Source organism: Paramormyrops kingsleyae, chromosome 5 (assembly GCF_048594095.1).
Source record: "Paramormyrops kingsleyae isolate MSU_618 chromosome 5, PKINGS_0.4, whole genome shotgun sequence".
Lineage (NCBI taxonomy): Eukaryota > Metazoa > Chordata > Actinopteri > Osteoglossiformes > Mormyridae > Paramormyrops > Paramormyrops kingsleyae.
This window is the reverse complement of record NC_132801.1, coordinates 31,702,066-31,846,244: the sequence shown is the minus strand read 5'-3', so window position 1 is coordinate 31,846,244 and position 144,179 is coordinate 31,702,066. Positions and strand designations below refer to the sequence as shown.

The 144,179-nt window shown below is 38.1% G+C and overlaps 1 protein-coding gene across 2 annotated transcripts; it reads left to right on the top strand.

The window, feature by feature from the left end:
• The first annotated feature begins 24,862 nt into the window (after positions 1-24,862).
• Positions 24,863-107,082, top strand: LOC111839157 (heparan sulfate glucosamine 3-O-sulfotransferase 4-like). Of its 2 annotated transcripts, XR_002837039.2 has the most exons (3): positions 24,863-26,178; positions 103,847-104,576; positions 105,132-107,082. XR_002837039.2 is itself a non-coding variant. In XM_023802811.2 (2 exons), the coding sequence occupies exons 1-2, from the start codon at positions 25,544-25,546 to the stop codon at positions 104,478-104,480; spliced, it is 1,269 nt and encodes a 422-aa protein (XP_023658579.1). In that variant the 5' UTR covers positions 24,863-25,543; the 3' UTR covers positions 104,481-107,082. The 2 variants fall into 2 exon arrangements, 1 of the variants encoding a protein (XP_023658579.1); XM_023802811.2 differs by having other exon boundaries at positions 103,847-107,082.
• The last annotated feature ends 37,097 nt before the right edge of the window (positions 107,083-144,179 follow it).

Sequence of the window (144,179 nt, the reverse complement as noted above, 5' to 3'; positions counted from 1 at the left end):
AAGTTACGTGTCTTTTAAAGCTAACTTTTGCATTTCAGGAGCTGACAGGCAATGCAAGCATAATGCACTTTAAACTCATTAAAGAGACTGGATTCAACATACAGTATATTAATAAAGGTTTTGTAAAAGGCTGATATGGCAGCAGGCAGATGCTCCACTTGCCACGTGTGCAATTTCTGCTTCCATTGCTTGTCAGTCCCTGTGTCAGTTACTCTTCAGAAGCGTGACGTACTGTACATAACCCTAACACCCCACAATGGTTGACGCAAAGGACTTAACTTTTGGCAAGAACATGCAAGAAGTTAACAGTGACAAGCTGTGGGGCATTGTGCCCTGCCTCTGTACGTGTCTTCACCTTACTAAGAGACAACAAAGAATCTCTGCGGATGTCAGCAAACCCAGGATGGACCCAAAAATGATGAACTGTGCTTGAAAGAAAATATGGTAACTCTTTACTTGAGGGGGCACAAATAACTTTGTTGCTCAGTTACTACTGAAGAACAACTCATGAATTAATATAGATATATATCATGCATGAATAAACTCATGATTGATTAATGATGATTGAACATGGGATCAGTATGTAACTAAGACAGTAGTTACTGGTTAATTAATGCATTAAGTTACAATTAAGTATTAAGTTAACTACACTGTGCCCCCTCAAGTAAAGTGTTGCCGAAAATACTTAACCTGAACAATAGCCAATATTTTTAAAATAATGTTTAAACTTGTCAAAATGATAAGTAGTCATATTCATCTATTACTTTACAGGTTTCCTGAGATTTTCAGCTTAATTTTCAATGCTTCCAAGCTGTTAGCTAAATATATGGTAAGTGTCTGATCTATCATTGCATTATTTGGGAACTCAAAGAAGTAAAAATGAAAGGTCTGACACCTTTTTACCTTTGTGTGCCTGTATGCTTCTTTCCTTCCCTTTCACATTTTACATTTACTTTTATTTATTCAGAAGATGCTTTTGCCCAAAGTGACATACAAGTGAGTCAGAGAGTGCATTACAAACCTAAGCTCTCAAGCAATCAGCTAGACATACTGTACAAGTGTAGCTGAGGAAGTGCAAGTTAGCACTGTAGCAGGAACTGCTAAAAAAGTATTACAAGAAATTTTAAAAACAGAAGAGCTGTTTAAAACAAAACCTGTCGTCAACCGACACTAAAGACCATAATAAAAGGATGTTGTTATATGTGTGTGTGTGTGTGTATATATATATATATAACATCCTTTTATAATCCTTTTATTATACAGTATACACTGTATATATATGTGTATGTGTGTGTGTGTGTGTGTGTGTGTAACAACACAGTACAGTTAACACTGTACTTCAATTAATAACTGACAGTCCATAATCCTCAGGTTTCAAGTTATATATCCATTTCCCATAATGATTGTTACATATTGTGAATGACATATACAGAGAGCTTCACCAGTATATTATTGCCAATATTCTGTAATTGGATACAGCCTCTGCTGTCCTCCATCTTCTTTTGCACAAATCAGAACAAACAATCTAACAAAGAAAGATACAAACAAATCTTCAGCACTATGGTGGTTAACTTTTGATGAATATAACTTTTGCAACTTTTTACTTTACATATAAATGTGTCCTAAGTTATAGACACTAAAATGGCTGATCACATAACTGGAGTGAAAATTACTCTGTAAAGGTGGTTGCCCCCCCCCCCCCCCATATGCATTCAAGCTGTATGGATGTCCACTTATCTTACAATGCAATAAAAGATTATTAGGAGGCAAATTATCACTTAGGCTTTTACCACATCAAATCTGTGCTCAGGGCCCACTACATGCAATGAACAAATGTCTAGGACCATTTTTGAATTTTAAATCTCACTGCTCAAAAATGTATTTATTAAATGGGAGAAAAACAAAGACAGAGCCTCCATCCACCTAGCCAGTCAATTCCCGTAACTGTTTATGTAATACATGGCTACACTGAGCCTGGGGCCTATTCTGGAGGCACAGGCCACAAGGTGGGGGACATCGGGGACATGATGTCACTATCACGCATCTTGGTGCAAGAATATAAATACCGTATCACAAGAATCATACAGTGCAATATTTACACTTGTTAAAACCCTGACCAGGATTTGTGGATCCTGCTGTCTGTATCTGAATGGTGTCATTAAGAGGTGGTTATTCTTGGTCATTAATATGTTTGTTAATAAAAAAAAAGAGTATGTAAAAGGCAGGCTTTTACGAAATATAAAGAAAACATTGTCAGGTACAAGGATAGTGTGTAATAGGCCATTGAATCTTGTGTGGCCATCAAAACAAGTTAACAACCAAATAAAAAATATAGGTTTTCTTCAACAACTATGCTTGTAAAATGAAAAACAATAAAAATGTATGACATCAAGAATGCAAAAGACCTCACTTTTTAAGACCAAAGCAGTTTTTTGGTAACAATTTCTATGAATGCCATGTCTATAAGAATCTATGAACACATTCATAACACGTTATAATGCATTCATAAGACATTATAAACATGGTTATAAATATTTATAATAAGGCATTACCCATTATAGCCATCTTTATTATGTATTATGAATGCTTTATGAAGTTCTCATCTATAATACACTGTAGCTACCTTCATAATGCTGTACAAAGCATCCGTAATTATTATACCGACCATAGTAATGTATTTTGAAGGTATCTGTAGTTCTTTATAGATGAGAGTTTCATTGGTGCTGAAATGCTTTACAAATTCTTATACCAACCATTATAATGCATTATTAAGGTATCTACTGTATAATGTATTATAGATGACAGTGTCAAGTAAAGTTCAATTGTATATTTTTGCCAAACTAACTATTATGCTACAGAATGAGATTTTTTAAGCAATATTAACTAAACCAATTTTCAAACAATACCACCTCAAATCACACCCATATTCACTGGGTGTTTTGTTATCCTGCTACTCACATAAACACAGCCAGTATAGGACAGATGGGACAGAATCATGGGGGAAAGGTAGTAGTGTTATTTATGTATATGAATTTGAGGGGGATTTTAAAATCTGACATTTCAATTTTCTGCTATAAATGTCATTTCGATACTTTTTTTGATGTTACTGTACTGTTTGAATGCTTTTCTTGTCAGGTGTTAATGGACTGATTATGATCCCTTCAAAGTTTTACACCCACAAAAAACATCTGTGGATCGACTGAAATAGAAATATGTATGCGAAAAACTAGATTTATTGCTGCCTCAACCTTAGATTATGGTGGAAATAGCACAGTGCAACAAAATCAATAGGCACTGGCTCACCTTATGAAAGGATGAATCCTAAAAAGACAGCCAAAGCCACGTCATACAACAAAAACACATCATTGTAAATAACATAATTTTACTACAACATAATACAAAGGCGTCAGTTAGATCCAGACAGGTCCTGTTAAAGCATAAATCTATAGGCACATACCGGTAAGAACAGGGAACAGGATTACATCAGCTGAACAGCTCAAGGACTAGATCAGCAGAAGCTTCCAAAGTCCTGTCTGCAGTACAGTACTTACTTCGATCTGTTATCAGTAAGGTGGTACAACAGTTGTGTTTCAGTTTGTACGCATAATTAAGGGGCTGTCTTATGAACACTTATGCACTTGTGTCATGACACCAGCGGTCATGTGACCTGAAATGACAGTCATTGGAGGACATTTTATATGGGATTGAAACAAAAAGCAATTGAATGAAAGGAAAGTGAAGAGTTAAGTGTAGGTTTGGAATGAGGCGGATGCACTGGAGATGTGGGAGGAGGAGATGATAGCTGATTGCCACTGCTGTCAGGAGTATGCTGGAGATGTGCGACACAAAAAATGACACCCCCTCAATATGTACACCGGGGGGTTGGAGGGGGGCAAGAAATAGCTAAAAAATCTGAAAAGTGTATAGGGAGGCAGCAAAGGGCTTGGAGAACATTCAATGTGCCACAGACAAGACTTCAGAAGAGGTGGAAAGTAGGGCAAGAACATTGGGTAGATTGTGCTAAGGCCCCAGTAGGGGGGAGCAGGTGTGTCAGCAGCTGTGTCAGACCAGTAACTGGACAAAAAGGAAGATGATGGGACCAGAGTGGAAGCCTCTTGGACCCTGGGGCTTGAAGTGCACCTGGCAGGATTTCAGGGAAAAGGCCAGGACCAGGAAAGGAGCTGCTTATTCAGGATGGGGGAGGGCATGGGAATAGAGTAGGAGCAGAAGCCTCTACCAGAGAGAACCTGCAGTGGAATACTCTGCTTGGTTATGCCTGGGATTAGTGTGGGACTCCGGGACTCAACATTTATTTATTGACATTGTTTAGCTTTTAGATCCGGACTTAGGTCAAGACTGCTTGAAGAAACCGACTTTTTACCTGCTTTTTTTTGCATAACAAAGTGAAACAGGCATTCTGAAAAGTAATTAGTGTATAGCATGTAAGGATGAGCCATTAGGGTCTGCAGTTTTTTGCTGTGAACAATCATTCACCTAAATTGTGCTTTTCGCTTATGTAATGGAATTTGAATTTTCAGTTCAATACATCAAATTCCAATTCTAGTGATTTCATGTTGCTGGCATAGCCCACTGCACTGAAAATAAAAATCTCAGTAAAAATGCTTTGAATAGTCATTGTTTTTGTTACAGTGTACATCGCTGTATATATTCCATTTATCTGTAAGTGCTTATCTAAAACACAGCTGCGTTGAGCTTGGAGGATATCCCAGAAAGCACAGGGCATGAGGCAGGGGACGCCCTGGATGGGATGGCAGTGCATAACAGGACAATTACACTGCATAAATTCAACTGTAAATTTATCCTTACAACTGTGCAAACTTACAGTTCTGTTTGTAACTACATATTTTCTGAATTACATTTTGTCGTAATGTACTCTAAGCTTTTCATGAATAGCTAATACAATCAATATGAAAAGTCAAATGCACAAAAGAACGAAGAAGAAAAATAGATTTAACGTTATACAGTTTTGGGTTACAAACGATACTTATGCCGACTCACACTCATAAACAAACAAATAAATGTGAAAATAAATTTTGGGTGGCTGCATGCCTGGCAGCGCTACACTATCTAGTGCGAGCTGTGCACGGTATGGTAGGTGCTGCTTGAAAGTACTTTACTGAAATAGCAGAGACCACCTCAGCCTCACACACATCTCCCAGTCTCATTCTCACACCTAAAAGTCAGTGTGATTATCCTATTCCGACATGCGTCCACTTTGACATACGACCAGTCATAAGATTGGGACGATCTGTGCATTTCTTGGTCTGTCAATGTCGTTTATGAATCACGTGTACTCTAATGCTCCTTACACGATGTCAACCTATTCATACCAATATTAAGATGCTCGAACATTTGTGACGATATTTAATTTAACAGTGTTATTTTGCTTCATTCATAAAGACCAAGGATGAGTCAGACTACTAATCAGACCATTATTTATACACTTGTACAGTAACCCTTCTTCAGAAGCATTGCATTGTGTCAATTAAATCTATTCTACAAAAAACGTCTTGCCAATACAATCCTGGGTCATTAAGTTCCTCAAAAAATCTATTCATTGTGGATGAACATCACTGCTGGTGCTCTGGGGTATATGTGCAGGAGCCTTACAGGGGTCTGAGGACTGCTGTCCAAAAATTGCTGGTAAAGAGCCAACATTGTGGAAAGTTTCCTTTATAGAATATTTGTCTGCCTACATTGTGCAGTATTGGCAAATCCTGTCGCTGGTAAACAAATCACATTGCAGCACTGTAGCACTTAAGTGTTTTGTAAATGCAGCGACACATTCCTCGGCATAGGCAACGGTGGTGTCACACGCCCCGATGGTCGCAATTTCATTTGTCTGCAGGTGTGGACGCAGTTGTTTAGGCTGCCGAAATGTAATATTTCAAGTGCTGACAGTAGCCACTGAGTTTTGCACCTTCCACACAATTTCTACTCACCTTAAATGACGTTATACCTGCTTATTTCATCACATATAAAGTTGAGGAAAAAAGTCAGATTTCCATTACATTGTAGGCTAATGGCTTACAGACAAAAATATAAAACTATAAAACTAAGTACAAAAAGCTAACATATACAAGATAAAATGGCAATATTTTACTTAAAGGTGTCATCCATAATGAACTATAGATGCCTTCATGATGCATTATAATGGTCAGGATAAGAATTAAGGATGGCTTACTGTATACTGCATTATGAAGGTATCTATAGTGCATTATAGATAAGAGCTTCATAAGGCATTTACAAAGCATAATGACTATAATGTGTTACTGCTCTTTCTAAACAATTCTAGCCACATTTTTAATGCTTTATAATGTGTTCATAGATTTTTATAGATCAAACATCTAGATTAAGACATGGGGGTAACATAACAGCACAGTTGTTTTACAGCAATAGCGGACTGGTGGGTAGAACAGCTGGGGTTGGTCAACGCTCCCATTGCAGATCTCACATGTATTAACAAGGACTATAACACTAATGTTATTTAAGTTGTAAATATTTGTGACATGCCTCTTTTATATCTCTCATTTTTATATATACAATCTCATTATTACGGAAGAGGATTAGGGCCACCATGAAAATATTATTTGAATTCTGACTTTAATCTCAGAATTCTGACTTTAATCTCAGAATTCTGACTTTTTTCTCAGAATTCTGACTTTAATCTCAGAATTCTGACTTTAATCTCAGAATTCTGACTTTTTTCTCAGAATTCTGAGAAAAAAGTCAGAATTCTGAGATTAAAGTCAGAATTCAAATAATATTTTCATGGTGGCCCTAATCCTCTTCCGTACATTATGGTAGGAGTCACAACACAAAAAAAAATTGGTATAATACTTAAAACAATTTTGAAATGTAATAGTTTGTAATGTTTTGTAGGAAAACTATATTGTTAAGCTGTGTATTTAACGAAAAAAGTTTTTGGTATTTGCAAACTACTACAGTGCATGATGGGTACAATATTTGGAGGCTACTTAAATTTCATCATCCGCAACTGCTGCAACTGGCATAGGCAGGGTATAGGTGTGAATTTCTAAGGGGGGGGGGGGCATAGTCCATTTTTGCCCCAGGACCTAGTGGATAGTTGCTCCACCACTGCTTCACACCTCTGGTTTCGAGTTTCCACCCTGGCTCCATGTGCATGGAGTTTGCATGTTCTTTCCATGTCACCGTGGGTTTTTTTTCTCCAGGTACTCCTATCCCCCCCCCCCTCCACAGTCCAAAAACATGATAAGAAGAATTGGAGATGCTAAATTGCCCATACGTATGAGTGGTGTGTGTGCCTTGCATAGGGTTGGTGCCCCATCCTAGGTTGTTCCCTGCCTTGCGCCCATAGCCTGTAGGATAGGCTCCAGACCCCCCACCCCTCCAACCCTGAATAAGACAAGCTATTACAGAAAAGGGATAAAAAATGCCAAAATTTCAAAATGTAGTCATCTTGCTTTACAATAATATCATCCTACCCATGTGGATTTAAGTGCTTATTCTGTATAAAATGGTTATTGAAGAGTGCACGCCTTCCTATACCAGACATTTGGAAACACTGGCCTCATCGTTGGAGTTGACAGGGCTTGTGAATGGGGATGTACGGGATCCTTTTTAATTTGTATCTCTTTCATTCTATTCTAGTGGATTTCACTGTTGCTTCTTTGGTTTGCAGCCTTTTTTTTAACAGATTGTTATTAAAGAAAAAAAAAAGCTACGCTACCCTATGTCCTAATTGTTAAATATGCCCTTCCTCACATTAAAACGTGTGAGTTCAATTAAAATGTGTTAGCTTGATTAAACATAAATGCTTTGCTTAGCTTGTTCTGCACCCAGTGACCACAATCATGCACCATTCAGAACTGTGATTAAAGTAAAACAAATTCCCATCAATGGAAACTGATACAATGAAAATCCAACGTCAGTCACTGGAACTCTTCAAATGCATAGACATTTGTTTTGTTTTGACCCTATCAATTGTTCTATTTAACAGCATCACTATACTTTTTCATTGCAGTTTTATTTCTGGGAAAATTCTAAAACTAGGTGTCAGTGAGACAATCACATTCCACAAATATACTGCTCATTCAGTGCTGCATGCTTACATAGATTTTTCTTGATTGTTTTTGTTTTTGAAAACAGTCATGTCAAACAGTCAAAGATATCGAATGGTATTCTGAGCTCCATGCTGAGACTTGTCTCACAGAGTCTTTCTTTTAGCTATATCACCACAGGGTCACCAGTCAATTTCAGCTGTGCCTCAGAAGTTGTGGTCTACAACTTTGTCCGGCATGCTGGTCTCCTGGGCGATCAGGAGAACAAAGCATCCTTACAGAACCAAGCTATCAATGCAACTTTGCATTTCAGACAAGCTTTTGAGGTGCCCTTGCTGAAGAAGCTTGTTCAAGGCTTTTAACTTTCATCATAGCCATGCTCTGCAACCTCTGAAATTCCACAGTTGACAGTTTTCACATTACATGCCTATATTATATACCTATATGTCAGTCACTCATGTGTCTGTCCACCCAATGACCAAGTCAGTTTGATTATCAAAGATTGTATATTGCAAAGTCCATTCTTTAAATGGATTTTGTTGTGAAATTGGATAACCTTTGCTGATGTGGGTTTGTCTGAGGCTGCCACCAACGACATTTAGAATATTAAAATCAAATTCCAAACTTAAAAATGTATATTAAGTCTTAGACATCCCATTTCTATGGCACTATGGTATATTGAAAAGGCATATGTGAGAATGCAGTCCTGTTCATGTTGATTCGTTCCATGTGTCCCTTTTTCTCTGTGACTTTTATAAATGTGTGCTCTGTTTTGCTCTGCCTCTGGTGACATGCACCTGGGTCTTGCTCCCACAGTGGGTCTCAGCCCCGATTCCAGGCCTTTGTGTTTCTATTCTCCTTTATTCTGCCTTCCCAGGTGCACATGTACATTGTTTATGTCTCATGAGTCATCCAGAGATACATTAAGGGGCAGCTTAGGGTTTGTAAAATAAAAAGTGACTGGTGTTTCAGTTCTAAGATACTGCTTTTACACAGAAATATCTGTAGTTTCCCTGTTTCTTCATATTTCTGTTTTTATAACAGTTTCTTTTTCCAGTTACATCTACAAGAACTGGAAAATGGCTTGTCTGTTACTGAATCACCCCGCTGAATACAAAAAAAAAGTCTCAACTAAAAAGGAATTTAAAAAATCTTTCATAGTGGTGGCCATTTGCTAATCAAAGTGAAAGGCAACCTCTGTGGTTGATTTCTTGTAAAGCATATGATGCATGTATTTATTCATATTTTCACAATATCATATATAAACATTTTTAGATATTGCTCATTAAAACCTTTCATTCTGTATAACATAGGGTGTGTGTCTTCCATGGAAACGAATGAGATCTGAAACTCTATGGACCTCTCTGTGCTCATCAGTGTGATGGATGGATAGAGAGCTGTCTCAGATTCCACGGCAATCTTCCCAGAGATAGGAACTAAAAAGTATTTTCGAAATTCATTTCTGCAAAGATCAGTTCTGACAATCCATACCAACAGAGAGCTGGCTGCCTACATCAGATTCAATGCTTATTAAAATTTATATAATCACACATATAAGTGTTGTCAGCCTGATATATGAAATGTATTTAGTAATTATTTCAATTACCTCAAACCACATTCAATATCCTTGACAACAATAATTTCATAGTTCTGTTTGAAGTTTTTTTTTTTTTTTGCTGTGGGACTCATGCTACCTGACTAATCAAGAAGTATTATGGAACAAGGCAATTATACATTTTTACATCACTGAAATTACTTTCACTAGAAACAAATCAAAGGGAAAATTAAGTGCATTGTCTGCATGTGGCTTTCAGCAATCCAATTGAGGACTTTAGAAATGCATAATTGCTGTTGCAATCAGAAACAAGGGGGTTGGGGTTTACTTGAAAGTTCAAGCAGAGCTTGTTTTGTGCATGTTAAATGTTGTTCTAAACGTTTTTTTTCACCAACAGCAAAATCAGTACAAGCTAATTTCAACTTTGGCTTCTGGAATGTCTTTGAAAGCAAGATTTGCTTTTTTCATTAATTTATTTAGCTACTTTGTCCATTTATAAGATATGCCTTTAATTATGTCTGAAAATTTCATTATTATTTGTATCACCACTCTACACTTTCATTGATGTTCATTACAGGACCTTGGCAAGGCAAGAATGTCTACATTTTGCTTTGTGAATCCAGAGAGGTATATAAAGTGGAAATAGTGCGGATGTGGGTTATCTGAGCTCTGCCTTCTATTTTATTTTTTGACATAGGAAGAACTATATCCCAATACCCAGCAGTACCTCAAAATCTTTTAAATCTAGCTTTGTTCTGAGCAACTTTCCTAAGTTTCAGCAGCATGGTCAATGTCATTTTAGGTTTCTCTATAACATGAAAAGTACCACATCTAAGGCATTTCATCATTAAGGAACCTAAAAGGCTTAATAGCCTTTTTTTAGTTAGTTTAGTTTTTTAGTTTTTAGTAAGTTAGTTAAGCAATAAAACAATACACATTCAAGCATGTTCAATATTACTCTGCATACACTATCAACTACAAATAAACAACAGGGAAGCCATGGTGAAGAAATAGCAAAAGTAAAGTCTGTATCTAAATGAAACTGAAATGGAAGTAAAATAACTGGAAAATATAAAAAGATGGAAACAGCACAAAAGGAAATATAGATGAAAAACCAATACAAAGGTGGTAAAGAAACTGATCATTTAATCAAAAAGATTGGGTGGTGGGAGGGTAGTTAATGGAATATATACAAAAGACTAAATAGAAAGTTTTCTCATCCCCAAATATAAAGGGGACATTGTGACAGGTCTTTCAGCAAACTAGCTATCATTGGCATCACATAAATAAATTAGGAACACACAAAAATTCTTGTGACACAATTGCAGGAGGGGGAACAGGTGCTTAGTGGGACAACAGGACAAATAAAACTGCAATAAAGGACAAAAACAACAGTACAGTAAAAGACAAGAGAGTGCAAGACAAAAGACAATAATAAATATGCAATGGATAGTTAGTGCAACAGGAAAGGATGTGCAGAAAGCTACTGAGGTATACAGTGCTATAAAAAGTGTAGAAGTGGAATTGACAATAATGTGCAATTCAACACAGCAGGGACAGATGCATGTAAGTGGTCATTTAGCAACTTGACGGCTTGCAAAATGAAGCTGTCCTTGAAATGGGTGGTGCAGGTAGTAATGCATTTTTACCGAGGTCAGAAGTGTGAAGAGGGTGTGAGCTGGGTGACTGCTGTCCCTGATGATGGGCTCAGTTCTCTTCTGGCAGAGGAAGAGGTACATGGATTACCGGTGGGGAAGATCTGTGTGCTGAAGATCTTCAAGGCTGTTCAGACAGTCCTTTGCAGCAGGGTGAGTCTCCCATCCACACTGTGATGTATCCAGTCAAGATGCTCTCAATGGTGGAGCGGTAGAAGTTCACCAGGATCTCGGTTCCCAATTCAAACCTCTTTATCATCCTCAGGATGAACAGCCTCTGCTGAGTCTTCTTGAGGATGCAACTGATGCTAAGACAACAAGGAAGGGAATCGGAGATCTGTAAGCCCCAGGAACCTAAAGCTGCTGACTGTGTCAATGGAGATCCATCGATGTATAGTAGGAAGATGAGGAGTCTGGCCTTTCTGAAGTCTGATGTTCAGGGAGAGGGTGTTGTCATGGCATCATTCAGTCAGCTCTTTTACTTCCTTCCTGTAGGCAGCCTGATCACCATCACTGACAAGGCCAGTCACAGCAGTTCTGTCCGCAAACGTGATAATGCTGTTCCCCCTCGTTCTTAGCCAAATAGTTGTAAGTGACTAAACAGCAGTGTCTTGTGGAATGCCAGTGCTGATGATCAGTGTGGAAATCTTCCTGTCCCAAATTCTCACTGTCTGGGGTCAGTTAGCTAAGAAATCAAAAACCGTTACAAATGGAGCTGCTTAGACTGAGGTCCCTCAACTTCAACACTAGTTTGGATGGTTCAGTGGTGCTAAAAGACCGTAAATGAATAGCATCCTGATGTTGGTATTCTTTTCGAAATGTTCCAAAGCGGTGTGCAGGATGGGGGAGATGGCATCATCCAGAGAGGGGATATTGAGGATGATGTTTGACAGTCAGTTTTTCCAGGCATTTCATAACGATGGAGGATAAACCAACAGGGCGGTAGTCATTTAAAATGGACACAGTAGCTTTCATCGGCACAGGCATGATTGTGGTCTACTTAAAGCACACCGGCACCGTGAACAAAGACAGGAAGACAGCTGAAGATGTCGGCATACATTAGAGAGAGCTGGCACATGCCTTCAGGACATGTGTTGAGATGCCGTCAGGGCTGATGACTTGCCAAGATTTTATCTCGTATAGCAGCTCTATGGGCTGGAAATCCATCACGCCCCCTGTGTCTGAACCATGGCACTCAAACCAGGCATAAAAGCTTTTCAGCTGGGTTAGGGTGCAGATCATAGTCGTTTCCCAACATCTGTCCATACCGGTTCTTTTTTTCCTGCCTTAGTAGTCCTGAATATCTTGTATGTGGCATTTTTGTCCTGGTCCATGCCGGGTAAAGTAAAAGCCATGGTCTTCTCCCACAGTGCCAGGTGAACAGTCCTATGGCTTCTGGTTGGGGTAAGAGCAGGCAGTCCAGGAGGGTACAGAAGTCCTTCTGGAACCTGACATAGTCCATCACTGAATTGCCATACTCATTCAAGCTCACAGAGGAAACCTTGAAGATGGACCAGTAAGTCGAACCAAAGGAGCCTTGAAGTCTTTGGGTGTCCAGCACTGTACTTTCCTCGTCGCCAGGGGGCAGGCTTCAGTTCCTGCTTGTAGGCTGGAGCAGACCCACTGACAAGTGCTCAGACTTGCCCAAGTGTGGATATGCAAAAGATGTATAGGGACCCTTGAATGTTATGTAGGAGAGTTTGAGGGTCTGGTTACCCCTGGTGAGGCAGGCAATGTACTAGTGGTATATTGGGAGTATTTTTATGCTACAGTGGTTAAAGTGATAATAGTGATCGCTTCCAGGTGCTGGCTCTCTTATTTACATATATCAGCGTAAAGCTTCTCTAGCACAGCAGGATGTACTGTAAACAGCAGTGAGCAGCACTCAGGAAGATTCCCTCAGCTGATATAATGACCAGCACATGATCATTAGGAACTCCAACACTGGCAAGCAGGACTTGAAAACTATTTCTGCATCGGTGAACACACTGCCACGCTTTGTCTTGTCGGTGCTTTCTGTGGTGAAGCCCTGGGGTGGAACAACACTGTCTGGAGCGTTTGTTCCCAGCCAGGTCTGAGTAAAGCAGAACACACTGCACTTTCGAAGGTCCCTCTGAGAGCCGATGCAGTAGTGTAGTTCATCCAGCTTGTTATCCCGAGACTGCAGGTTTTGCCAGCAGGATAGTGGGGATTGAAGGCTAGGGTGAATGCTGGCTTACCCTGGTTAACACGCCATTTCTCTGCCTCCTCCTCTGTTCAGCAGAGGGAGGCAGCTGTAGTCACACAAGTAAAAATGATAAAGCACAATAAAAACATACAAAGTCGGGAATGAGCAACTTATAGCATGTTGCATGGCAAAGTGCCATCTTATAATTAGATTATAATAAGGAACATGAGCTATTAGTTAGCCTGAATGACGTGGCAATAAAATAATCTGAGAATTACATTCATACATATTCATAATATTTTGAGATGTGAAATAAACATCTATGTGTCAGAACTTTATTTAGTGGAAACTTGTTCTTATTGGCTACCCTCTTGGTTGGGGAGGTAGAAAGATCATATGGGACAGTCTAAGGAACAAACATAAAGTTCTGAGATTTTGTCTTCCAAAACTTTTCCAGGATGTGCTCTGGGATCAGAAAGGGGTTTTCAACTCATTTTTGTGCAAAGTTAATATCTAAACACAGCACTGCTAATTGCCAAGGGACACATAAACCACATGGCGTTGCAGTTTGGATAAAGAATGGAAAACAAGCACACGTATAACTCAAATATCACTCAGCACATTGTGATGACCAACCCAGCAGCCGTATGAAACTCAGGAGTGCTGTGAGGAACATATTTTAGGTTCCATTCAGCAGAATTCTCATCTACTACAAGTATGTAGCTGCCTTCATATATATGCTTGTGTGTTTTGCTGGTCTCTGATTTACCCGCCATAGCTAGTGTGTGACCCCTGCCACTGCAGAGCATTTCTTTAGAACACCAATACCTGTGAGAAATGAACTTCACTGATGTCGTACTAAAGTGTCGACTACTTTTATTATGGGTAGTGAGCTATCATTCTGCCCTAGTTCATTGAATATGGGTTTGTTGAGCCTGGCGGTGTGTGGAAAGTGATTCACAGCCTCTTCAAAAGTGTAAGGTCCCAGCAACACTGTTGTTAGCATAAGGCTCCAATTCATGTTGTGATGGCTGGTGAGGGGGGGCACATTCCAAGCAGTTGAGATGAAATAACATTATAAAATTATTTTGAATGTCTGCTCTGGGTCAAGACAGCTACCTTCCATTATCCTCTCCTGCTTTCATGAGTTCCACTGCAAATGCAACTCAAATTGCTTGACGGTATCGGCATTCAAAGTTCAGTCTCAAGATAACACCATGAAGGATGACTCATATAAAACTTATGCAATTTCAGCTTACATATCCCTACATATCCCTACTCAGATTCAAGTAGGATTTCCCTCTATATGCATTTTAGCCAGATCTGATTTTCAGACTCTGTTCAAGACAGACAGATTGCAAATTTAGAACACGTATACCCTTGGTCATTTATTGTGATAGAATGCCCCCTTGTAGCCTCAACAAGTATGAGATTGCTCTGCATTTTTTATTGTATACACAAGCCACTGATAATAGAAACTAATGAAAATGCCTTTTTACATGAGATTTTATTTTTTCATTTTGCCAGAATGGTTCCATATCTTGTATTTAGTATTAGATTAGCTTTTACTTGTGAAGTATGGTGGATAAATTTTCCTAGATTGAAGTAGAGAATAAACATTAAAATCAGCACTTAATGTTTAATCTGTCAGTGTACTATACTGTAAAGTTTTCTGTTTTAAATTGGTTATTATCATTGTTCTTGTTCAGGGAAGTGATCAAGTTGTACCTGAAGAATAATTTGACTAATTAGTTTGTAAAATTCATTACATGCTTTGCCCTTATATTTCGATTAATGTGTATATAATACTAAATTTTACCTGTATATTTCACCATGTCATTTCAATTTCTTCTGCATAATTTTTTCATACCGTACATGATCTGGCTTGCTATTGTAGATTAATTAATTTAATACTGTGTCTTATCCAACTTGGATGTTAATAAAGAACTTGCCATATTAATCTCCGTCTTCTGGCTATATTTTAGTTCTTCTGAGAGTAATGGCTATTTTAATGGTGCCTCTTTGCTGATTGCTGCAATTCTGTTGGTGATGTAGTTCTAACCCAGTAGGGCATTAAATAATTGTAATGCAACTGGAACAATATTGGCTTTTTTCAATGACGAAAAGTGGCTCCTGATGCCACAAAAATAATAAAATAAAGTAAAAAATGAGATGGTATGTAGGTCTCGATGAAAAAAAAAAACACACACAGCTTAACAGGTCACACAACAATGGAACCTCTGTGTTATATGTTGCTGCAACTTTACAAATTAATGTTGACTCAGGTCAGACACTGTAATGTTACAGAATCCAAACCTAGAACAAAGGTAGTTACCCAATAATATACCAAAGTGTACAAATAAGTATAAACATACTTTTCTGAGTTAAAGTGTCATGTTAGCAGATACATGTTATTAATAATTCAAGTCAATAAATTAAGCTTCAGAAAGTATGGTGTTGCAAACAGTGAACAAACGTTGAGATACCTACAGCGTTTTAGACAAGTGCCCAGAGGAATAAAACAATATGGAATAAAATAAAAATAAGTAAACATTTGAAACATGTCTGTGTTGTTGGATTGTGTGAGCAATCTGGAGAATGGGAAGAATACTTGAAAATTCTACACGCATTGCTCTGAGGCTGGAATCTAACATGCAGTTCTGTAGGCAACCATGATACAACCTGCCCTATTCAATTCCTGCTATGTGAGTCAAAAAGCTATAAAAGTGTGCAGCTTATGCATAAATACAGAACAGGAAGGAACCTTGAGTTCTAGGAGGGGCACTGCTACATAAAAAGTCAAGAGATTCATTTTAGCAGTAGTCAATTCCATTCATCTGGCTTTGTATTTTGTGCTTTGAAAACTGCATTCGCCACATACAAGCCATTTAATTGTGAAACACAAGAACACTTTAAACAGAACAAGCAGCCATATTATGTCCCATGAACAGCAAGCATGGCTTAAGAACGTGCTTAAAATATTGGGCACAATTCCAAGAGTCAGCATGCACATTCACACAGCTGATGTATGATTAGACATTTCCGTCATCAATTTTTTTCATTTTTCAATTTCTGTCTTGTTTCAAAGTTGCTCTACAGCCATGAAATAGCTCGTCACACAACCCAATATCAACATTTGACAAGCCATTTGTCATGTAAAACAATATTTTTAAAATGTGTAACCTATGAAATCATATATAAGAGTCCCATTTGTACTGTATATATCATTAACATTGCATTATATTCAGAAGTATATTTATTTAAAGAAATACATTTGTCGTAGAGATTTCAGTTACTGGTGTTTTTGGGACACCCATATTTTGTACAATAAAATTACATTGTTAGTTCCGTCACTGGTGTCACCCTGGTATCACTACTGTTATAGTTCACTTATGACAAGGTCTTTATTTTGTCTTACTAAGAGCATCTTACTTGAGCTGTCATTAAGCACAGACACATTGAAATATAAACTGAAAATAAATTTATGACAAAATGAATGCCTCATGATATGATAACAATGTAACATGCTACATTTTTGCATCAAAGCACATTTGGAATTAAACTCTTATATTGTATGATAATAGCTAACAGTTAATAGTATTAACAGCTAACATTAAAACTAACGGTAAACACAACGGCGAGTATATGGATCATTCTCATTAAGTGAGTATGCAACATATCAATTTTCTCAAATTTTTACAATGAAGACAGACTCAAATTATACAATTTTTTTAAACTGTAATTTTTTCCTCTGGGGTAGTTAATCAATTTTGTTGTATTACCATTTATTTCTGTAGTAAACAAAAGTATTTAATCAAATCCAGGGCAAGAGTTACCATAAACTAACCATAAACTGAAAAGAAATACATCTTATCATACAGAGTGATTGTTTATAGTGGATTAAATGCAATAAAGTTGAACGATTTAAAAACATTTTATCTAGTTTTGTGTGCTTTGATTTTTGGCTACATATTTGGAGAAATTGCCATTTTTAAAAAGGCATCACATCAGAGCAATAAATGACATACCTGTGAGCCCTTAAGCAAGGCCTTTAACCCCCACTTCTGGGGGTGCTGCATCTTGTCTAACTTCTAAGCTGTGGGGAAGGTGTAAGAGAAACATTGTAGCTGTGTTTACAGCTTTGAGGTCACAGTGCAATAAACATAAAACTTAAGGTAATATTTATTGCTCTGTACAAGGAAGAAATATTATAAGCCTCTATGAAGAATCTTTGCTCATACTATTGTCCTATTTGGGTGACAAAATGCCCTATGCATTAACATGATTAAGAATATAATAACACATTATAATAAAATTCATCCCTTTGAAGCTTTATCCTAATTTGCATTCAATATTAAGAAATGAATCTGGCACTTGCCCAAAGTATTAAGAACACGTGTTTAAAAGTTAAATACTTCACAGAAGCATCTGTTTTCAGTGTTTTGTCTTCACTGATCATCAGACTTTTAATTGTAGCAAGAATTAGAACTCATAAAATTAAGAATGACATGGAATTAAAAATGACAACAGCAGCTCATTGGCCACAGATATGGACCTTCTTGTATTATTAATAAAAATCACACACACACACACACACACAAACTCACAGCTCTGGAAAAAATTAAAAGATCACTCTATATATATTTTTTCAATCTGCATTTTTAGATCTTGGTTTAATTCTGGTTCTGCACAGCAGGCTGCTCCCAGGCTCAGAGTTTCTCAAACAGCAGTATACAAGAAAAAGGTGAAGCAGGAGACACTGGCAATAACAAAATACAGCCAAATAGAAGGCAGAAGCAGCAACTTTCTAATGCCAGAGATGACAGTCAACATATCCGGTAGTGGCTCATAATTCGTAGGATGACCTCAAGTGACCTTCAAAAAGTGAAGTGGACTAACAGGCTCCTAGAAGCAGGACTGAAGGCCCATAAAGTAAGGAAGAAGCACTTCGTCAATGAGAAGCACACACACATACACACACACACAGAGTTTGTTATTATATCTCCATTAATTTATATGGGGAAAGCATGGGTAAAACATGAGACCCTTAACCCCTACCCAGCCATATATATATACATTCACCTAAAGGATTATTAGGAACACCTGTTCAATTTCTCATTAATGCAATTATCTAATCCACCAATCACATGGCAGTTGCTTCAATGCATTTAGGGGTGTGGAACTCCAAACTGAATGTCAGAATGGGAAAGAAAGGTGATTTAAGCAATTTTGAGCGTGGCATGGTTGTTGGTGCCAGACGGGCCGGTCTGAATATTTCACAATCTGCTCAGTTACTGGGATTTTCACGCACAACCATTTCTAGGGTTTACAAAGAATGGTGTGCAAAGGGAAAAACATTCAGTATGCGGCAGTCCTGTGGGCGAAAATGCCCTGTTGATGCTAGAGGTCAGAGGAGAATGGGCCGACTGATTCAAGCTGATAGAAGAGCAACTTTGACTGAAATAACCACTCGTTACAACCGAGGTATGCAGCAAAGCATTTGTGAAGCCACAACACGCACAAACTTGAGGCGGATGGGCTACAACAGCAGAAGACCCCACCGGGTACCACTCATCTCCACTACAAATAGGAAAAAGAGGCTACAATTTGCACGAGCTCACCAAAATTGGACAGTTGAAGACTGGAAAAATGTTGCCTGGTCTGATGAGTCTCGATTTCTGTTGAGACATTCAAATGGTAGTCAGAATTTGGCGTAAACAGAATGAGAACATGGATCCATCATGCCTTGTTACCACTGTGCAGGCTGGTGGTGGTGGTGTAATGGTGTGGGGGATGTTTTCTTGGCACACTTTAGGCCCCTTAGTGCCAATTGGGCATCGTTTAAATGCCACGGCCTACCTGAGCATTGTTTCTGACCATGTCCATCCCTTTATGACCACCATGTACCCATCCTCTGATGGCTACTTCCAGCAGGATAATGCACCATGTCACAAAGCTGGAATCATTTCAAATTGGTTTCTTGAACATGACAATGAGTTCACTGTACTAAAATGGCCCCCACAGTCACCAGATCTCAACCCAATAGAGCATCTTTGGGATGTGGTGGAACGGGAGCTTCGTGCCCTGGATGTGCATCCCACAAATCTCCATCAACTGCAAGATGCTATCCTATCAATATGGGCCAACATTTCTAAAGAATGCTTTCAGCACCTTGTTGAATCAATGCCACGTAGAATTAAGGCAGTTCTGAAGGCGAAAGGGGGTCAAACACCGTATTAGTATGGTGTTCCTAATAATCCTTTAGGTGAGTGTATATATAGAGAGAGACCAGGTTTGGTTGTAGCACTATTTGCTTCAGCCCCTGTACCCCTGTAGCTAGAGTTCTCAAACTTTCATGCCTAGTACCCACACTTGTTTACTACAAATGGCACCATTTCAAATTTTTGCAACAATATCACAGACATCGTGAGTTCATGTTAAATACATGGTGTTCCTTTGTTACAACCTACCCCACTACCAGGGGGAGTAAATTGTAACAATTACAGTACATAAAAGAAACAAAACCAGAGGCCACACCATGTGTTATGCTTCAAAAAGAGGTTTACTGAAATGAAAGAACAATCCAGAACAATGTCTCTATCTCTGTGACAAGCCATTACTCAAATCCACATTCTGTTTGACTAAGGAGTGTGTATGTGAGTGTATATTCCTAATTAGAGTCACAATGGTGAGAAATAAACATGGTAACCCTGGCGTGCCGGCTTGGTGGACCCAGACCCTGCATAGGGCACATTTTAGCCACACGTCCTTTGGCTTCCAGGTGTCCAACGGCTCCATGCACACAATACACAAGTTTTCTTCATCTGAGATCTCAGAAACCTCAGCGTTGGCTGTGAATGTTCTCTTTGTGGGTTTTCTCCCTTTTATCTGTTGCTTGTCTTCATTCTTTCATACAGTACTTTTGCATGCTCTTCTCTGTTCTTCTTCCATCAATGCTTGCTTCACTGGTGCATCAGTGAGGATTTCAGACTCTTCTTCCTCTTTAGCTGTATTATGATAGTGGTTTGATATTGCCTAAGAACAACGATTTAATGTAATATGTCATATGATTATATGCAATAGAATAAGCTCTAAACAAAATTTGGTCTTGATCAAAATATGTACTTTCTTACAGTATCTCAAAATCAGTTTTTTCTCTATAGACTCTGTATGTGCTTCTTTCCTGCCTTGAAAACCACCTTGTGGGATCGGGGATCAAGCGGGTAAACACTGAAATGATCATATGACTCCTATCTTATCCCTGGTTGGTGAAATTGGTGGAGTTACAACTCTCCCCATGTTACAACCATACCCAGTGTCCCCTACATATAAAGTAGGTACAGGTATAGTATTTTGTGTCATGGTGTTGCTCACTTAATAGTATTCAAAGAATGGTTTTTGATCTATTTTTGCAGACAAACTAGGAGTCGTTTAAGTCATAGAAAACAACCAGCATGTGGCAAAAATCTATAGCTTAACTGTATTATTTAATATTCACAACATATGATGCTTCAATCCTGTTGGCTATACCCCAGGAGGTCCTTCTATATCTGCATAACAATGGGATATACTGTAGGGACAATGTTCTACCTTAGAAAATACAACAACTAAACAATTGTTATGAGGTAATACTACTACTACTACCACTAATAATAATAATAATAATAGTAGTAACAATAATACTAATACTACTACTAATAATTATTATTATAATGAAAAACATTCATCTATCTTCCAACTGCTTGTCCAGTATGAGTCATGGGGGGAGAGGGAAGGCTAAGGTCTGTCCCAGGATAGACTCAACTGCCTGTCATTGGACTGCAGAAGGAAGCCTGAATGAAAACAAGGGAGCACATCATGGAAACCCTACACAGAGAGCGCAGAGGAGGGATCTGTGTGCTGGAGAAATCGGATCTCAACAGGTTAACAATGAAGAAATATCAAAAAACAGGAGGGTGGTTTCTTTGATTGCGAGACACATTTCAGTTTGATTGGTCAAAAATGATTTCACCTTCATGTCATGGCTTTGTTCCCCTTAGCAACTAAATTGCTTACTTCAGTTAATATGATATTGACTCCCCAATTATTTGGTACTTCCAAGGTCAACATACACTCTGGATCACCTCTTGACTTTTTAACTTTTCTAAGCATATTTTGAAATGTTTCCCAATTTCTCCAAAGAACCGGACTTTTGCATAACTTCTGTCTCTGGACCCAGAATGTTATCTAAAGATCGATCTTGTCCTTCTGTTGACCTTTCTTCTGTTTTCCACACTCTGTTTCACAGACTTGTACAGACTATTTAGTAATCTCAGCCGCTTTTATCATTCTTGCCGAAGCACTCCTATGTGTTTTATCATCTTAGTCTAGTAACATTTAGTAAATCAATCAACTCTACGATATATTTCAAATCAATAAACTTCACGACATGTATATACAAAGCTGATTCGTTTGCTCATCAGTACCATTGTTATATTATTCTCCTGCCTTCTTTCAAATTGTTCTTCCACATTTTACCCCCTAATCCCAGAGGTATGAGGTAACAGTGCTACCTGCTGAGAAACCTCAAAATGAAACTGCACTTAAATTAAATCAGCTCTCTTTAACAAAAGCAGTGAAATACCTCCTTTTTCATGAGTTTGCATATCATTTACCCCAATCAACCAGATGAATCTGACTTCACAGACATTAACCATAATGAAACTGAAGATGATCTAATGTTAACCAATAATCTACTACCATGTTGCAAAGTGCCCATGCCTTTATATAAGGATGCGGTGTATGGATGAATATATTGTAAATAATTATACTGTACATAAAACTTGGTTACAGAAATTAATTCTTTCTCAGCTGAATGTTTGCTAGTTCATGTTCATTACTTTCAATGCAGTATATAAAGATATATGAGCTTAATTATTCTGTGATATCTGCTTCATTGTTTTCTCTTGGGATTTTTTGTTTGTTTGTTTTTTCCAGAGAGAATGCTGTTTGACGCTGATCACTCAACACTTTGCAACTGACACAGGGGAGTTAAAAGTTAAGGTACAGGATTTGTGGCTGATTTATTAAACAGTATTAAATTTCTTTATTCTAACTTTTATTTTAATTATATTTTACTTCTGGTAATTTAATTGATTTATGGCAGCTAGCGGTTCTGTTTCCATCCCTCCATCTTCCAGAACAGCTAATCGAGTAATGCTTGGACCCTTTCCCAGAAAAATAAATAAATAAATAAAATTGGCCACTCGGCAGGGGACACACACACTTGCATACTAAAGACAACTTAGAGTCACCTACTCGGCTAACCACATGTCCGTGTGACAGAAAACTGACGTTACCCTGAGGAAACCCACATAAACACAGGGAGATCATGCAAACTCCCCAAACACACAGAAAGCACTGCCTGGGCATCAACAAGCACTGGCTTTCAGCTCACTTCATTTTGTGATACTGCCTCACTGTTAGCCACTGACTATTACTGATGGCATGGCAAGTAGTATCAAGTCAAAGTACCAGCTATGTAAGTAATATAACCAATAAAGTCCACGAGTCAGGAAGTACATTGATGAGCATTGTATATATTTAACCCAATAATACAACCTGTAATATCTATGTTCATATTGAGTCTGTAAGGAAGAAATCAGGCATTTAACATACATAAACATGAACAAACCACATGTGTCATTACTAAGTGAAGGCAGAACAATCCTATAGATTACACAGGCGCCTGCCAAGGGTGCTAACTTCTGAGTGTGGGCGCCGGTGGTGATGCCCACCACATCAGCTATAGGACTGGTACTGAGCCAAGCGCTTTTATCTGAAGGTATTTACATCGTACATATCTGTTTATTTATCAACCAGTAAGTATCTTGCTTAAGAATAAAGGCTCCTTATAACACCTTAAACCAGTTTCATGATTATAAAAATGTTGCCCACTGTAGACTTTCATTGTTTTGACTTATTTAAGAAAAAAGAAATAATCCACAATGGAATAGACAAATCCAGTATTACATTACCACTGCGGGGCTATACATTTTAAAGAAATCATACATAGGTAACAAATATTTGATTTAAAAAAGAATAGAAAATAAAACATTTTGTCTTAAACACTTAACGTGGTTACATAATTCCCTGGATTGGTTCTGGCCAACCTATTCTTTGTTGCTGCATAAACAAATTGCTTATAATTACAACTCCAGACTTTGGGATGAATCATGAATATTGCTGCAAAACAGTGGGTGAAAATGAGCTCTTAAGCATTCCTGAATAGCTTTCATTTGCTGTTGTTGCACGTAATGCAGGAGGAAAAAAGTGATTAGAGAAAGAAAAAAACTGAAGTGAATACATTTAAAAAGACGAGTCTGTGTTAAGTGCTTTTAAAATGACATTCCATATAATAATTTATCCAAGTGCAATTATCATTTAATGGCTGGGAAATTATGTGGGTGGATTAAAAAAATGTAACGAGCTACTGTCTGAACGAACATATATGTGGAAGTGAATTTCACCTTAATACTTAAGGTAATTTAATATAGAATAATAGTTTTTATCCATAGGTTATGTATTAAGTATATTTAACGTTATACGGAACATAACTTTATATACTATACCTTCGTTTGTGTATTCAAAATAGAAATTCTACTTCCACAGGCAATTTCATCATTTCACTTTGACCTCAGTCACTGATACAACCCATTCCATAATTACTTTATCGTTGTACAAAATATAAAAATACGAAATTGCTTTTGGTTCACGGGCTGCATATTATAATCGTGAGAAAAAAACAATTAACCGATACAATCACATAAACAACCAAATCGTTGGGAGATGACACATTATTCATTTAAAATGTATTTGTCACCAGCAGAGTGCAGAAGTGAGCTTCAGGTTACTCTGCTTGGTATTAAAGGCATTTGGTGTCCCGTTTCAGCCGAGTAACAATTACACTTCGAAGGAGATGGGTAATAATAATAATAATAATAGTAATAATAATAATAATAATAATAATAATAATAATAATAATAATATGAAATTTTCTATTCAAGTAAGCGAACATTAAAAATCATTTCACGTGAATTTATTTTCTAAGTACAACATTATTAATTGTTCGTAACATATAGCTTTATGAAAATATATATCATTTACAGTATATATTGACCTATAACTTGAGTTATCCTAAGTGTCTAGACCTATATTTGTATACATTCATGGCACTCAAACGTTTATTGTAGGCAAGATGCGTTCCCAGCTTTCTCAGTTTGATTTTCATGTACTGCAACTGTCTAAAAGCGTGATATAGCAGAAGGCGTGAGAGTGTGAGCTGCTTCTTTCTGATGTAGCGCCGCTGCTCTAATGAGCTCACATAGCTGATGCGCATATCTTGTCTACCAATCAACAAAAAGCGTCAGTCCCGCAGGCAACCCTCCAACTAGTGGAGAGACTGAATGAATATTAATACGCAAGCCGCTCACTTTTATACTCATAAAGTTAGGGGATTATCAAAGGAAGGACGCCTGTCAGCGACTCTGGACCACGAGATTTCCAGCACCGTATTTGGGATTCGGGCTCCGGTGGGCAGGGATTGGTCACGTTGAAGCCAAAGCATCATTCCGTGCTGTAGTAAGAAAGAGACGAGGGGGCTGCGTGGGACGTGCGGAAAATGAAGACGTGCCTTGGCCAGTACTTCTACGACTTATTTTTTTCCTTTTAAAATGTCAAGGCTTCCTTCAGCACGGTGTGTCCGATACCGGTCAAGCTGCTCATTTGGAGGGATGAAAAATCCCAGCCTTTGCAGTCTAAAGGTCCGGTTGTATAAATTGTGACAACGGCTGTCAACACTGAAATCAAAAATCGATATTCAAGAATGCGAGGGAATATTCTTATAAAATCTTAACGACCCCCCACCCATCCTTTTCTAATTGGGATTCTAGTTGTTCTTTTTTTTTTTTTTTTTCTTTCTTATTTTAAGGTGAGTGGTTTAGTTACTTGCAGATTCAGCCGGAGCAGTGCTGATAGTGACAGATTATTATTGTTGAGGGTTCATGCGAGACTTTAGGTGAAAACATGTCTAGCCACTTCTCTGTGAGGATCACTGCTATCAGAGATGGCATTTTGGTCCAGCACTTCAGCTTTTACCTCTAAAGTGCCTCGGAAGATCCTGTTCATGTTTACTCTCTCCCTCTCTGTTACTTACTTGTTTTATAGCTTGATGAGCTGTTACAACTCGTTGCAGTTCCCCTTGCAGGAAAACCATGTGTACCAAGCAAGGGTGGTGACTGAAGAGACAACTTCCGTCGCGTTTAGAGAGAAACTTTATTCCACCACAACCCATGCTTATATCGACGAAGATCTAATATATAAGACCTCCACTGTGCAGACGGTTACCGGGTATGTGGTGTCCACTGTTGACCATTCAGAAGATGCCGAAAGCAAGCGCAGAGAAACGGAGTGGGTCGGGACTCCGCTTGCTCATACCGAAATGATCGCGGGGGGTCTGAACGCAGTTTCAGGAAGAGAGCACCAGGAGTCCAGCACCATAGACGACGATCTCAGCAGAAGGGTGAACTGCACCCCGGATTACGGAGTGAAAAAATTGCCCCAAGCCATCATAATAGGGGTGAAGAAAGGAGGCACGAGAGCTCTGCTGGAAGCCTTGAGGGTGCATCCCGACGTCAGGGCGGTTGGTGTTGAGCCCCATTTCTTTGATAGGAACTACGAAAAAGGACTCGATTGGTACAGGTGCGCGCTTTCCTCTTACTCTCTTTTCATTATACTTGTAGGGCGTTGTGCAAACTTCTCGATTCCAGTGCAGCGATTCATTTAGATAAAAGCTGATGTGGCTCGCAAGGAAAGTTACTGCAAAGTTACTGTTCTGCTTACTCATGTGTGTTTTGACCAAAAGTCAGTTGGGAAGCAAGCATGTAATTGTAAATAATTCTTAGTGATTTCACGCCAAGGTGGGCAACCGTGCATGAAGATTTGCGACTTGAATTTTACGCGCAGATCCATGTAATTTAATAGACTTATTCACAGAGCCCACGTTATTTAAAACGCTGACCCAAAATATGACACATTAAGGTTTTATCTAGGACAATTTCCCAATGCAGTAGAGGCACTAAATGCACCTACACTAGTCTTACTCACGACTCAGGACTATATAATTTCAACATTATTACCAGTTTAACTGAGTTAAAGTATGTTAGGTATATCAAGCATGTTTATTAAAATGAATAATAGGCCTATGTGTCCTAATGTCGGTATGTTATATGTGTGGAGGCACAGTGAATGACATTTACAGAAATGGAGAATATAATTGCTTCCTGGGAGGCACCTGTGGAAGGGTTAGATGGATTTCGCCGTCTCTTTTTCACAACGCCGAGACTGAGGCAGCTTATTACAATAAAACGTTTGTGAAATTCAGGTCTGATAATGTAAATTGTCAGTCTTTCTAGTTACAGCGGTGTATTATCATTATTATTATTTTAAAAAACACGTAGGCCTACTGCTGTTATGGACGGTGCTGAAAATACAAGCCGACTACAAATAACCCTGTAAGAGGATGGATTCGTTTGAGGCCTCAGAAAATGAAACATATTCCACCAATTTAGAAGGAACCATGAAAAAATATTGAATGACTGGGTTATATTAGAATACCAGCATATATATTTTTGGACTCCCAATTTGTTTTCTGTACTTTTGAGTTCAGTAAAATGATTTATTTAATTTGACTTGCTGCATGAAATTATTTGTATTATGGATAAGCACGTCTTTGTCTCTGAACTAAATGCGTCCGTCCAGCTACATCTCACAAAAAATAAATATGTAATATGAGTACTGGCATTACTACGTATTCAATCACATTCCTCAGAGGCGAGACTGAGCCACAGATGGAAATCGATGAGTTTCATTGTAGTAATAAAGGATAACGTACAGGCGTATATATTAACTATGATTTCAAACATTTAGCGAACTTGATGCACGTACCTTGTGACGTAAAATTGAAAGAAGAAAAAAAACATTTAAAATGTTAAATGCAAATGCATACGTAGTCCCTGCTGTTTACACAGTAGAATTGCTTTTTAGAAGAAAATGAATTATTGGCACACACACATATGTATATATAGCAATATACTACCTAAATTACATTATATCACCACTGAAATGACATATCAATTATATATTTCTAGCCATGACTTGTCTGCTAACAGGCATCTGTTCAATTTCTTTGATCCTTACAAATATATAAGATACACGTGGCACACTGCTGCCACCTAATGATTAAGTATGAAAACTCGAATGTTTATTTCACTGGCAAAAAATCATTCTGGGCGATACTTCGACCAACAGGAAAGAGTTATTGATGTTATTAACTTAAAATTAACGGGTTTGTTTGTGATAAATGTGGCTGAAAATTCTTTTCCTTTTCAAATGTTCTGCATTTACATACTCAGGAAGGGGTTTCTGAGCTTAACATGTCCATAGAAGGGGAAGAAGTGTATTTATAACTATGATTATATGCAGGTTTGTTGTTTATGCAACATCTGCAGGGATGGTCCATGTAAAATGTACTTTTATGGATATAATGGACTTGTAGCTCTCACATCAGCAGAAGTTTGATAGCAAAGCTGACTATAAACAGAAATATACAGCACTGGGTTGGGGCCTATCTTCCAGGCCTATGTCTAGTACCTCAGTTTAACACATCCATTGATTTGGGAAGATTTTAATACGCTGTCACAGATTTGATGAAGAGCCACTTTAATTGGCTGTCATCATGTAAGTCTAATAAATATTAATATTGCATAAATGTGGCATGCTGTCCTTTTCACATATCTGTAAAATAAAAATGTACCTATAATTATTCAATCACAAATTTCTATATTGCTATGAATCAAGCTGCTTTTGTGACAGATGTCAGTGACACTGCTTTCAGTGTAGAAAGTGCATTCTTTTATCTTTGTGGGTTTTTGGTGGTATATAGTGAATAATATTTATGAATTGATTTGTTTATTCATTTAATATTTGTATATTAATTTGTTTAGTAGAAATATAATATGCTATCTTATTTGGCTATTTGAAATCACATCACATGGAAAGAGTGTTTCCAATGATGGATGATGTATTAATTATAGCTATCATGTATTTCTGAGGCCTTTTACGTCTCTGTATGTGTGTGTGATCTGTTTGTGAGCTGTCATAAGCTCATCAGTGATGCTGCATTTTGAAATTTGGTCTTAGACTTTTAATGCTAGAATTTAGTTGATGTTCCGTTCTTGACACAATCCAGCAATGCACACTACTAATGCTACTAAGATTAGCTAAGGAGAACTTGTTTTCTGTGTTGAGTAACAAAAAAAGAGTGTAACGGAACCATTAGCACAGATTCAAATTTGATATTAGTGCCTTCTGAGCGGAGTCTTCTTGTTTGTGTGAAGGAACCTTGCATGCCTGTAGTCATAGCATTTTATGTGCAAAAAAGTCACAGCAGCTGAAATTGCTGGCTTCTTCTTCTTCTGTAGATGCATAGATGCTTGAAGAAGGTACTAAGATTGGCTTTTTGGTGTTCAAGTGCTTATGGCTCCCCCAGAGGCTGTAGCTGAACAACTTATGTAATCTTAGAAAGACATCCTACTGCAATTTCTCAATATTGCGAAAACCCCCAATATCCATATTCCTGCCGCTTTATTTAGTCTAGGTTTCAATTTAATATATATTAGAAATCCCTTTTAAAGATCCTTCCTAAATCTAAGTTCCGAATATTGAAGATGAAGAAGAAGAAGAACAAACAACGCAATTCAAGAACTGAATTATGTAATATTGGGATAAGTGAAATTGTGTGTTTTAAACACTTTAATATAGATACCTGTTTTCTTTGTCAGCTCTGTTATACGAGACTTTAACGAATAAGTGTTTAGTGGAATCGAAAGCTGCAGCCTTACTGATCAATGATTAGGACTAGTCGAAAAAATAAACTATGCAAAATAGAATAAGATTACATAGGAAACCATACAGCATCTGTCAAGAGCTTGATTTGCCTTAATTATAAATGAATCCTTGCCATTGAAGAACTCAGTATGGATAGCAGTTTTAAAACAGGAATTCTTTTCAATGGAGCACTGCCAGTAGACCGGTAGTGAAGGACCATTTGTAATTTAGCCGAAAGATTCTTTATACATATTTAAAGCAGAGATTTTCCTATACTGGCACATGATATGTGCAGCATGACAGGTAAGTGTGTAGCACCGCAGCCTTGTACTTCCAGCGTTGTGGTTTGACTCCTGCCCTTGGCTCTGTATGTGTGGAGTTTGCTTGTTCTCCTCCTCTGCCTGGGTTTTCCCTGGGTGCTCCATTTCCTCCCGCAGGCCAAAAACATGTGGTTTGGTGAATTGGGGTCTGTGAATTGCCCATAGCAAGCGACTGTATAATTATGTGTGCTGCAGTCGGCTGGCAGCCTGTCTAGGGTGTCCCCAGCCCTCCCCATTATTCGGCCTTGGAAAGGCTCCAAGCTCACCATGATCCCGTGCTAGATATGCAGTATGCATAATGGATGGATGGTACAAGATAAAATCAGTAATACCTTATTATTATGGAATCAATTCTTCTGGATAATGATAACCTTTGCACCAAAGACACAACCTTTACAACAAAGATATCAGTCAAATTAAATTACTTAAATAACACAATTAGTACATGAACCTTGCTTATAAGTATTCAGCTAGCTTTTTCACTTGTGGTGTACAGTATGCTTGTTTTATTATTATTATTATTATTATTATTATTAATTGGCCCTTTGGACAATTAAAAGTATTCAGGACTCCAGCTCTTTCTACGGAAGAGTAATCCTTGGCAGGAAATTAAAAACCACGCATGCTGTGTGTCTGTGACTGAGGCCTGCTTTAAATGAAAATGAAGGATCAGCCGATACAGGCTTGACCCTGGCCGTGTTCCGTTCTGAGATTCTTATATGCTTTTGATAGTAGGATAAGAAAGTACTTTCCATACCCCACCTGACAATTTTTTTTTTTTACTGTGCAGCAATAAAATGCGCAGCCGTGATTTGTAGAAGTACAAACTTTTATTTTATTGCCGTCATAAATCTATGTACATATCTTTATTTTTAACCCCATATATTTTGTCTTATAACTCTTGCAGGCAGAAACATAAGACTGTAAAATTTAATTTGCACAGGAAAATATATAGTTGTATAGGTATTAATTCATTACAACATTATATATGATTGTAATACTCTGTATTTTCTACTGTTGTTCAATAATTCTTGTTTTTCTTATTTCATTACGCTCTGAATTTTTAGGTAATTTGAGCCTTAATATTAGATGCATCCGGCTCTTACAGAAAATTAGTAAGACACATGACCTCTTCTTCCGCAAGTACACCTAGGTTTCATTTTAAGTTACCATGCATCATTCCCTCCGCAGTGGCAGGTTCCTTCTTACAGTATGTGGTTTTGTTTTCTCTTTGTATTAGATCAAGCTGCAATGGTTAGGGAATTTAGAGCACAATACAAACATTGTTACATACCTGTTAATTTTGTCAATGATGCCTTTATCTCTGGAAATAAATAGGTTATTTAGAGTAATTACATTCTGTATTTATTTTTGATGTCAAATTGTTGTTTGCCGTACTTATTATATGTGATAAACAATAATAGTATAAAAACTGAGAGCTTTTTCTCTCAACATACTCCAGCAATTTGATTGTTGTACAGTACCTATATCCTTAAAGGCTATACCTATAAGTAGAAGCAATACAATTAGCTACCAAGCACTAACAAACAGAAATAAAATAAAATGCAAGTGATTAAACATTGTTTGCAAACACATACATTTACAATCATAAAGTTTGAGATGCAGTTTTGTAATAATAATTAAAAAAACGCTGCACATAGTATCTTAAATGTCTTATTCAAAAGTAATCTATTATGTTTATTTCCAAAATGCATATGGCATTTCCACATATACTGTACAATGTTTTCCAAAATGTAATACTGTGTCAGTATAGATTGGTGTCATCAGTATCACAAGTCAGATTCAAACCAATGCTTAATGAACGTGCGAATGATCTGGTTTTGCTGGACGCTCTAATTACTTTTCCTGCTAATTTTTTTGTAACCCTGAGAACCTCTTTCCACCCTGTTGCATCATGTGCTTCAGGAGCAAGAAAGTGGATAAAACTTCTGAAAGGCACCTTGGGTCCATCTGTAAAACACTGGAAGAAACCCACACCATGGTATGGGCAATATGCATATCATCCATCATGCAAAGTACTTTGCATTTTATTAAAATACAGCAGAAATTACAGGGCAGTGCCAGGCATTTCTCCCCTAATGTATTCTGAACAATGGAATGTGGACATTTACCATGCATGTTGTCTTTAACATTGTCAGCTGCATGCAGAAGTGATTGACATAAAAATATTGGCAAACTTTTTAACACATGTGGAATTACAGAACTATCTCATGAGGATAACATTTTTAAATTTTGGAAAATGATTGATTCAGCATTCTACAGAATTATGGGCTGACCTCGTCTATCCCTTGATTCCATACCCTAATCTTAAAACTAAAGGGATTAAGGGCATCCTTCTATGGCAATTAGAAACCACTTTGTGCCTTTTGCTGAACTTTAAAACAGCAGTCGTTATCTGTATGTGAGTTTACTAATGCTTTACTCCATAGTCTAGGCGAGGCCTACAGCATTGCATAGCCTCAACATAACTCCCTTGGCTCTGAGCAACCAAGGCTAACACACAAATTACAGAAAATCCAACACAGTAAAGCCCCAATGCTGAACTATGTACTATTTCACAATGTACACTGACCCAACTCCAAGTCTCACATTGCATCGCTGTTGTGTACCATTGCCAGTACATTTTGTTTTTATTTGGCACGTTATCGAGTATGTTCTGGAAGCCTAAAAAATCGCAAGCTTTCATCATGCTGGCTACCACAGAATCAACCTGGTTCGGAACCAACACTGCCTGCTACACACTTTGAGAGTTAACTTTCATGAACTATGCCAACATATGGAGTATTTGTGAGTGCAGTAAGTAATCTGACAAACGATGAATACGTATACAATCTATCTTCCAACTGCTGATCCTTGACAGGGTCATGGATGGCCTGGAACCTATCCCAGAAGTAAAGCGTAAAAGATGGGGCACATTGTATACAGGCTGCCCGTCGATCACATGGAGAATAATTATATAGTAACACTATTCAGAGATACCTGTCCACATATATTTGGAAAATGTAAGGAGTTTTTCCCCAGCAGGATATGCTGAAGGTCGGGGAGAGCCCTGGATGGAATGCATAGGACATATATATTCACAAACCCAGATGCATTATGGGGTGGAACCCAAACTCCCACCCGTAGAAGCAACAATTCTGTCCACTGAGGTACTCGGGGATGCACAGAGCTTTATTTAACCTACTGTAAACATGGATACACGGCCGAGTGCAAGTTCACTTATCACTCATACAGGGTTCATCCACACAGGTGTGAGGATGACCACTGAACTGAAGGCCCCAGCAACTCTCTGGCAGAAGGACAGGAGACAAACAGATCACACCGGTGCGGGCAGAGGTCCTGGAGCACTCTGCTGCCAGGTCACGCGTTCACCTCTCCCCACTGCGGTGAAATCTGCATGCGCGAGATAAGACCGCAGCACAGCAGGCAAGCCAGATCCTGGGGCACCCCGGTGCCAGTGTGGGAAGTTATGGAATTTAGTTTTTAATTAGTGCTGAGCCTGTTACTCGGAGCACCGAGGCACCGCTCTCCTGATACCCGTCTAAAGGGTTGCTGACTATAGTTAGTTCAGTTCCACAATGTATTTTTCATCACAAACATCAAAGAGCTATGAAAATGTCTGCACTACCTAAAGTGTGTAAGCTGCAGTTGAACATGCAATTTTGCTGTGCTTATTTTGTGCAGCACTTATGGTACTGCTTCACTGGCTGTATAAATCATTGTCTTAGCTTTGGTTCAATACTGTTTAGAAGAACATAACCATTTTCCTGCATAAGTTGTAAATATTTAAATAAGTCTGCACGTTATGCTGGTATTATCCACGAAATGTTGACAATCAGTCACTCTTTGGCAGAAGGACTGGAATTTTTTTTGACAATGTTGTGTATTCTACTCCTGTTTGAAAGTCAGTATTTGAGATTTCTGCAGAGTATGACACTAAGAATTAAATTACAATTGCTAGCTGCTAGGAAGAAAAATATATTGAAATATACATTTAAATATTCAAATGTATTGCAGGGCAAGCATGTAATACTAGAGATTTATTGTAAATTCTAGAAAAATACTAGAAAAGTCAAATTGCGAAAATCTGACATTTATGCTACTGGTATTACTGTGATTTTCTTTTGATTGTTAATATTAACATCTAGCTCGTTTGCTGCTCTAATGAACACTATAATTCAGATTAATGTCGATTAAGTCCGGTTATTATAGCACTACACTTGACACAGTCCCAGGTGGTGTACGACTGTGTTTGAACTATGTTATCTGCAAGTGAAGGGGTGGCAGAGGGGCAAGGTGGGCAGCACTCTTTACTTTCACCTCCTGGATCGGCGGTTTGAAGTGCCTCATGCCGTTTGTCTTCTTGGAGTTTGCATGCTTCCCCCGTGTCATTTTGGGTTGTCTGACGTAGTCCTGACACATGCAGATAAGTTGATTAGTGACTCTGCCCATCAAGTATGATTGCGAGGGTCCTGTGATGGACTGGCATCACATTCTGGATGCACCCCAGCCTTATGACCCGTGAATCCAGGGATTGGCTTCAAGCCCGACTGTGACCCCGACCAGGATGATTAGTTAGAAAACTGATGCTTTCAAGTGGGAGCTGCGAAGCTCTTGAATTTAAATGTGTCTAAATATATATCAGATGTTAGAGAAGAATACCAAAATGTCAGTATTACAAGAATGAAAAATAACATTCATTAAGTAGTCCTTTAAAACTGCTTCCATTTTACGGACTGGTAAGATACTCTCTGTTACACAGTAAAACGAGAACATGTTTATGTTGAATAATTCAAATATTTGGCTTTGGTCATTTTTATTCATTTTGCTCAATTTATTCCCAGCTGTTCCCAGGTATGATCAGTTTTTAAACTGGTCAGTTCAGTTTTTGAAATATTCTGCGCTTTATCTAACTGCATTTCTCTGAAATATGGGTCCATATAGATTTGCAAACACGGCATCAGATTCCCTGTAATTGGACCCAAATTTGTATTGGCAGCCATCTAATCACAGTAATAGCTGCTGTCTGTTTCACTGCAGCCTCAGAATATTTCCTGAATTAAATACAAGCACATCATAATATAAAGTATGAACAATTAACTAGTAATGTTTTATTTACAGTACTGTGTGCAAGGCTTAGATTGCCAAGGAAAATGATGCTGAAATGATCTTCATGTTGATGTAATATCTTGTTTATTATGTCTGTCAAAGAGTGTTAGCTTAGCCGTTTCAAAACCTCTCCCAAAGTGAGCCCAGTATTTTCAATATCCATACCCATGTATTTGTTGACTTAACCACTGGAATACCCTTTTTTCATTTCACTGATTAATTTAATTAATTAGGCGAGCTGGTTGTGAAATTTATTGAATACATGCAATGGCTGAGGTGCCCCTGAGGAGAGGATTGGTAACTGAAGCGGTGTTCATCTAGCCATCCAACAAGATATCAGTAACTTTTTAGAGGATAGAAGGAACTCTGGTGATGTTTCTTTTTCATGTTCCATATTTCATTTTCATATATGCTGATGGTGAATTGTGTTTTTTTTGGGTGGGGGTAAATATATACTCACTACCCAGATAAATAACTATACATTTTCTCTGCCTGCCTAAGACTTTTGCACAGTACAGTGTATAGCACTTTTCTGAAACAAATAGATGTCTAAGTCTGTATGTATGTTCCATCATAACAAGCTCTGAAAGCAAACTGGCCGAGTTCATACTTCACTCACACTGACAGCCTCAGACGGCAGAGATATAATAGCAGCAAAGTGGATAAAACCAAAATGCTGTCCGCACCCTGCCGGTTCCCAAACCGTCGACGACTGGCAGAAGACGTGCCCTTTTCATTACCATCAAAGAAGACGGCTCTTTCTTCCAAAGCTGGCATTAATACAGTATACTGTAAAGTGGTTAGTCATGATAGAGGCTTAATGCGGAGCGCTGATTCTTGGCACTGCCAGGTTTGTGGAATTTGCCTTGCAGCCTGGCTCTGTGTGTATGTGGAGTTTGCATGTTTTCCCCATGTGGCGATTTTATATATTGTTTGTATGAAGCTTGTGATGAAGTGCCAGCAGACCACAGTATGTCCTGCTCTGGGTTCTTGGGGGAGGGTTCAATGCAACCCTGTATTAGTTATGTCTTTATGCAGAACAAATGGATAGTTATGACTGCTTTCACTGCTACTTTTGAAAAACCATGGGACAATTACATCTTAAATTTTACTCTGAATTATATTGTGAGTATAGTGGTTTGTGTATTCATTTAACAATGCACATTATCCGAAGACATACTAAAGCACATAACTGGTGATTAACACATGTAATGAAAAGGAGTAACACTTCAAAAAAATAATCAGTTGATAAGAATATTATCCTTTGACATTCATTTGATGATTTGCTATCTTGGTAGCTAGCTTTGATGGCTGAAACATCTGTTTACTGTGCTGTTACAATTGAAAAAAGGGTTTGCCTTCTCTGATTCATTTTAGAAAGATCTAGCTAAAACACACACATTTATTATGCAATTCATACATACACCCACTTGGATGACTTTAGAGATTCAATTCAACAAAGGTGCAAAAAGCATGAAAGCTTAGAGCATACCGTGACGTAAAGTTACTGCATGTGACATAAACTGGAATAAACCAGCCCATATTTTGTCTTGCTTTTTAAAAAGAAAAGAATCTGTGTGATTGGTCAAGTTAAAATATCAGCTATCAGAACTGCAGATATGTATGTAGCTGTGGGAATCGTCTCGGGGAAAACATTCAGCACCTGGAAAGGGTGTGACAAGGCAAAAATACCATGCAGGAGCCCAGAATTTATTATAGAGAGATTCAAAGTTATTGACTTTGCTTATATGACTTTATTGCTTGGTAAGCTCACTTTAATTCATCATGCTTCTTCTTCCCTTTTATGGTCGCTCCTCTGTCTCCAAAGACTAGAGGCAGCATTATTATTTTTATCCCAAGAGAAACAAAACAGTTGTCAGAGATAGGTAATGAAGAACTTCCATGCTTGTCCTGCACCCTTGGCAATTTACACACAGTATGCAACAGTTTTTGTGTGTGAAATCTATTGGTGGATTTATGACAAGATGGCGCTTGTACCCACCGAGAGGTGAAAGTCAAAATGAAGTAGTTCGCATTGGTAAAGTTGCAGATGCACTTAACTAATTGAACACATTGATGGAGGGCGAGTGAAGTGTGACTCTCCCGCTGACGAAATCAGTCTGGTGAGTCGACTTCTTGTTTACCCCTCACCATTTGTGTGACACGCAGCTCACCGCAAGCTGATAGGCTTAATTCAATTACGGCTGTGCACTGTGGTGTGCCTCCATAGGTGTGTACTAACACTCTGGCTTTCACAACCGACTCACTCCGTTAAACAAACACAAATGCATTAGTTCACCTCCGGGAGCTTGTTTGCAGTGATTATCCAATTGTTTGTGCTGTTGTTTCTTGCTTAATGCTGTTGCTTTTTGCCCTTCGAAAATCACCACAGGATCTTCCACCTGAAGTCCATTTTATATGTAGTGCTGCATTCTACTGATTTTTGAGCTGCGTGACGCAATATAGTAGCCAAGAAACTGATATTTAAGCTGCAGTGGATATTCTTCTTTCACAAAGATCAACCGTTGGAATTTAGTGATGGCCTTGCTTGAGACAGTCAGTTAATACTTTTGATGAATAAAGCTAGGGACACCTAATTTATTTTCTTTTGCTTGCTGGCTGCTCTCATATAGATGTCAGTAAATTGATTCATACATAGATTTATCAGTATATATACCATACTTTCACCTGATGCCCTTATCTAAAGTGTCTTACAATAGACGGAAGGGTTACAAATTATATGTGCACCATATAATTTGAACCCACAATCTTTGTAATGTGCTACTGTGTTGAGCTACAGGAGCATAGTCTTCTACTTTATTGAACTTTATTTTATAAAAAAATATTAAAGCTATGCTACAGTCTTACAGATATACAAATCAATAACGCAAAGAAATGACAGGAATTATGGTCATTGGTGGAATGGGACTTGATCCCTTTGGTAGTATAACTTGGACTGTTGCTTTTAATAAATAATACCCAGTGTTGATTTTATGTGCATATATACATACCTATATGCATATCTGTGAGAAGGAAACATTTGGTCAGTATGTTGTCAATCAGTTCCTTTTATAATCACTCAGAAATGTCACATTTGCAAGTCAAATACAAGTTTAAGGGTTCAAAATTCAAGATGTTTCATTGGCTACACACAATAAGTACACTGGAATACGTGCATGTTCAACTACACCCAGTACAAAGAACAGTAAACAGTAAACAGATAGATAGATAGATAGATAGATAGATAGATAGATAGATAGATAGATAGATAGATAGATAGATAGATAGATAGATAATAGATAGATTACTGCAGGTGCAGTAATATAGCACTTGTGGAACTTAGCTATTCATGATGCACATGGCTTGGGGGAAGAAACTGTTCTTGAATTTAGCAGTCAGTTTTGTTGTGGCTGCAATGGTAATATTCTATAACAAACTGAAATATCTCTACTGAATGGTCCAAGATGCTTTTAGTTACATATACTGTTATACTGGGTCATGATGAAAACACTACTATAGGACTAGGTCATCACAAAATGGCACTGTAGGTATATATGCATCTTTTTAATGCACTTAAAATTCAGATACTGCTGTCACAAAAGAGTACATGGACTTAAAGCCTTATCAATATTCAGTTCATCTTCAAAGCAGTTATGCTTCTTAGGGTGGCCTACAGCCTATTCCAGGTAGCATACTGCACAAGGGTAGGGTACATCCTGGACAGGAAGCCAGTGTGTACACTTGCGCACTGTGGGGAATTTATAGATGCCAATTATCATGTCTGAAGATGCAAGCTCCACACATACAGATTGCAGGTGGGATTTGGACCCCCCACCTTCGAGGTGTGAGGCACCAGTACCTCACTGTGTCACCCCAATATTTGGTGCAAGCCAATTATTTGCCAAATGCTCACAGTAACTGAAGATTTCCAGAATCATAGCTAGTGTTACTTAAAAAGGCACGGCTGGATTTTTTTTTTTTTTGGAATTTAGTGCGGGTAATTTGCTATGGAAATGTAATCAGTCATGCAATTGTGCTAAACTTTTATTTTTTCCCCCAAATTAAAACCTACACAGCTGTGTGAAATTACAGATAGGATTGAAAGTATTGTTGTATAGGAGATTGTTCTATCTTTGTGTGTGTGTGTGTGTGTGTGTAATATGAATTTGAATTGCACTGAAAAGGGATGTTAGGTTTATTTTTTTCATCATAAAACTATATGTGGGAAGGAAATGGAAAGGAAATTGATTTACATTATACTACCGTCTATGTGCCTGCGCAATAAAATAATGTGTAGAAAGCTTTCATTTGATTTTATTATGCATTAAGGTATAAATTTCATCCATCCATCCATCCCATCACCATTTAACTGCTTATCCAGTCCAGGGTTATGTGGGGGAGGGTATAACTTCCTCCCACAATAAATGCAGCATACAAAAGTACTAAATCATAATGGATTTGCATGCACAGATACACAGTATAAAGATGTTAAATGGGTATAAGCGCAGGCATGTAATTAAGCAAATAACATTTATATTACATACTTGCAGGTTTCCCGCATGTAAATACAATGGATCGTAAGTGAAGTACACTTTCTGATAGGCCGAGGTAGTTATGTTGTGATTTGTGAAATGAGGGTGAATCACATGCTAACACCTTTTACTGAAAAAAAAGTTTTAATTAGAAATGTTGATCATTGTTTATGGTAGTGGTTCTCAACCTTTTTTTATCCAAAGACCCCCTGTGTCCAGGAAAACACGTTTGGGCCCCCTGCACAGGTTATGATATTATTTCGCTTTTATGCGTTCTGCAGTGATAACAAAAGAAATGCCAGTGTTTATTAATACTGAATTAATTATGAATTAATTTAGTTACAATGGCAAAGTAATTTCTTTTGAACACTATTCAAACAAGTTTGGCTCCACTATGTCCACCAACACTCCTTTTTTTCTCAGTTTATGATATTTCTCTCAAAACAGTAGGTGGATGTTTATGAACAAAATTCTAATTCTAAAACCTATTTGGCAAATGGCTCAAAAATGATAAGCCTGACAACCATTAAATGTATACTTAATAACTAAACAGATCCGCATTTTAAGGTTTTAGCCTTCGACAAAATAATGCAAATATTGCAAATGACAATATTTTTAACAATGTTTTGAAATGAAATTAAACCAAATATCAATGACTATTCTCCTTTCTCCTAAATTTAATGCATGATTAAAGTATACCAGTATGAATGGTATTGTCACCCTATATGTCATTTTGAAAAAATATTGATAGACCGTAAAAATTCTATTATCTGTTGTCCTAGCTTTATCAATGTTGTTCAAAAGAAATAGCGCACCCCCCAAAAAAAAAAAAAAAAAATACCCTGGTCCTCACTGAGACCCCTTAGTGGACCATGCCCCCCCTGGTTGAGAACCACTGGTTTATGACTTCTCTGTATTATTAGATAGATACATGTAAGTATGCTAATGATTAAAGATATTTTTTTTTCCAAATCATTTTTATCTTTGTCATTATATTAAGCACTACTGTTAGATTTAAGTAAAATATGTGCAGTCTGTCACGGTTGCCGGCGGGCGAGCGGTGAAGCAGGAGAGTCCAGCCGGTGAGACGGGCAAACGAGTTTTATTGAGCACACAGGACTGAAGCCGACTAAACATAGCAACACTACACTGACAATACAATGACGGATCTGGGTAGACAGACTGAGACAAGGACTAAATACAAAAGACAAGCTACTGGTAACGAGCCACAGGTGAGAACAATCATGGAATCACACGAGGTAACGAGGTGGGCATGGCACACATCGGGATCGAATGGAACGGATCGTGACACAGTCAGATTAAAAATTTGCTCTAGCTAGCATATGTGCATTTTAAAAGGTTGTTGACTATCACAAAGGAAATTTATCATGGAATTTCGCTTTGATATCGTCTTGTAGTATGGCACACGGAGCGCAGACAAAAGAGCAGGACACCAGAAGTCGGGAAAATACGGGGTTTTAATAAAATGGAAGGCAAGCGATTGCAGACTGACAATACAATGACTGGACTGGGGAAACAAACGTAAACGCAGACTTAAATACATTGAACTAATGACAGCAACAGGAAACAGCTGGTAAACAGCTGGTAAATCCACATGAGGTTAACAAGGGGGTGTGGCACACGGAAGGAGTGGACGATTGGGGCAGGACAGATATCACCTCACAAATTGATATCAAACCTTTTGCTATGTCAATGCTGGTGTAAAATTATTCAGGGTTGTATTTCCAAACATTTTCTGAAACCACTTGTCCTATTCAGGGTTGCAGGGGGTCTGGAGCCTATTGGCACAAGGCAGGGAACAACCCAGGATGGGGTACCAACCCATCACAGGGCACATTCACACAGCATTCACTCACACACCATTCATTCATAGCTATGGGCAACTCAGTAACTCTAATTAGCCTCAGCATTTGTTTGGACTGTGGGGGGAAACCATAGTACCCCATGGAAACCTCACGACAACACAGGGAGAACATGCAAAATCCACGCATGGAGCCATGGCAGAGACTCAAACCCGGGTCCCAGAGGTGTGAGGTGACACTACTAACCAGCGCACCACTGTGCTGCCCCTGGATCATATTTCAAAAGCGCTTAAATAAAATTTCTAAATATGCATAGTAGATTTTTTTTGTACTTTTTAGATTTTAAGGGGCATACATCAAATTGAATGCTCTATTTTGTAATTTTATTTTATTTTATGACCTCTGTAATGTTCTTTGATTAGTGCTACTTTGTAATATCACTTTATGTCTTGGTTGCATCCCTGTGATTCCCAGGATCTGCTTGGGATCACTGCAATGCTGCTAGAATGCACAGGCATTGGAAAAGGCTGCAATGGGTTTAACAGTTTATGTTAGCTGAAAGCAATGTCCCTTGAGCTGACAAAATTCGGTCAAATTAGCCAGAAGCTAATGGAGCAGAAAATAATTTTAAAATATAATTTTAAGACCTATAATGATCATAATCCACTTAATTTTTGTCCTGCTTTTTACTAAATAACACTAATTACACTAATCCCCAAGTTACATGGTTTCCGCTTCGACCAAAGGGATTATCATGTAATCAAATGAAAAACCAGCAGTTATGGCATTTATTTCAACATATAGATGAACATTCTTTTTAGTGACATTTCTGTCTAGCTATTGTTACTCCTACAATTCTACTGCACAGATCTCTTTATAGTCAACAACATTAACTAGAATAAAGACAGTACTAGATAGTAGCTAGTTAGACAGACAGTGACTGAGTGTGCTGTCTGTTAACAGGAAAATGACATGTACAGCATATTAAATTCTTACATAGATGTTACAATAGGAACATGAGAAACAGCCAGGTTATGGATGAAAGCAGAGATATGTTTGAAATTAATATGGATGAAGTGTCATTTTCCCTTTAATAAGGAGCATTATTCACTGACAGGGAGACAGACGAGAACTGTTGGAAAATATAAAATGAAGTGAAATAAATAGTAGCATAGCAGGAAAACTGACCTGCGCCTTCCCTGATGTAAAGCTGAGTGCCCTTGAGTGTTTACATTCTTTGCCTTGGAGTGTGTGATGTTTTTCCTGTGTCACAACTGTATCATTATTCTGATGTGATTCAAGGAAAGTTAACTAATATGTAATTCTGTTGTCTCGGTGCTGTTTTTTATTGTCTTTGTCTTGCATCCACATATTTGTCCCATTAGATAGTTTGGTTCTGAAGCCTGAAATGCAACTTAAAGCTTTGATCAAAAGCCAGCTCAATGTAGAGTATGAATTATTGGTTGATGCTTAGTAGCACAGGAAAGAGCAGGGTGAAAAGGTGCGAGTAATTATTATTATTATTATTATTATTATTATTATTATTATTATTATTATTATTAGACAGAAGCCCTGCGATGACCTGGCATCCCATTCCTGTGATACCCCCCACCCCATACCTCTCTAGGATAATCAGCTGGAAAAGGGAGAAATGAATGGAAATTACATACAAGAAGAAGTCATGGATCATATTAACAAGTCATGTTGAAACTGCAAAGAGGAACTTTAGAAAAGGTCTGTAAAAAGTCATATGAAAGATCAGCAATAGTCACAAGAAAAAAAAAACATTAACTTGCAATTTCCTAATACAATCTTATTCATCTGTGGAAAAAACACCCCAAGTAGTACTTATCCATGCATTAATGGACAGAGTGTGGGTGTTTAAATAGCCTTACTTCACAACCTTCAGTTATAACCTCAAGGTTGCCACAATATAAGAAATCTCACAATTTATGAGTCAAAAAACAGCTATGAATAGGTATATTTAAATGGACCACGATCATCTGGAGCAAGAGGCATGGGGAATATGACTGAAGATGTTTTAACATGGATTATGATTACCATAACTGTACCTGTGCTCTACATTTAAGTTAAACTAAATATTTTAGTAACAATGCATTGTGAATTTTCTGCTAATATCACACAATATAAATAATTTTCTTTGATGCTTTCATCAAGCATGTATAATGAGTAACTTACATAAAGGCCACCTTTCTTGTTATGCTTCAGAGATATTCATACAGGGCTAAGATGTGCTACACCATAAATATTAGATACTGCTGGCATCTGCATAATTCACAGTACTTACATCTGAAAGAATGCCCCAGCCAAACGGATCATTTCATTGGCTGCCTCAAATAAAGTCATATCAGCTCTGTTCTGCTTGGTTGTGTAGAGCTGGGAAGAAAGTAAATTTTTAATAGCAAGGGGAAATAAACAGAATGTATAATGATACTGAACCGTCACTGGGCAGGCTGACGCGATGCCGTCTGCCCACGGGGGGGTACAGGCTCACCCTTTTCCAATTGGTGATGCTGCTTTCTGTCTCCCACGCAAAACTACACACTCTCCAAGGGTACTGCTTAAGTCTTCACCTCGCTTTGATGTCGATCGTGATCCGAAATCATTACTGCGTCCATATGATTAATTCACTCTCGGATTCTTTTTCATCTTTGATTGCAGGAGAAAGCGGTATCTATTTCCACTCGAGGGTACTCTGCCTTTGCATACAGAGTTGTCTTAAATTAAATGATGTATGAAATGGTATACTGGCTTATTGTGTTTCTCTTTGTTTATTGCTTTTCTTTCGACACTTGCAGTGAAATATTTGGTAAACCCTGTGAGTCTGTGCTTAAAAAGTACTTTGGTGCTTGCATACAACAGTTTCACGAGTCCTGATGGTGATTCAGATTTATGATTTTATGAATGAACAAATAAATAAATATATGCTGTACTAAAAACCAAATTGCATGCCAGTGTATGAGAAAAAATATATTTTTGATAAGTGTAGGATGCGCTTCAAGAAAAAAATCAATACAGATGAAGTAATGTTATTGAGAACTGAGATATTTTAGTTTTCTGCTGTTACCAGAAATGAACTCATCTACACAGCTGAATCGAGGAACTGAGTACATATAAACCCAAGACCTATTAACAATTTATAATTATACATTTATGCTGAACCATTGAGAAAAAAAACACATTAGCAAAGATGTAGATTTTGATATGGATGGTAATACCAATATTATGGGAGTACCATATGCATTTTGAGGGACGGGGGGTTTGGGGCTGATTTGATCCCAACCAATGTTAAACCCAGACCTATGCTCTTGTGTTATTATGTAACATTTATGTAATTGTTAAGATGTCAGATTATATATATAAGAAAAACAACATAGATGTAAAGCTATAATTACTCTAAAACTGTAAGTATAATCTTTATGCCGCCAATCTGCTTAAGTCATGATGTTTTAGTCACATGACAATTTCGGGGGCCAAGCCCGGTATAAGCCAATATGCTCCAGTATTATGTGCCTCAGTGTTTTCATAGATCTGAAACAAACAAAAAAAAATTCAACCTCTTTCCATGATGACAAAGAGAAGAGGAAGTGCCTGTGTAAGCTACATAACCATTTTCTGCAGTTTTTTCATGTTTAGTGTTAGGGGTGTAACGGTACATATTCATGGTTCGATGCAATTTCGGTATAGCAGTGAAAAATGAATTTGTTCTGAGATTATTTATTGTTAAAAGTGCAAACACTATTAGGAAAAAGTGTAAACCAAAGGCAACATGTCCATTGATGTGTCTGAATAACAAGGCATGCTTATTGGCATATTATAAAAAATGTATAAAATAAAAAAATAAAAAACACAAAATCATAATGAACTAAATCTCATGTTCTCTGTAGCTGAATCTTCTTAGATGCCACAGAAAGAGTATCTGTCTTGTTACAAACATTCACTTACGCAGATCTTGTCTCAAATTGGCTAGCATGTTGGATTGGTTTTCAGCAACATATTCAAATTTTGTATAGCAGAGCCGATGGGCAGTCTTGGTTTTTTTGGCTACTCTCTCTCCAGTGTTGGTGTAATTTATTGGGAAACCAAAATGTTCCCACACTGCCGATTATGACTGACCGTAACCAGGATTAGCTGTAACAAACTCATAGCCACAATTAGCATAATTTTTTTCTGTGTAGAACATCTACTTGGGAATTAGGTTCCACCTGTTTCAAGAAATCTGTTCATTCGTTTCATTGTGTGTACTGAAGCGAATATGATGTACCGATCATACACCGAAGTACTGATAATTCATCCTTGGAGAGCAGCTACACTCATCACTTTGTTTGAATTAAAGGAATTTAGCCATTTTTTCATCCATTTATTTTCCCACTTTTTAAAAAACTTGAATGAAAGTAATTTACCCTCCTTTCCCCCTTAATGATACCTTGCTGGAGTAAGAACTTACGGTTAATAATGTTACCAGTTCCATCATTACGGTTTGTCTGGCCCCGTCATGAGTTACGTCAGACTTAAAAAGCGGATATCTTCTGTAGTATATAACTAGTGCCATAGCACACAGAATACATTTTATATTTGCATTTCCGTTTAACTATTTTTGTCAACATATTGAGATTAATTTATAAGGAGTTCTTTATTAATAAAGTGGTGACTGGAGAGTTTATGCTAATGATTGCATTATTTAAGGGCTCACTGTGTCATCATCTTCTGGGAGCAGATGGCACAATCTGGGATAAATCTGTAACTGATAAATAAACTGATGAATCAAATGGCATTTAAAAAGTTCCTGAATGTTACCATATGAAGCCCTGGCACTCTAGCCACTGCTCAGACTTTACAAGTCATGGAGCAAGCGCTTAAAGAGGTCATGGCAATTTCTCCACTGTAATGTTCTGGTGTACTGCCTATAGTAATCATCCTTCACAGTCATTTCTGCCTCTGGGTAAGGGCTATGCTGAAAAGGCTAGCATAAAGTGGAATGAGCCTTGTAATCACAATGCTAGGTTCCATTCTGATGTTTCATGTGCATTTTAGAAATACAGTACAGTGGTATCTTGGAACACAAACTTAATTTGTTCCAGAAAGCTGGTCAAGTTGCAGTTTGGTCAAGGTCCAAGTCAAATTTCCTCTTAAGAAATAATGCAAATGAATGTAATCCGTTCCAGACCCCAAAATGATCAGCTATTTAAACTTATCTACCTATCTGACTAATGATAAGCACTGGCAGTCAATATAAAAGTATTACACACATGAAAAAGCACACATACAATCAACATGAAATAAATTACCCCCATACTCCGAAGTGAGAGCAGACACATGTGCACCACCTTGAAGTCTCACTATAATTTTGTTTTTAAGTTCTACAGTTACTCTCACTACTTTACTGTTGGTTTGCTGCTATCACTGCAAATTTTCTTAGGAGCCATGATTACTGTATCACTAAATGTTCTTTAGATAAAGCAGAAAAAAATCACACCTAACATAGGAACACGGCTTTCGCATGTCGAACTTGGTCGAGAGGCACCGCGAGACTGAGAGCGATTCATAGGCATCAGCATCCCAGTAGGTCCGTTTGCCTTTGTTTTAGCCCATCAGAGACGCGTCTCCATCAGTACAAGTTTTTAGCAGGTCTGTTTTGTTTTGTTCTGCTCCGAGTTTTCTGGTGAGTTACGCTTAGATTTTTCTCATATTCCCCATGCCTCTTGCTAAGCTAATCCTGGTACATTTAAGTATACTGTACCTAATCAAAGCTGTTTTTTGAATTCCATAGATTGTGAGATTTCTTATATTGTGGCAACCTTGAGGTTATAACTGAAGGCAAAGACAAGACAATTGTATTGTTTTTACCAATACCAGTGCTACTTGTCTCAAAGAATTTACAAATGTATACACAAAACTTAAGTATATATTTATATTTATAATTTCATTTTGTTATTGAGATAATTGAATTATTGAACATTTGTTCAGTTTATTTAGTGCTTGAGTACCTGTTTATGTATGAATGTCAAATCTATATGAGACTCTCTTGAAAGGTAGTTGTAGATACCACATAATCCATCTTCTAAATGCTTATCTTGATCAGGGTGACGGGGAGACCTGGAGCCCATCCCAGAAAACAACACAAAAGGGATGTCAGTCCATCACAGAGCACATACACAAACAGTCATATGTTTAGTGACACCAGATAGCCTAAGTGATTGTCACTGGACTGTGGGAGGAAGCCAGAGTATCTGAAGGAAACCTGCATGACAGTGAGAACATGCAAACTCCACACACACACATACACGCAGGCCTGTAATCATATCTTTGTGGGGACTGCTTATTAATTTCTATGGCAAAAATGCTAATGCTAACAATGACACCCTTAACCCCTACCCAGCCCTAACCTTAAGCATAAATACCCAAAGGAAATACAAGAATTTTTTCATTTTTAGTTTTTGATTGCATTGACGGATCTTTAGAAAATTGAGTTTTCCCTTATGGGGACCAGGAAACTGGCAGTCCATTTATTTTGTTGCCTTTTTCGTGTTCTGAATCTGTTTAAGGGTAGTTCTATGGGAATTTTAAGCAAAAATTGAGCATTGAAGTAAAGAATTAATGACTTCAATTATATTGTGATAACAAACAATATCGTTTGATACCAAAAAATTATCATGATTACATATTTTGCCAAATTGCCCAGATCTAAAATTCAAAGCACACCATCAATGTCAGAGCTCTGTTTTTTTCCTCAGTTGTCCTCTTGTCATGATTGGGATTTCTGGAATACTCTACTGCAGGGTTATAAAACTCAGTCACTGAAAGGGTGATATTAGAACCACCAATGAATCTGTGGGCAAAGCAAGGCTTATTTATTTAGTAATTAAGCATATGTATGGTGGCCAATTAGTATCAACATCCTACAGTTTCTTAAAACACTATAATCGAATGACAAAACATGATCAACATTTACAAACATTTGGGCACATTAATAGACATGTTGCAAACTCAGAAAACACTTCAGTCAAAATGACAATACACACACTACATGTTTCAAATACAGTAAATTGATAGACACAGTGGAAATCCTGAAAATTAAAAAAAAAGACATATAAAAGACAAAAAAAGTTTGCCCCCAGCACAATGTAAAGGAGCCACAATACTACAGAAGTTCCCTAGTACAATGAAACAGGAAAGACCATTAGCGCTGGCTAGTAAATCGATTTTTTTATATCAGTATATTTTTCGATAAGATATACAATGATTACCATTTATATTGATACCATTTATATCAATTTACTTTTAACGTGTTAAAATTATGGCTTTTAAAGATTTTGAAGTGATCAATATTCCTTCCTGGTTGTAAGCAAAATCAAAACTCAGTGTTGCCAATTTAGTGACTTTGTCGCTAGATTTAGTGACTTTGTCGCTAGATTTAGTGACTTTTACCCTTCCCTAGTGATTAAAAGTCTTATCTAATGACTAGCGACAAATTTGGCAACCGCTTTTCTCAGTGTAGAACAACACCAAAAATCACTTTTTACTAATTTGTGGATGACATCAGACCTGGCTTTCTTAGCAGTCTAGTGTTGCTCACATTTATAAAAGTAACACAATATGGACAAAAGTATTAGGACACACCTCTTAATTATTTAATTCCGGTGTTTCATTCAGACCCATTGCCACAGGTGTATAAAATACCTAGTCCTGCAGTCAGGTGTACAAACATTTGTAACAGAATAGGACATTCTGAAGAGCTCAGAAGGTGGTCCCAGGCCAGTCAAGAGACTTAATCTGTCTAGGGTATCCTGGGTCTTTCCAGGGGTCTCCTTCCCATTTGGCAACATCTCGCTAGGGAAGTGTCCACAGGGGTGGACAATTCGGTCTCCCGCGCACCCGAGACGACCGGTTTTCAACTGTGGGCGACTGCTCATGGTTACGTAGAGTAACCGGCGGATGACCCAAAAATATCGATGTGCGGGTGAACAAATTCATTTTCTTCAAAGATTTTCGTCACCCAGTGTGTACTGAATAAATCTACGGAAAATAATTTCAAACAATTTCAGCAGATTATGTACGATGATGGCCGATTGTGATTGATGATTTGAAAAAAGTATTATCGTTAGTCTACATGATGCCCGCCAAAGATGAACGGAGATTCCCGAGCAATGCCGATCGGACTGGTGAGTCTCGCGCTACACAAGGATTACAGTGTAGTGATAGTATTGTGCAAAGTCATGTACTAGTATAACGGTGTCTGAGTCATGTACCTGGGCAAGACTTCGTCCGATTTCCCAAGCCCCTATGCCGTGAGTACAGACGTTTTCGCTATGTTTTTTAACAAAGTACATGCTAGACTTGGAACGGTCTTTCATTCACGTGTCATCAGCGGATTGTAGACTATTCGCGTGTTGTCAGTGGATTGTAGATTATTCGCGAGAACCGATCGAGGTGACAATCATGACAGTTGATATGTCGTGTGTGGACTGTGTACATTTCGTGTACATGTATATTCAACATTTTGTGGATTGCCGTGATTCACGTGGTGTTTTCTCTTGGTTGTCAGAAGAAATAATGTGTATCGTCTGTCTGCCACTCAAATATCCATGATGAATCTAGTCCCCAGGTGTCACAAGGGGAAGGTTTTCTTTCTATAGTGCATTATAGATGACAGCTCCATAAAACATTCCTAATGCAAAATACACATGACTATAACATCTTATGCCTTTTGATAAAGTTACTGTATAGCCATGTTTACAATGCTATATGAATGCATTATTATTTGTTATGAATGTGTTTATAACTTACTAAAAACATGGCCTCAAGTAAAATGGTACCGAGGATCTTAGCATACTCTCAAGTTACAAGCTTCTGTATTTCGAAGATGTACAGTGGCGACCAAAATAAGAGAATAATTGACAATCGCTGCTTATCTGAAATCTAAGTTATTCTAACATGAATAAATGAGGTATATTTTAATCATATTTCATCAGTGAAAAGTATCACACATCATAAAAAACGGGGTCAAACAAGAAATTCAGAGAAGGTCTTCGATCAATATTACAGAACAATTTGTTATTGTTGACAGTTTTTGGTTCTAATCTGAAATATCTTGAAATATCTGGCAACCCCAATCTATTTGGCAACATTGGCAGGCATTTCACAAGATGGTGGACCTCTACAAGATGCCTGAAGCCCTGTGACATCAGGTTGTTCAGATGAAGGCTAATGGGATGACTAAGGCTAATCTTTCCAATAGCTTCATTTCGCAAATATTTAAGCTGTACAAGGAAACAAAATAATTCAAATCCAAAAAGGCTAGTTTCCCACATAGGATGAGCATGCGAGTGAACAGGATGATTGGGAGACTCTTGGCGGGAAATCTGTTCAACACTGCAGCTGGAATTGTCCACCAATTTAGTGCTGGGCAGGGCAAGAACTTGTCTTTACAGGGTCTTGTTGCCTGGGACAAGATAGACTGAAAGCCCACTTCTCATTGTCTAAGCCACTCATCAGCAAGAAGAATGAAAAAGCTAGATCAGCCCTTTGATGAAGAGCATGTTGTATGGATAGAAAAGAACTGGCCCAAATGTAGTTTTAGTGATGAAAGTAAGTTCGGTTTAGGTGGATCAGATGGGAAACATTATTTAGGGAATCAAATTGTCTCCACCAAAATTGTTTGAAGAAGTCAGTAAACTTCAGAGCGGTAAGTGTCATTGTGGGGCATGTTCCTTGCTGTAGGAGTGGGGCCTCTTGTATGGCTACATGGTAAAGTGAATGCTAAAGGGTATCAGAACCTTTCACCTACATGAGGTTCTTTCCCTGTGAGCATCACTCAATCAGCCAGCCATTTTTATACAAGACAATGCCCCCTACCACACTGCAAAAAGGGTGAAGCAATTCCTCAAAGCTGACAACATCGAGGTGGTGAAATGACCAACCCAGAGTCTGGATTTGAACCCTATTAAGAATCTCTGGTGAAGGTGATGGAATTGGTGACAAAATTATGGCGAACAAGCCCACTACTGTTACCGAATTGTGTCAGTAGTGCAGTAGTGCGTGTGAGTAGTGCAAAAAATTGTTTATGCCCTGTGGACATTGATGTGTCAGTCATTCAAAGGAGGAGCATGTATTTCCTATTCATTTCTGAACGTTGTACCCATCAAAAGAATTGGCAGGATTCATTTGTAGGCTTCTTCTACAAAAAATTGCAACTCGTCTAATTTTGATTGCAGACCTTCTTCAAATTTGTTGTTTAAACAATATTTTTTGACATGGCATAGCTTTCTCTGATGGAATATGATTAAAATACATCTTCTCTATTCATGTTAATTTGGAGAAGCTGCAACTTTGTAAATTACAAAAATGTCTTTTGTTCTCTAATTTTGATCACCACTCGTAATGAAGTAAAAATTTGTTGTTAATGTACTTAAGTAGGTTTTTTTCTGGATTTGTACAGCTGTGGCCAAAAGTTTTGAGAATGACACAAATTTTAATTTTCACAAAGTCTGCTGCCTCAGTTTTTATGATGGTGATTTACAAGTACTCTACATGTAGAATGTTATGGAGTAATCAGATGAATTGCAATAAATTGTAAAGTCCTTCTTTGCTATGAAAAAGAACTTTATCCCAAAAAACCTACTTCCACTGCATTTCAGCCCTGCCACAAAATATATTTTCAGTAATTTTATTGTTAACACAGGTGAGAGAGGACAAGGCTGGAGATCACATTAGAATAGCAGACTGGGTGCTTTAAAAGGAGGATGGTGCTTGAAATCAATGTTCTTCCTCTGTTGACCATGGTTACCTGCAAGGAAACTTGTGCAGTCATCATTGCTTTGCACAAAACGGACTTCACAGGCAAGGATATTGCTGCTAGTAAGATTGCACCTAATTCAACCATCTTTTGGATAATCGAGAACTTCAACGAGAGAGGTTCAAATGTTGTGAAGAAGGCTTCACAGCATCCAAAAAAATCCAGCAAGCACCAGGACCGTCTCCTAAAGTTGATTCAGATGTGGGATCGGGGCACCACCAATGCAGAGCTTGCTCAGGAATGGCAGCAGGCAGGTGTGAGTGCATCTGCATGCACAGTGAGGTGAAGACTTTTGGAGAATGGCTTGGTGTCAATAAGGCCAGAAAAGAAGCCACCTCTGTCCAAGAGAAACATCAGGGACAGACTGATATTCTGCAAAAGGTACAGGGATTGGACTCCTGACAACTGGGGTAAAGTCGTTTTCTCTGATGACTCCCCTTTCCAATTGTTTGGGGCATCCGATGAAAAAATTGTCCGGAGAAGAAAAGGTGAGCACTACTGTCAGTCCTGTGTCAGTCCAACAGTAAAGCACCCTGAGACCATTCATGTGTGGGGTTGCTTTTCAGCTAAGGGAGTGGGCTCACTCACAATTTTGCCTAAGAACACCATGAATAAAGAATGGTACCAAAACATCCTCCGTGAGCATCTTTTCCCAACCATTCTAGAACAGTCTGGTGAAGAGCAATGCTTTTTCCAGCATGATGGAGCACCATGCCATAAGGTAAAAGTGATAACTAAGTGGCTCGGGGAAGAAAACCTTGACATATTGTGTCCATGGCCAGGAAACTCCCCAGACCTTAATCCCATTGAAAACTGGTTGTCAATCCTCAAGAGGCGGGTGGACAAACAAAAACCCACAAATTCTGACAAACTCCAAGCATTGATTGTGCAAGAATGGGCTGCCATCAGTCAGGATTTGGCTCAGAAGTTGATTGACAGCACGCCAGGGTGAATTGCAGAGGTCTTGTAAAAGAAGGGCCAACACTACAAATACTGACTCTTTGCATAAACTTAATGTAATTGTCAATAAATACCTTTGACACTTATGAAATGCTTGTACTGTAATTATACCTCAGTATACCATAGACACATCTGACAAAAAGATCTACAAACACCGAAGCACCAATCTTTGTGAAAAACAATACTTATGTCATTTTCAAAACTTTTGGCCACAACTGTTCTTTACTTGAGTTTCTAAGTTGTTGCAAATATTACCTTCACTTAGTCCCAGAGTTGGTGCCATCCAACCCCACCCTTCCCTGTATGGCCTGCAGGCATCACTGACCATTTTGTTTTTCCCCTCCTTGTCTTTTAGCCCTAGTATGTTTTCCCTGTTCCCTGGACTGTTGCATAACTCCATAGGTTGAATGTATGGCTCTGAGATTGTTAATTCTCCAGTCATGGGTTTGAGGCTGGCTAGAGGCCAGCCTTATCTGTTTATCTGTATGTATTGATTTTCCGTTTCACCAGTGTCTGTTATTTTTTGTTTAATGGTTATAGGTTTGCTCTGCTTGTGTCCAGGGGGGTATTCCAGAAAGCTTGGTTAACTTACCATTTGGTAAATCTTAACCTCTGGGTTGATATACCCCAAACCCGCATACCATGAGTATGTCGGTTCCAAAACACCTGAGAAGAGTAAGTTCAATCAACCTCCTATCGGTTACCCAGAGTTAATGCGCGTGCACCGTGCATACATAAAGACGTTTTCAATTGATCGCCGATTTCACGAGTCAGAATGGAAAATCAAAGTGAAAAAAAGAGAGCGGCATACTTCACAGAGGCGGAGTTGGAAGTTTTAATGCACGCATATGAGGAATTCAAGCCAATAATAATGAAAAAAAGCAAAACGGCTGCATCGGCTAAAGAAAGAGTTGGCTTGGCAAAAAATAACGGACAGAGTAAATGCGTGTGTATTAAATTGCAAATTTGACATCGCCTCCCCTTTTATTATAATGCAAAATAATTAAACACTTAACAAGGCAAAAAATTAAGGATACAAAATCAAGTTACCTGCACATTGATACTATGAATAGATTTCCTCCGCTATCTCGCTGTACTTGTATAGTGACAATAAAGACATCTATCTATCTATCTATCTATCTATCTATCAACATAGTCTCCCTCATTTATTGAAGGAGCTTTAATAGGAATGTAGGTGCCATCAATGCACCCAATTATGAATGAATGAATGCCTTTTATTGTCACTATACATGTATTACATGTATTCCAAATTACATTTGGAAACCCTGAAATAGAAAGTCATATATGGAAGTATCAAGTGTGTGTGTGTGCAGGATGAATACATGTAGGCTATAGATATAAATAGTATGACTATATATTAAATATGCATCATAGATTTTACTACAAAGGACAAACCTACCACTCTGTGGAATTCCTCTTTAATAACACGCAGAGCTCTATGGACAGGGAACTGTACAAACGTATGTAAGAAGCGTTAAGTACCAGACATACTGTGCGAACGGCTCTACGCACAGTTGCCTTTCCTATATGCTCTGCGTCGCCCATATTGTACAAAAAATGCCCTGACGCCAAAAACCGAAGTGCTATGCACAGGATGTTTTCTGTGCTAAGCACAGACCCGCGGTTTGGGTTTGTGACATTTGCAATATGCGGTTTCAAGAGATGTTAAGTAAATGAACGATTCTTTTGAAAACTGATAACGCTTTTTCAAATAATCATTAGGAAATGACAAGACATCAATACGCGGTCTTATAACTGTCTCCCGGCGAAAAAAACCTTGTATAATTTATGCCTCCACGTTCACAGGATCGTCATCAAAAGGGCACGCCATGCTCAGTAACCTTCTGCAACAAACTTACCCTGGAACATAACCTGCTCAGTAGCAGGTTATCTTCAGAGAGTAAGCTGCTATGGTTACGTACATACCCAGAAAGTTAACCTCCGTTTTTGGAACCGAAAGTTGAGGTTATCCACTAACTTACCCTTAAACTTACCCGGGTATGTCACATAACCTGCTTTCTGGAATACCCCCCTGTTCCCTTCTGGTCCTGTTTGTATTTTGGTTCCATGTTAATTATCCTAGTGTGGTAATTCCCAGTGTGTGGTTAGCGTTTCCTTAGTTTCAGTGCTTGTTAATTCTTCCACCTGTTACTTGTTATCCTCCTCCTTTAGTGATTGGTTAATTTGATTATGATTTACACCTGTCCTTTGTCCTGATTCCCTGTGTGTATTTAAGTGCCTGCCCTCAGACTTTTTATAGTCAGTCATTGAGTTATGTTATTGTGTGGTTGTTGCTCTATCACCTTGCCCAGTTTTGTTCCCTATGTTGCTCTGTTCCCCATTTGTGTTATCCTATGGTTTCTTGTAGTTAGTTCTTGTTTTTCCAGTTTTGCATTTTTGACCCCTCATGGTCCTTTTATTTTGTGCCTTCACTGTTTTGTTCAATTTCCTTAATAAACCCCCGTGGATCGTCATCTTTTCCCCACTTGCGCCATGCCGTGCTATAACACATAGCTACATTTCTGAGCTAAATAATGACTTTTTACTCAGATACATTCTGCGCAAGACCATTGTTACTCAGGCAATCAAAAAATGACTATTACAAGCAGTGCACCTGACTAGGGTTGCACAATTTTGGGTATAATATGAATCACACTTTTTTTCACTCAGAATCAAGATTGTGATTTTCTCTCACAGTTGTTAAGCAATATTTTTTTCTCTTCATTATTATTACTTTGCATCACATATTGTATTTATGAAGTCAGAACAAACAATATGTAGAGATGCATGATATATCAGTTACCATACCAAAATTTCTGTCTGGTTGAATTTGCCAATATTCAAAGTTAGCAGTATTTGATCTACTAGTGAAATGATGGTACAGTAATAGTTCCACTGGACATTCAGGCATTTTCCATAGTGGAGGACGAGGGCTTTTGTCAGTTCATTCACCACTTGTAAGACGTGAATGTGCCAGCCTGCAAAATGTTCATAATTAATTAACAGATCTGTGTATCCCATATATCGATCATTCATTTTCCACAGGATACAAATGTCATTCCTCTTCTCTGTGAAGCATGATTGGCAGGATTTGCTGCTTTTTCTGAATAAAAAGAAAACATTCAATTGACCTCTTGCAAATCAGTTTTCATTATTATGATGCACTGTAATTTACAATACTATATTCAAACCTAACTTGAGTGAATTTAAAAAGATAGATTGCTTTTTGTAAGATAAAAAGATTTGAACATATAGTACGTATTACTTTTATAGACTAGGTATTTTTTACTTTAGTAGTATTTCACTGGATGACTTACTTCAGCAGTGTTTTGGTGTTGTACTGTATCTGTACTTTTACTTAAGCAGGAAAATTGAGTAATTTTCTTCTACTGGATGGTGCCTACTTTGATTTTTTCAGTACACACACCTGTAACATGGATTATACGCAATAATTGTCTTGGTCTGTACAGTATAATGTCATTCATGTACAACAATTAATATGTTGATTCGCTCAATACAAATGCTGACTGCTGGTTGTTTATCAGATATAGTTCAAATGTTTCTGAATCTATCGACACATAAAATTGTGTGTATCCTAAAAGCAGGAACCAATAATGGTGTTAGTGATACTTTCCTGTTGTATTTAGGCCTATACAAGAACTCTAGTTGTTGCTTATTTTAATTTTCTCCAAAAGGCTTGTATAAGTGCTCTGGACCATTCATACTTTTTCAGGGTAAGTTTTTCTTTATAAATCCCAAAGTCTTCATTAAATGTGAGCAGAAATGTTTCCATCGTTTTGTTTGTACAAAGCCTTTGTGAATGAGCTCCCTGGTTCAGAAAACCATCATGCAGAATTACATCAATGAGAAAAACTCAGCTTTATTGTGGAATGTTATTTGAATTATTTAAGTAATCACATTTGCATTCTGTAAAAATAATTTATAATAATGATTGTCTAGTGAAAATCATAAAATTATTACAAAATGCAATTTAAAGAACTTACGTGGATTATTAAGAAATAGTTTAATTAATTGAACATTTTAATTAATTTATTTAACTGATTATTGAAATATTTTTTTTTTTTACTGTCTTATATTTATTATTATTAGAGATGCGCCGATCCGGCGCCGATCCAAACCGATTTGACGGATCGGGTATCAGCCATGCGTGACCGATCCACGTCCTATACCTACTTATTTAGTTTTTCACGATCTCTAAAAAGATTTTGTGTTAAATCTCTTTGTACTATCAATCACACGACAGCTCTTTCTCATTTTACATGTGTTTTTTTTTTGCGGCACTCAAATCGAACGCTAACGCTGCCCCTCTGTCTTTTTTGCTACTCAGTGGGTGTGAGTACAGTGACTTCCGCCTGTTGTGACGTCATGCGCATACCCTTCGTACGAGGAGCGTAAGATAAGACGCGACGATCTGGGAGTATTTTACGCTTTTAACAGAAACCAGTAGTACAGTGATTTGCAATCTTTGTAAAATAAAGTTTTGAGATAGCGTTTAATGGACAATCCAATTAACAAAGCGCATGCAACTGTGCGAGACAAAAAAAAGCAACTTAAAAAAGTAACTTGGACTGCAGCTTGTGATACAAGAGGGGCTGCCATCGCAACAAAGTGTAACTGAGCTAACGCCAATGGGAGAAAAAATGTGTTAAAATTTTGACTATTCGTCCCCTTGTGTATACTTGCTTTGAAGATATATTGAACTGCAAATGCCTCAAAAACGTTTAAAACAAGACGTACAAACGAGATGGAATAGTAGGCCTACGTTATGTATGTTTGTAGTAGCCTAATTAAAAAAAAAATTGTCATACATTTTTTCCAGCTGTATTTACTAGCTTAAAATATATATATATATACAGTCGAACCTCAGTACAACGTACCCCGTTTATAATGTTTACACCAATACAATGTTCAAATTTCAATGTCCCGAATTCCCGTAATGCATTATTCCATTTGCCGGTATCGCTTAGAACGTACACCTTTACAACATAAACTTCGATATAACGTATGATTTTCAGAGGAAAATAGGCAAACTGACCTTCGTTACAACGTACAGCCTCATCTTCCGAGTGCGCGCACAATTCAGAATCAGCTGTTGCCGGCCATCTACATCGCTTAGCAACGCCTAACTGTATGAACCTATCCTCACGAAGCATTGCATGCCGGCCGGACTCCTTGCATGCAGCCCCCGTTTTTTCATGGTTTTGCATGGTGTCATGGTATCGAAATTTATTTCAGCCAATTGAATCATACAGGTGCATAATTTCGGTTTGATATTAGGTTCCAGTAAGGCGATTTGAACGATAAGCCGGCAGTGGATTTTGCGTTATGTCGGCTGTCTATGAGTAACTGATATTAACCTAGTTTGAAGAATATAGTTCCTATTCAGAATAGGAACTATATTCTTCAAACTACACAAGCTGTATGTCATAGTGTCAACTTGAGGGGTGTTTTATAAAAGTTTTTTTATATACATTTTGTGTTCTATCATTCATTTTGAGGGACTTGGTTACAACGTACTATGGTTATAATGTACAAATTCTTAATGTCCCCCGAGGTACGTTGTAACGAAGTTCGACTGTATATATATATAAAGTATAACAAAGTAAAAAGTGCTGTTGTATCGGAATCTGTATCGATACCGGCAATTGTGTGTCGGAATCGGATCGGACCTGAAAAAATGTGGATCGGCCCATCCCTATTATATATGAACCAATGGAAATAAAGCACAACTTTATGTTGAGTTAGTTTACTTGATAAAATGTGTTTGTCAAAGCACTGTCAGAAAGTACAGCACTTTGTACAATACTATTCCAGTATTCTGAAATATATTTTGAGTGTACCATATTTTGACATTTTCGCGATAAAATTCTCCAAGTGGCAGAGTGGTAGCATTGTACTAGAAAACCCAAAATACCACATTTTACCTTATTACCTTAATACCATCCAAGCCTATCAAAATGCATTTGAAATATACAATATGTATTGAGTTCTGATTAGATAAAGGATGTTTTATTGTCATTCCAAAACATCTTGTCCATGAAGGGAATGAGGTACTCAGCTCTGTTATAGGTAGCAATGATAAAACAGAAATCAAATAATAATAATAATCATGACTAGCTAATAAAGTTAAAGGTAAAGTGATGTTAAATTGCTGTATCAGATGATATGATTCATAGTTCTTGTAGCTTATTTTTTTCCTCAAAAAATATTTTCTACTTCTGCCTAAACTACCGACCTTAGTACAATAACCTGCAGTGATTACTTTACCATCTATTAGTGCGTGTGTCACGTCACGGCAAGAAGGCGAGCAGGGAAACGGGGAAAAGGAGCCAGGAAGTCAAATAAACGGGGTTTTAATCGGATGACAGGACCGGTGGAAGCACATGGACGAACATCAATGACAAATCTGGGGAATACTGACTCAGACGAGGACTAAATACAAAAGATGAGCTAAGGGTAACGAGCAACAGGTGAGAACAATCAGGCAGAAACAGGAGGTAACGAGGTGGGCGTGGCCACATTAGGATCGGACGGAGCTGGGCGTGACAGCGTGAACTTGCATGATTTTTTTTTTGGCTGTCTGCCTAATAATGCATGTAAGCCTGTATATGTGCTGTACGCTTTGGTGTTGGACTACAAGCTACTGTGTAAAATACACTGATGTACTGTACCAATTTACGTGTTCTATATCACATTGAATTGGACAGCCAGTTGGGTTGAGACCGGTCCGTGTACGTGACTATAATTTGTTTTATGTACACGGACCAAGACCATCAATAAGTTATGCTAAAACATTTCTTACTCTGTTTTTCGTTTTCCATAAAGACTATTGCAAAAGTAAGTGCATCTGCTTTGTGTGATGTGGCCACACCAACATCTTATTTTATAGACTTTCCAATATTGTAGATAAGTTCTGTTTAGCACAATGTCTAATTTCTTGGTGACAGTTTCCAGATAGAGAAAGTTGCCCCCCGTCGCAGTTATGAACGATTCCTACTTTGAGACTTAATGTTACCTAACATTCTCGAGTCTAGTGGTTGTTGAGTGTTGTTGTTGTTTAGTCTAGTATTGTTGCTACAGGTTGTTTCATTAGCAAGTGAACGGGCACAAAATAAGAAGAAAATAGTGCAAAAATACAAGAATAATATTATATCTCCCCTGTCTATGATATTATCGCACTGGAGTGGTAGATAAATCAGACATGGAGAGAACACAATTAAATGAACATATTAAAAAACTGAAGACTAACCTTAGCCTCATGGGTGGAATAAAGTATGGGTTATAGCCTAGGGCCACTGCAAAACAGAAATGGTTAAAGTCCTTAAATTTGACTGATCAATTTGCCAGGCTAATACCCCCCTCCCCCAAATCGGAAAACTTTATCAACAGCACTCCCACCCCCATCTCTCATTTCTCTGTTGGCTCCAAAAATAGCTCAAACGGCTGCCTTAGGGGCCCCTTAACCATGTCAGCCTAGGGCCCCAGAAAAGTTAGTACTCGCCTGCAGATATGCATCATACCCATGGAATACAGTACTTAGTTCTTTGTGATTGTTATTATTCAGTTTGAATTTTTAATTATTGTACATATTTATTTTTAAAATATGCAAATAAGAGCTCCTTTAGTTATCTAATTCAGAAACGTCTATGTCAGGCACATTGCCTTTGGTTTATAGTTGTTCTTAATTGTGTTTGTATTTGCAGTTTTAGTTACAAGAAATTTCAAAATGAATTCACTTTTCCCTGCAGTGCCGAAATGGTACAGAACCATGTACCCTAACTGAGGTTTGTACCAATCCATGAATGGTGTGTACCGTTACACCACTATTCCCAGATCATTTTTAACATTTTTTCAGCCTGTAAAGAATTGTGCTGCGGGCCAGATATGGCCCGTGGGCTTTGAGTTTGACATACAGTATGTGCTCTATCGTTCTGCGATAAGTCCGGAATCTGGCCAGCCCTGTATCTGACTACATCGATTTTGTTTAAGTTTTGCTTAAGGTCCAATCTCTTACAGACTTGGAAGTACCTTGAATACATCTGCAGGTGCATTCTTAGAAAGCAGGAGACAATAATGGTGTTAGCGATACTTTCCTGTCAGTATATGGCAAATATTTCATGCGTGCAACTAAGGATTGGCCCCCTTCTGCTGCTATTGAGCACAATAAGGAAAATATCAAATTTAAAATTCTGAAATGTGGAATCAGATTAAAACGAGCATGAATATCTCTGCCTGCATTTATCCTGCTTTTTAAATACTATTAGGTGTAAATACCTATACCATACACAATATCATAAACAGTAGTGGTACAACATAACTACCTAATAATAAGATATAATTTTACGTGTTTTTAGACAGGATTTCTTCGATTTTTGTTCATAGCAAAGATGGAGGTTTTAGCAAACTATATATATTTTCACAATAGAAATACAGAGATTTATGGTAGAGCTGTCTGATTCTCTTGGCAATCAGACTTGGCATGTGAATACACAAGGGTGTCCAATCCTCTCTTTGAGACCACTGACCTACATTTTGCTTCATTCACAAGATCCTCTTGTATTTCTTTTCTGTGTTAGCCATACATCAATATAGAGAAAAAAAAGTACCCTACAAAAAATCGTCTTCACATACCATACATTTTCACACATTCTGTTGCATAAAAATAATTTTTGAAATCCTAATTAAATCCTTAAAAACCATTCCCCTAGTTTTTGTTTTTAGTACTGGAACATGTTTACATAAATTTAAATGATCAATATAACAAAGTTGAGTGGTGATTTTAAATTTTATGGGGAAACATCCTTTCATTTTTCCAGAACTGTTTATCCAGTACCAGAAAACCAAGAATTGCCCATATTTAACAGCTTAAATGAGGCTTCAGTAAGTGCTATATTGGTCTGCATGTGAGTATATTTTGTCCTTGATAATGTATATTAATGACATACCATAGTTGAGGGAAAGAGGAGTCTGCTATATGCTGGCAGTCTTGACATGTTCTAAAGGTCTGCTCTGAATCTTGAGTCATAGAATTACACCTTAAGCATAATTACAACTTGTTTGACCCAAGTAACCTGTAAAGTGACTCTGACTAATTGCGTGTCAGAATCATACTCATTGACAGTGGCCCGTGGTCCTAGAATACCAAGTCTGTACATTATCATTCCGGGCAGTTGTACTGCAACTGCGAGGTGAAAGATAAAAGTAGAATGGTAGAAAGGTCACTTTGGAGAAGGACTGCTGTGTGTAGATTGAGTCTGAACGCTACCTTGTCTTGTTATTATGTGTGATGTTGCAATACACAATAGCAGTGTAGGAGGCATGGTCATTAATTATGAAATTAATTAGATTGAAACTTAGACCATAATTTTATTGCAGAAAACTAAATGTTACAAAATTTTTGATGTTTCAGATTATGCTCATTAAAAGACACTTGTTCTTCCTGTTCTTCGTTTTCCTGTTTTTATACAAAAAAATATTGGTGAAAGAATTGATTCTCTTAAGGCCTTACGGGATATTGTCAATTCATCGTGATTAACATTTTTAATGCCAGTCAAAGGAAGGGTGACGAAGACACTTGACCATGTGAACAGGATAACTGTAGTCAATCTTATTATTTTATAACTTCGATCTTTATTTACTTTATTTGATCTTTAATAGATCCTATTACCTGCGATGGGCTGGCCCCCCGTCCAGGGTTGTTCCCTGCCTCGTGCCCATTGCTTCCGGGATAGGCTCCGGACCCCCCGTGACCCAGTAGGATAAGCGGGTTGGACAATGGATGGATGGATAGATCCTATTACAACTTCACAAAAACTGTATATTGATGAAAATCTACCCCTTATACACCTGAGACAAATAACCCCGAAAATAAAAATTTCGAACCCCCATATAAAATTTTAACAAACACTTACACTTACTAATAACAGTTAGTAATATGTAAGAATTAAGTAAGAAAAAAAGTAAGAAAAAAAATGCTGTCCACTGCAAAGTATTTGCTTAATACCAAATAGCAACTGCTGTATGTGGTTCCAAAAAGAAAAAAATAAATCTCATTTATTCAGCTCATAATAAGCCTTTCCTCCCAGAGCTGCGAATGAAAGACATGGTTTTATGACTGTCATGTGCAGTTTAAAGGAAGAGTGTATGAAATTAACAGGATGACAAAACATAGTGTTTGCACCCTCTCCTGCGGTACGGTGCATCCCTCGGAGATAATAGCTTGAAGATGTTGATTAAAGTCAAGTGATGCTTGCTTTGTCAAAGGCTATTGCTCCCTCCATTGTGTCTGCAAAACAGTCCTTTCCTTTTGATATTCAAAGGTTTACCACATAGGAGTCGATTAGTCATATTAATCAGGCTTTTTATAAAAATAACAAGCTGACGTCAAAGATGTTTTCTTGTCAGCCCTGTGCTGAAATTCCTTTCGCACATTTGTCATCTTTTTTTCCTTAAAATATATAAAATATATCAGTGATAGTTGAATTTGGTAAGGGGATCTGTAGTTGTGTATTTTAAATTCTAGGGAAATTTAACTGCCTTTGTGTGTGAAAGAATGCAGTCATGGCTGTAATGTGCCATTTAATCCAGTGCATGTTTTCAGAATGCTGAATCGTTTCAAGAGCCAGAGAAAAATGCCAACAAAAAAACCATGCATGAAGAACTACATCCTAGCATCAAAAAAATCCTTATTCACAGATCACAGACTGGTGCCAGGGTGCTTTGTAAGCCTGACCACCAGAGGTTAATTTAAACTCAAACACTCTAGTTTATGGCTCTGACTAGGGACACATCTTTATAAGCTTGTTCTGTTTAATTTAAAGGATTAACTTTGAATTTATCTCTATGGGTATGTAGACTTCCTGGCGCAGTGATACATGAGAGCGCTGATGTGCAGCTGCACCGTATCAGCTGCCGGCACTGACCTTGACGATCCCATTGCCAACATTCAGTATTTACTGTAAACCTACTCCTTCATCATTGTCAGATGCAGCCCTAAAAGCCAAGAAAGATAGGTCAAAGACTAGAATTGATTTCCCTAATGAGAACTGCATATTGTTGCATGGAATAGTAAATCAGGCTACTTAGACACAGACATTCTTGGATGTTTCAGGAGATGTAACAGTAGCTACAATCAAAGCTGATGGTCTGGGGTCTGGGGGGAAAATGTATTTATCGTTATCATTAACGATGAGGAAATTTCCCCTCTTTATAATGTTTTGACTGCCCATTTTATGAAGGGCCAATTTATATAAATATATATATATACACACACACACACACACACACACACACACTGACAGTTCTTTCACTAAGAAATGTGCTATATTCTGAGTCCTTTTTCTGTATTCCAGAAAGACAAAAGCAATATAAGGCAGAAAGGATTCCAGCATGATTGCAAAATGCCACTCATATAAGTACCAGATTACTGCTTTCTGGCGCATTTGCATATGATTATGCAGTCTTCTCTCTGAAAAGAGAGAGTATCGCTGTAATCGTCTGACTTTTAGTATGCAATTATATGGCAATTTCCTCACTGAAACTTATCCAAATATGCTTGAGAAAATACTGTATTTGGTGTCAGTTTGTTTCCAGTTTTGGGTTTCACGTTCCAAACTTGTGGCGTGTTCTTTAATGGAACTAATTTTCTTTTGGTAATTCTCACTCATCACATGTAAATACAACATAACACAATACAGTCTCATTAGCAGCCATAAAACAGCTTTACTGATCTTTGTAACACTTTGTAACACTGCATTTTACAAAGGCTGGGCATGACTAAATTACTGACAATGTTTGTCTTCATGAATTATAGTTTATATCACATGTCACTGGATGATGCATCCAAATTTAAGGGAAATGCATCTTATCTTTCTGCCATTGCTTAAGCTGTGCTACTGATATACCGAAGCAGACCAGCTCTGCTTGTGCATTCTTGACATAGAACTGCTGCTTTTTTCTTGGCTGTCCTGTCCTTGTCTTTCTCCTAATAGTGTTATTGGCAGTTTTCAAGAAAGGCACTCAATCCAACCTCCCTGTCACGCACCCAGCCTCCTCCCGCTCCTGCACCGAAACGACATGTAGAACTCAGCTTGTTGTCCTTTGAAGAAACATTTTCTTTCATATAAGCAGCATCCAAAACACTAGATCCATCACCGATTTCAACATTCACTCAGTAATTCTCCCCAAAAACAAAATTAATAATTGAATATCGGCACAGCCTCCATAAATGATTTATACTTCAATCAAAACATCAAGTACCTTTCCATCCATTTTTATGACTGCTTATCCATTACCGAATCACAGTGGGTTTGGAGCCTATCCTGGAAGCATAGGCTGGGCTACACCTTGGATGGGATCTCAGGTCACACATTCACACACTGAAGAAAAATTCTGAGACACCTGTTCACTGAACCACATGTTTTTGGACTGTGGGAGGGAACCGGTGCCCCATGGGAGAGCGTGCATCGAGCTGAGCCTGGGAGTTGGACCCACTGTGCAGTAACAGTGCTACCCACTGTGTCAGTGTGCCAGAAATATGTTGGATAAAAATATATTGTAGCACACAAACATCATAACCTATCCCTTTTATAAAACAAGATACAGTGCAGAGTCTCTGTGAACCTGGCCTGGAACCTGTCCCAATATAGAGTGTAAGGCAGCATATCAGGGGACACCTTGCCAACCAATCAAAATCCTTATCTTAAAATAAATAAAGAACCATACAAACAGGCAAACAATCAAATAAAAGACTTACTGGAACACAAAATATAGATTTTTTTTATTTAATAGATATCTGACCAAAGTATAGATATTTTAATGGATGTTTTAATATTACTCTCCCCTACAAATTTGCATAAAAACTACTAGCACCCAAAAGAATGTTGTTCTGATATTTCTTTATTTGTTTAAAACCAGTTATAGTCTACAAGACATTGGCCTGGAATCTACACTTTTAGCTGTATGATAATGTGGAACGATAATGTGGAAAGATCAGTAATTTATATAAGGTTATTTTCTTTTTATGGAAAAAATTGCAAATTGTATCTCAGTCAATATTAGTATACCAACATATGAGTTATTTTATTTTATTTTATTTTTTATGTTATATGAGTTATATATTACTTTATCAGGCATATATAGAGGGCAATACACTATGCTTCTGAAATCAGACTTACCTAAGTTCACAGGTGAAGCAGTTTTTGGAGCTGTACCTTTGTTTAACGGCAATGTGACCTGAATCGTGCTCCTCACATAGAGATGCTCCCGGCACTGGGCCAGAAGGTGTAGGCTGGGTCCAATGGCAGGGGGCTTCCCACCAAGGGGGCAGGTGCAAGCAGAGTGTCAGGCAGCTGGTGGAGATGACAATTTCAATACGTGGATCAGAGCCTTTAGCAACAGGGCCTCTCAGCGGTGAGTCAGCTGTAACTATTTCCATCCATTTCCCTCCGTGTGAGATGAGTGAACTCAAGGACCAAGAGTTGCCTAGCCATGAGGTCCTGTGTGTTATTACCAAGCATGGTGATCTGGAGATTTCCTCCAACCACAGTCATGAGCTGGGGTAAGGACTTACCCTTTAATGAGGTCATACTGTTAGAACAGCATAATGGCGAAATAATGAGAAGATTACTTAGAGTTTTCCTACTGTGGTAAGTACTTATCTGTAGGTGTAGCAATCAGTGCTTACGAATACTGAGAAGGCAATTATTAGTGTTTGCAAATAGTGGCAGTGTCCCACAATGCTCATCACACTGTCACATTGACAGGATGGATGAAGGAAGAGCTTAAGCAAAATGACTCCCTGTACCCCCGCACTTCTCATAGCCTCTGTACTGCCAGTTTAGCGCATCAACAGCATTCCAAGGGGTTAATAGTTATGAGCCCATATGCGTCTTTCCCTCCTTCAAAATCCACCCTGCTGGAGTGCTTTGTGCTGACCCACAGAACTGTGTGTGTTCCTCACGATGCTCCGGAGGTTCAGATGTCAAAATCAGAGGGTCGGACACCATATTCTTGTCCAAAAAAACGTATATTAAATTATGACAGTATGGAAACGTTTTTCTTTATGGATTTTATTGTATTTAAACACGCTGTCTAATCCATCTGTGTCCTTCCTGCTTCTTGCTTCCCACCCAAATAGTACTGCACCCCCCCTCTCGTCTTGTGGGTGGTGAGCCCACAACGCGGCCCACCGCATTGCCGTTTCAGAAGGAGCTCCGCCAGAGGCTCACCAGCAAACCCCCAGATCCGGCTCGAGGGGATGGTCCTGGTAGCCCTATCTTGGACTGGGAACACTGGTTCTTCATGGCACAATTCATTGGAGGTCTTTGTTAGATTGGAGTTTGTCTGGCATCTCCCCGCAGACCCATCTGCCAGATAAGGCCCCACTATAAGCTGAAACTCCCGACTCCATAGGGAGCACATGTGAGCTGAGGTAGCGACTGAACCGCTAACTTTGCTGTCAGCTTAGCCACAGTGCCACCTATGTCATTTTCTCTTATAAAATTAAAAATAAAATTATAATTTTGATATATAACATCATTAAGACCTGAGTCATCCTCGTCCATGTACATTAGCTGTCTGTATGACATGCATGCAAATTCAAACCATCTAATGAAAAGCAGAGCTAGCAGTACTTGTTGCAGAATACTAATTACAGGCTCATTACTTTTCTTAGAACAATCAATGATTACACACAATGAAAGTGAAATCCAAATCCCCCAATAGCTATTAAAATGGAACCTGATCCAGTTAATTGAAAAGTCTATCTTGAAAAATGCTGTCTATTATTGGATATTAGATAAAGCCTCTTGTCCTTCTGCCTTTTGTTCTGAGACAGTGCTGAATATAGATAAGACTGAGGTTAAAACCACATGTTTCAGATTAAAGTTATTTTACACAAACTAATCTGTCAGGCTTAGCTGAAGAGCATCAATTTCAAAGTCAAAATCATAACTGGTGATAAGCTTTTTAAACAGTTAGCTAAAAAAATTATCCAACCTTTAGTGCTATCGTTTGTAGCTATTTGACTGGAACGTGTATTTATGTATTATTATTATTATAAGCCTTGGTTATTTATTGTGGGCTGTCGAATTTATCTGATTGTTACGTAGCTACAAGTTAATCAAAGTTAAATTTGCTTCATTTCTCAGATGCAGTGTATATTTTGACATGTTTTCCTTGTATTTGTTGTGTGATGTATGTTTAAATTGAAATAACATGATATTCCAAGGCCCTTTAAAGGGCACCACGAACCACTCCGTGTACAGAATACACAGTACCCACTTTGGGTAAAGATGACATGATGTACAGCACAGACACAGGCAGCCCAGCACTGAAGAGGTACATCGGCACACATAGACTGCGCCTTCATCCATCTTATCCTACAGTTCAGGCTTAAAGGCTTGTGTGGATGACCTAAGTTATGGAAAAGCATTGCTTACAGCTTAAGCTGCCAGTTCATTATGGGATGTCAGTGAAGTCTCAAGAATGGCCAATAAAATAAGTACCTTTTAATTTCACAGGGAATAGGGAACTAAAATGGAGGACAATACAGTTTCTTGAGGGAATCAAATATATAAAAGAAGAGGCTAGCATATGTAATCATTTTCTATATATGCAGATTACATAAAGGCCAGACTAGTCCGAATTCAACTTCTAGTAATTACATGGAATAAAAATACAATGTAATGTGCATTGTGCATCTATACTACTAGAAGGAAAAATAAAAGGAAAAAAATCAGGAAAATAAAATAATGTATAAAGAAATCTCGAATACACAAATTACCAAAGCGGTATCAGCAGCCACCTTTAGTGAGCAGGAGACTGAGCCAGAGTTCTTAAGCAGGCTGGATTAGGGTCTGTCTTCAATAAAAAAGGGATTTTCTTAAGTAAATTGTGTACAAATTGTGCATGAAATCGCTAAACCGCCACCTCCGGAACTGCAGCTTATTACAGCCACACCAACACTGAAATTATTAACACCGAGTACTTAACGCTTTATGTTTTTATCACGAAATATATATAAACATAATACCTGGCTGCCACACTGTAGACATATTCAGAGAGAAGAATCAGACCTGCAGTATTCCATGGCTTAATAACATTAAAATAGACAAAAGGTTAATGTAAATTATAGTTTTTCCATGCTGTGTAAAAACAGAAAGGATACACTGAAGCATGCAATAAAGATGTTTGCTTAAAGTAGACTTTCTTACTTTAATGAAATACAGTTTATAAAGTTATAACCGAGGTACATGATCCCAAAAGAAGAGTAATGCACCTAGCGGCATGCAAAGGTGTAATTAACACGAAGCTTTATAGTTTATATATTTCATAGCTTTATAGTTCGATATATAATTAAATTCATTTCAATGAAAATGGCACTAAACAAAACTCATAATAAGTGGCGTGTGCAAGTGCAGTTCGTACGCTAGAAGGCATCCCATTTGAAAATATATTTGATTACCATTAAGGCTGTGCAGTGAGTTTTGTATGCATTGATGTGCCCATGTTTTTTGTGACTTTTAAATGGTAAAATGTCATTCCATAGATGACTTCTGTTATCTGACCCATTTTCTGTTTTTAATAATTTAAATGGCTCTAATATGTAAACGGATTTAATTTCTGCTTTTCATTTAAATTACCCCCAAAGACATTATAGTAGATCAACTGGCAGTTTTCTTTGACAGGTAATTATGTTAATACCTTGTAATTATATTTGATGTTATTAATATTTTTGGCCATTTTTAACAATCGCTTTACACTAATTATCTGACGGGACATTGCTCTCCTTAGGAAACATATTTGACTACATTCTCTTTGAACCACATTTGTTATGAAAAATGTGAGCACAGGGATCAGAACGGAGCCTAAAGTTTTATTTATTCATTTTTTTAATAAGTGTCGCTTTTAGCTGTGGTAAAACCAATGTGTGTGATAATTGCAGGAAGAATTTAGCTGTACTGTTTTAAAGCTGCTATGTTTTTTATAGCTGCCCAGTAAGGTGTTAAATACCGTGCTTAACAACTGGGTGCAAATACATCCATTAGATTCTCCACATGTTACTGAAATCCACCCTATGTCTCCTTTTTTGAGGCGGTAGGGTGGCTCACACCTCCAGGGTTGTGAGTTCAAATCCCACCTGTGTGTGAGTGTGTGGGGTTTGCATGTTCTCCATCTGTGTGTGGGGGGGTTTCCTCCTTCAGTCCAAGACCTGCAGGTTTGTTGTATTAAAATGAGTAACAGAAACTTATATAATTTTACGTTGAAAGAAATGTATTATCAAATGGTCTAACTTTACATTCAATTCAGTTATTTCAATTAGAAATTTCAAAAGATTTCAGTTAGTCCTTTGGATACAGTTCTTGCAGCCACCCATATCCACTGCTGAAGGGTCTGAGAACGCAGGCTATTGATGTAGCCAGTCTCATCTCCTGATCTTGTCATTGACAAGAGCCTAGCCAAGTTCCTAATGGAATGCCCAGCACTGATGTTATTTTCCACCCTTCCACAGTTGGTTTGTTTCAGTCAGGGGAATGTAACTATTATACACTTCAAAAGTTTTGTGGAAAATCACTAGAGGCCAACAAGCAGTTATGCACTAGAGGCTGTATTTTGCTGTCACCTTATCAGAGATGCTGGCCTTTGCTTTGGTGGAATTGTAGGCCAGAATGATTTGTGGCCTATCTGGTGCTGTGGCCGCTGATGTGTCGTTGTGCGTCGCGTTCATAACAAGGACGTTCTTGTTCCTTTTGGGCTAGTGCGGTGTGACAATATTGCTCTCAGAGAAAGGAGACATTGAGTGATTCACAAAGCTCATCTGCCTCTTTAGATGCTCATTGTACAGGTTCAGCTTATTTCTCTTCACTCTTTCCAGCGCAGCGCCTCTTTCGTTGCTCCGTTTCAGAGTGGTAGCGCGTGCAGACATTTCATGTTATGCTATGTTACCTTACACTGTGTTATGTTATGACCTTGTGCATCGTACGTCTCTTAATTGCACTCAGATGCTTGCCCAGATGGTCTTTCAGTAAAGACCTGCATATTCCGCAGATAGTTACATTTTTCATGACATGCTACACAAATTTTTATGGCATATTTTGTGGGCTTATATGTTCATTGCTGCCTGAAGAGACAGCATCTTCTGAACGTACATTTGCCAGACGTAACGTGAGTACTACGATTGTACTTCAGAGGCAATATCTCTACCCATTTATGGCATGCATCTCTAACGGTCGCAATCTTTGTCTTTTTTCACATCAAACAGATTGTATATCACAAAAACTCTTTTAAAAATTATGTGGCATGATTCCTGGGGCATGGTGATGGGTACAATTTGCCATTCACTCTCTGTTCTCCACAAAGTATCAGCATATTTCTCCTTTATTTATAAATCCTGCTTGATGTCCACAAACCTATGCATGTATGTATGTAATTTCATCTAATTAGAGAGACTTACATACACCTCTGCATCAAGTTGGTCATGTTCATGATAATCTGCAGAATTAAAATACTGAATGTCTGTAATGAATTTAAGTGGCCGCAGATCTTCCAGGCCTAGAGCCATTTTGATTATTCCGGCAATTGACAGCCTGCCATCTCTTTGCTTTGTTGATGCAGACGGTTCTGTATTTCCATCTTTAGATTTCCATATCCCTTCATATGAAGATGGTTCTGTTATTCTGTTCTGTTGGTTTGACGAAGACACAAGCATAGCAGATTGCCCAATCGAATCACCAGAAGGAAAAAAACAACCGGGGAAGATGATCAGAATCTTCCACCAATCAGAACCTGCAATGTCACTCATTTCATTGCCCTTTCAGATCTTCAAGGGTGGAGTATTAGCAGTTTCTGATGAAAGTCAAACACAGGATATCCGCACATTGCTTTTATAAAAGTATGCAATTTAATTTCAGTCTTTTATTTATTCTTTTCCTTAACGAATCTTTTGAGGTGCCAATGTTTTATTTTTCAAATTAGTTTTAGTGTGCTTTTGATATTAATAAAGAAGCACTGTTACAAATGCTCCTTCTACTGCACTTGTATTTTGCAAAATAATAAAAAAAATACTGAACATTAATAAACACATGTAAACTGATGAATGCAGAACATTTCATGAAAGACACTTGACATAATGACATAATTCATTTCAATGCATTTAGTCAGGGACAATGGATCACTGTAGAAACAAATCTTGAAGAAAATTCTCGATCGTGGAAATATATTATATATGTCCATGTTTAAATTGGTAAAAGTATATTTTAAATTTCTAAATATGAACGTGCCCCTCCCCCATCATTTTTCTTATGCTTGTCAATTTCTATTTTTGAACTTAATTATTGTCAAGATTAAAAGTGGAGCTGTGTCCCATGTCAATATTTGGACAGAACTGCAATGTATTTTATACGCAATTAAGTCCAAATGAAGTGCATATTTGGTATATTTAGTAACTTGCATTTTCAATCATTTAAATTGATATCAGATTATCCTTGTTGCCTATTTGTTCCAGCACAATACAAAGAAACCCTTTGATCTTCCAAAAGAAATGCAAATAGAGAAGGTGCTTCAGACTTGGTGCTCCTTTATTCTGTGAAATGTTGGAATTAACAAGAGGACAGCTGTGGACTTTCTTTCTAGTACATCAACTGTCTGTCTATTGCGATTAATAGTGGTTTTCAAAAAACGAAGAGAATACATTTTAATCATCCCACATAAACTGAGGCTGTTTAACACATGCAAAGTACAGCTTATATTTTTACAATGAAATTGTCAGAGGTCGGCCAACAGCCTTACTATACAGTTCCAGAATGTTGTTTTATCCATGTTGGCTTTCAAAGTGAACATAATGAAGAATATCTATGGTATGGAATATATTTCTGTGAAGTTGATTTCATCGCACTGCACTTTGCTGTACTTGCATAAGGATGCATACTGGAAAAAATATCTTACCTTTTGAAAAGATGAAAACAGAATCTTTTACATTAGACACACAACACTCATTTAACATCCCCCAGCACCGCACAGAGTGTCCTTATAAATGCATTACTGCCATATATTTTAACAAGCAATTTTCAATATTCTACTGCATACTTACTTGAGACTATACTTGTTTAGCCTTTAGCACCCCTTCACCTGAGGCCCTTCGCTCGTATCGTGGAAGAGAGAATACCTGTATAAAAAGAAACGCCCAAAGAGTTCCGTGAGTTTCAGCTTTTACTTAAAGCCCCTGCTGTGAAGAAGATTCATGTTTCTTAACAGCCGAAACACCAGCATGAATAAGTGAAGCTTTGTCCCCTGGCTCAAATGCAATAAAGCAATGGAACCTTAAGAAGGACAGTGTCGTGCGAGGGGGCAACTCACGGCTGAACGAGTGCATTGGCAGAGAGCAAAGTGGCTGTCTCTAATGCCTGAAAGGGAAGAACTGGCTTGCGACTCAGTGTTGGGCCAACCATTAGGTGACATGGGGCACCATCATCTGAGGCGACATCATCTGACTTGGCAATTACCGCCAACACCCCACCCCCGACAAACCTCGAGGAGCGGGGTGGGGAGGTGGGGTGCGTCAGCAGTGAAGCCTGCCTAAGGCTTCACATGGGCTCCAACTGGCAATGGTAGGACTTGACTCAGGGAGATAGGGATAGTGTCAGGGAAACTTGGAACCCTATCCATGGAGAGGATTAATCTCCAGACTCATGTTTGGAGTGATGGTTATAGGGTCTTATCAATAACCAGAAGAGTAAAAATAGAACGTCACACTATCATGCCCTTAGGGAACATTGTGAAAGTCAAATATAATTGTTTTCAGATCAAACAAGCTGCAGAAGACCTGCCTTTTAAAACATTAATTTTAAACTACCTAATATATATGCATTGCGATTTTTAAAATGTAATCCGGGCTTGGAAGAATCAAAGCCCCATTAAAGAATAAATTACCACCCAAAAAAATTATTTTGGCTCAAACTTTATACACAATTAAAGAAGGAAGCCAGCTACTGGTCCTTTGGGATTTCAGGAACAGCTGTGCTCAGATATTTCGGAATTGAGTTTCAGTATTAACATACTTACAGGTCAGCCTCTGTTGCATTTGTGTGCTTTGTCCTTTGGTGGAGATCAGCCTGTTCCATGCAGGCTCATTCTTTCGATAGGAGAGCTTCCACAGAGCCAAATCAGCAGTTTAAAGAAATGGTTTCCAACTTGGCTTTTCAAAATGACTTGCTTAATTTGCAGAAATAGCTCACTTGAGGCAGCTTGAAAAGTACCTTCTGCTGAACACTTCAACATATTAGAAAATCTGAAGTGTAACCTAAATACACTGTTTTATTTTTCAGATACCAAACTTTAACGATTTTGTGATACTGTATTTGTTGTGATTCACCACAGTGGTTTTAATGAGTTTACTTATATTGAGGCAAGTTTTGATTGGCACTTTGGTTTGAAACCTCAAATGCACACTGTGGCTCTCTTAAATCTTCCTCACTCCCCTGCATATATTTGTTTCAGGAAAAAATATTTTAAAGACAAAAGTATTTAACCAACCTGACTGCACATCCACATATAGCGCTACTTATTAATAATGGTGTAAAGGTTGCTATTTGTAAATATTGATCCCAGAGGTAGAGTTCCAGAGAGTACAAATCCAGACTAAGATTTTGTTTCAATCAACCAACTGAGTATAAAGAGTCACAGTCACAGAGTACTCAACTGATTGGTTGAAACTAAATCTTGGATTTTGTACTCTATGGACCTGAAATCTCCACCTCTGATTGATATATTGTGATGAATCAGATCAATTATTAAGGTGGCTACTGAACTGCATTGATGTAGATGCAGAAAATAGCGGCGCGGGCACGCAAATTTCCAACACTTCAAGTGGCAGGCGAAAGGTCATTAATAATGATGGGCCACCACCACAAACACTTTCTCATTAAGATGATAACTCAAAAAGTATTTGACGCATCTTTTTCAAACTTTGTGAAGGCATTGTATGGGTGGTAAACTGCAACTGGTTACATTCTGAGACAGATTGCCCCGACATTGAAGCAGAGCTGCATAGTAATAGCAAAGAAATGGACATTTTTGACACTTGATCCTGTTAAAATGATAGCTGAAAAATTGTTTGAAGGACCGTTTTCAAACTTTGTACATACATTGTGTGGCTGAGAAACTGGAACTGATAAAATTTTGAGACAACTTACCCCATAGTTGAATTTATGCCACTTAGGGGCAGCAAAGGGAAGGGTAAAAGTAGATGACATTTGACCTTCTGAATGTGACAAGTCAAAAAGTATGTGATGGATCTTATTAATTTGTTATTTGGTCTTTTTCAAACTTTGCCAACACATTATATGGGAGAATATCTAGACCTACAGTATACAGATTCTGAGGTAAATCGCATGAAATTGAAGAAAGGGTGCTTAGTGACAGCAAAGGGAAGGGTGACTTAAGATAAAATGCTTGACTGTGTGAACAGGATAACTCTATTTGATCCTTTATGGTTATTCATACCACTTCACAAAAACATAATGTGGATGAAAAACTACATCTGAAAATGTAAACCTGATACACCTAAGACAAATCTCCGCAAAATTGAAACAGCAGCAATAGGTGGCAGTAAAGGGCATAAATGGAGCCTTTCACTGTTATTTTGTGATCAGAGTGATTTGAAATGAACTTTTCCAAACACTGCAGGAACATTGTACTGGTCAGTGATTCTCAAACTGCACAAAATTTTCTGAAGAGTGTAAATTTTTTTTCCCCCTCTTTGTCGCCTCCCCCCACTCAGCAGATTTTATCGCCAAGAATCCAGTGGCCTGCACAATGTATTGTGAGGAACTTGTCATAATTAATTGTGGGGGGAATTAATTAAATATAGTTTAAATAAGGATTCTTGGGAGAGGTGGTTTGGGCGGCACTACAGCAATATTTTCATTATACTGCGGTATACAACAAATCATTTCATTTTCATTTCATTGCAGTTGGGCTTCTAATAAAGATTTTTGGAGTGGTGGTGAGAGTGAGTAGGGTAGTCTTGGGTGGTAATAGAGTAATATTTTTGCTTTATGGTTTGCCCCCACCCCCGTGTATGAAAGGAGTGATGACATGAAAAATTAGACACTGCCCGAGCCTACTGTGGAGGTGGAGGGGGGGCGAAGAGTGACAGGGCCGTCTAAGGAATGCATCATTGGCATTTTTTGGTTCCATTTGCATGCATGCTCATCGTAAGTAGTCTACAGTTACTGTTATGTTCCATAAATGAAATGAAAAAATGAGAAATGTACAATATTTAAACATATAAATAATATAAATGACATTTTATGAGATGGACATTAAGACATTCTACTTTCTTTGTATTCCATGAATAGTGTGTGATTAAGTTCCTGTGGTCACATTTGTGATTTTTTTGATCGAAGTTAAAAAAGGTCTAAATTTAGGTAATCGACATTATTGAATAATCGATTAATCAAATCAAATCATAGTATAAATTGAACATTTCTGATGTATCGAATCATTTCCTAAATAATCATAATCAAATTGAATCTCCTTAGGAGCAACAATTTACAGCTCTTATTAATAGCAATCCAGAACTCATACTGCACAAAATGCTTTTCTGTGTGTAGAAGCACTGACCAGACTGTAATAATAAAATTAGTAGCTTCCTTCTCTGAAGTCGTTATATATAAGCTATAGAAATAAGTTATAACTGAGCATTTTCAAGCTCCTTAGTAAAAAATGTTTAAAAATTAAAAAGAAAAAAACCCTTTGTGAAATAGGAGTGCGATATCTTTATAACATTTCTAAGCTTGATTGTAAGTGATTCTTTTTATTTACTAATATATTATCAAATGACTTGTCACCATTTACCTGATCAGCACACACATTTTAAAATAGTGGATTGATGGATGATAAATTAATTCATAACAGCAAATATTAGTGTTTATTTCTAGCAGTTTATTTCCTTAGCATATAATATTTTATGAGTACAGAATTTTCTTTTAAGTTAACACCTCCGCAAAAAGCTATTTAATGTATTTTGTGGGCATTTAATTTGTTCCTGCACTGATTAAAGTGGTAGGTTTCAAGGGATATAAATATCACTGTCAATTTTTGCCTGCACCTAATTGATTAATTGGGTTTTAGTGGTATGATTAACTGGAATGACAGCTGCAACAGAAAGATTGTAAATGTTACGGTATAAATCGAAACTTGCATGTCGGAGGAGGATCAAAAGGCATGTGAGAAACAGGAAAAGGTAAATCCAGCTGGAAAATTGAGTGAAAAAATGGAAGTGCGCTTTATGCTCACCTTCAGTGAAGCAATGGGTGACTGCTTCTTCACCAGAGTCACGGCTTGGATGTGATCTTCGTTCATGCAGATTTCTCACAGCTGGTGAAAATTCATATCACCATTTGTTCAAACTGTTGCCACCCAGTAGTAGGTGCAGTCTACAGTACCAGACTTAAGAAGATTTTTCACACCAACATGGTATCCAGGCTGAACCAGGCACTAAAGGACTCACACTGGGGACTCTCAGCCCCCTGCACGTGCCACACCACCACATACCATCCATAGCCATTGTACTTTGCATGTATTTTTTGAGTATTCCATGCATTTTATATATTGTTACATGTGACATTACCTGTCCTGTGTTTTATCTGTACCACTCAGAGAGCTGCTATCCCAATTTCACTGTACCGTCATGTACAATGGCAATAGAGAATTGAATCTGAATCGCCTCACTGACAACAGTAATATGGCCTTCTGTATACAGTTCTAGTCAAACGTTTGGACACACCTACCCACAAAAAGGTTTATTTGTACTATTCTGTACATTTTACAATAATTATAGACATCAAATCTATAAAAGAACATGCATGGAATTATGCACTAACCAAAGAAGCATTAAAAAAATAACCTTTAGAACCATCACACCCAACATTCTCCTCTACGCCAGTTTCATGAGGTGGCCTCCTTGGATGCTTTTCAGCTGTCATGAAGGAGGTCCCACATACCTTGTACAGTATATGCTGAGCAATCATTGGCCACTTTCCCTTCGCTCCCTGGTCCTCTGAAACCATTCATCCTGTGTTTAGGTCAGGTGACCAGTCTCACCTTTGTAGGAGGCTTGGTGTGTCCCAACTTTGACTGGTACTGTATTTATACGGAGAGAGAAGGAAAGAACCCCTTTGGGCGAGTGGGCCTTGTTTTTATAATTAAACTGGACATGGGTTCTGAGGGGACTTAGGGTCCATCGCCTGGGCTCACAGTGCAGCTGCACTTGGCAGCTATTTATCTCCACTGTTTAATCCCGACAGGTGTCACCAGCAAGTCTGTGGCCACCCTCCACATTAACATCTACACCAGTGCCCGAGAAGGGAAAGGCAGTAACGGCTGATGTTTCGTAACGTGAGCGGTCGGTCTCTCTGTTCCTACCAAAGTTGCTTTTCAAGAGCACAATTGAGTATGATGTAGAGGAAGAGAAGGTCTGAGGAGCTGCTTATAAAAGCATAATAAATGTAAAGCATTTCAACCCTGACTGGCCCTGGATATTTACTTACTCTTTTCCTTAATGTCACACTGCTAGGCTAGAAAAATGCCTTTCTGCCTAGGGAAAGTGGATTATTTAATAAACCAATAATGTTATTAAAGTGGCTATTTAAAATGTAGAAGAAGATGGGAGGGAGGGGGGAATTAAATGAATATTTTAAATGGTTAATTTCTGTTGCTTTAAATAACATATAATTTACTTATTATTATTGTTGTTGTTGTTTGTTGATTTTGTTGTTATTCTTGCTGTAACAATTCTGTTGTTCCTATCAATTAAAAAAAAAAGTGCATAATTCTGAAGTACCTATACAAAAATCTCTGCATTGCAAAGCTTTAATGTTTTCTACTGAGAGCTGAGGCTGTTTATGAGGCGTGTGTTCCACAAAGTGCTGCTGCCACTGCCAAATATCATTTGGCATCTCACCACATGGATCCATTTCAGATTAAAGTCATGCTGATGCAGATGCACAGTAGTACAGTCACCCAAGACCATGCTGCTCACATTAGTAGATGTGCTTTGTATCAATCCCACAATTGATCATCAGCAGTTAACGAACCAAGGGCTCTCAAGGCAGACTCTGAGGGGCTCAGAAATGATGACACTATAATGATCTATAATGAATCTTTTTCTTCCCAGCAATATGCAGAATGGGAATCTCCCCAGTTTTACAAGTATTCTATATTTTACATTTAAAAATACCCAAACTGTTTACTTGGTCAGAAAGCAAAGAAAATCAAAAATCAGCAAAAATATTTCTCTGGTAATATACTGTAAATGGATTCCATAGCTTTCTTAAATGTTTAAACATATTTGGCTGTTGAACATTAAATTGAAATACTGTAGGACTGTTATAGCTACAAAACATAGTGCATGAGAGTGCTTGTCTTTGGTTATTTATGTAAATAAATAGAACGGATCAGATTCCAAGTATAAGCCAAGTGGTTTGGCTTTTAATGCATGACATGCATCATTCTAAATGGATGTGTGTACTGCTTTTCAGATTAAATTTGCACTCAAGGAACGAATAGCTACCATCCATTTTGAATTCACTAATTAGATCCTGCTTTTCACTGGAAACTGGATTCTGAATGTGAATTTTAAGCAGAGTTTTAGGGAGTGAAAAAGACAGTATATCTGATATGTATCTTCATCTGTAATTTAATTCTGCTTAAATACGCGGTGCAAAGTAAAGTATTTTTTCCTCATAGACTCTGGTCAGATAATTCCTAATTATCAGTTTTTATGCAATTAGTCCAGTCTCTGAACTAGAACTGGATTGTACTCTCATGACACTAGTGTGGACAATTAAAATATTTAGATTGTTTAATATTGCACATACTGTATTTACAGTTTTACAATGGTTAGACTAAGGAAAACAATAATTTTATTAATTTGACCCATGAACCAGGTGCAAAAGAAATATGGCAGAATAATGCATAATTTGTATAACATATTGTTTCACATGGTTTATATTAGTTTGTGCATCATGTACAATTAATTATAAATGTCATTGTAAAAATGATCAAAAATAGCTTTTAGCTGTAAAATGTGTGAATGAATGAAAATAGCCTCCCACTTTCTTGTATTAGTAATTTGTTATTATTTGACAAATTATGTCTTTTGATGGTTTCTGGTTAGTGAAATGAAAAAAAGAGTATGACCACTTCCAGATAATAGCTGAAGATGCTTCAGTTATTATTGAAGATCAATAAGTATTGAGACTGGGTGGGTTATTTATAAATTTTAATGTAAAAAAAAAAAATCTTGTTTTATAGACTTACTGTTGTATAATTAAAATGATACATTTATTTCATAACATTTCTATGTATTACGCCTGCCTGGTATTTATTGCCGTTAAATTGAATCCATGTATCAAGAATGAAAAACATCTTGTGCCACTTGAGGCATCCATTATCCATCTATATTTGCATCACTTCTCTCGGTGGTTTCATCTCATCTCATCTTTGCACCTCTTGTCCTGGTGAGGGTCACATTGGTATCATGCTGAGCAGGTTACACCAGACCTCTCTGTCCTGAGACTTCAGCTCGTTTTAACTTGATCCATAAAGCTCTGTTGTTATCAGGCTGAGGTTCTGCTAGGGCCTCCCTGAACAGGTCTGTGAGCAGAAACCAGACAAACTATGAAACAAAGACCCCCAATGAAACATACCAAGAGGAACCAGAGTTCCCAAACCCAGGATAGGGTCACCAGGGCCAGAGGGTTTGCTGGTGAGCCTCTGGCAGCCAACTCACCCACGTAACCTGGCGGAGGGGGCTGTGCTGTGCAGGGGGCTGTGCTGTGGGTTCACCACCCACAAGGGGAGAGGGGGGTGCAGTAGTATTTGGGTTGTAAGCACGAAGCAAGGAAGGACCCAGATGGATTAGACGGCATGTTTAAATGCAAAAAAAATCCATAACGAAAAAAGTTTCCATGCTGTCATAAGTTTTTGGTAAAGAATATAGTGTTTGGTCATCAGATTGTGACATCTAACCACACAAAGTGGTTTATCTCATTTGTCTTGCAAATAGTACTTGTTAGCCAGGTGGAAGTAAAAAAATATTGACTTTTATGAATAGATATTGGGTAAAGCTTTACAGTAAATGCACCTTCATAATGCATTCATTATGCATTCATAGAACATTCAGTGCACCTTCATAATGCATTCATAGAACATTCATAAGCTGCATGCAAGTACACCTTAACACCACTTAACAGCTTTAATATATATTAATAACAAACATTACATAATTATACAATTATAATGTTTGTTATTATTATATAATGTTTGTTATTAACGTATATTACAGCTGTTAAGGGATGTTAGGATGTTAAGGCATACAAACATGATTTTTATGAATGTTTTATGAATACTTCATTTTATGATGCAATATAAAAGCATTATGAAGGTCCACTTAATGTAAAGCATTACCAGATATTGTTCATAAACAGGGTGTTTTGTTGTTTGTAGCCCACAAAATGTTGTAGCTCTTTCAGGGGAGTCTGAATAAGCCGTGGAGTGACACACAGTGCCCTCACACCTCCAGCGTTTGTGGGCTCCATTCCCACCCACCGCTCTGTATGTGTGGAGCTTGCGTGTCCAATCCAAAGGCACGTAGTTAGGTGAGCCAGTGCCTGATCTGTTCACAGTGTGTGGTTCTGTGTCAGTACCTGCTGTTATGTACCAGATGACCCCAGTCCTGTTGCCTCTCCATCCTGGGATAGGCTCCAGCCTGGATGTATCAAATGCTGGTCAAATAAACGTTTAATGGATACTAGTAAATTGCAGTATAGTATATTAAATGGATAAAAGTATATTAGAGATAACAAAATATAACAGATGAGTGATACATGCCAGACATTTCTTCAAAGGTAAATTTATATGATTTTATGTTATGGTTTATAGCAAGATAAAGATCAACAAACAAAAAATAAAACAAAATTAAAAGCCATATAAAGGATAAGGGGAAAAATATGGAAAAACCGAGAATGATATCATGTAACCAAGATATCAGATTTACACCTTAGTGTATGTAAACCAGGCATCAGCCGATGCATTTTCTGTGTTAAACAAATAAAGGAAAGCAGACATATATAACCTTTACCAAACACAGGCCATGTCTGATTTAATAGCTGAATTTAATGGGTGTTCAAGAAAACAGATTGAATTTCATTTAAAAGTGCAGCAACATTAATCATTTTTTACATAAAATTTAATGCCACACCCCAGTGTCATCCTGCAGGAAATTGTTTTCATTCAAATTTCACAAGGAGATCAGAACAGCTGTCTACACAAATGTTATGACGTGATCATTATAAACCATCAACAATCTCTAATATGATACAATTCTTTATGCACAAAGCAATACTGCAGATTTTTTACTATACTTAAAAGACACCCACCCACATATATAGTATATTTGTGTGTGTGTGTGTGTGTGTGTGTATCTGTGTATGTGTGTGGGTTTGCATAGATCACATTTGAGGACCAAATTGTCCCCAAAGTGTAGTAAAACCTGAAATTTCCCTACTTTTGGAGACATCTTTTGAGGTCCTCATTTTGATAACTTCAGTTTTATAAAAATTTGTGAATGCAATCAAAAAAGTCTTGTATTTGGGTTGGTTACTTTTGGTTACAGTTACGGATGGGTAGGGGTTAAAGGTGTCGTGATTGGGATTAGGGTTTTTCCCATAGAAATTAATTAACACCAACGTGTGTGTGTGTGTGTGTAGACTTTGAGCACCCACAGAAAGAGCATTATATTAATAGATAAATTAACAGTTCAACATAATCAAGTGAATACATACCTTAATTGGGTATGTGAACTGTAAAATACATTAATAGATTAAATACATTAACTGTGAAATAAATATAGCAGTAACATTGCAATATAGAGCATTCCCTGACACTGTGTAACTGCTATGTATGAAAAAATAAATAAGCAAAAAAACTTGCAGAAATGTGTATGTTCGAGAGTTAAGTTTAATAATTAGCCTAACAAAATCTGTGTATCTGTTTATACAAGCATTGGAAAGACCTTTGTTTGTTTACCTAATTAAAGGATAGCTACTGAGAAAACTTGGTATTATAAAGCACCCTGTATTTGCTGCTTTCTGTTTACAGTGGAAAAATCAATGTGTATTTAATGCCAAGCAAAAACTCAGCACAGAGTGACAGCAGATAAGTAGACATACAGGGCTTTAATTGGCACTAATAAGATAACAACATCTGAAGAGTTCAGGCAACTCTGCTTTCAAAATATAATGGCTGCAGGCAAACTAAGAAATGTGTGCTTCCCACGATGACACAAATGGATTTAGACTTTAACTTAAAAAATACACAACTTTTAGAATTTGATAAGTAACGGCATTGATTCTTGAAGTGGTATTATCTGTGTTTTTGAATGGCAACAACAGTTATCAGGCATGATATGTCAAGGCATGTATGTATGAAGTGGGATATCACTGGGTGGCACAAAGCCCAGTGGACAAGCATGCCCAGTGGGCATTTACGATGTCTGAATAGTACAAAACCCCGATGTCCCTGACTTGGATAATTGGTTGAAATTGGTTGAAAGATATATATGATTCTTAGAGAGAGAAGGTTTTGTGGTGAGGTGAAGTATTAAACTACGGATAAAAATGTTCAATTACATCCTTCTAGCCCCTGTGTCAGGTGGATTTGTTTCTGTCCATTTGGAAATGTTTTTTTAGGTCACCTGGCTTGTCGTTAAGGTGGATTTCTGGATCAAGGTATGTAGCTGAACACCATGTCAGTGAGGTGACACAGCCAGCTCCAGTGAAAAATCTCATACGGGTGGGATGGAGATTGGAGCCAAATGGAAACAGGGGTCGGGGGAAAGGATAAGAGATTAATTTGGGAATGGGAGTGGGGAGGGAAGGCAGATATACCAAAGCTGCTTGGTGGGGCTGAGGACTGGCAGGCTTGTCACTCGCCCACTCCCCACCGTTTTATGCCTCATTTGTGTATTTGTGTTTATTGCACTGCCGACCTCTCAATTTGCTTTTTGTTGTTGTTGTTAAATGATCTACTTCCGGCTTAAGCGGGGCCAGACACTGTGAGCTCCTGAACAGACCTGTTTATCTAACACTCTGGGCAAGTGTATGTACTGAGAAGCTCTGCTGTGGAACATTTTATCTCATGTTACTGTCTGTCAATTAAAATATGTGCAAATCATTATGTACATCAGCATACATCAGCATATACACCTCTTAGAGATACAGAAATGTGCAGACAGCTTTAATGGCAAATAATGGGAATCTGATAATTCATCCATCTATTTTCTGTAACCGCTCTTGGGGGTCCAGAGCCGATCCCAGAGACTAAGGGCGCAAGGCAGGGAACAACCCAGGATGGGGCGCCAACCCATCACCGGGCACAGTCACACACCGTTCACTCACACATGCATAGCTAGAGTATAATAATGGCACAATTCATAGAAAAATATTGATCAAGAACCCTGATTAAGAACTTGTTTGGCTTGACGTTTAAATGAACATATCAGGTTAATGTTTTGCTTCTTTCTGCGTTCTGAGTTTGCTTCACTTTATTAAGTTATGTCAATTTCCTGGCTACATCAATCAGATTTTTGTCCTCATGCCAAGGATACTCTGATATCAGTCTCCTTCATAGTTACCTTGGTTACCATGACGAGTGGATGAAGGTTTTCAGCAGAAGCCTTCCCCACAAGACTGTCTTGTTTGGCAACTGTGAGGCTTATTTTTCAAACAGCCGCTGATTCCAAGGCCACTGCTGTACTCTTCTTTGGCTTTCACTCTTCTCTGGTATCATTTATAGGAAATATTACAGAAATCATATGCATTTATAGAACTTTCTAAATTCGTATTTCTATTTTAGTTGTGAAAACATTAATGAAGGACTAATGAAATTTGTGCACCTGTGCAGGAGTACAGGGCCTAAAAAGGGCTTCGGGAATGTTTATTATGCAATTTAATGTCAGGGAGATCACAATGTTAATAGAAATATAAATAATAAATTATTGCTAATTAATCATTTTGAACGTGCTGGAAAGCAAAACTAAAAAAAGTGTATGCCTTGCTCATCGAACCATGTCGACGTAAATGTTCTGACAAAAAACGTGCATTTTTTAGCCTTTCAACCATTGGTTAATTTATAAACTTATTGTTATGCTTCTGTGGGAAAAAGTGCATAGTTCCCTATTAAAATTACCCTCCACTTCATGTATTTTTATGTCTTAGTTAAATATTATAACTGGGAATTGTATTTGCGTGGATATACATTTTAAATGGTCATGAAAATCACAATAAAAAAAGGTTAATAAAAAATCATCTTCACCATACTCATCCCTGGTTAATTTGCAGATATAACAGAGCTAAGGAAATAATTCAGGAACAGTGGAGCTTGTTAAGCAGATAGCTACCACCCGATCAACCTCTGGTGTGACGCACCTTTCATAATTTATTTGGTTGAGAAAATTAAATTAAGCCTTGTACATTTCTCCTCTCCACAGTCCACATCCTCTGAGAACAGTGGGCTATGAATAAATTAAATCCCAAGGTGTCTTTTCTTTGTCCTTTAATAGAACTAATTCATTTTCAGAATTTTCCCAGTTGTTCTTTGATTTTACAATGTAACTCATTGAAATTAAAAATCGTTCACATTGTTGAAATTTTTATTTAAAAGGAACGGCTAATGAGCTCACTAGAAAGCTGCTGTTTATTTAAGCTTATGCCATAGCTAGCATTTTTAAGCATTTTAAATAGGAAAACATACATATTCTCCTTGTTTGCAAGGAGCCACATAGCAAGAGCGAAGTGGCTTCACGTTTTTGAGTGGTCATCTGTGTTTGCATGGTTTTCCTCCCTTGCTCTTAAGCCATGTTAATACTATACAGTAGGTATGCCTTGTGATTTTCCCCTGTGACTGGCTGCAGTCATGCTGTGCCACCATGTTATATAAACAGCAAAGGAAAATGCTCAGTGTAATAAGTGGACATTCACAATGTTCTTGATGGATTCAACCATGTTTAATAGCACTGACTCACAATCAGCTAGTTGAGTCTGATAGTACAGTGACGTTCTCCCAGGAATTGAAAAGAAGAGGAAGGTCATCGGTCAGGTCTAGATTAAAAGCTGTCTCTTATCCTATCCGCCTTAGCGCTGAAGAAAGTTGGTGATGCTTCTTAGAGTTTGCAAAGTACAGGTTACCTTCTCGAAGACCCCAAGAACAAAAAGAATATAGGAATACAGAAGATCTGATCCAGCTTTTATTTCTTTCTGACATGTTGATAATGTCCCAAGGCAAAGTGAACCGTTTTCATGGCTTGCATTGCATTCTTTTATCTTTGTTTTGAAAACTGATAGTGAGATCTTGTCCCTCATATAAGTTTTAAAGCAATGGGCCGTTAGTGTACCCAGCTGCCTCAGATTGATACTCCCTGAAATGTTTTTCTTGCTAGCAAAAACCACAAGCCCTTTTTGCTAAAATAGACCTTTTTGTATTAACTGTGGTGGTACCATGGCTCCCTGGAGAACACTGCCACCTCATGTATCTGAATCTGCTGGCTCTGTGTGTGTTCATTTTGCAAGTTCTCCACATGTTACATGGGGTTTTCTCCAACAATCAAAAAACAAATGAACAAATGAAGTTGCCTGTACTGTGTGTGTCCTCACCCTATGATTGCCTGGCATCCCCTTTATGGTGTTTCCAGAACAAGGATCTCTGTGCAGATTAAGTGGCAGAAAGGATTATCTATGCTGTTGAGCACATAAATGGAAACACTGCTGTTTCAAGGATAAAAAGGCCAAAATACAGGGAATGGGACCTTTATTTGGCAAACGAGTGGCCTTCTAAGAGGAAACAAATCAGTTGAACTGTACAACTATGGATTATGGAGTACAGGCAGTATACCAGTATTCCAATTTTTTTCCTCATAAGCTTCCATGTGCATTTTCTTAGACAGGAAGCTGCCTGCCCTCTGGGACTAAGTGCAGTTGTTAGCAGATGTATCTCAGTTCTTTCCAAATTATCAGCTCTAAAAATACATTAAGACTTTGCATAGACATTAACTAATTAAAAGGTGTTTATTTTGACCAAAATAAAAACATATCAAAGCAGCGTAGTACAGAAAAATGTACATTGGTTATTTTTTTTTGGTCAAACTCAGTGACTGAAAGGGTTGTACTGAAAACTGCCAATGAATTTGGGGGCTGACAATTAACAGTATGTCCCAAGCTTTGCAGTTATTTGGTTGACGTCTTTGCTATATGTAAATAACATTTACAAATATGCACTTTATAATAAACATTATTCCTGAAAATTCTCTTTTTAAGAAAACTGAACAATTATATACAACAACCTCTCAGAAGATATAAAATTAAATCAAATGCATCGACCGGGCTGATGAACTACTGTTCACCTGCTTTTAGCTGCCATTGTCCACTGGATCTTTCTTTTAAATGAGAAATAGGCTGAGTTTTTAGTCCCAAGAAATCAAAACAACCACATTACAAGCAGAATATTTTGCTGAATTTTATGCTGTTGAGTTTGTCAGTGGGGGGAGGGGGGGTGAGAAAGGGTGTTGTGGAGGTTCACAGGTTCACTCAGGATGGTTCCTACATCCCTGGTTGGGCTTTACCAGTACACGTGTTCATTGTGTGTTGTTCAGTTACGTTATTTTTGTTTCAGCACACATAATGAAATTAATGAATAGATTTGTCGACACAGAACCTAAATCGACAAGTTGATGTCCACCATGGAAAACATTAGGCCTATGCTAATTGTGGCTGTCAGTCGGTTACAACAGAAGTAGGAAGTTCAGGTCCAGAAAGTAAAAATCCAAACCAACTGAGTATAAACAATCACAGTCACATAAGAGCATAAGAACTATACAAACGAGAGGAGGCCAATCGGCCCATCAAACTTGTTTGGGGAGAACTTAACTAATAGCTCAGAGTTGTTAAAATCTTATCTAGCTCTGATTTAAATGAACCCAGGGTTTTAGCTTCCACTACACTAACAGGAAGACTATTCCATACTCTAACTACACGCTGTGTAAAGAAGTGCTTCCTCAAATTCAGTTTAAAATGTTCTCCCGCTAATTTACACCTATGGCCATGAGTTCTAGTATTTAAACTAATATTAAAGTAGCCATTTGGCTGAACAGCATCCAGACCTGTTAGAATCTTACACAGGTTAATCAACTTACACAGGTTAATCAACTGATAGGTTAAAACACACCTCTGGTTACAGCTAAAGAAATTGCACCGAACCATGAACCCAAAACCGAATTTCGTACTGAAATGTAAATTTTTGTGTACCGTTATATCCCTATTCCTAGGTCCTTTTTTACAGAATATCAAAACACTTTGCTACACATATATATACCTCCATCCATTTTCCAACCCACTTACAGTATTCTACTGGGTCACAGGGGGTCCGGAGCCTATCCCAGAAGCAATGGGCACGAGGCAGGGAACAACCATTGATGGGGGGGCCAGCCCATCACAGGGCACACTCACACACCAGTCACCCACACTTACAGGCAATTTAGGAACTCCAATCAGCCTCAGCATGTCTTTGGACTGTGGGGGGAAACTGGAGTACCCGGAGGAAACCCCACGACAACACGGGGAGAACATGCAAACTCCACACACATGTAACCGAGGCGGAGACTCAAACCCAGGTCCCAGAGGTGCGAGGCAACAGTGCTAATATATATATAGTTATTTACTTAACCCAATCTATAACTATATAAATGATCTGTACTCTGTTTTGCTTTTTACATCCACAGCATAGTTTCTTAATTAAATTCCACACAATTCATCAGTTGCTTCCAAATTTACTGTCAGGACTAGTAATGGTTTCTGAATGTCAGTTTGAGATCTTCCCTGGACCTGTCATTCTTCATATGTCACATTTGTCTGTCCTGACTGGTAATAAGGCATTAAAACATGTTTTGCTTGTCTGGATCACATTTTCTTACCCGAACAGACCTGTGCTTTAGAGCATGATACAGTCATTTGCAACAGACATTAGGCAAGGAAAACAAGGTGTGAAGGTTGTACTAAAGAGCTAAGTTCTAATTATGCTAGAAATTCTGATTGTTTGTCTGTACCTTAATGTCTTGTATATAAGCTTGGAATCACTGTCAGATTTATTTTCATTAATATGTCTAAAATGTGAAGTCTTCTCAATATAGCAACAGTGAATGCATTTTAATTACACTGACATTTGAAAAGCACATTTTGATTTCTTTATTTTATTTTTCGCTTCTTAATAGATATTAGTTAAATGAAATCATGGCTTGGAATATGATTGTGCAGTGCTCTCATATTGAAATAAACTTTAAGAATACAATTGTGCTCCAATAGCAACTGATGTGAGCAAGGTAATATTATGGTAATTCATTGCAGCTTGACCTTTTGCATGTGCAGAGGGGGGATGGCGTCTAGTAAAGTGCTGTTTGTTTTGGCTTCGACTTTATAAGCGTGAACTTTGTAAGTGGAAATCTGTCCATCCATCCAACAATCTTTGAACTACTCAACCCTGTGCAGGGTTATGGGAAAGCCTGCAGAACAGGACACAAAGCTGGGGTATCGGCCCGTCATGCGACTACACAGTCATACATTATGGATTAGTTAGAGAGTAGAGGTAGGATTTGACGTTAGATAGATGGATGGAAGGATGGATGGAACAATTAACAAGTTATTTTAGCATATGTCTGTCCTAATTACTATATTTTACTAATAAAACGTGAATAATCTATAATATATCCTATAAATGATATTAATGTAAAGAGTCTTGGAAAAAATCCCTAATAATTAAACCTTAAGTTTAATTATATGAATTACTACTTACAAAATTACACTTTCTGAAAGCAGTTAATGCATTAGAGAATCTTGGATTCTGTCTTGGAGGTGAATCTGGAATTATTCCTGCTTGAGTAAAGCACTTAATCAGTTTAAATAATTATAGGTTTTATCTCTGTGCTGTGCCAGAGGTATCAGGCGAATCCTCGTGCTTTGGTGTAGCCCTCAGTAAATTATGGGATTCACACTTTTGCCTTCCAAGCTCCTTTGGAAATGACTCACTTTCCTGTTAGCGGTGTTAACCTACCGATACCCCATCCTGTTTTCTGTTCTGGCCCTTTTAAGGGTTTCTATCATCCATTCTCCTTTCTCCAGGGTCACTGACTTAGCTTAAATGAGAAAGGTAATCCGGGCTACATTATTTTGGTTTCCTCTAGTAATATTAAACTATAATACTACTGTCACACATCACATAAAGACGTTTTGGTCAGTGACGGATTGCATAGATGACAGTGGTCCCATAAGATTAAAACAAAGATGAAAAATACTCGTGACATTGTAGCGTGACACATTGCTCACATGTTTGTGGTGATGCTAATTTTGGTCCCCACAATGTAATATAAACCTAATCCACGCACACACACACAATGTTGTGACAAAGTTTAATGTTATTATGTAAAGCACTTTGTGTTACACTGTGTTTGTAGGAAAAGTGCTACATAAATAAAGTCTGATTAATTGATTAATTGAAAGTTTTTTTCCTAATTCACTCTACAATTGAGTATTATGTGTAAGGAAAAATAGAGGATATACAGGTACTTAAAGTCGACATGTTGAATGTGAAGAAATGGGCAGGGATAAAGATCTGAGTGACTTTGACATGGGGTAATTCATTATGGCCAGATAGCTGCGTCAGAGCATCTCCGAAACAGACTTGTGGGGTGATCATGGTCAGCCCTGGTGAGGACCTACTGAAAGTGATCTGAGGAGGGAAAAGCCATGAACAGCCAACAGGGTGTTGGGCAGCCAGGACTCCTCGATGTGGGATGAAGGCTATCCCATCTGGTACACACCAACAGAAGGGCTACTGTGGCACAAATGGCAGATCATTTTGATCATGGAAACAGGAGTAATGTGTCACGATGCCGTGCATGGAGCCCCCTGCATATGGAGCTACGTAGCCATGAATTGGACTTGGACGTCCGCATGATGCACCAGAAAATGGGATTCATCAGACCACGCGACCTTCTTCTATTACTCCAAGGTCCAGTTCCGACTCTTGCTTGCCCATTGTAGATGCTTTTGACACTAGACAGGGGTCAGCATAGCCAATCTAACTGGCCTGTGGCTGCACAGCCCCATACACAACGCAGCTTGATACACTGTGTGTCGTGACACGTTACGTCTGTATTCAGTACTGATCTACAAGTACCGATCTACAAGTACCGAATAATGTTTTGTTACTGTCTAATATATCTCAGATCTATATATATATATGTTGATGACATGAATGGTATTATATATATATATATATATATATATATATATATATATATATATATATAATACCATTCATGTCATCCATATTAAAATAACTTTTTTGCCTTTTTAAACAGGAAGAATAATCTGTTGAAATATGAATCTGAACACTAAGCTTCATCAGTATGAATAAATGAATACTAATTATATTGCACAAAAACATTTTTGGAAAATGAATACTATCACAGATAAGTTTCAGGAAAATTGTTTAATTCTACTACCTTTCACAGAAAAATGAGAAATTATAACTAACAAGTGCATGCTAACATAACTCAGTTCTACCTGTATTTCATTTTCCCCACATCTCTTACATGCTTATTAGGGAAATACAAACAAAATGTGCTACCATGTACTAGATAAGCAGTTGGATGATGTATGGATGCATGGGTAAGAATATAACAGATATATGATGACCCCACAATAATGGACAGTACTGCACAACCCCATTTTGTATGTTAACAGAAACATACGTAAGTGAAAAATTGGGAACTCTTTGAAGCCTAGTGATAGTAATGGATGTGGATTTTGTGTAAGACAGGACTGTGGGAATTACTCTGTCAGAAACAATGAGGTACACCGTGGTACTCTGCCTGTAGCCCAGGTTGGTGGCTATGGATTATTCTGTTGTGCAAATTGAGATGAATCTGAGGCTGATGAAAGCAGGACGGCAGTAGTTAAGAAATATGGCTGGTGGTGAGATGCTGAAAAAGCCAGAGCAAATCACCAAAGCTCCTCAGACATTTCGGAAATGAAACATTTCCCCCAAATAACAAAATCTCATTACCACTCATAATAGCCAGTGCTTAGAGAATAGATCAATAAAATCCCACTCCCAAAACATGATTTCTGTCACCATCACTGTAACGAATAAGCTGCTATCACACGTGATATATCATTGTTAATTATTTGGAATAATACATTAACTACCTAAATCATGTACTGATATTTATTTGTTTTGGAATGAATAGTTCATTGTTGAAATATTACCAACCTCACATTACAAGACAGGCATGAAGAGAGTTAGATAATGTACTAATTTGTATGGATTACTAAAGAAATGTCAGAAGGTCATGTGCACAATTCTGTATGGTCTTAATACACCGTATGTCAAAGTTTATTTCAAATGCATTTGTTTTTAAATACTAACTCATCAATTCAAATTATAATGTGTATATTTTTTTAAATATGTATATATGTATATAGGAAATAGCTATTGTAACAATGCTATACTGGCAAATGAATGAGGCTTGTCACCAGACCACTGACCACTCTATCCAAGAACATTGCTTTTGTGTGTGTATATACCAATATAAAAGTGAGTACGGTTACTGTCGCTGTGCAATTAGAAATGCAATCATTTCATAATTGGACTAGTCATAATTGACTTTTACATTTGAAAGTGATTGTCTAGTAGTGTTAAAAATAAATGTCACCTGCGTTACCCATGTGGTCTACAGTAGAGCTTGTGAGGAGATTGTGAGCTCTGTTGCAGTGTAATGAGACATAAGGTCTACACTTATTTCATTGAAGCAGAAAGCAACTCAAGTTTTTTTCTTCCTTTCTTTTTTCATTGCTCATTTAGCTTATGGATTACCTGCTGGTCAGTATTGCAAAGTAACTAATTGAACCGCATTTCTTAAATTACTATTATGTTTCACTTGTATTTATAAGGTAACCTTTCAGGCCTCACTGCATTCAAACCAGACAGAATAAAATTCAAACTGATCTTCGCCTTTACGTCACTCAAAACTACTTCCCGTCAGTCTAGCAGAACTGTATGTACAGTATAGTATGGTAACAGTGCAGTGCTAAGGACACAAGGCTAATGCTAGATAGCTTCATTTTGTAATGCTGCTTTTCCTATTGTGACAGCTGTAAAGCAAGCAAAGTGATCACAAAAATACAGGAGTGACTAACTATTAACAATACTTTACACATTGGCAGCACATGGGAAAAGCATCATTATGAGAACGCATTAGGAAAACCCAGCAATCTGCTGTAATTGTGTGAGTAACACTGCAGTCACTCATGACAAGTTCCTGCATATGAACACTGGATGGTGAAGCAGAGTAGGTTTTTTTTGTTCTGATTTGTTCTGATCTGCTTTAAAGCTGAGAGCAGATCCCAAGGTGACACAGCTGTTTCCAGATTTGGAGTACCACTCCCCAAATGCATGCCACTCGCCTGTAGCTAAATGTAACGGGAGAGACATTGATCCCAAATGGTGTTGCAGCATCTAGAGCATCTAGTGTGGAGCGCTACAGGGGACAATCCGCTTTACGGGACACATATATCAACTCTGATCTTACCAGGAGTCAATAAAATCCTTTCCACTACCTGAAGGTGTAGTCAAAACTCCCTGTAGGGAGCCACAGTCCCAATTTAATACACAACAGTGATGTATGAACTTCAGAGCTTGTGCCTATGGCCAGAACTATGTTATTAATGCATGCATGGGGCAAAGGCCTTTTTGGCAATTGGTATATGGTGCTACTCTTGTTCATCCTGACTACTGTGTACAGGAGTAGAACTCCCAATTATGGCGATGTACTATTATGTACAGAAGACCGTTGGCATTCTTGTCAATAACGAACTCAACAGCCATTAATACCTATCAGTGGAGGCATTTTTGTGACACCTAATAACAATTATAAAAAGTTCCAGCATTGCCGGCCACCCTGATATCATAACACATGAAAGATATTATGGATTAAGCTAAATCTGTAGTTATCCCAAGTTTTCGGACAAATGATTTTGTCAGTGATGCAAGTAAGCTAGGGTACAGCTTATACAGGATGCCAGTCAATGATAGAACACATGCAGTAAATGCACTACGAGCAATTTTGGGATGCTGATTAGTCTAACTGCATCTCTTTGGACTGAAGGGGGAAACCTGTGTTGACTCTGCAGCTGTTTAGGTATATACATAATTAAAAAATTTTGTAGCTAATATGACATTCGATGTTTATAATGCTTTATGAATGCATTATTATTTTTTATGAATGTTTTTATAAATTACCCAAAACATGACCTTGTTACCAGTGTTACAGATATTTGTAGCTGTATAATTATTCACCTGTACCCCTACCCCTTTTTGTGGGGAACAAACAGTCACCCAATATATGTGTTTGCAGTAAGTAAATAGAATGTTGATAACATGCATGAAAGTATACCATTCAAATGACTGACCCCCCACGCCAACAAGAAAGGCTTGCAAGTGTACTGGTAATGTGCTTGTCTAAAAGAGTGCATAAAAAATAAAGCCACAGACATGCATAAAGGGTATCATGATATGATTGGATTGGAAGTAGGATGTTAAAATGTGATGAATACTCAAAGACAAAGATGGGAATTAAAACAGGATTAGATTTGTATAGATGTAGAATTTATTAACATTTATTAAACTCAGAAATCTGGCACAGTCTCAATGATGCCAAAAGCCATTATTCAATTACCATATAACTGAAATGACATTTTTCACTAATTATTAATTTGTTATGAAGCTGACATATTTAGTGAAAGTGGAGTAATGGCCACCTGAAGCATGATTTGCATAATGTCATATTGAGGGGCAGCGTGCATCTCATCTGGTTAGGGACATGTGCCCATGTCCAGAAGCTTGTGGGTTTAAGTCCCATGGCCAGCAGATTAATCATGTCACCACCAGACCCTTGAGAAAGACTCTGAACCTGAACTGCTCCATGGACACCGGATGCCGGCTCACCCTGTGCAATGACCCCAAAAAACTATTTCTTTCATGGAGTTCACCATCGGGTGTTCGAAGATAAAATACATAATAAAATACATCTTATTCATATTTTATACCCTCTTTTAAAAAATAAGCTTGTTGGTTTTGTATAGAGACAGACTCTTATACAAGCGATGTGAGCTGTGTGATTTGGCAGCCTGTGGACGTGGGTGAGAAATCTAATCAAATACTTCACCTCTGATTTCATAACCCTCCTGACAGAGAAGTCTATGGTAGTTAAGAGTCCGGGGAAAAAAAAAACAATTAGTGTAGAATGTTATAAATGTAGATTTATATTAGAATAATAATAATAAAAAAAAAACCTTCTCAACTGTGAACAGTGGTAAAAACTTCCCAGAGCATTTAATACATCATCTACTCTATGTGATTACTTCCTGATGTTCTTGTGTCTTAGCAAATATATTAAGGAGATTGTAATCCACATGAACACTCAGGCCATTTTTTTTTTTTTTTTTTTTTTTGTGCCTGGTATGAAATTGAGCTTCCTTTGGTTGTAATCCTGTCTCCTCAACTACTATAATGGTTAGAATGAAAAACATGGCCCTTTGTCTCTGTATGGAACAGGATTTATCAGTAAAAGGATCCAGCTCCCCACTATCATACACATGAGTCTGTTCAGATCAACCTGTTTCCTTTTCCTGAGGCGCTACAGTTCAGTAGGATGACATCCAAGGTTTGTTTACATGTGCGTGCGCTGATGGCAATGTTGCTTAAGAATAAAATGTTTCATTCCCTTCATTGGCTGCCTAAATTAAGCCTTTTCAAGGTTGAATGTACAGCATGGGACTGAAACACGACAGTCCCATCCATCAGTGCCTGAAGATATGTCTTATTTCCGGCAAAGAAATGCTTCATGATAGTTTGCAAAATCAGGTCTTAGCCTCCCCAGCTGACACTGGCAAATTTACTTTCAGTAACACTGACTATTTTTCTTCTATTGCATGATATTTACGTCAGGGCAGCTTTGTCACGCTAGATTTACTGGCAAAAGCTACAAAAAGGATTTAAAAACATTTTATTACTTTCTTGTCTATGTAGAATGCAAATCGGTATACAGGAATTTTAAGCACAAACTAAAAACAAATAGTCTTTCACCATTTTCTTAGGGTTTTAAACTGAAGGACAATACAGATGAAAATTTTTTAATATGTTTCTCATAATAGTTTGTTGGATTTACATAGTCTTTTTCAGTAATTTTCCCTACCAACTTCGGTGAGTACTGAAGGTTTTAACTCTGTCTGAATAGATTTGTCCTTCACCAGTGCCTCAACCTTTCATCCTTGGAAAAAAGGCTCTGCATTTTCACTTACAGTATTTCTGCTTTGTCAGTATGTTCTCTTAACACCCTTTACAACACAATGTGGGTGAGAGCAAAGTGAGTGGTTCTTACTGGACTTGTAAAAGAATAGAAATTTCATGTCTTGATCCCTTTTAATATGAATGAGGAAGGTTTTATATTATCTTATTTAATCTGTGTTTATCTGGCAATATTATTGTTTTGTAGTATAATCAAACGTTTATTTCAGAAAGCTTACAGTATTACCCATCTACAGAACTTAATATTTCATTGTTGATGTCTAAGTTAAGAGCTATGCTGGAAAGTTCATCCTAGTCCACGCAAAGAAAAAGCTTTTCATTTCTGAAGATTCATTGGGGCATGAGGTCTGGCTTGGAGACGTCCTCCTCATACTGTATGTTTATGCAAGGAATACATGCATTTAGCTGAACCCAGAAAGTCATGACCACTACCAGTCAAGCAAACACTAAAAACATTCAATAAATATCACTGATGCCATAATGTAATTAAATGCTCAAAGTTTTGGTATATTCAAATTCTTTCTTTAGTATTATCAGTATTACTCAGGACAAAACACATTACAAACAAGATAAACAAATCTAGGGCATACAAAACAGTGACAGAAAAGGTGATATAAAGTTTTGTTTATTTTTTGTTAAAAATAAGAACCTTAAAAGAGAAAGGTTTTGTTCTTTAATCTGAGCTTGAAACACACTTCTCTTTTCTGAAGAAAGTCAACAACAGGCTGTACTTCAAGGAAATGCCTTTGCTTCAGTCAGCAGTGGAGGAAAAATATGATTCAAAACGCTGAAACACTGTGACATGAAATTAAATTAAAGATGAGAAGGATAAAGTTGGAAGGTGAAGCTTAAATGTATAAATGCATGGTGAATAAATATGTATTGGATTTATGTGCTACATAACGGTGCTTGTGTATTAATGCATTTATCTTCCCAGATTAGTGATCAGGCTACCCAGACTTAGCTAATACCATCCATCCTGCCATTTTTCAACAGTCTATTGGTGTCTATTGGTCATAGGCAGACCTGCAGCCCACTTCAGGCAGTTTAGGGCATTAGCCAGGGGAACACCCAGGGTAGAACGCAACATGGAGAGAACATGGAATCTCCACAGACACGACCAGTGAATTTAGTAGTCAAACCCCCAGCCCTGGAGGTCTCATAATCACCTTGACCTTGGTATGGAAGGTGGTTAGATAGACAGTTTATAATTCCAGCATGAAAAACATCTTTGCTAATTTACCCATTTTTCAAAGCACAGTGGAAAGAATATCCCAGCTACCTACAGACATGCAGCTCATATTGATTTCTTAATTATCTTTTGTAATTGAGCTGTATTTTCACTAACCCCTTAGTTAGAATTCATGGCAAATGTTCCATTTATCTGTTTTTCTCAGACAGCACAATGACGTCATTGTCCAAACGACAATATAACATTAACGGTGAACACTGCCTAATTCACAGTTGGCTTTGAACAACAAATTAACTGAAATACAATGTTTTGTAATCAATAAATTTTATGGTACCCCATGAAGGGATAATGATGAGTCCAATTCTTGAAAAGCCAACTTTGTTTTTATAGGAGGTAACATTTTTTAATACTCAGGGTCAAATGTCATAGATTTTTGGCTGTATATATTATAACTCACCTTAAAGATGGTTAAATAATGAAGGTGGGGAAAATATATTTTATAGTAACAGTACTGTATGTGTCTATTTGGCACCTTTTGTGAAAACAAACTTACAACATTCTAAAGTGTAGCATTACCCACAAAGGCCTATACAACAATGATTAAGCCCCACACACTATTTTATTTAGCAAAATTTAGCGTGACATTCACATAGGGCCTCCATGAAAATCCATGATATTCCCCATATTACCTACCCCGTGGTCTGGCTGTACAGAGACAACATTCATTAATGGTTTTACAAGTATTGTCAATAAAATCTTGCTCTCAATTCATGCATTTCTTAGGATGCCTCATCAGAATACTGGTACTTTTTTATTCAACTGCTATGTAATTTCTGTTGCAAAGATGAGCTGATTTTAATGACATTTACATCATTTTGGTTATCTGATAGGCTATGATACTAGCAATAGAGTCTCAAGCTTGAAAGACGATTCACTGCATTGGGATTACTGTATGTGTAGATAGCTAACAGTTAAAAATAATACTTTGCTGATGTTCATTCTCATCTTTCTGAAGATCTGTTTACATATTCGGGACCAAATTACTGATGAAATGTTATGTTAATGTGTACGATCTATTAATTTAACCTGGTGATAATGAATTAAACCATATAAACCCCAAATAATAATAATTTCACTCACCACACGGGGCACTGCAATTTCTCCTGGAAATAGGATCAGCTGGTTATTATATTCTATACTTTTTTATATCTATATTAGCTTGGCTTTACTGTTAAGTACATATTAAACTAACAGCATTAGCATGTTACTTAAAATATATGGATTTCACAAATGAAAATATTTTTCATTAGGTGCGCCTAACAGGCTCACATGCTTTAAACACTCTGTTAATATATTTCAGATGTATTTTTCAGCTTGAGCTTTCTCTTTGTGCTCCTGATTGAGAATGTAGTTTCATCTTTTGCCAATTTATGTCCAGATGTTCAACCTTTGCTGTGGTGAAAGCTTTCTGCTGTCTGTACTGTCAAACGCACTGAGGTCTTTATTTAGCGTCTTTGCTGTGTTCATGGGTAATTAGTTGCAAATGTGTCAAAGCAGAACGAATGAGTAGTTTTAATCTTAAAAATAACAATAATTCTAAAAAACTATGGACTCCAGTAGGTTATGTTCATCAGTGTTGTTTATAGGCCTTAATTTACTTGTTGTGGCTGCACAATTAAGTTTTTATTTATAATTCTGAAAGCTTTCCACCAGAGCTTTATGCAAGTAATTGTGTAAATCCTCTCATGAACAAAAGTACATTTTTTTTCTCCTTTCACCTTAAAACCCCATCAACATTCATGAAAAGAGTGTGTCGGTCTATAGCCATCACTAATTTCAGTTCAACCACAGAAGCGACAGGGCTTTATTTAAGAATTAGTGTTTTAAAACAAGGGCTCTGGTTGTAAAAGAGCAGTAAACAGTGTTGCATAGCAAGTTTAAAAGTATGTGCATGAATATTTTGCGTCATTTTATTGGTTTTCGAGGGATAAATAGCGCTGTTCGGAATTATTTTGTGGATGAGATGTTTTCTTGATGCAAACCTGAACCCCCAAAGGAACAATTTGACATATTAAGGAAACCAGGCCCAAAATCTGAGTGGGAGCCTTGGAAAGAAATTACCCTGCTGTCGTTTCTTCTATTTTGTTCCAGTTCTGCTTGGTAATCAACAACCTTGAAAGTTTGGTCTTCAAGGACGATACACCACATTAAAAGGCTGCTTATTACAACTATTATCCTGTTCCAGGCTCCCTTTAGAATTCAGAGAGTCTATATTTGCTCCAAATGTTTTAAGTTTTCTATCTTATGTCATTTTTATAGTTACATTACCGGGCTTTGCAAATAGGACCTAATAAGAGTTTTCAACAAGAAAGAAAAGGATCCTGCATTGAGGATGTCTACTGAGAAAAAATGAAAAAAAATCAGCATAAACAAAAGACTATCGGGACCAGCTGTCATTTCTTAAATATCATGTTGCCAATATTTCTCCGCAATAATAACTGGCCGATTTAGAATGATGGTTTTTGCAATAGAGGATGCCAATAAAGAGAAGGGTGTTCTAAATTAAACTGTTCTACGTATCCAACATATAATAATGAGTAGAACTATAAATGTAAAATATTTAGACTTGATTTTAACCCCTTTCTGTATTGTTCAATTTAAGGCTAATATTTCTGCAATCGAATTTTGGATTATTTTTTGTTTGAATAGAACCACAACTTCTATTATAGCACGTTGCCTTTCCATTACTAGTGTGGCCTGCTTTTGGTTTTGCCAGAGGGTAGATGATGTTTGCATCAGATATAATGGCCAGCTAAGGGGCCGGTTTGCCTACTGTAAACACGCCAAGGGGGAGAAACACAAGCATTTATTTCAGCACTGCTGTTTTGGGCAAACACAGACCACCCTGTCAACAGAGCAGTCGCTAAAATTCTCACACCAGCTGGTCTGTCAGAAGAACTGTGACACAAATTAGCCTGATCACTCATCTGATGCAGCCTATCACTGACGACTACTCATTCACTGCTCTGACAGGATGACCATACTGTAGCTGAAGCTTTCCTTTGAAACACATTCAGATTGGAAGGTAAACCGTGAAAAGTCTGGGAGCACAGTAAATATTTTTAAAAGAGCAATTCAGTATGTCTAATAAGCAGTCATGCTCATTTCAACTGTATTCAATCTCTATTTCAAGGTCTCCTCAGGTGGTTGCATGCTGAGTTGGGCAACCTGCCCAGTCCTAGATAAAATAATTACCCAGGCATTGTGGCTAATGTGGAAATATGGGCAGAAAGAGGAAAATTGGCCAGCAGTTTTTGGAGCTCACACAGCAACTGCTCATCCCTATACAGTTGGTCCTTCTCTCTGGAAACGGTGCCAGGATTCAGATTTGGAGAGCTGGTATTTATGGTCTCAAAGCTCTTGGACATATTCATTGCAGACATTTCATTCTTTTACATCGAGTCGATTTTAAGAAGCAGTGATAAGCTTGCTTGTGTCTTTAAAATGCTCAATTTTTAACATACTAGGAATCTGTCTTTTTCATTTAGCTGTAGAGCTAAGTACCGAAATATGGCGAGCAGGGATTTCAAAGTGCTTTTTTCCACCTGCTGGTTGCATAATGTACAATATTTATAAAGTGTTAGGTTTATCTCAGGATCTTTGCCATTTAGTTAGGTAACAGTAAGCATGCTCTAAATCCGACTGTATTTCTGTCCGATCATTTCAGATTAAAAAGGTATTCAATGTCATTCATATTTAACTACCTGTTTTGTATTTTATTTTCACCAAGCCAGAGTATTATGAAAGAGTGTTCCAATATTGAATCCTCTTTCAGTGCAGTTTTTAATGTTTAATGCTGAATAGAAAGTCTAAATTAAAAAATTTAAACCAAACATGCCCCTTCGACCTTGACGAAGATAAGCAGGTATGGATGCATGGATGGAATTGTATGTAAAATGTACATGTAAAAAAAACTTTACGAAGTATTAATCCGAAAATTGTGGATTTGTTTATTTGTTATTCCTTTGTTATTTTACTGCTGCTTTTATTTCTACAACTTAACTATATCTCAAAGATAGTTCTTATTTTATAGGTTGTATACTTGTGGGGTATACCAAGATTATTTTTTTCTAGGTGATTTGATATTTTAAGCTGCAATGTGCCGTCCAATGGCATGCCACATTTTACAGACGTGTGTACGTGTTTCTTGCAAAGTGATGCCAACATCACTGGCAGTTCTGGCTTCACTCCAGCCCTCTCCAGTATGGCTTCGTTGCTGTTATTCCTGATTTCCTTCACTAAGGAAACTTGAGTCGCACTTGAGGCTCCCGAATGGCCCAAGAAATTGCTCACTTGACACATAAATGCCCCTGAGGTGTAGACAAAACGTCAATGTAATCTGTGGTCAGGATGGATCAGGATGAAGCCATACCCTGATATTTTTACTCACTAGTGCTCTTCACTCACACAAATCGAGGGCCATTTCGTTTCGAGAGACTCTCTCAAAACACACGAAGAATTTTCCATCGGTGTCACTCTATAGCAGAAGAAAACCTGTTGTTTGAATGTAGCTGACCCGCTGCATTGTTTAGTCCTTGTAAGCAATAAACTTTGAAGTATCTAAATTTACATTTGGCCTCCAAATAGGCAGTTAATGAGGACTTGAGGAACAAGAAATGAGAATGAGATTTTCAGCTGTAAATTTTTGCAGTGAGGAGGCGCAGGCCTGAAGTGAGATGGAAAGTGCTCCAGTCATTAGCGTTTCCCCTAGAATTTGTGTCAGCAGCAGTGGCAGCAGATTCTCCATGACCCCAAAAAGGCAAGCAGACTGCGGTGGGGGTTGGGCTGGGAATTAGCGATGCAGCAAATAGTGCATATTCACACATTCAATATTTGCTGTGTGCTCCTACATTCATCTTGCTAATTCTTGCCATTAGTTTTGTTGTCCCGGACAATTTCCAGCATATATATATATATATATATATATATATATATATATATATGTGTGTGTGTGTGTGTGTGTGTTATGGAAGCACAGCTTTTTCCTGCAGTTTCGTAGAGCAGCAGCTGTTGGATACAAGAAAGGTAGTGGCTGGTGTGCACATGTGTGTGAATTTGTGTTTTGGGGAGGGGGGGGGCATTCTAATAAGAAAAACCCTTTGTGTTGAATGTTAAACAACAAATACTCATTGGAAATAGATGAAATTGCTTTATAGCTTCCATTCCATTATGTGCTGTTGTGGGCAGTGGGCTTCTCAGGGTGATGTGTCAGGGAATTATGCAAAAACATTCCTGAATTTAAATGATCAAAGGTTCAAAAGAACAGAGACTGAAGAAAAAAATGTGAGTACAAACTGTTACTTTCATTGCAGCCTTTCATGAAAATATATTGAAATATTTGTTTTTTTTCCCCCAGTAACCTTTGTCTGAAAAATGGAGCACACCAGACACACATGACTACAAAATAACAGTTATCTTTTGAAAGGAGAGTAATACAGTCGTGGTTCTGATGTTTCAAAAAGTCATCTTTGTTACTCATTTGCATTTAGATAATAGAAGTTACACTTGCCAGTACATCTGTCAGGACATCTATTTTTTACAGAAGTTTTAAAATAGCACACCTAAGACTGACAGGTTTCTTTTTTTGAATAAATATTTCTGATATAGAGTGTTAATTGAAATGCAAATCAAGGGCATTTTATATTTAATCAACAAATGCATTTTAATCTACATCCATTTTAAAACAGAGGGTGGAGAAACACTGTTTTCTCCATAAATGAAAGGCAGTGATGTTACGCGAAGGAATAAAGCCTTGCTGGTACAGTATATCAGAGCCGGCAGGGAAAGTGTGATTCCCTTAAAGTAATTATAAATACCCCCACAGAGGATGCCTCATGATATACTGTGAACTCATTACTGACATTTCTAAATCACTGCTTGTTTTCTGACACAGATAACATCTTCTGCTGTTTTATTGCTCATCTCTTATATACGTCTCCAGAGATGAAAATGCTATCAGCGAAAATACATTATATCCTTTTATTGTAACTGTTGTCTTTTTTTAAGCTCAAATCATCCTTTTGATTTTTAGAGTTGTCTAACATCTAAAAGGCAGAATATAACTATTTTTTCAAACAATGTTGCTTTTTATTGCCAGTGGTGATCTTAGCTGCAAACATTTGTCTCTTCAGGGACCTGATGCCATCGACACTGGAGGGCCAGATTACCATGGAGAAGACACCCAGCTACTTTGTGACTAACAGTGCCCCCAAACGCATCCATTCTATGGCGAAAGACACCAAACTCATCATCGTGGTCCGCAACCCTGTGACTAGAGCCATATCCGACTACACACAGACTCTCTCCAAGAGACCAGAGATCCCGACCTTTGAGGTCCTGGCTTTTAAGAACAGGACCCTGGGTCTGATTGATGCCTCATGGAGTGCCCTGAGAATTGGAATATATGCACTGCACCTGGAAAGCTGGATGCAGTATTTTCCACTGTCCCAGATACACTTTGTCAGTGGAGAGAGGCTTATTGTTGATCCAGGTGGGGAGCTGGCCAGAGTGCAGGACTTTCTTGGACTGAAGCGCATTGTGACAGATAAACATTTCTATTTCAACAAAACCAAGGGATTCCCATGCTTGAAGAAACCAGAGGACAGCAGTGCACCACGGTGCCTCGGCAAGTCCAAGGGCAGAACTCATCCCAAAATAGACTCCGACGTGATACACAGACTACACAAGTTTTACAAACCCTTTAATATGATGTTTTATCAAATGACAGGGCAGAACTTCCAGTGGGAGCAAGAGGAGATGCAGTGAGTGTTTCTCAGGCCTGCAAGACTTTCAGCACTGCCAGCTGGCCCACGATTTCCCATGATGCAAAGAATCTGACTATCATCCCTCACTACACAAATGGTCCGTGTCAAAAGCAAAACTTACCTGTAATCTGCACTGTAGTTTCAGTGGCCATAGTGGCATCCATAATTGTAAATAATATTTGTAAATGAAAGATTATTTTATATTTCATTTTCAAAATATTTAGGGGTACAAAAATCGAGGCAAAAATGTGCAACAGTTCATGCTAAGTGTCCTTAATAAGTGATTTGCTTCTTGAACATAATGAATTCCAAGAAAAGAACAACATTGCTTTGTCAACTTTGTTCTTCTATTAGAAAGGCAATGATGGGGTTAAATGTGCATTTCATTTGAGGCATGTCATTTAAGACTGAAATGTGTAATTGCGTATTTCATATTTGCACTGGTTAAGAATACTCAGAGTGTCATTTAATGGTCATACTATTGCTTTTCATTTACATCGCATTATGTGGTATCTGTCTCTGAGTTCTGCACAACGTGAGACAATCAATATTGGTGTGATGTTTGTCAATGGTGGCCCTGGCGTCGATGCCTCTGCCTTGGCCATGCGAGATTGATTCGGCTCACTGTGGCCCCCCATGTTTCGTTACTCAGGTGTGTCGAGTCAGTCTGCTGGTACTGCAAGGAATCAGATCAATCCACTGAAGCTCTCGCTGCCCTTGAGAGCATCTGAATGCCAGGAACCCACCTTTTACATCACAAGGCAGTGCTGTACAGTCAACCGTAAGACACATATGCTGTGTAATTGTCTAATGTATTCTATTTAGTATTTCCAGAAAATTTATATTTCTGTTTGTAAGCCTACCGCTGCAGTAAAGTTGCATGCCGTACTGGAAGCAGATCATGGACACTGAATAAAACGATTCAACAGATGTTTATTGATTTAAAAATTGATTAAACTGCAGATTATAATAAAATATTAAATATATACATATATTTTTAAAACAAGGTTTATGTTATGTCTATAGTACTAAAGGAATCCCAAGATATATTGCTATGTGTTTAACTCGGTAATGTAACCACTGTACTACATAAACCCTCACATGACCAAAAAACATAAATATATATTTATTTCTTAATAGTACACAGTTAACATATCTAAACTGAAGCACAGAATTATTTCTTATTTGACTCACGGCTAATACGTTTCAGTTCAGATTCTGAAATGTAACAGTTTACACAGTGCATTCTACTGCAAGAATATTATTCAGTGCTCAGGAAATCAGAACAAGAACTGAAAAACAGAGAAAAGGAAATTTAAAAATCAAAATTCAATTGCTAATTATTTTCACTTCAAAATATGTTCCATGTTTTTTTTTTTTTTAAATAATGTCTGTCACTCTTGATTCGTCAGCAATCACATATTGGACTAGAGCTAAGGATATTGATTCCGAATTGTTGCACATGTGTATTAAAATGTCTGAATAAGCATTTTTAAAGAAAATAATATTATTTAAGGCAGCATTTCAAAAGTCAGATTTTTCCCCACATAAAATATGGTAATGATATTTTTTTCTCATATCTTGTAGTAACACATGCTGGGATGTATATTTAACTAATATGCTCAATCAAATGTGTGTCTTCATGGAGCAAGTGCTTTCGTCTCATAAGTGTTTCAGTTTAATGGTCTTATAAAAGAATGCTATTAATCAAATTGAACTGAGAGGAAATCAAGCTTGACTGACCAAATGAACTGTGTGTATAATAAAGTGTATAATAACCATATAATAACATATTAATATATTAATATCATGCTTATGGATTTTAATGTTATGAATAAAAGGCAAATGGATCATGTACTACCTACATAGCAACATATTATTCTGCAGTTTTTGTTGGCTTATTATCTGTTTGTGCATGGATGCTCGTGGCCCTGCCCTGTGCAGGAAGGACCTTTACGGAATGTTTTCCCAAGTTACACAGATGACAGGTTATGTCTTTCCCTGCAAATCACATTGTGCATAAAGGCTAGGGATAATGCGCTCATCTCCCACTGCTAATCTCTAGAAAATACTGTCATAGCTACGACTGGAGACTCTTACTTACAGTAGTAGTAGTTTTATAGCTACACAACTATGATCACAACCAACTCGGATGACTGTTAAAGTCTCATTAACAATGTAAAATGATTCAGTTATAATTCATTTGTAATGGAAGTGTCAATTGCTGTCTCCCTATGAAATAAATCTTATTGTACTGATTACCAGTCTAAGTCTAAAAACATGCAGATAAATGTTCTTACAACATCTTCTTGGACTAGTCTATTCATCGTCCTTTCAAATAAAATGATACGTTATGAAAGAAAATTCTGTTCCATTGATAGGTACAAATCATTGTCTTCTTGGAACTCCTGTGTGATAAGGGGTGATAAGGAATGTATGTGGTTTAGAAGGAAAATTGAACACCTGCCCTTCTGTATTACTCAATGATACGTGGATTTGAGAACCTCAGTAATATGACTGCTCATGGCTTGCTTAATAAGGGTGATGGAGAGATACATTTTAAAAATCACGAAGAAATCCTCATTCCAATAGACCATCTGAGTTTCTTGGCTGTCATTTCTGCAAGGAATGCTCAAGATGTATTATTCCCTGTCAATTATTTTATAACTAGAGACAGTGAAAAATAGGTTACTGTGAAATCCCTCAAGTGAATTTTACAACAATCAATTCAATAAAACATACTTACAGCATGAATGTCTACTTGTACTCTTACATGCATTATTATTATTATTATTATTATTATTATTATTATTAAGCAAGCAGAAATTGTTCATATTCCATCCATGCTGTTCCCCAGCCTTGTGCTCTACGCTGTCCCCAGGATCGCCCCAAAACCCTGTGCTGGATGGATTGTCCAATGGATGAAACCTGTGGTCTGGAAGCTATAGATACAATGGCATGCAAAAGTTTGGGCACCCTTGCTTAAAATGTCTGTCACAGTGATGAAATGATCACCAAAAGGCATTAAGTTAAAGATCACACATATCTTTAATATTTTAAGCAGGATTACATGTTTATTTCCATCAATCACAGGTACAAAATACCAAAACAATTAAAAGAAGCAAGGGTGCCCAAACTTGCAACCCAAATGCACAGCCATCTGTTACCAAGAAACAATGCATATTTGCATTAATGTATATTGCAGGGTCCAATAGTGCAGAAGATTTACTCTGCATATTGACCTTTTATACAGGAGATCATGAAAATAATCTAAAATGAGAACAGGTAAACATTAAACATTGCTATAATTTTTATACTGTATGAATAGCTCTTTAACCCCCTTTAGAAATATTCCCCTGAAGCAAACATTAGGTATATGGATTTTGCATAGCATTTTTTCCTAGAAGCAAAAGGTTAAAACGTGACTCAGTTTGGTACAACAGAATGTCAGAATGTGCCTTCTTAAATGAAATCATCAGGGGTTCAGGTGGGGTAGAGAGTGGAAATTGAAAACTGGTGATGTTTGATTCCTTAGGTTTAATGTGAGGTCTGATGACCTCCAACTGGTAGCCAATAGATGCAGACTATGCGAACATAATACAAACCATTTTGGATTAGCCAAATAGGTTTGATGGGCATCTTTTGTCAAATATTGTAATGTAGGAATATGTTACAAAAGAAAGTAAGCTTTTTATCACTGATGATAAAATACTTTTGACAGCTCTCATTATGTCACCATTAGCTTATGTGGTGTGGTGTGATAGTGAACTTCCAGTATGACTGGAATATTTTTTGACAGATTAAGTTGGAGGTGCTGGTCTAATATCCAGGAACAGATGTTGGCAAGACATGTTACAATTTTGGGAAAAGGGACAAGCGATAGTCACATTTTATAAGAGCAGAATTTAAAATGGGTAGAGGCGACAGAGCCCAAAAAAGTAGTATTAAATGAATAAAATGGAGGATCTTCTGCTGATTCCTGTGGGAAAAATTTTACATGCAGAACATTCTACTAGACCACCTAGTAGAACTTACCTGAGGATTCATTACATGTCATGGCAATTCCTTTGACTTCAGGCTTAGCAAGAGGGCTGAAGTCGGATTTCATGATTGCCCAAGAGGCTCCTGTAAAGCAGTGGAGAGCTTTGGAAATTGCTAGGAGAGCAGTCTCAGTTCAAGGTGTACAATTTTGATGATGGAATGAACAGATGATATAGAGAACATATTTAAGTTTTCAATAGGTATAAACAATTTACCGTTGCTTCCGGGATGGGCTCCGGACCCCCGGCGACCCAGTGGGATAAGCGGGTTGGACAATGGATGGATTGATGGATAAACAATTTACATCAGAAGTCTTTTTTATCTCTTTGTGTACAGTATATGCTGACTAAAGAAATTAATAGTCTCTGCAGCTGCTATTAACCATTAACGCATTCAAAGAAAATAAATATGCAGTTGGGAATGAAGATGCCTACTTAATAAAACATAAGAAATTATTTTCTTCGGGAAGTTTGAGTTTTGTCTACAATACTTTTGAAGAAAAATGGAACATTAAGAAATAAAACACTATTGGTAAATTCTAATTTAGTGTTGCACAGCTCCACAGTTTAAGAACTGGTGCCTGGAAGCTGGGAAGTTCAAATTCTTTGGCCTGGCAGAGTAATAATATCACCACTGCAGCCTTGAATAAGGCCTTTAACCCCAGCTGCTCCAGGGAGGATGGCTGACCCTGTGCTCTGACCCCAAGCTTGTATATTGCTTTGGGCAAAAATGTCTGCTAAATAAGCAAATGTAATTAGGGAGCAAGAATAATCACCTCCAAACCATTACTTCATTAGCACATAATTTGAATTGTTAAACATCATAAACCCCTATTTTTCATCATCAGAATATTGCAAAATGCTATTTGGCAGATTTCCTTATCATTAAGGATGTGGAAGTTTTTTTTTTTTTTACTAATATGTAATGTTTACTAATAATTAAGGGCAGATTGCTTTCATACTTGACGGATATTTGGACCACCTGTTCGTGAAACTAAAGTTTTAATAAATGTTTATATATAATTGAGAATTACATGTAAGATATAGAAAATGACTACTGTTTACTACAGCTTCTAAATATTCCCATGCATCTTCCTTAACAGCTTGTCATCTGCAGGGTCGTGGGAGTCCAGAAGCTATGGGCACAAGGCAGGGAATTATCCAGTACAGGGCACCAACCAGTGATGTAGTCATGACCACCTAAACTGAGACCAATTCTTTACCAAGACCAGCGTGTATCAAGACTGAGGCAAGTCCAAGACCAAGGCAGAGCGAGACTACATTAATATATATTAATAACAAACATTATATACTAATAACAAACATTATAATTGTATAATCATGCAATGCTTGTTATTAATGTATATTAAAGCTGTAAAGGGATGTTAGGATGTTAAGGTGTACTTGCATGCTGTTTATGAATGTTCTATGAATGAATTATGAATGCATTATGAAGGTGCACTGAACGTTCTATGAATGCATCATGAAGGTGTGCGTTACCAAATATTAAGCCGTTGTGATAAATATTGAGGCGTTTTGATGAGTGGTCTTCACTGGTCTTGTAATAAAACCTCGAGTCCTCTATGTCCAAGACCGAGACAAGACCGAGTCAAAATAAAGTTGATTCTGAGGCAAGACCAAGACCACAAAAAAGTGGTCTCAAGACCAAGACCAGTCTCAAGTACTACAACACTAGTACCAACTGTAATTCCCAGTTCTGATTTGCTGCCTGCACCACAACCATGTTCCCTTTCTGGTTCACTCTCCTCAGAATACTGACAGCTACAACTCAGTGCCGTACTGATTCTTCTAGGTGCTATATAACTACTCAAACCACTTTACCAATTGTGTGGAATTGCCCCCTGTGCAATTACTGAGTGTTCTTCTATCTCCCCAGTTTCTCCCGATTGCCTGAATTTTCTACCATGTACTTCTGTGTCCTTGCGATCCCCAATCCTGCCCGTTGAGCATGATTCCTGCAAGTTTGTGTCTCTGCTTCCCAGTAACTGCACGTGTTCCTGCCTTTCCCTGCACCCCAGGAGAGATTTTTTGGCTCACCAGCCTCAGCTCATACCTAGACTAGATTTCCCCTCTCTTGTCTGCAGCTCCCTGATCTCCCAAGCTTTACACCTTTGCAGAATTTGTCAATCATGTAGTAAAACTGCATAAGTAATATACTATGAATTTAACTAATTAAATCAATTTAGTTTTCTTAATAAAATGATGCTTTATTTGCTATTTGCACATGTACAGCATAATTCCTCAGGTTTCATAGCCCATATTCACACGGGCCCACACAGTTAAGAGCAAAACTGCTCTCAGGTCCCTTCTGTTTGACACATGCACAGAGAACAAAGAAAAATATTCTTTATCCATTACACGAGTTTTCAACGTGTAGTTTATCTGTTTATTGTGTTTGAAAAAAAATGTCCTACGTATATACAGTTAGGTCCATATATATTGTTTACTGCAATATATTTCAATTGAAGTTATACAATGGGTATGGATTTAAAGTGCAGACTCTCAGATTTCATTTCAGGGTATCCACATTCAAACTGGATGAAGGGTTTAGGAGTTTCAGCTCATTAACATCTCCCACCCTCTTTTTAAAGGGGCCAAAAGTAATTGGACAATTCACTTAAAAGCTATTTCATAGACAGGTGTGGGCAGTTCCTTCATTCTTTCATTATCAATTAAGCAGATAAAAGCCGTGGAGTTGATTTGAGGTGTCTTGTTTGCATTTGGAAGATTGAGGTGTGAACATACAACGTGCGGTCAAAGAAACAGGCCATCCTTAGGCTGTGAAAACAAAAAAAAACAATTTGAGAAATTGCCACAACATTAGGAGTGGCAAAATCCATAGTTTGGTACATATTGAGAAAGAAAGAAAGCTTTGGTGAACTCAGCAACGCAAAAAGGCCTGGACGTCCACAGACGACAACAGTGGTGGATGATTGCAGAATGATTTCCATGGTGAAGAGAAACCCCTTCATAACAGCCAACCAAGTGAACAACACTCTCCAGGAGGTAGACGTATCAATATCCAAGTCTACCATAAAGAGAAGACTGCATGAAAGCAAATACAGAGGGTTCACTGCAAGATGCAAGCCACTCATAAGCCTTAAGAATAGAAAGGCTAGATTGGACTTTGCAAAAAAACATCCAAAAAAAACCAGCACAGTTCTGGAACAGCATTCTTTGGACAGATGAAACTACAGTAATATCAACCTGTATCAGAATGGTGGAAAGAAAAAAGTATGGAGAAGGGCTGGAACAGCTTATCATCCAAAGAACACCACATCACCTGTAAAACATGGTGGAGGCAGTGTGATGGCTTGGGCGTGCATGGCTGCCAGTGGCACTGGGTCTTTAGTGTTTCTTGATGATGTGACACAGGATGGAAGCAGCTGAATGAATGCTGAGGTGTTCAGAGACATCATGTCTGCTCAAATCCAGCCAAATTGATTGGGCGGCGTTTCATCATACAGATGGACAATGACCCAAAACACACAGCAAAAGCAACCCAGGACTTTATTAAAGCAAAGAAGTGGAATATTCTCGAATGGCCAAGTCAGTCACCTGATCTCAACCCCATTGAACATGCATTTAACTTACTAAAGACTAAACTACAGACAGAAAGACCCTCAAACAAACAGCAACTGAAAGCTGCTGCAGTAAAGGCCTGGAAGAGCATTAAAAAGGAGGAAACCCAGCGTCTGGTCATGTCCATGAGTTCGAGACTTCAGGCAGTCATTGCCTGCAAAGGGTTTTCAACTAAGTATTAGAATTGAAGATTTTATTTGCAGTTATATTAATTTGTCCAATTACTTATGAGCCCCTGAAAGAAAAATTACTTTACTTCCTCAGATTTTTATGCAGTGTTTTTGTTAAAGCTGAAAGTCTGCACTTCAACTGCATCTGACTTGTTTCTTTTAAAATTTATTGTGGTAACGTACAGAACTTAAAAATCGAAAAACTTTGTCTCTGTCCAAATATTTATGGTCCTGACTGTATTTGAACACAATCTATGCTTTTAATTGACCACTGAAGTGAAGAAATGATGACCTGACTTATAGCATTCTGATAATCATCAATATAATTTGATATGAAAAAAATCATGAGAAAATATTTTACCATATCCCCCAGCCCCAGAGTGATATCAAAATGAAATAGCGTATATAGTCATATACACAATTGTTTTACATTGCAGTATTAATAATTAGGATAAAATTCTCACTTTCAATATGATTGGGAAGCAAACATTTCTGGGAATTTCCTATAGGCCAGTCCTGCGTACTTGACCAGCCAGAAAATACTCATTTAGATCTAAAATTTTATAAGCTTTAAACTGCTTGTGCCTGTATTGATTGAGAGTGAACTAGATAGTTGAAAAGACAACTTGGTAGCGAGTGTGGATCATGTATACCAGCCTTGTTGAGCTTCTCTTCATAGCTATTATTACTTGAGATTTATGTTATCAAGAAGACTAGATAAAGGAAGATCACGATCAACTGCAGGTATGTCACTATTGCATTCGTCATGTTTTGATGACAAAAAGGCAGGTTGGGACCATGGAGGTCATCCCCAGTAGCAAGATACATGGTGGGCCTACAGGGTAAATTGTATTTTCAGCACATTTTCCAGGTTTCAGGCCCAGTGGGGATATGAATAGTTGGCCAAGCATGGGATTCAAACTGGCAACCTCCTGGTCACAGGTAGAGAGGCTTAACCAGCTGAACCAGACACCAATGCCCATGATATGCTTTACGGTTGCTAATTCGCAGGCGTAATTATCTTAGGAATTCATGGTTGGAATTCAAGACGTGATTAGATATGAAAATTAGCAGCATGGCACATTTTCATAGTTTGACAGTTCAGAGACAAAGCTGAATGAATAGTACATAAATTAATACTTTTAATTTCAAAGTTATAGGTCTACTAAAATTATGTCAAAATGTTCTTTTACAGATTCTGCCTAATTGAGGAATGACAACAGAATTTTATTATAATAATTATTTTTTTCATGAGTTAGTCAGAGTCAGTTAACTATCTAAACTCGTTAGCACCTACATCATAACTTACACAAAGTGTAAACCACGACAAAGATCTCCTGATCTTGTGACACCAAAAACACATTCAGGTGTAAATGCCGGAAAACACATTCAGGTGTAAATGCTGGAAAACACATTCAGGTGTGATAAACAAATCTTATCTAAACTGGGTCATGTCTATATTCTCAATTTTTGTAATTTCATAATATTGTTGCACCTCTTAATTATTAATTAAATTATCATTCAAAGTATTTGTCATTAAAAAAAATTCATCTGCATACCTCACTTAATTGTGTTCCACAGTTTACAATGTCTTCTATTCTTTAGCATTGCTGTTTCAAAGCATGTTTTGGCTGCTTTGTGGAAAGTGTTAGTGAGGGAAAAAAGTGATGGATTCAATGATAGATCTTCAGGTGACTATTATTATTATTATTATTATTATTATTATTGTTATGAATTATAATAATATGCATCATTATTATAATTTTTATCGATTGTTGCAAAATTGTGCCTGCTTAATGCCTGTAAATAAACCTCAATAAGTTTATATTCATTAAAGAATACAGCGATTTTAAATACATAGTTAAATATATCTTCAAAAGAAAAAAATGGCTGAAGTATCAAATGAGAGAAGTAGAACCCTGCACCCAGAACCTGCGCCTGGAACCAATCCAATAGTGAATCTTGGTAATCTTGGTTGGCACCCCATCCTGGGTTATTGCCTGCCTTGTACCCATAACTTCCAGGATAGACTCAGGACCCCACAACCCTGCTTAGGAGAATCAGGTATAGAAAATGGATCACTTAAGGTGAAACAAATACAATGTCCACAATTTCTTCAGCTTTTGTTTAGAAAGGCTCACAGTAATCAAGATATTTTGGCAAATAACTGAATCCTAATGCCTTTAGTCCATAAAAAATACGTAATAGATGCCGAGCTGTACAAAAATGGGCAGGCGAATGCTCTCATGCACAGTATTATCTAAGGAGACTAAAATTCTCAAGGAAGTGAACAAGAAAACAGCCATTGCAAACCTTTTCAGTGAAAGTCAGTTACTGTTGGATAGCTTTGTGGAGATGGTGGCTAGTATAAAAATGTACACCTCTTAGCAACGGTCTGCTAAACCAGTTCCCAAAAGTATTATTTCCTTGCTTCAGTTGTTATCAGGGAGCTGCAATGTTTCCCCACATTTCTTCAAAAAAGAAGAGGAAAATACCTTAGTCACACAGGCAGCTGTTGATAGTGTCATATTCTCCTCTCAAAGGGAAATAAATAAAGAACACTTGCAAAGCCCATCTGGGAAGCCAGCAGCCTTATTTAATTCCTTGAGTATTGACCTCACTGGAATGCCCAGAGAGCCACTCAAATGCTCCACTAATGGAGCAGATGTACATAAATTAAACTGAAAGCAATATACTGCAAAGCCTTATCGGTGGTTAACACACAATTTATCTATCGATTTGGTGAGGAGGGTCTATAGATTCCTCAAAACCTGGAGCCTGTTTTGCTGAAAGTCTTGATGGTGCTATTATAAATCAATACCTGAAAATGATCAAAGTATGACAGTAACGTAGAATAATTTAAAGCCTTTAAAAAAAAAAACAATTTTACATGCAATGCAAAAGCTGCATAAATCCTTTAAGTGCAGCCAATAAGAAAATTTCTAGTTAGTGCTACCTGTTTGAATATATAAGCTATTTAAGTTATTACATGCTTCACGTATCAGTGTTATAAATTTATTTTATTGATATATTTTTTCATTTAGCAGGTGGCAATATGTCCAAAGTGATGTGCAAATGAGGCATATAATATAAATTATTCTACATATTAATGGCCTCTCTTGTGACTGTTACAATGAAATTATAATATGTATTTATTATATTAATATTAAATTTATTAAATAATATTAGCATACTGTCCAATAATAAAAGCAATATAAATAATACTGTACAGTACAATATAATAAAATCTAGGCAGCACTAATACTTCAATATTGGAGTCAGCTAAGACACCAGTGCTACTGGAATATTTGTGTTCAGTGGAAGTAGTCCTTAATGAGTGCCTAAATCACTGCTTTCCATCCCAAAGATCCTATTAAGACCTGGAGATCTGTCTTTGGGTCCACATAGTGTTGTCATCGTTGTATTTTAAATTGCCAATTTTAGTCTCATGCCTTGAAGCATTTTCTACTACATCATCCAGAATAGCCTTATAAGCCCATGAAAAGATGATGTATCAGGTATACAACACTTCTGTAGTTCTATCAATCGTATTTTTTTCTTCTAAAACAGGCCATCTTAAAGTCATTACTTCATCAGTGTTAATGAGCAAACAATATCCGTAATAGCAATTTCTGATCTGTTGCATGCAAATTATAGTACATATTTATCTCCTTATGAAAAGCAATGGCTGTTCAAGGTTTTTAATGTTGTGTCCGTGATATTTAGAGCTGAATCTTATTAAATAAGTAGTAAGCCTTTAATTCTTTCACTTTTGTAAGATGTATAGTAACTAGTAAAGGGACATTAAGAAATGCATTTATCAACAGGGCACCCAAACATAAAGTCACACTCTGAACTGTGCACCTGCTCATCAGTTCTTTTCTTCTTTAGCAGCTTCCAAGTACTCACTCCTGACAGCACCAGGGCTGCTGACTGCACAAGATCTAGCTGAGCAGCTAAGCACTACTCATTTGCCCCATTACAACTGGTATCACCAAGGGGTACATTTCCCAAAAGTTCCCATTGGCAAGTTACATACTGTAGTTCAAACCATTCAGTTGCATGGTTCCAACTATGTAAGTTGTTAGCAGCTGCGCTTTTGGGAAACATACCCAAGATCAAGGTCATAGAACAAAACGAGGCTGAGTCTCCAGCAAAGAGGAATCAAGACACTAAGCCAAAACTGGAGTGCTAATCAAACAAACCAAAACTGCAGAATTATAAAACCAAGAGAGTTGAAACAGATTAATCACAAGAAAACCAATCCAGAGCAGCACACAACCAAACGGGTGCGTTTTCCGAACAACGACGGAAGTTAACATTAAGGATGCATCGTACTATGTTATTTCAAACTAACAAACATCCAAAGTATGACTGTTTCCCAAAACCATCATACTTTGTTAGTACTACAGTAGTTTGAACCACATTAGTTCGAATCACCGTAGTACAAGCTACAATGTTTTCAGAGGTGATTGGTCTGACTCTCATGGTGGGTCGTGTGCAAAAACGAACAAATTTTGTAATATCGGTCTGACTTTCACAGTGGGTCGCCTGCAAAAACTCAGTGACTTCGTAATATTATTTCTAAATACAACAGTAATGCCGATATTGCATTATTACTGGTTATTTATTGCATAATATAACAGTAATAATATTGAAAACTCAAAAATAGCAATAGCATCATCATAATATGATACTTATATAATGCTTCTTGCAGAGGGAAAAAATAGAACTGTTAGGTATTGGGCTACAATGCATTTAGTGACATCGGCTCTATCTGTAATTAAGTTTATTTTATTTTAATCACACTATAAGCACTTAAACTCCTGAACCATCCATGTTCATGTAGTCTGTTAGTGGCTCCGTGGGATTGACAGGTGCACATAACATCTGCCCTTGAATTCCAGCTCTCTTACTTGCACAACTATATGGGTTCATATACAAGCACCAGTATTTTGTTTTTTTTTTTAAATCTTTTTTCATATTGCAATGAAAACAGTCAATGATTATGAAGCTATTCATTATTTTTAACTGTTAATTTGCCCATGTATTAGGCCTATATCGCAATATTACTCAATGTGATATTACGATGTCAAAATCATGCAGCCCTAAATATATATTTATCTATGTAATGAACTCTAACTTATCACTTATTTCAAGATATAGTGATTTTTCAGTTCCTCAGCTGCTGAAATGACGTGAGCAGTTCTTTCTTCTTTCTTTTTGACATCACATTGACATTGGGCTAAATGCATTGGAGTTTGTTCATTCCAGGATGTGTCAATGACAGAGTGAACAGGAACAGAGTGTTTTGGGTACATTTGCAGCCTTCACAGTCCAAACACACCAGAATTCAGTGAAAATAGTAAATAAGGACATATTCTATAATTTTATAACTACAACATTCTTTTACTTTTTGAATGAACATGAATTTTTGCCCGCCTAGAAACCCTGTGCATAATACACAAAGTCAAAGTGCTGGTCAAAAAAATGGCATTTACTGTATCCTTGCAGTATTACTAGAAAAAGTAAAACATTTACAGATTGAGGCATACAAAGCAACAAAACCCGCACAATAAACTCTGAAATAGCTGGAATTGTATTTCCCAACAATGGACGTGTTTCAGCACTGCGTACAAATCCATTTGGAGTTTCCATCCTTGTTGGACAGCTAACATTTTATAAACAGGAAAAAAGTGGGGATTGCAGTTAAGAACAAAAGATAAATGACTTGTTCATTTCTCGACCTATGACCTATGGCCTTGAATTTATCAATGGACCCTATTTTCCACTGGCACAAAGTGCAAAGTGGTTTTGCTTGTTTGGTACCAGCGCATTCCTCATTTTCATGCCCTTCACGCACATAATCAAAATAACAAATGATTTTGCGCCCACTATCCATCCGTAAGAGTGGTGTTTTTTAAATGAGGCGTGGTCAGGGGTATTGTCGCTGTGTTGCTAATTTAAGCCAGTGAAATGACATTTTGCATTTGACCAACAAAATAAATGGTATTTAGCCATCCATCCATCCATCATCTACCGCTTTTCCAGGTCGGGTCGCGGGGGCAGCAGTCTAAGCAGGGGAACCCAGACTTCCCTCTCCCCGGCCACTTCGTCCAGCTCCTCTGGGGGAATCCCGAGGCGTTCCTAGGCCAGCCGGGAGACATAGTTTCTCCAGCGTGTCCTGGATCTCCCCTGTGGCCTCCTCCCAGTGGGACATGCCCGGAACATCTCACCAGGGAGGCGTCCAGGAGGCATCATGACTAGATGCCCGAGCTACCTCTTCTGGCTACTCTTGAAGTGGAAGAGCAGCGGCTCTACTCCAGTCCCTCCTGAATGACCGAGCTTCTCACCCTATCTCTAAGGGAGAGCCCAGCCACCCTGCTGAGGAAACCCATTTCGCCTGCTTGTATTCGTGACCTCGTTCTTTTGCTCACTACCCACAGCTCGTGACCATACGTGAGGGTAGAAACGTAGATCGACTGGTAAATCGAGAGCTTTGCCTTTTGGCTCAGCTCCTTCACCATGACAGGCAGATGCAGTGCCAGCATCACTGCTGATGCCACACCGATCTGCCTGTAGATCTCCTGCTCCATCCTTCCCTCACTTGTGAACCCTGAGATACTTAAATTCCTCCACTTGGGGAAGGACCTCCTCCCCGACCCGGAAAGAGCACTCCACCCTTTTCCGGCTGCTCCAGTGAGAGCCAAAGGTCACGGTATAATGAGGCCAACAGAACCACATCATCTGCAAAAAAGCAGAGACCTAATCCTGAGGTCACCAAACCGGACACCCTCAATGCCCTGGCTGCGCCTAGAAATTCTGTCCATAAAATTTATGAACAGAATCGGTGAAAAAGGGCAGCCCTGGTGGAGTCCAACCCTCACCGGAAACGAGTCTGACTTACTGCCGACAATGGAGACCAAGATCTGACACCAGTTGTACAGGGACCGAACAGCCCTTATAAGGTAGCCCGGCACCCCATACTCCCGGAGCCGATACCCGAGTTTTTGCCTCAGCAACCGCCGAAGCCACATTCCGCTTAGCCTGCCGGTACTCCTCAGCTGCCTCCGGAGTCCCACAGGCCAAAAAGACCTGATAGGATTCCTTCTTCAGCTTGACGGCACCCCTCACCACCGGTGTCCACTAGTGGGTTCAGGGATTGCCGCCGCGACAGGCACCGACCACCTTACGGCCACAGCTCTGGTCAGCCACCTCCACAATGGATGCGTGGAACATGATCCATTCGGACTCAATGTCCCCCGCCTCCCCCGGGACATGGGCGAAGTTCTACCAGAGGTACAGTAGGAGCTGAAGCTCCTTCTGACAGGGGATTCCGCCAGACGGTCCCAGCAGGCTTCCTCCTCCACTAGCGGAGCTAACTTACCACTTGGTGGTGATCGGTTGACAGCTCTACCCCTCTGCTCACCCGAGTGTCCAATATATGCGGCCGCAAGTCCAATGACATGACCACAAAGTTGATCATTGAACTGCAGCCTAGGGTGTCCTGGTACTAATTGCACATATGGACACCCTTATGCTTGAACAATCCATGACAAGCACAGAAGTCCAATAACAAAACACCACTCGGGTTCCTCCCAATCACGCCCCTCCAGGTCTCACTGTCATTGCCCACGTAAGCATTGTAGTCCCACAGCAGAACAAGAGAGTCCCCAGGAGGAGTGCTCTCCAACACCCCTTCCAAGGACTCCAAAAAGGGTGGGTATTCTGAACGGCTGTTTGGTGCATAAGCACAAACAACAGTCAGGACCCATCCCCCCACCCGAAGGTGAAGGGAGGCTACTCTGTCGTCCACCGCGGTAAACCCCAATGTACAGGCGACCAGCCAGGGGACAATAAGTATGCCCACCCCTGCTCGGCACCTCTCCCCATGAGCAACTCCAGAGTGGAAGAGGGTCCAACCCCCCTCAAGGAGACTGGCTCCAGAGCCCAAGCCATGCGTCAAGGTGAGCCCAACTACATCTAGTCGGAACCTCACAGCCTCGTGCACCAGCTCAGGCTCCTTCCCCACCAGAGAGGTGACATTCCATGTCCCTAGAGCTAGCTTCTGTAGCCGAGGGTCAGACCGCCAAGGTCCCCTCCTTTGGCCACTACCCAACTCACAATGTACCCAACCCCTTTGGCCCCTCCTACAGGTGGTGAGCCCATTGGAGGGGGGACCCACGTGCCTCCTATAAGCTGTGCCCGACCAGGCCCCATGGGTGCAGGCCTGGCCACCAGGCGCTCACCATCGAGCCCCACCCCCAGGCCTGGCTCCAGGGAAGGGCCCCGGTGACCCGCGTCCAGGCAAGGCAAAACGTGTATCCATGTTATTTCTCATCATAAGGGGGTCTGATGGGCCGCACTTTGTCTGGTTCCTCACCCAGGACCTCTTTGCCTACCAGGGGCATAAAGCCCCGTGTCGGCTCCAGGAAAGGGCTGGCGTGTTACAGTAATTAGAAATGTGCAGGTGCACAATGCTTATTATTGACACAGGTATGTGCTAGAGGTGCACTATTTTTTTTCATTTTATTTATTTCATTTATATGTGTTTTATTATAGAGTACATCTGGTCCTTTCATGTAATAATGCTTTTTAATGAAACACCAAAAGAAAAACAATACAATACAGCCATCAGAAAGTCACAACATTCTTTGTGGCATGTTGTATATTGAGTAACATTGCCATGCATGATGGATGCCTGTTGGACATAACTAAAGACACATTAGAGGACTTTAGGAGGCGTGATGCTGAACTGCATGTACCGATGCCAACAAAGGTGTAAACAACAGCAGCAGCTTGGGCAGGAAGGGATCAGCTGGCAGAAGAGCTTAATCATTTGTAGCCTGATAAGGAATCTAAATTATGAAATGTAGAAAAATAACAGTCCAACTGCCTTTCATATGAATATTTTAAAACTCCTTAAAAACTGTAGGTTGTGTTTAAGTAGTTTGGACAACCTTTTCTTGCTTTTCATTGGTGCAAATAGAGGGTTCTATTTTTACGATCTAATGCAAAGCGTAAAACACAAAGTGCAACTAACATTTATGGGTGTGTCCAAATCCATTTAGTTATTCTGACAGCAGAAAACTGATTTTAAGCCAGAGAAAGGCTCAAAAAGGTTGTCGTAGCTCTCTTAGTTCTTCAGAGGCATCTTTTGGGCATAACAAGGAATGCACCATTTGGAATGGTGTTTCACCTCACCTTTAAAAACAGCAGCGCATGATATATGGCAGATTGCTATTGCAATGGTGTGTTTGCCCGGCAAGCCAGATCGCTTTTCACCTGGGGAAAAGGACGTGCTCATACGCGAGATAAAAATGCACAAGCACATCATCTACAGGTCACCACCGTTCCACCGAAGCCTTTCGAGGTGAAGCAGGCGTGGGATGAGGTAACAGTGTGTGTGTCCTCGCTTTCTGGCATCAACAGATCATCTGCTCAGTGCTGAAAGCAGTATAATGATGTCAATTCACTGCTAAACAAGCACAGCGGCTGGGAACGGGGACTTAATTATCCTTGTGTGTTTTTTTAATTTTCATTTTGGGTATGCAGTTTGCAAAATATAACTAAAAGTGCAACCTTTTTTTATAACAAAACGTAATCTATTTTTATGGTGTTTTATTTGTGTTTTATTATACAGTAGAATTGGTCCATTCAATGAAACACAACAGGAAAAAAATACATATATAAATATATTTATATGTATATATATATATATATATATATATACTTAACAAGGTATATTTTACACCCTTTGAGGGGTGTAAAAAACTATTTCCATTGCTCTGTCATTCCTTGATGCATGATATTTTATCATTACTCTGTCCTGTCTTCAGAATTATGCTAGGCTAAAATGTCAGAATTCATTTGAGAGAGAGAAAACAATTATGCAGTAATGTATACAATGTACTTTATTATTACTGTATTTAATGTTGCAAAGGTCGTACTGTGCGTAACTTATCAATTAAACATTGCCATATGTAAGTACATGAAAATAATGTATATAATGGTCCATGGATGGTTCTATCATCTGTGGTTTCAGCTACCCGTAGTAGATCTTGGAACATATCATCCACGGATACAGGGGAAGTGCTGTATTATGTTTCACCCTACTCAGTCTTGACATATGTATGTGTGTGTGTGTGTGTGTGTGTGTGCATGCGCACACATTTAAAGATTACTCTTTACTGTATCATATACTATACCAACTAAAACTTACATTGCAGGTTAATGCCAAATTCACTTTGAAAGGTCAAAAGACTAATTAAATCTGCAATTTAGGAGTAATTTACTATGCATTCCAAGAAACATTATCATGGCCTAGGGATCCAAAAATATATTCCATTTGATGTTTCAAAGGCATAATGTCTGTTGACACCTGATATAGACTAGGAATCCTTGGGCTAACATAAATTACTTGTTGACCAAAAAAGAAAAGACGTTATGTGGGTGTATAAGTCAGCATAAGTGTAGTATCACACCTCCTGGGCTGATGTTTAAAGCCTGCCTTTGGCTGAGTGTGTGTGTGTGTGTGGCGGGGGGCGCTTTGGGTATCATTTTTCCACAAAGTGTGTGTGTGTTTCCTCCCACAGTGCAAAAACCATAAAAGAAGATGAATGGACAACGTAAAAGTGTACATACTATGTTAGTGTTTCCATGTTCTGCGATGGACCACCACCTCATCCACATGTGCTCTGCTCTGTCTCTGTCGCCCCAAAAACACTGTTCTGCATAAATGATCATGGAAAAAAAAATACTTTGATTATGAAGATAAATGCATCTTTTCACAAACAGATCATGTATCAGGAACATTTAGCCCAGGACATTTCCCTGCCTCAATTTTTCACGTTTATTTTTTGTAACCTTTTTGGTAGCACAATATGCAGGTAACACAAAATGCTTATTTTAAGGAATACTACCACCAATTTAAAACCTAATTTTAAAACCCGGGGTTGCTTTTCAATGACTGACACGACCATAACCCCTACCCCGCCCTAACCTTGACCCAGGGCCGACTTGTGCTAATCAAGCACCCCAGGCAAAAACTAGCAAACGTCGCCCCACCCCACAAACCAAGACAAGGGGGGTTGCATGTCACATAACACTGGAGCCACATCATTCATAGGATGCAGTCTGCAAAGCTGTAGTGTTTGTAGGCTATGTTCTTCGAAGATCGAACAGGATGGGAATTAATAAATTGTTAAATAGAGGTCAGTCATTTCACTGCATTACATTACATTACATTCGGACACAGCCTAAGCAAATTCTGTCATCTGCCATGTTGATGCATAGTTTCCCTGGTGAATGATACTCTGTGGCTGGGTCTGAATTCAGGGGCTACATCCTTCTAAGGATGCATTTGAAGACCAAATGTGTCACAGTGATGCGACAAGGCTGCCTTATATCATTCCCTTATGCCTCCTTCCCCCCATGTGACAATAAAACTAGAAACTATTCAAGGCAATTCATTAATTTCACAACCTTGCAGTAATATACAGGGCATCAGTGTATTGACTGAACAGATACTAGGTAAATTTCGTGAACCCAGGAAAAATTGTCCGATGAAAGTTCACAGTAAAACTGTGAAGTTTACAGTAAAACTGTGAAGTTTACAGTTAAACTTTAAATATTCATAGTTCTACTATAAAGTTTACAATTCATCCATAAACCTTTCATAGTTGAACTGTGAACTCTTGTTTCAGGAAAATCAAACACTGTGAACAGTAAAACTGTGAAGTTTACAATTAAACCTTAATTATACATAATTCTACTATGAAGGTTACGGTTCGATCATGAATGTTTCATTCTCATTTTACCTATTCTGGTGTTTAATGATTCTGACATTGAAGTTCACAGTTCAACTATAAACATGATACCACTGCACTATGAAGTTCAGTTTTCACAGTTTTTTTTACAGTCATCTTAGTCATGATGTTTATAATTTAACTGTGTATATTTCACAAAGTGCGAGGTTTTGATAGTTTGGCAAGGCATGCAGCTAGTTTACAGTCAACTATGAGTATTGCTATGTGCCAGTGCCATCAGTTCCATCATGATGGTAATATTGCTCAGTCAGGTTTAAGTCATGGTACAGGAGGGTATAATAAACCAGACTGTTAATGATATTTCATGTTAGAGTGGCATATTCTGCAACACTGCTGTCTGAAAAACATTTAATTATTTAAGCATATGGTTGATATTCTACTGTAGCATCAAATGCATATGTTGTTCATGGCCTTTACAGCTGTTACCTATTTTACGTTCCCAATTGGCATCACTATAATAAGTGGTAGGTTCACTTGGTCTGATCGAAATACATTCCCAGCAAACACACAACGTTGGCCCCACGTGGGCAGGCTTGGGGCAACATGGGCTTGGGCAAACCCATTTAGATCCTGCAGTGGCCCAATGTGGGAGCTGCTACTAGTGGCCACAATGGGTTAATTGCAGACATGCCATGCATGTGCAAATTCAGTCAAAAGTTAGGAGCTCCCTCATTGGCCCAATCTTGGATTGGCAGTGCTGGGCCAATGTAATGACTGACTTCTAAACGGTGAGCATTTAACAATTTGCTAATTTATTTTAATTCAATTGCTTATTCTATAATAAATTTGACAGTCCAAAATATGCTTATTTTCGATTGAATTTTTGATTGCATGATGTTTTTCATGCGCAAACACCAACATTTCTTTTTTTTCTCATGAGGTTTCTACAGAGTATTGCCTGACAAGAACTGAATTATCAAAGGGTAACATAAGGTTTTTTTTCTTGCTGTGGTAGTTTATTTGCTATTTACATGTATTTAACATATTTTGTATTTTATTTTCACATAAAGAAAAAATCTTGACGATTTTCAAAGGTCCTGTCAGAAAGCTATCAAACTGATCCATTCAGTTAGCTTGTTAGCTGTGTCTCACTATACAGTGGTACAGTATGCAACGGGTATTTCAAAATAGTACGGAAAAGAGGGACAGAATATGCACAATTTTAGCCCCAGTTTTCCACTCGAGGACAGTTTTTGGAGATACAGTAGTTGGCAAAACCCAGATAACTGAGTGATTGGCGCTGGAAAATCGGCCCTCGATCGCTGTGTGTGAACTGTTTAAAGTCGTGACCGGACGGAGTCACTGATGCGTTGTAGATACTGGCCAGGCATCTAGCATGCTAAATGTCTGGACCTGCCAGAAACTCAAAATCCTGTAGGTATGAAAGGTGTCAAGGCTACATGCAATGAGAGCGCAAGACACGGAGTGAGGCGAAACCCGAGGAAGGAGAAAAGGCTGAGGACTTGACCTCAGTGTCTTCAGTGGTAGGTTCAGGCATGTAAATTGTATATGCAGGGTGACTAAACACCCAAGGTATGTGATACTGTTTCCTGAAAGTTCTATGTATACGAGGGTTTTTTTCTTGCCACATATCTGTAAATGTGGAGCACATGTGCTGTCATTTGATTACTGTGTTTTAACAATTTGTAACGTGTTGACACTAAAATTGTGATTTCTCGGTGTCATTCAAATGTGTGATTTCGTGACAAAACATAGTTTGGAATCCAGACAGACTCGTCAGTGATGGTGAAAGATCTTGTAGTTTGTGACCCCCTGTGGCTGATCAGTCGTGTAATGTGTAAAAATGTGTTTGTGGTTTGAAGCATTAAGTTTTTAAAATGAATACCACCGTGCTTGTCTTTATTTAATCTGGCAACCTTGTACTTTTCAACCTTTATTCATTTCCCATTTCACAGATGCAGTAAGAAGAGCAAAGTTAAATTCAGCCCCATTAGATTTTGCCATTGAAAATGCAGCTAAACTATGGCTTTGCAATGCCAGAGACCGATCTGGAGGAAGAAAGCAGAGGCTCATTCCTGCTTTGGGGAAAGGTAAACACCAGGAGGACGAGCTATTTCTACCTAAAGCCTATGGATACAAATTTAAGGACTTGTAATCCAGTGTTCAAGAGATTTGTTTTTAAGTTTAAATGTTGTTTGGTGATGTGCCCACAAGTTATAATGTCATAGACACTTTATACTTATTTTATGGTGCTTTCATCTTTGATATTATCTAATTTTTGTGATGGTACATAAAAAAGCTGAAATAGTACCATTAAATAAATTGTTTTGTAATTTTAAGAATGAATGATTTTATGAGCAGTTTAGTATTTTTATTTATTAACTATGAAAAAGTAATATTTGATTTAAATGACCTAAAACAAAAAATAAATTCTAATAATATTTAGATATTGGCCTTGAAGTGCTTCCTGACCAGCTTTTGGCCAGCTGCATGTTTTCCCACATTGGACCAGTTTTTTGGGGCAAATGTTGCCCCGACGTGTGTATCCCAAATGGGCCATTGTAGGCTGCCCAATAGAGATGGGCCATTTGGATCTTTGTTATCATCATACGTTATCACAATATCGTCTGGTATTTATTGTGATAATGATTTAAATGACGATAAAAAATATTCCAATTCAACACCATCTTTTTGGAGCAGCAACATGTATTAAGCCAAGCAAAAAGCCACTGCCTCTGTCACTTCCTTCCATCATTTCTCTGCCTATCATAAGGAATGCGGAGAGATAATGTGTCCGCAATTCTCGTCTGAGCAGGAGTTCTCTTAACTGTAACGTTACTTGACCTTGCTGTTTCCTCCTCATCATCTTCTGGCTTTCCTCATAATCTGGTTTGTGTTTTGAGGTGGTGGAAAAAACTGGATGTGTTACCATCCTGTATGTTTTTTGCCAACATTGCATATTACAGTTGTTTGCTCCAGGTCAGATTTTCTGTGACCAAACCAGTTCCAGATGATCGAGGTAGCACATGAACTCCTCCTCAGCTTCTGCTCCACCTTCCACCATACTTGTTACAGCGGGCCGGGCTGTGAGCGTGTCACACACACATATACGTCATCATTTAGAGTTTATCTTTATTATCACAGGATCACTAATTATTATTGTGGGGAATTGTTTTGCTGGTATATTGCAACCGATACAATATTGTCCATCCATTTGGGACCACTGGACCCATATTGGTGTGATGAGAGTTTGCTGAGTCATACAGAATGATTTACAAGACTGTAAAACTGGATTCCTCTTGGTGATCATTTTATGTGATATTTTCTATTTGATTTATACAGATTATTTGGTTTTGTTTTAAGGCATCCAACCAATTATCAATACATTTATCAGCTTTCAGGTTACACGGATCGTAAAGTTCACAGTAGAATCATGAAAAGTCTGCCAATTCACTGTAAAAATTTATGAATACTAAAACTGTCAAACAAGGTTACAGTTTTACTGTGAACTTTCACAGTTAATTGGTACACTATTCATAGTTCATAGTAAAACTGTAAACTTGATTGAGAGATTTACTGTGCGCTTTCACAGTAGAACTGTGAATAGCGTGCCAATTTACTGTAATAGCTTACAGTAAAACTGTCAAACAAGTTCATCATTTTACTGTGAATTTTCACAGTTTTACTGTAAAACTTCACAGTACATTTTAATTTAGAGAAATTGGGCATGTATTGTGAATAAACAACATATTTCCACAATTTTCTCTATTTTTGTATTTGAAAAACAAAACTACGTACTATATACATAGTAACATAGTAACACAAACAAAAGTACGTACTATATACAGTACATAGTAACACAGCAGTATATTATACTAGGAAGTATATAATAAAGGGGAAGCAAAACGCAAGTATATAGTATAAGATTTGAGACATGGCTGTTGCCCTTTCAGCGAGTTATCTGTTTTCTCAGCTCTTATTTCTTTAGTACTAATATTAAAGCCTTCAAAGGCAATGACAGCAATGAAATCAAAGCTGCAGAACATATGAGATGAGCAGATGTAACTGGAAGAGGGCCAGAGTGCACTCCAATGTCCAGTAACACCCTCTTTTTTAGAAACTAATTGTTGGAACGCTGACATCACTTTATGTCCACTCGAAGGACTTGATTGGGATTGCGGCATGTGGCCACTGTTACAGCACAACACTACTGTTTGAAATTCATAATAGTGGAAATATAGCACAAGCAGACAGTTAGACAGCTAGAAGATGGATGGATAATGTCTGATTCTGTCAGGGAGGCCAGTCATTCATTACTACCCTGTTCTTGATGGCATGTACAAATATATCCTGGCACTTCTATAACTGCCTGAAGGTATAATTCTTTTATCTTCAACATTTTGAATGAACAGTCTTGTGGATTGGACAGCAATGGGGGAGTAATGAAGAGAATGGTTCCTGCTGCTCATTGTAATGTTTCGGCAAGGTGAATGGCAATCCAATAGGCAGCATGCAAGCACTCAGAGCTTTATGTTACACAGAACTCCATAGAACGAGAAGCAAAAGGGACCATGTGGCGTCTGAACAAAGGCTAGAACACACACACAAGGAAGCACAGGGGAATAACACAGGGTACAAATAGGGTAAACACAGAGAAACCGCTAACATCACATTCAGGCAACAAACGCACAATGATCGACAGGAACAGGGCAATGGCAGGAACATATATCCACAAGTACGAGGACTAGAGAAGGAACAGATGTGGGCCATTGACAATTAAGTAGGAATAACATGAAACAGGTGAGGGTATTTAACGATCACTACAGACTCAAACACTAGAACATACTAGAACAAGGGTACAGAACAGTACTGCAAGACTAGATACAGTAAGAAGCATCTAAGAACCAAGAAAAAAACGATATAGAAATACACATATACAAGATAACATGATTAACAAAAGGCTCACAAACTCAAAATGTCCAACATTGAGGCTGGCCACTCAGATTAGGTGTCTTGAATTAATTCATGAATTTAATTTATTTATGTCCTGTGGCTAGCCTTGCGCACACACAAGAGTTCACAGTTCTCAGCTGCCTGCTTAGCCCATCGAGCGACATGGCAGCTCAGAAAGCAGGGGAACATGAAGGATAGAGAAGAGTGCTAAACCTTAAGGAAACACCGGGGAAATGGGATGGTCAGCGACACCTGCTGGCCAAACGGGGAAATGGCGGAAAAGGCAGGGACTTATCCTGACACTTAAGGTAAGGGGTCATATTACTGGTATACCAAGGTCTCATCTGTGTGCATTAGAAACAGAAAAAAATCCAAAGGCAGAATGAAAGTGACAGTTTGGTATATACTGGAAACAAATCTGTTTCCATTTACCAGGGACTGCCAATAAGAATTCTTTACCAAATTTTAATAGTGAAAGGATCTACAGGTATAATATGTTGATGCATTTATTTTGCATACTGTTAATCAGAATGCTGAATACTCTGATTTATATTTTGAATTTTATTTTTTGGGTAAGGTATTTAATTGGGGGCAGCATGGCATTGCAGAGGTTGGCACTGTTTCCTCACCCCATAGTTTGAGTCTCCGCCATACCTCTGGTCTCCGCCATACTGTACCTCTGTGTGTGGGGTTTGCATGTTCTCCCCGTGTCATCATGGCTTTTCCTCAGCGTGCTCTAGTTCCCCTCTCGCACCATCAAAAAATTGCCCATAGGTATGCATGTATGAATTACTGTGTGAGTGTACGCTGTGATGGGTTTACACTCCACTCTGTGTTATTCCCTGCTTTGTGCCCATAGCTTTTAGAATAGCATGTGGTCCCTCTGTGACCCTCAACAGGACAAGCAGTTACTGGATGGATGAATGGATGGATGGTATTCAGCAGATCTTTAGAGATGGGCTTTTATGTGACATAAATTAGTGTGTGTGAATATAGGCATTTCCCTACTCTTGCTCAAGTTAAAGTTTATCATTGAAGATTCAGTGCAGTCTTCAGAACTATAGTCAACAGAAATACTCTGAACATAGACATTAGCTCTTCTCCCTCTCATTTGATCATAACACTTGATTCCAAGCATCATGCAGTCATTCCTATATCAGCAGGTGCAATGGTTTCCCGTCAACTTCAGAGCCTCTTTAAAGAATTAATGAAAAAAGATTTTCTGACAACCTTTATTCAGCAATTAATCAATCACCTTTTATTCTTGTTGCGTCATTTTCAGCTGAAAAGTATCTGATTTCTGGGAAATTCTGGTTGCATGTTAAAACTTCATTCCGCATTATATTAAGACATTTATGAAATAAACTGCTAGTTAAATTTACGCCAAGTGACAGTGACTGACAGTTAAATTAAATGTCATTAGAAATGGTGTGTAACTGTTAGGATACAAATCAAAAGTGAACAACTTCAGATATGCACTCATTTTTCTTATTTCAGACAATACAATCTTAATTTTGTTTCGTGTTTTTCCCCACTTGATAACAGTGTCATGGGCCATACAGATAAGATGTCTTGTAAATTAATTTATCTTTGTTATATATACAGCAGTTCATCATGGCACATTACGAACTCCTAGGTTTGTCTAATAGCTTAACCTTTGATTATGTTATGACATTTGTTGACTAGCAGCTTGGGGGAGACATATATCCAACACTAATGATGGGAAAGTAATGATGGGAGATCAGTCAGCCCCTGAGGGACCTTCTACCAACGATTTCTTTCTTCTGGCTACCACAAACATATCTGTTTTGACATTTCTGTTTCTTTTTAGAAACTAAGAGTGTCCATTTGCATGCTGCTGTTTATTCTTTTTACTGTTTGCTTCTCCGTACAAGAAAAATTATTATAATTATTATTTTGAGCAACTAACATGAATACCTATGATTTAATGATAGATCATAACCATGACACATAACCGTATAACAACCGAGCAAACCTGTGCATGCAACGTTTAATTTTTTATCTGAAATCTTCTGAGTCACAGCCGCTGATGAAGACTGAATAACCTATTAAATTGCACCTAACCATGCAGTTTGTTTCCATCTTCAGTATATCAACGGTATCTTAGATAAATGTTCAGAGTTTTCACAGATTAGACATTACCGCTAAATGTAACTATGCCCCAGAAACCATATTTCCTGCTGATAAGTACTTCCTGTCTTTCTTCCTACCCCTCATGGAGGTTTGGTCACTCACTCCTGCAGATAATTCAATGAGCACTAATGCTCCCAGTGTCACCCTGAGCTTTGATCTTTGCGGACACTGACCAGACTGCTGTCGGCCAGATGATATATGTGGAGACTTAGCTTCACTTTTCAACCATCCCTAAGAGATGCAGAACTTTCCACCATATTGGATGGATCACCTTCCCTATGATGCAGGTCATCAAAGACACCACTGTCTATATTCTGGGTCAGGCTATTAAGAATATTCTGTGATAGGATTGTGCGGGATATGGATCATTAATCACTGCAGCTAGAGGATGTGGATGTGTCTCTACGGCCAAGTAATAGAGGTACAAAACACAGAATAATACTGCAAATCTGACATTAAGTATATAATATGTAATGCACAGGGTAATTTTGCAAAAGTTCAAAGACTTTATCCTTATGAGTATTTTTCTGCTTAAATGCCATCTTCTAATGTCCATGCTTCTTTCTATATACTGCATGCACATAAACACACACCATTTAACACCAGGGAGGATAGGATAGTGTCTTTGTGCCTCTTTTGCAATTTAACAGATTATGGAGAACGGTCCCAATTATGTGTGACTTGCTCCACTTTGCAAATCTACTGATGATGCAATGAATGGATTGAAATTGGTCTGAACAAGAGAATATGTTTTCACTGTGGGAAAGTAATTACAATATTCCATTTTAAATCTGCGAGGCAGTAACTGCAAAATAGTGAAAAGACATCTTGTGTGGTCTCTGCCTAAACCTTCACCAGTATGTGAGTTATGATGAAACACGCACTGGTAATGAGATCCCTGGATACACAGAGGCCCGGGTTATGTATTCATTCAACACTTGTTTATGTGAGGAAAGAAGGTCCATTTAGAGACACAAGAGTATGCCTGAAAAGAGGCCGTAAATTGATTTATAGAATTGGCCTTCAGACCCTTGATTTTGCACCGTGATTGACAGTGACCTCTGTTTTTGTCAGGATTAAATTCTAACAATTTTAGTTGTTAGTCCAGCATTCTAATAAAACAGCAAATCTTTACCAGTTGTTTATCAATGTTTGAAATAATAGTGAAAAATTAAATACGCAGTAATCAAATCTTTAAGCAGGAGTTTCAGCTTGAAATATTTATGCACAAGCATTTCTCCCAAAGAAACATTTTTTAAATCAATGCAGAGACTTACATAGTAACAAACAAATAAACAAACTATAAAAACATTATGACCATGTTCATGATAAGCTAATGGAAAATGGATATATGGATCTCTGTAAATATTTAACTTTACATTAACTGCATATTCACAAGGCTTTCACAATGCATTGTAGAACATTCAGTGCACCTTCAAACTGCATTCATAGAACATTTATAAGCAGCATGTAAGTATATCTTATCATCCTAACATACTTTAACAGCTTTAATATACATTAATAACAAACATTATATGATAATACAATCAAGTTTATTATATTACAGCTATCATGTCTTTTTCATTGAAAGTATTATGAATATAATGCTTTAAGTCAAGGTATACTTACTGTACATGCTGCTTATGAATGCATAATGGATGCATTATGAAGGTGCAGTAAATGTAAAGCTTTACCTAATACTTTTATGTATTAACCATCTCATTAACTTTTTTGACACCGGTCCTCTGCTGTATTTCTATCACTGTTGGCCCTTGTGTCAATCTCTTCACCTACAGTAAAAACCAATTCTGATTTGCTTCCTAAAATACTGATTACAAGACCTATATGATTTTGTGGCCTCTCTAGCTTTATTATAAGCTTGACTATTCAGGGGTATGTTTCCTGAAAGCTTTGTAATGAGAAGTACTGTGCTTTCTCGTGCTCAAAATCATTGGTTAATTAGCAAGTTTCTCGAAACTCTTCGTAATTAAAGTAGCTTGTAATCTCATTAGTAAACTGCCAAATAATCAAATCCATTTATTTTCTATGTCGTTCTTTATTTGAACTTTTGCCTGCTATTCTGTTTCAGAAACACAGAGGTCAATTTCAATTCAATTTATTTTTGTATAGTGCTTTTTGCAACAGAGTCATCCCAAGGTGCTGTACATGGATGTCTTGTGATACATTACATCATTAGAGAGAGTTATACGGAATGGGAAAAAGGAAGGAACGAAATTAAATAAAGAAAGCCAGATGACAAAGGAACCAAAAATTCACAAGTAAAGAAAAAAAACCTCTGAGGGTCCAAGGTCAACCGGCTGCCCCCCCCCCCCCCGGACACTAACATTACTGACAACATTACCCATATATACTCTGCATATAAGCTGTGATTAAGGATGAGTCCTTTATCCACATTGAACACTGAAGGCTGCACCCATGATGGTACAGCTCGTAGGTCCCATTCGTGATGTCGCCCCTCCTTGGGACTGAACCAGGACTCCAGCTCAGATGGTGCCCACCCCGGGCACCACCCAGACATGTGGTAAGGCAGAGAGCATGGATGGTTAGGGCATGCATTGATACATAAATGGACAAGCATATTATATAAAATGGCATGTACAGCAGCACCAGCAGGCATAGTTATGGTGTTTTAGGCTGTAGGTAAGCTAAACTGAAGTAATAGGTCTTCAGTTGAGATTTAAAGACTGAGACCGAATCGACATCCCGAACATAGGCTGTAAACCATCCCACAATATTTACTGCCCACTGTCCTTTACTTATATTTGGAACGACAAGAAAACCTGCGTTCTGTGATCTCAGTGGACGATTCAGCTTGTAAACTGGAAGCTATTTGGTCAGGTAGGCAGGAACTAGAGCTTTAAGTGCCATATATTTGAGTAGGAGAATGTTGAAGTCAGCTCTAAACCTAACAGGAAGCCAATGCAGGGAACTAAGAACAGGCGCTATGTGTTCAAACTTCCTACTCCTGCCCTTGTGAAAAAATAGTGCACTAAGTAAGGAATAATTGACGACGGGCCGTTGAATTATTAGAAAAATAATGCACACCCGAGGTGCATTATTTATTATTTATTTTTCTAATAATTCAACGGTCCGGAGTCAATTATTCCGCTTATACTACGGTTGCCACACCTCAAGACATCGATCAGATGATATATTTCAAGGGATTCGTCCGGTTTTTCTACTTAAATCGCTATTGTGAGTAGGATTATTTCTTCCGCATCTCATCCAACGACTCTTTTGCTAGTTCCAAAACGTCATTAGCTGTTGTTTTTTTGGTGTTTTCTTCGTGTTTTTCTCCCTCGAGTATGTCTAGCTGTTCTTCGCTGATCGTTTTATGTCTTTTGTTGTTGCTGGCTGCCTTTGATGTCCGCTTCCGTTTATGTTGTTTTTCATCTGGACTGTCTAATACTGCTGCAGCCCAGTTGTTGAAAGTTTCATATTCACCGTAAATATTAAAATTTACTTTCGGAAAATCGTCTGTCATGTTGTTGTTTTTGTTAGTCCTGTGTGCTGTATAGGTACTGTATGCTAATTTCCGTTATTAAAGTTAACTATGCGAAGTGATATGGAACTGTAATACGGTCAAGAGAGCTGCCTGGAACTACGTTCGCCGTGCGTTTCCCTGAAAATAATTGCACACCTCAGAACGTTCGTCAGCCAATCAGATTCAAGCATTCAACGGTCCCGTAGTATAAAGTGTATTAACAGTGTGCTTTCATGACTAGAAGTGTCATAAAAATGCATTCTCTTTACACACATTATTTTTAAAATACACTGACATTATACTTCTGTGTACTATTAGAAAATGTATTGTGCATTAAAACATACTTAAGTACACTGAAGCACACTTTAATAAAAGTATGTGTGTAATCAAATACACATTAGTACATTTTTTTAGGGATAAAACACACTTAATAGACTTTGCTGAAAGTATATTTTTTGTGCTAAGTATATTTTTTAAGTAAATACTTCAGTACACTATTTTTTCACAAGGGTGGTGACAATTTGACCTGCTGCATTTTGAATACGCTGCAAGGTATTGAGTGCAGTGAGGGCTCCCAGATAACAGAGCATTACAATATTTCTGACCTACTGTAAACAAAGGCATGTATCAATTTCTCTGTGTCTTGAATAGTAAGAAATCGTCACAGTTTGGCGATGTGGCATAGCTGTAGGAAGCAGGCCTTCCATACTGCATCCACGTGTGATTTAAATTACAGCCTTGAGTCCAAGATGACACCTAGGGTATTGGGCTAAGCTTCTGAGGGAAAAGTTCAGCCCTTTGGAGTGGAGTATGGAAATGATAAAATTCCCATCTGCAGACCTGCCTCCAAACAACAGAACCTGAGCATTTAGTGATAAAAAGCTTTCAGCCATCTGGGTCTTAACTTCGTTAAAGCAATTAGTGGTGTCATTATACGTAACTGTAATGTATATTTGAGTGTCGTCGGCATACGAGTGATAGTTAACAGTGATAGTATATTTGCTCATTATGTTTCCTATTGGCATGCATGTAGAGAGAAAACAATAAAGGACCAAGCACTGATCTTTGTGGTACTCCATATTTGATCGGTGACATTGCCTGACACTTGAACATACTGTATTGATAACGATTAGTCAAATACGATTTAAACCACTTCAACATGATTGCACACAACCCAACCTCAAATCTTTGTAATAGGATAGAATGGCCAACCATGTCAAAAGCGGCACTAAGGTCCAGAAGCATTAGCGCAGTCACATCGTCAGCACCAGTTGCCATTGTTATGTCATTCACAACTTCAGCCAAGGCAGTTTCAGTGTAGTGTTCCGGGCAGAAACCCGACTGGAAACAATCCAATATGTTGTGTCACTCCAAGTATGAGTGAAGTATGAGCAGCAACTATCTTCTCGAGAACTTTTGAAAGTTCTGTAATTGCTGAGCTCCTCTGGATCCAAATTTGGCTTCTTCAGTAGTGGCCTGATTACTGCTACTTTAAGTTGGTCAGGAACATCACCTGATAAGAGGGACACATTCATTATAACAGTTAAAGGTCTTGCCAGAACTCCCAGGGATTCCTTAAGAAGTGGGGATTGGGTCCAGTGGATAGGTGGTTGGTTTGATCTTAATTATAATAGTTTTTAGCTGTTGTTTATTAATTAATTAAAAAATATTAATGGTGTGTTCATGTTCCGCTTGCATTGAAGTTAATTATGAGCCATTTGAACATGTTTGAAGGCTAATGTTTGTAATTTTATCATTAAAGAAGTTCATAAAATGTTAGCTACTGAAAGTACTGGGTAGCAGAGGTTCAGCCTTATTTGTTAGATGAGCTATTGTTTTAAAAAAGTAATGAGGGTCATTTCTATTACCATCAATAAGGTTAGAATAATAGGCTGAACGTGCCCTACAAAGGGCTTGCCTGTATTGCTGCAGGCTGGCGAATGATGCCGACTTGAACACTTGCCTGTGCATTTCCATTTGCGCTCCAATCTGCTTAAAATGTTGTAAAATCTTTGATAATCTTTGGTTCAATTTTTAACAGCGAGTTAAAAATAGCTGCCAGGCCACCCCTGCACCTACAGCCATGTGGTTTCTGTACGAAACTAAACCCATCAGGTGAGGCTTCAACAAGAGGTATTGTGTCTGTGGGTCTGGGCCAGGTTTCAATAAAAAAAAACACAGGTCTGCACCAGTGTCAAGCACCATATAATTAACAAGAAGTGATTTACTTCTTAAAAAGCAAACATTCATTAGTGCTCATTTTATGGTGGCCTAATAATACTTACAATATTCTTTCTATGCTCTTTTTCTAAATAGTTGCTAGATTTAGGGTATGCCGTGTGATGGAGCACCTAGGTCAAGGCCGAACATGATCTAAAGGTGGGAGAAGAAACAGCCTTCAATTTAAGATCACCAGGCTGAGGCCTGGGTGGTGCTCTCAGTCAGGCAGGTAATTTACTTGCCTTGTTTTTGGATAACATAAATGATCCTCTCCAGATAGGATGAACCCTTCTATAGAGAATTGGTAAGTGAGTAGAGACATTTTGTTTTAGCTTTTACACACATAGAAATGAAGCTCCTCTTTAACACCTCGGATTGTCGGGACTTTATATCATTAGTTCCAATGTGAACAACCAAGGTGGAGACTTCATTCCTGGAGAGGGAGTTCAATTTCGCCTCGGTGTCGGAAACTTTGGCCCCGGGGAGGCATTTTACAGGAACTGCTGGTTTCCGACTGTTAGAAACTCTAACGTTTATAACAATCGAGTCTCCAATCATGAGCACCTTTACTGCTTTGGAAGACATACTGCCAAGAGCAGAGAATCTGTTGCTAAGCACAACAGCTGAGTGGTATGCAGGAGCTCTCGGCTTAGGGCTCCTAGGACCACGTCTGACTATGACCCAGGGCTTGCGAGTGCTGGCTGCGGGTGTCGGAGCCAGACAGGAGACAGTCAAGGCAAGAGGAACAACTGCCAGATCTAATCTGGCTGCATTCTCTGACTGAGCTGCATCTTTAAATCCCACCATCTGTTTAATCTCCACTAAAGTGCAGTTTGTTTACATGCAGTGCTGTTAAGTCTAGGTTTTGATTCGCCACGGGAATGATGGTACAATACCCCAAAAAATGGTTTTACAGGTTTTTCTTTATATATCGCAATGAGGTTACGGAACACGGGAAACGGGAACAGTGCAAGTTGGGCACAGGACGCCACCAAAGAAAACAACAGAATAAAACAAAACAACCTTATCGGTAACTAAACCCTTTGAATGAAAACAAAAAAACAAAATCTATCTGTTCTACATCTATAAAACAAAACCTACAGTGGTCGGTGGCTGTCCCTAAGCCACTGTCCCTAACGTAGTCAGTTCAGTACACTGCACATCGATTATGAATAAATAGAACAACCACAAAATCAAAACCTCACATGCAGACCCTTGACTCAACCCAACCAGATGAACAGGGGTGAGCAGTACAGTATATATGGGAGAAGCGACAACCAGTACAGGGAAACATAACATTGAATATCACACAACACCCTCGACCCAGAGAGAATCTCTTGAAAGACGCTGCAGCCGGGACTTTTAAAGCCTGGGGTGACCGGGACTCTGGGGTCGGCATCTCCAATCGCCGAACACGCCGAGACTCTCAGCCATTCACACCAGCAGGTAGGCGGGACAGGCAGCTGTGTGGACAAACTGGAGGTGGGGTGTTCGACTGCTGGCTCATCAGCTGGCACGGTAAATCAGCGTCCTACAAGGAGCGGTATATGGAATTCAGATGAAGAGCTGCGTTTATTTTATTCCTTTTAACAGCATAACTGCTTTTCCGCAGTAAATGTCGCGAGGGCTCTTGGGGTCGGTTCGCGAACCGTTTGTTTGATTCACCGACCGAGTGTCCGAAAACCCGTAAGTTTCGATTCGTTCATGGAACAGGCTTTTTTGAGTCACCGATTGACCGAAAACCCGTAACTTCGATTCGTTCATCGAACAGGCTCTCAGGTTTTTTGGAGTCAGCGAGTTAGAGACCAGGTAGCCTACTCGGCCGTTCGGGTGTTCTCGGCACCAGACAAAAATCTACAAACACAAAAGTGACGAATGTAAGTGACGAACATAAGATTAAACTTAAAAGTGATGAGACAAGCACAGACGGAACATGAAAAATAAATCCAAACTCGCGGGGGATGCTTTTGGATGTTGAATAGCCAAAGATCAGTTTTAAAAATGTTTTAAAATAATTTTAAAAACCGATTTGTTCAGACTTACGAATCGGTTCAACCCGTTCGCTAAAAAACTGAGTTAAAACGAATGATTCGTTCGCGAATTGGCCATCACCAGTACGATAAAGATTAAGATATAGCAGTGCCTGTACTGCTTAATTTTTATTACGTATATGATCCCGCATTTGCGCTTGCTATACCCCGGCACACGCCTCCTCTTTACCCCGACCTGCAGAACTGACGTAAACGTGGAAATGAGTTGTCACACTACTGTAGATTGAAATTGAATTTGTGAGCTGAATTTTTCGAGGTAGGATAAATGCTATTTTCAGTTACTGGAATTCAGATTCAAACTATTAAATTCAAGATTCAGTTTTGTAATGCGGATAACTGCAGATTCAAATATACAAAATTCATATTCAGTTTCTAGTGGCACAAATATCAGCCCATAGATTAGCACTGTAAGAATGGCATGGGCATAACATGTGATGTTGGAATTATTGCATATCATCCAACCCTATAGCATACTACAGCCATTTTTGGATATTTAGTACAAAATACCCCGCCTTATGTTGTGATTTCATTCAGCACCGGTAAAAGTTTTTATGCCAGTGGAAAACCAAGACCTTGAAGTACCTTACTTTTGGTACCTTTTTGAAGTACCAAAAGTATGGTACCTGGTACGGTGGAAAAGCGCACTCTAGTTACGTGGTGATTTGGACAGCTTTACAGCACTGTACATTTTGTACGTGCTGTACGTCCTTTGCTATACTCCAAGCTTCTTCTGTGCACCAGCTTCTGTCAAAGTCCGGGGGAGATACTTTGGGGCATGCGCAGAGCACCTAGGCCAGTTTGAGTCAGATTGTATACATGCAGGAGTAAATCAACTCCCAATCTCATTTTCTGAGTGTCTTAGTCCGACTTTGAGAAATTCGATTTAGTACAATTTCAGTCGGACTAACATGTTTACATGTACTTTGGCAAGGGCCAAATTGTGATGGCTAGGTCTTATGGGGTGTTCTGCGTATGCAGTGGTCAGAACCTACCGAAAGTGGTCCAAGAAAGGTTAACTGGTGTCCCAGTGATATGGTCAAGGGTATGTGAAGCCTAACCCATCTGATCCAATTTCACAGGAGAGCTACTGTAGCACAAATTGCTGAAAAATGCTAGCTATAATAGAAAGGTGTCAGAACACACAGTGCATCACAGCTTGCTGCATATGGGACTGTATAACCACGGACTGGTCAGAATGTCCATGCTGACCCCTATCCACTGTCTAAAGCACCTATAATGGGCATGTGAGTGTCAGAATTGGACCAAGGAGCAATGGATAAAGGTGGCTTTGTCTGATGACTCAGTGTTTTTTGTTACATCATGTGGACAACCAATGGTTCAGAGCTGTTTTGGCAGTGCAAAGGGGACCTACATAATATTAGGCAGGTGGTTTTAATGCAACGACTGATCAGTGTAAAGTACACTTCACTCACTTGCACACACACAAGGTCAGTATATACATCTACTATCTTTAAAAAGTAAACCTGTTAAATTATGTTTTGCTAGATTAAATGATATTGCTGTGTTGTACTGAATTTCTTTTAACTCTAATGAATTTAATTCTTCTTCCTGACATCCCAGTTCAGATTCTACTTCAACATCCTGGGGGTGTGACCAATTCAATTCAAATTTCAATGGGACACAATTCATAAATTATGAATTCTGCACATGACAATCTAACCAATCAAACTTGTTATGTATTTATTCACATCATTTAAAGTGGGAAGGTGAATCACCCCTTGCCACCAGCATTGACAATGGTACAGTAGCTATCCAGAGAATTATGAAACTCAACTGGTGATGGGGTTTGAGACCTTGATGCCCAAGAAGCAGAGTTGCTGGTGTAAATGCTGTTTTGCAGGTGGATATGAACCCCATGGACCATCCCAAAAAGAAATATTATTAAAGAGATAAAGGCTGACCTGGGGTGAAATAATGTGTCTCCTTGGTTTGGTGCAGGATAAATTTAAAAGAAGAACACACCAGAATTTTGCCCTCGGTCCCATTGTGTAGCTTCTATCCTCTCTGTTTCTATGGATTTCTGCAGACCATGATGCACATGGCCACAGCAAGGGTACTTTCTCCAAATGTACTACTACTAAATTACTGTATATGCTGAACTACATACACACAACTACATACAATTTCCAGCAGGAAGAAATCCCTTGTACTAATATGGTTTTCATCGCAGTACAGGCATACCTGGCATTGTATGTTCAGTGTATGGAACTCTTGACTCTATGCATACTTGCAGCATCTTGAATCCTGTCAAAAAGGGTTCTCAGCATTAGGTCTAAATGTCCTGCTGATATGCAACCAACCACCAAGCCTTTTTTACAGACATTGCGGTCAAATGGACTGGGAGTACACATGATACTTATATCTGGTCCTGCTTTGGTGTCAGCTGGCCAAGGATGGTGTGTTTGCTGATGTCTGGTTTCTGGGAGAGATCAGGTATCCCCTTCATGAATACCTGCTGACTCCAGCGTTCAATCCACAAACTGTAGCTGTGGGGAGGTATAGCCCCACAGACCAAAAAACATTCACGGTTGCAGAGTGCAGTCTGGCAGTACCAGTCCTAGCCAATGTGGCACCCTAGGTGAGCATCACCACTGGCACCCCCCGTCCGAGGCAGAACGAAACCTGCTGGCAAGTCGGCATCCCCTCAAAAGTAGGACAGGGGTCTAAGAATTTCTCCTAAATGCTCCTGTGCTGTTATTGTTCTGTATGCTATGCTGCACAACATTGCAGCAAGTGATGTATTATAATTTATCCTCAATAAGTTGTTTTAACTCTTCTTTTGAGAATTCCTTTTCCTAATTTTGCTTGCCATTGTTCGTTTTTGCAATAAAGCAAATTTGATTTGAACTCATTTATATATTTTCGACTAATTTTATTACTTTAAATAATTTTGTGTGCTTGCACATAAATTTTATTTTTTAATAATTATTATTTTTTACATTTTCATGTGCCTGAAACATTTTTATGTGACAATAATATTACATGTATTTAACCACTGAAATACATGGAATCGACTGTCTGTGCTTTTCACACATGGATGCAGGGGAGGAGTCAGCATAGAATTGCTTTAAGTTTGTTTGTTAAATTTCAAATAACAAAGGGTTTTGGGAAACAATGGCAGATCTCACTTGATCCTTACCTACGTCATTCATTATCTTGTTCGTTAATATCACCCCAGTTCGGTGCAGTGCAGTCCGTGTTTGTAGCCGTGTTCTCTGGAAATCCAACGAGCCTACTAATCTACTTAATTTGGGTCTCAAAATTTTCTTCGTGAATGGAAAAAATGCTTACTAAAAATAAGATAAAAGTAAAATGTACCCTATTAAATTGTTGTTTTTTTTTTTTTAATGAATACATATTAAAATGTGCTGAAGTGGACATCATAAAGATTCTCCCCCTTTTCCAGTGCATAGAATACATTATTCTAAAATGAAGTTTATAATTGAAACTACATTAATTGCAAATACTTCAGAAAAATAATCCAGATTTGTGCATGAGCAATTTTAAAGTAAACAAAAATTCTAGTAAATTTTAGTTTTTGGTAAAAGTGTGTGCATTTATTATCAGCAGTTAGCAATTTTAATATAGGCTATAATACAGGATATATCTTTTGGAAATTACAGTTTTCATTTATGATGTTTAAAAAATGACTTTAACAGGTTCATGGTAATACTTCTGGCACCTAAATTTATTCATTGTTACTGCAGAAAAATATTTCAACCAACAAACAAACAAGCAAATAATAAACAAATAAATATTTATATAATATAGATGCTTGAGGAAAAGTTTGAATACAGTAATGCATAAAAATGTGTCATTAGCTGGACTGAGTTTACACAGGGGTGGATAGCAGGCAGGATGTTAAGTAAAAATAATAATTATGAGACAAATTATATAAAGGCGAACTTCAGCACTGCTACCCTGCTGTCTCCTAATGCACAATCTGCACTGACTCCTGGATATTAAAACATATGTATTCACAGGCATGTCATGGAAACCATTCAATTCCTCACCTGCTAGAATCAAATCCCATACGGTTACAAGGTAATCAGAAGAAGAAGCAAAAGAAGAATATACTTTAATAATACTTTCATGTAATGAATTCAATTTTTGTAAATCTGTATATATATCTACAGTATTTTCAGTGTTTGCTTGTCCATCACTGCTACAAATCTGAATGAAAAATTATTTTCACAGCTGGGGAGCATTAGGGTAATTTTGAAGCCATGAAAAAATGATTAATTTGTTTTGTTTTTTTTGCTGACATGCCACGAATCTGTTTACTGAGGAATCACATCTGCATTAACAATATAATACCATGGTTCCTGATCCATTTGCTAAAAGAACAGATGAATAAATTTGAAAGTGTTAAATTACCACATACATTGTATTATTCAATGCTGAACATGTTGCAAACCACCTATCATATTTATTGTGTAATTAATTACACAATACTGCTCCTTAAATATTGGTAATTTGTGAATTTTTCACATAAAAAGACATTCAGTATAACAGTTAATTATAATGAATGTCACACCCTGCCCATCTGACCCTCCAGTTCCCTGCCTAGTATGGCCCTCACGAGTCATGCCTTTTAACCGTTTGTCTTACCTCTCATTCCTGCCCTTGTGTTAATCGCTCCAGCTGCCTACTGTTTGCTTCCTCGTCAGTCTTGTATATAAGTGCTTCCCAGTGCTGTGTTCCCCAGTCCTGTGATTGATGTTGTTCCCTGCTGTTGCCTGTGCCCTTCCTAATACCCAGTCCACCTCTTTTGATCCCTCGTGGTTCTTTTCCATGCCCCGTTCTTTTGATTTGAAATAAAACCCTTTGTTTTATTCTACGCCAGTCTTCTCATCTTTCATCTCTAAAGTCACAGAATGACATCTTCATGTGACATATTCTTGAAAAAAAAATTTATGCAGAATTACATTATAAAGTTGCTTTCTTCATCATATGCATATAAAAATCATACAGGAATTTAGCAATGAGTGCAAAAATACTTAGCTACCTCCATAATATAATTATGTCCTACTTTGGGTTTCTTAATGAATATACAAAACAATAAACAATTAGCATATAAACTAAATGATATGGCCATCTTGTTTACAGTGTGATTGTATGTGTAGCACATGGCCAACACTTTTGTCTTACACGACTGGGTTTGGGGGCTTGAATACAGTGTCTGCTCTGTGCC

What these genes read in the sequence shown, in the direction of transcription:
- LOC111839157 (XM_023802811.2), top strand. Translation starts at nt 25,544, where the DNA reads ATGGCATTTTGGTCCAGCACTTCAGCTTTTACCTCTAAAGTGCCTCGG. An exon ending in AAAGGACTCGATTGGTACAG is followed by an intron (nt 26,179 to 103,846) that starts GTGCGCGCTTTC and finishes TTGTCTCTTCAG; the next exon opens with GGACCTGATGCCATCGACAC.